General features: G+C 50.8%; 2 protein-coding genes across 2 annotated transcripts; one reads left to right on the forward strand and one right to left on the reverse strand.

The window, feature by feature from the left end:
- Positions 1-1,900: 1,900 nt before the first annotated feature.
- On the reverse strand, positions 1,901-55,256 carry GLT1D1 (glycosyltransferase 1 domain containing 1). The gene is made up of 12 exons (XM_048513859.1): positions 55,055-55,256; positions 51,002-51,150; positions 43,127-43,232; positions 40,690-40,741; positions 37,765-37,801; positions 35,799-35,855; positions 17,684-17,779; positions 14,426-14,475; positions 6,636-6,679; positions 3,446-3,632; positions 3,058-3,133; positions 1,901-2,025 (listed from the first exon to the last, which is right to left on the reverse strand). Exons 1-12 carry the CDS (start codon positions 55,132-55,134, stop codon positions 1,901-1,903), a joined length of 1,059 nt encoding a protein of 352 aa, XP_048369816.1. The 5' UTR covers positions 55,135-55,256.
- A 2,663-nt stretch (positions 55,257-57,919) lies between these two features.
- On the forward strand, positions 57,920-105,432 carry SLC15A4 (solute carrier family 15 member 4). The gene is made up of 8 exons (XM_048513860.1): positions 57,920-59,060; positions 75,141-75,436; positions 75,914-76,085; positions 76,550-76,627; positions 84,684-84,852; positions 94,075-94,230; positions 103,056-103,214; positions 105,233-105,432. Exons 1-8 carry the CDS (start codon positions 58,470-58,472, stop codon positions 105,430-105,432), a joined length of 1,821 nt encoding a protein of 606 aa, XP_048369817.1. The 5' UTR covers positions 57,920-58,469.
- Positions 105,433-115,000: the final 9,568 nt, after the last annotated feature.

The raw sequence follows: 115,000 nt of genomic DNA on the forward strand, positions 1-115,000 counted from the left end.
TCACAATATTCCAGGTGAGGGCTAACCAGTGCAGAACAGAGAGGCACAATTACATTGGCTAGCGCCGATACCAACTGTTATCTTGTTTGGGGGCACTGTCTTAGTCTGGCTGTAAACCTGGAAAACAAACCTGGTTCCAGGAAGTAAAAACTTAGGAGGCCTGCTGGAACGGAGTCTTGGCCTTCTAAGGCCCAGTTGCTGAGAAAGGATGTGTGGCATTGAATGAACTAAGCCTCTGCAGCATTGCTGACAAAAACAATCCAGCAACGGATGCTGTAAACTTGACGTTGGCACCTGGACCAAGAGAATGAAAGAAAGCAATTCTTGCACCTGTAGAAATTCCAGACCGATTGTGAGTGACCTGAAATCAATGGTGCCACAAGCAATTACGATGCTGCATGTTCTGACAAGATCTTAATTATTTTCCATACTGAAGTGAAGTTTCATTCCACAAGTCTTTCTGTGGATTATTATCTATCCCGTGCACTCTGTCTCTTCAGAATTGCCTGCTGCTATATGAAGCTGGCCATTTACGAAGATCTGTCTTTGAGGAACGACCCCCCGACACACCATATTTCCCTGCCGCCTGAAGCGAGGCCAGGGATGATAAAGGTTTCCTGGCCGCTATTTCTGGTCCTGGCACCGTTCTCGCCTTGCCCCTTTTGTTCTAAGTACAATGTAATGCCAGAGCAAGGGCAGGAAATGTTGCGCTTGAACTTTGTGCATCATTGCAACGCAACATTTAAGAACATAAGAACAAGCCAGCTGGATCAGACCAGAGTCCATCTAGTCCAGCTCTCTGCTACTCGCAGTGGCCCACCAGGTGCCTTTGGGAGCCTACGTGTGAGGTGAAAGCAATGGGCTGCAGCGGCTGTTGCTCCCGGATCACTTGCCTTGTTTATGCATTTGCAACTTTGTGATCAAAGAGGATCAAGATTGGTAGCCATAAATCGACTTCTCCTCCATAAATCTGTCCAAGCCCCTTTTAAAGCTATCCAGGTTAGTGGCCATCACCACCTCCTGTGGCAGCATCTTCCAAACACCAATCACACGTTGTGTGAAGAAGTGTTTCCTTTTATTAGTCCTAATTCTTCCCCCAAGCATTTTCAATGGATGCCCCCTGGTTCTAGTATTGTGAGAAAGAGAGAAAAATTTCTCTCTGTCAACATTTTCTACCCCATGCATAATTTTGTAGACTTCAATCATATCCCCCCTCAGTCGTCTCCTCTCCAAACTAAAGAGTCCCAAACGCTGCAGCCTCTCCTCATAGGGAAGGTGAAGGGAAGGGAAGGGAATTTCTGTTGGCTTAGGTTGCACAACCCTGAAGCCAACTCAGAGAGAGGCCCACACTTTCCGCAGACGCTCAGAACTGGCTTTGTGGCTGCCTCACGCAACCAATCAGATTTGTGGATGTGGAAACTTCGTAAAGCCAACACAGAGTGAAGGCATGGGCACCTGTCTTTCTTGTGACATGATACTGCATTGTACGAAAAGAGGAAAAGTGGGGATGACTAACTTCTGCCGATGGATTGGGTGAACTTCCATCCCTATTTGCAGCCTCATGAAAAAATACTGACGGGGATCTTTGTTTCATTGGCAAACAATATCGCTGAAGCTGGACAAAAGAAGTCTTTTCGGCTCGAGACCAAGAAACATCAACGGAGATTTAATGACCGTAACACAGATCATGGAAACTCGATACGATTCTAAGAAAGGAAACCTACCTAAGGAAGAAATCACAGAGACTCTGACAGTCTGGCAGGTAAAATTTTCCATTACCATAATCGGCCAGGCTCAAGCCTGCTGCAATTGATGGCAGACGCAGCATAAATTTGTACGAGTCTGGAGGGTTTCCAGAATGGTCCTCCTGAGACCGTTCAGTTAAGTCTCACAGATCCTACTAGGAACGGATGATGGCGATGGTCATTTTCACCAACAATGAGATTAGATCCCATCTAAAACTTGTGTGCCTGGAAATCTTTCTGTGCCTGAATTGCTGCTCCTGGGTAACAAGAACCTCGATCCCTGCCAGAAAAATGAGGAGGGGGTCAGAGGGGTGCCAAGGAGAAGGAATATGGCCGCCTTGCCTGCACGGACCTCTCCAATGGAATCCAACCTGGTGCCATGTTAAGAGAGTGAGTGCAGTGCAGGTATGGATGTGCTCCACCCCAGTGATTAGACTGTCAACCAGGAAGACCCAGGTTCAGACTCCCTCGCTGCCATGGAACTTTCCCCAGTGACTTTGGACCATTCATATGCTCTTACAATCTACATCAGAGGGTTGTTGAAAGGATAAAATGGAGGAGCAGAGAACCATGTAAGCTGCTTTGGGCACATAAATGAAGAAGAAGGAAGAGGAGGAGGAGGAGGAGGAGGAGAAGGAGAAGGAGAAGGGGAAGGGGAAGGGGAAGGGGAAGGGGAAGGGGAAGGGGAAGGGGAAGGGGAAGGGGAAGGGGAAGGGGAAGGGGAAGGGGAAGGGGAAGGGGAAGGGGAAGGGGAAGGGGAAGGGGAAGGGGAAGAAGAAGAAGAAGAAGAAGAAGAAGAAGAAGAAGAAGAAGAAGAAGAAGAAGAAGAAGAAGAAGAAGAAGAAGAAGAAGAAGAAGAAGAAGAAGAAGAAGAAGAAGAAGAGGAGGACGAGGACGAGGACGACGACGATGAGGAGTTTGGATTTATACCCCACCTTTCTCTCCGGTAAGGAGACTCAAGGTGGCTTATAAGCTCCTTTCCCTTTCTCTCCACACAACAGACACCCTGTGAGGCAGATGGGACTGAGAGAGTTCTGAGAGAACTGTGCCTAGCCCAAGGTCACCCAGCAGGAATACAGGAGTGCGGAAACACATCTGGCTGACCAGATAAGCCTCTGCCACTCAGGTGGAGGAGTGGAGAATCAAAACCGGTTCTCCAGATTAGAATCCATCTGCTCTTAGTCACTACACCACACTGGCTCTCTGACACTGACAGCAGCTCTCTGAAATCTCAGACGAAAAGGGTCTTTCCTAACACCTGCCATCATCTAACTGGAGATTCGGGAAACTGATTCAAGGAATTTCTGCACACCAAGCAGGCGCTTTCCCACGAATTTACAAGACTGGTGGAAATGACACATCTTGTACAAAAAGGCGGGTGGGGTGTTCTTCCACAGGGGGCAAATTTACACGCAAGATAATGAGGTGGTGGAACAGGCCATGCTGTTTTAGATAGGGGATTACAGCTTGGGATGTTGTGTTGCATTTTTTAAAAGCTCCTTGCAAACGGAAATCCAGCACCGCAGGGAGAAAGCTTCTACTCTCCATCTTCGCCTTCTGTGCTCGTTTTCTGCCTGCACGGAGATTTTAACAAGGGAGAGCACCCCCCCCCCAAAAAAAATGACCCTCCCCCTGAAGACTGAAGGGATGCAATTCATTCCACCTCCTCTTCTAGCGAGGTGGCCTTAGATTCTGTGTACCTTGGTCCTGGCTTTGACAAAACGGGGGCAGATTTCAACCAAAGCAAAGGAGGAGGACGCAATTACCTCTAAGATGGCCGCCGACATCCCTTCTGAAATGGAGCTGTTCACCACAGCAAGGCAGTTTTTCACAGCAGCGTGGAGATCTTCCGGAGGTATTGTGGGTAGCAAATGCACTCCGTCCGCCCTACCAACAAAACATAATTTAATCTAACCACTGGTTTTAAGACACTTAATTTCAGGGCCACGTTGTCTTATGGAATGGCAGTAAGCTCATGGTTGATAATACATTGGGGGCAGGGAGAGATAATGTTGCGGGGAAATAAAAGAGGCCTTCATTTATTTAAATAAATTGTAGCTTACCTCTCATTAATGCCCATTAATGCAAACTACAAGATATGGTGATCCAGCTAATGCACAATAATTCGGCAAAAGTTTCATAATATGATATATCAGTAGGTTGTCCTTATATCTCCAGTTGTTATGGATATCAGCTCTTCGTCAGTATTGGCCAACTGGCCATGCTGGCAGGGGCTGATGGGACTTGTAGTCCATAACAACTGGAGTGCCAAAGGTTTGCCACCACGGATGTATAACAATAAAATTGTAAACCAACTTATTGGTTCTGTAATCTTTAATCTTCCACTTGCTTCAACCATATCAGTTCAGGTGGACATTCTGCCTGTACTGTGTCAATATTGGTTGGACCCAGTTGAACTTCTGCCTGTATTATATCTATATAGTAATCAAAATAAGTGGAATTTCTGCTGGTACTAATGAAAGCTGGTGATTGGAAGCAAACTGAATTGCAGCCTGCACAATGCCAATATCGGCTGGAAGCCTGTTGAATTTCTGTCTGTATTGTGCCAATATATCAATGTAAGCAAATGAATTTCTGCCTGAACTGAGATGATGATTGGTCCAACCTAGGATAGAATGGCTCAGAAAGTTCCAAATTCAGTATAACTAAACAAGGGAGCGGAAAGTTGAATAAGAGTAGATTTATAATAAAATCTACATATAAATTAGAACAGTGTTTCTCAACCTCCTAATGCCACAACCCTTTAATACAGTTCCTCATGTTGTGGTGACCCCCAACCCTAACATTTATCCATTTTACAGATGGAGAACACTGATGCAGAGAGTCTTAGGCGACCCCTGTGAAAGGGTCGTTCAACCCCCAAAGGGGTCCCGACCCCCAGGTTGAGAACCACTGAATTCGAAGAAAGAGTGTTTGGATTTATATCCTGCCTTTCTCTCCTGTAAGAAGACTCAAAGCAGCTTACAAACTCCTTTCCTTCCTCTCTCCACACCAGACCCATTGTGAGGTCAGTGGGGCTGAGAGAGCTCCAAAGAACGGTAACTAGCCCAAGGTTACCCAGCAGACTTCATGTGGAGGAACGGGGAATCAAACCCAGTTCTCCAGACCAGAATCTGCCATTCTTAACCACTACACCATGAGAAATTCCACACAGCCAATCTAAAATGAGATAAGGAGGCAAAAAAACTTTGGGGGGGGCAGAGATTCGCACAGAACACTCCCCCAAAATGCGTCAGATCTATTTGAGAAAGCCCAACCCAGGTTAAATGAAGATCGCTAAACAAGCGATCTTTCCGCTGTAACACAGGTTTTAAACACTTCCTGCTTGCTTGTGAAAACTATGGTGGCAGGAAGCGGCCATAGCCCTGGTAAAGCAGCCTGAGCTGAAACTACCCAGCATGGTCTGTTTTATTGTCCCTTTTATCTGGTAATTCGAACAAAGTATCTCAGTCCTATTTCAGTAAATGAGATAGGATTCAGCGTTCCTCCTCTCGAATAATTCCAATCTTGAAATAAGCAAGAAATTAGCCAAGTTCTTGCAAGATGCTATATAAGTGTGCCAAGATCAGACTGGGAGACAAATCATTGCTTGTTTATTCTACCTGTAATTTTGGCTTACCTTTAATTTTGTTCATAGCTGGATTATAACTATTTGGTATGGTTTTATGTGCCAATAAAGGTTTTCTGTCTGTCAGGCCGCTTCTGCACATGCAGAATAATGCACATTCAAACCACTTCCACAATTGTTTGAAGGTGGATTTTGCTGTTCCGCACAGTAAAATCCAGCTTCAAAATGGATTGAAAGTGCATTATTCTGTGTATGCGGAAGGGGACTCTGTCGGTAATGCTGGAAGAAGGAAGTGGGGCGGGTCTACAAATCGTCTGCTCATGCTTCTGGTGTAAGGAGCCAACAGATCTAGCGCAATGTGGCACTGTAGGGCAGAAGGCGCACCGCTGGGCTCTGATTTATTTCCCTTTACCCAATGGCAGGTAGGGGAAGAATCAGATCTCAGGCAGATCCTTCCCTCGAGATAGGATCCAGTCCTGATAGGTCAGTGATGGCAATTCTATACACTGGTGCCAGAGGTGGTAATCTGCATTCTTTCTGTAAGGCACACACGCGGCACAGAGTTCATCATGTGGGGGGGACAGAAAATCACCTCCCACACACACATCTAGGCTAGCCTGGGCACGATCCTTTACCTGGGAGTAAGCTCGGTTGCTGGCAATGGGGCTTGCTTCTGATTAACCCTCCTAGGGTCATGATTCACCCAATCAGGCTATAATTCTACGGTTGTTTCACTAAGCTTAATTCCCAGTAATGGCCATACCTTGGAGCCAACCATTTTTTCTAAACTAAAACCTCAATATTCAGGTTAGAACATAAGAACATAAGAACAAGCCAGCTGGATCAGACCAGAGTCCATCTAGTCCAGCTCTCTGCTACTCGCAGTGGCCCACCAGGTTAAATTGCCGTGTTGGCACTTTGTGATAAATAAGTGGGTTTTGGGTTGCAATTTGGGCACTCGGTCTCGAAAAGGTTCGCCATCACTGTGATAGGTGCTGACGGGTGCCACAGAATCTTGCACAAACAAATGCTTTGTCCCACAGAGCTCTGCACAAACACGGCCCTGCTACTTCAGTCAAAAACAGTGCACGTTCAGCGGCAAGAGCGTACGGATTGCTTCCACCAAATGAAAAGGATCGAGGAAGCTCTTGAAGGAATGGATTTCCCCTGAGCACAATTGCACAGAGATTGGGAATAAGGGCTCTCTGTGTAGCAATGCTAACTTGCTCACCCAGGGTATTAGGTCTAGAACTCCCCTTTAAAAAACATCCAACCGTAAGCCAGTTAAATTAGCAACCTACCTTCGAACTTTCTCCTTTACTTCCTCTGCGAACACAGGATCGACCTGCAATGAAAAATATCCGTTACCTTGTACCAGTGAACCACTCTCAGTATTGGGAAACAGTAATTCTCCCAAGCATTAATTCCATCCTCTCAGAAAACAACCCGAATCAAAATCTTTATTATGGTTACAGACCAGCATAAGATCAATGGCATAAGTAACAATACACAAAGGATAAAACGTATTAAAACAGTAAGCGTTCGTACTAAAAAATACAACAAGTTAAAGGAGGACAGGTATAAGAAGACACTAACATTGTTAAATTGAAGGCTATACCTATCAGGTCACTAAACCTACTGGGTGGCACAGACTACTCTGTGAAGTTTTTCGAGTGCTGTTACGTAGAACATGACTGAAGGAAGAAAAGAAGAGTTTGGATTTATATCCCCCCTTTCTCGGCTGTAAGGAGACTACAAAAGTCTTACAATCTCCTTTCCCTCAAACCCCCACAACAAACACCCTATGAGGTGGGTGGGGCTGAGAGAGCACCAAAGAACTGGGACTAGCCCAGTGATGGCGAACCTTTTCGAGGCCGAGTGCCCAAATTGCAACCCAAAACTCACTTATTTATCACAAAGTGTCAACACGGCAATTTAACCTGAATACTGAGGTTTTAGTTTAGGTGGTGTACGTTACTCGGGAGTAAGCTTGGTGGTAGTCGGTGGCTTTGCTTTGAAGCAACCATTCAACTCTTCCAATGGGTGAATCACAACCCTAGGAGGGTTTACTCAGAAGCAAGCCCTATTGCCAGCAACCGAGCTTACTCCCAGGTAAAGGATCGCGCTTTAGTTCTTCACATGAAAATCAGTGGGGTTTAACAGCGCTTAACAGGGTTACCTACACTGCTTCCCCAAAACTAGGTCTTAGGTTTAATGCTAATAATCGAGCCCAGCAGCCCAAGCCAGCCTAGATGTGCGGGGAGCACTCTGTTTGCGCGTGCTCACAGGGAGGGCTCTGAGTGCCACCTCTGGCACCCATGCCATAGGTTCGCCATCACTGCCCTATACCGCCCTTCTAGGCCCCTCCGCTCGTCGGAGGCGGACCTACTGGTGATCCCTGGCCCCAAGTATGATCCCGCTGGTCTTGCCAGGGGCTTTCAGGGGCTTTTACGGCTCTGGCCCCTACCTGGTGGAACAGGCTCCCAGGTGAGATCAGGGCCCTGCGGGACTTACAAAGTTTCCGCAGGGCCTGTAAAACGGACCTGTTCCGCCAGGCGTTTGGCCAGCCAAGATGATGTCAACCCCACCATAAGAACATCTGGCCTCCCGTGGGTACCTAAAAGGGGAAGGAGGGGCTGAAGCCATCTGTAGTTTTAGTATTTTATATATTATTTTATTGTAAATTATGTATTTGATGTTTTAAATTGTTTTAGTGCTGATGGACACCGCCCTGAACCTTCGGGGAGGGCGGTATATAAATATAAATAATAAATAAAATAAATAAATAAATGTCGCCCCCAAAGATCCCTCCAGTCTGGGGTTATCTCTTATTTCCTGCTAGGAGGAGAACAGGAAAGAAGGAACATTCCGTTCCTCCATATTCCTTTTACACCTTTAAGTGCTGGTAGCTTTCGAAGAACACTGGGAACTACTCCCTCCTGAGCAGCTGTAATGAGGCAGATGGAGACGGGACGGGATGGGGGGGAGGGACACCACCAAGCGGCCGGTGAATTTCCCCTCTGTTAGGGCTCACCAAAATCCACAAAAACGTTCAAAGGGATTCCTCTCCCACGTTTTAATTTCAATCTACCCCAACATTTCTTTCCTTTACCGGTTCCCTCCTGCGGCAAAAAAAAATATTCAGATCCCGTTAAAAACATCCCCTGGTGGACGGCAATCTGGTTAAGCAGTAATATCGAAGGCGGTTTTCCAAATTGCAGGGGGCTCTGGTGGTTAGTTACTTCTAAATACGGCCGCTCGTGGGAAGAGTGACGGAAATGCAGAACGACAACTGAATTGCCTCGAGTCGTTCCGACTCGCACGGCGCCTCGCGTGAGCGCAAACGGCGTTATACCTGCTCCCAATTTTCTCTTCCACACCAGTTCGCTTTCAAATCTTTTGGTGTATCGGAGTGGAAATAAATGAAGATTAAAATGAGGAACAGAAGAAAGGAAAAGATCTAGCTCGCATTCCTGCGCCACAAAGAGAAGGTAATAGCAGCCGCGTGTTTTAATGAAAATAGAGGGGTTGGAAGTTTTAAAAAGACAAGTTAATAAATGAGGACAAATTGCATCTGCGTGGGTGACGATGATTTGGAGGGGCAATTCAGCTATAGAGTTTGTCACAAAGTTACTGTAGTACACTTTTGCAAACTTTACCAGACAAAACATAAGTGAGGAGCCAGCGTGGCGTAGTGGTTAAGAGCAGGTGGATTCTAATCTGGAGAACCGGATTTGATTCCGTACTCCTCCACCTGAGTGGCAGAGGCTTATCTGATGAACCACATGTGTTTTTGCACTCCTACATTCCTGCTGGGTGACCTTGGGCTAGTCACAGTTCTCTCAGCCCCACCTGCCTCACAAGGTGTCTGTTGAGGCGAGAGGAAGGGAAAGGAGCTTGTAGGCCACCTTGAGTCTCCTTACAGGAGAGAAAGATGGGATATAAATTCTCTTGGGGACTCTTGAAAAAAAACAAACAGAACTTGGCCAGGAAGTTTAAGGAACCAAACGAGAGAATGGCTGTTTTCTGGGCTGTGTAGCAGCCGTGGTCAGCCCTTTTGCCCAACCTGATGAGACTGGAGTTAAGAACATAAGAACTAGCCTGCTGGATCAGACCAGAGTCCATCTAGTCCAGCACTCTGCTACTCGCAGCGGCCCACCAGGTGCCTTTGGGAGCTCACATGCAGGATGTGAAAGCAATGGCCTTCTGCTGCTGTTGCTGCTGCTGCTCCTGAGCACCTGGTCTGCTAAGGCATTTGCAATCTGAGATCAAGGCAGATCAAGATTGGTAGCCAGAGATCGACTTCTCCTCCATAAATCTGTCCAAGCCCTTTTTAAAGCTATCCAGGTTAGTAGCCATCACCACCTCCTGTGGCAGCATATTCCAAACACCAATCACACGTTGCGTGAAGAAGTGTTTCCTTTTATTAGTCCTAATTCTTAAGTTGTACCATAGCTGGAAGAACATAGACCTTCCAATGAATATTTGATAGAACCCAGTCACAAGAGGATACTAATTATCCCCTTCTTCCCAATTCTGAACAGATCCCAAATAGCAAATCAAGCATTCACTGTGACATGCCCTCAAGCCCATGCACGGATCTGTTGGCGCTTCGTGCTTTCTCTTGCCAGACAAAAAAGTCACATCGTTTGCATGCAGCGAACGTCTGTTAATTATATGCAAATGCAGACCAGCAGAAACAGCCTCAAAATAGCTCGAGTGAACTGGAACGCAGACATGGACTCCAACAACAGCCACGGGCAGCACACTGATAGAACGGTTTGATACCACATGGAAAGCCACGGCGAATCGGTACAAGGTTCCAGAAAGACTGTCTATATACCCTGTTTCCCCGAATATAAGACATCCCCAGAAAATAAGACGTAGTAGAGGTTTTGCTGAAGTGCGAAATATAAGGCATCCCCCAAAAGTAAGACATAGCAAAGTTTTTGTTTGGAAGCATGCCTGATTAACAGAACACAGAAAAATAAGACATCCCCTGAAAATAAGACATCGCGCATCTTTGGGAGCAAAAATTAATATAAGACACTGTCTTATATTCGGGGAAACACGGTATTTAGGAAAAACTGTGATCTAGACCTTCCCTGAGACTGCAAATGGAGACGCGCCTCTTGGAATAATAACAAAACACCCTCCCCGCCCTGCTCATGGAAAGCTAGCAGCTTAGCACATATCCTTGAGATGCTAGATTTATTTTGATGTATCTTGGCTTCCAACTGCCCCAACTCCAAGAGTTCAGGGATGCTAATTATTTTATCGTGTCCCTCTCTCTCACCAAGAGCCAATTTGAATCACACCCTTTTTGGAAGGTGCGTGATCCAAGGCGATAGGAAGCCACCATTCCAAAACTGGTGGAGAACTGATGCACCGCAGTGGCCGTGTGGCTGAATAAGTGGAATACCTGTGAGCATTCTACCTGTAGGGGAAAGTATCCAAACCCACACAGTCTACACACAATTTCTAATATAGCCCTCAGCTTGCAGGGGTCAAAGTGAAAAGGACTGGGGAAGGCCGAGGCAAACCACGCCATAAACCTAGTCCGCTTAGTAAACGTTGTGATGTGATGTCAACCCATGGGTCAGTAATGACCCAGTGTTCCTACAGGAGACTGCCTAAAGCCAGTGTGGTGTAGTGGTTAAGAGCTGGTGGATTCTAATCTGGAGAACCAGGTTTGATTCCACACTCCTTCACCAGTGTGGTAGAGGCTTATCTGGTGAACTAGATGTGTTTCCACACTCCTACCATCCTTCTGGGTGACCTTGGGCTAGTCACAGTTCTTTGGAACTCTCTCAGCCCCACCTACCTCACAAAGTGTCCGTTGTGCGGGGCAGGGAAGGGAAAGGAGCTTGTAAACCACCTTGAGTCCCCTTACAGGACAGAAAGGCGGGGTATAAATCCAAACCCTTCTTCTTCTTCTACCTTTACCTATAGGGCAGTGATGGCGAACCTATGGCACGGGTGCCAGAGGTGGTACTCGGAGCCCTCTCTGTGGGCACGAACACAGAGTTCATCATGTGGGGGATGGAAAATCACCCCCCCACACACACACACACATCTAGGCTGGCCTGGGCCACTGAGCACGATGTGCGCGCACCATGGTGACCAGGGAGGACTTGGCTGGCGGGCCTGGTGCCTGTGCTCCGGGTGGCTGCTGCCCGGAGAGGGGCGGCATAGAGGAGGCAGAGATGCTAGAGAGGCACAGAGCGGTGTGTGCGGGACTTGCTGGAGGCTAGAGCAGGCTGGCCCCTGCTCGAGTGGGTGGGGCGGAGGAAGAGGGAGCCAACCGTTTTTTTCTAAACTAAAACCTCAGAATTCAGGTTAAATTGCCGGGTTGGCACTTTGCAATAAATAACTGCAGTTTGGGTTGCAATTTGGGCACTCGGTCTTAAAAAGGTTCACCATCACTGCTATAGGGGCCCTTTCTGAATGTGCTGATACACAGTACCAGTAAAACAGGAATAGTGAGCATCTGTTTTAAAGATCAGAATAAAAAGAACCTGTCTTACCTATGGGCATAAGACAACTCGTTCCTGGATCAATCCAAACACCAATACTGTTTCGAACCCTGTTTTCCAGAGTAATCAACTAGATGTCCCTAGAAGGGCTACAAGCTGGGCATTCTTATTGAGCTGGGAGAAGACTCTTGGCTAAGATCTTGGACAATTGCAGCCAGATATCTGAAGCCAGGCAGGTCAACGATCCAGCTATACAAAAAGTAGCTTCACTTGGGTCAGTGAGCTTCTGAATGGTAAAATCCAGCTCCTTTTGACAAACTCTGCTCACTTAATTGGGTTTTTCGGGCTGTGTGGCCGTGGTTTGGTGGATCTTGTTCCTAACGTTTCGCCTGCATCTGTGGCTGGTATCTTCAGAGGTGTATCACAGAGAAAGCTTACTATGTCAGACTGCACAGGGAGGCTATTGAAATTCACAAACCCCAGGACAACTTCAATAAGAAAGAAGAGACGTTAAAAATTAGCAAAGCCTGGCTCCCAGTACTTAAAAAATGGACTGATAACCCCACCCCCAATACAATGCACTCAACCACACCTTTGCATAGCAAGTTCCACCCAAACACTTAATGATTGGTTCCCCACCCTGGGACAGGGACAATATACCCCACTAAACTTTCCCTTCTCACTTAGACACAGTGTGAAACAGATGCAGGCGAAACGTTAGGAACAAAATCCACCAGACCACGGCCACACAGCCCGGAAAACCCTCAGGAACCAGTCTGTTCACATAGTTTGCATCTGGATCAACCAGTGGCAGCAGGTTCCTCAGACTTATGCTTTGTACACCCGAGAAACAAGCACACGATTGGGTTTGTTTGGGGGCAGATGCTTCTCAACCTTATCTAGGAATTCGGTAGACCACAGAAGGAACAAACAACAGTGGATGGCTTTTATGATGTTGCCCTCTTGTGGCTGTTGATTTTTTAGATTTAGAAAAGGCAATGAGATGGCTGCTTTTTGAAACTCTTCCAAAAATAACTGGGATTAATTGGCACGAAATTATGCTGAGCGAGTCAGAAGAACCTAGGCGTTAAGCAACGTGTACTCGAGCGCCTGACGAGCAGACAGATACGCAGTAGAAGACAACTGCGGATTCAGTGAAAGGCTCTAAAGATGTGGTCTGGCTGAACTCCTGCATCTTGTGACCCGCCACACAGAACACAGATGATGATCCAACAGGGACAAGATCATCTGCAGACGATGACCCAACAGGGACACAATAAATCTCTTGTTTCCTCTGCCTTCGTAAGCAAACACAACATGGTGCCAGTATCTGGAAGGCCCCCCGGAAAGATTCTCCATAGGGAATAATGGAGCTGAAAAAAATATCATAAGGACAAAACAACCCAGATCTGAATACCATACCAATATTTGGCATTCCGAAAACTGGGAATATTGATATTTTTGACTCCACCATATCCAGAACTGAAAATGTCTGTCTGTCTGTCTGTCTGTCTGTCTGTCTGTCTGTCTGTCTGTCTGTCTGTCTGTCTGTCTGTCTGTCTGTCTGTATGTATGTATGTATGTATGTATGTATGTGTAGCTGGCTGTCCTATTGTAAGCTATTGCCCACATAACCAGGCCTTAAAAGTTCAAAACATAAGTACAAAGATAAACAAAGTAGAGAGTTTGAACAAGTAAGCCAAGTCACACACCTCCAGGAAAACCTCATAATATCACTGGTTAATGGGCCCTCAGAGCTTGGGTGTGGCACTCATTTAACACACCAATCAGGAGCCAGCGGGATGCAGTGAGAACCAATGTAGTGCTGTGTTTAATTTGGACTAGGACAGCCAGCTACAAATTTCCACTGTGCTATGACACACACACACGTATTATTTGCACACAGAAGATCTGTTGTTTAAGCTCCGGCAGCATTTCCAAATAATGGATCTTAAGTACTAGGTCCTCTGACCAAGACCCTGCAGAGGTGCTGCCAGTCAGAAGAAACAGCATTGACTGCGATGGACCAATGGGCAGGCACGGTATCAGAGAGGGGATACAACCTGCTGGTAGCCAAAGGGTTGCAGGAACAGTATTCCAGGTTCAATCCCTGGCATTGCCAGATAAAAGATTGGAGAAGACTTTGTCTTTTGCATGAAGAAGAAGAGTTTGGATTTCTATCCCGCCTGTCAGTCCTACAAGGAGGCTCAAGGCAGCTTACAAACTTCTTTCCTTTCCTCTCCCCACAACAGAGACCTTGTGGAATAGGTCAGGCTGAGAGAGTTCTGAGGGGCAGTAGGAGCAAGAATGTAGGAGTGCGGAAACAAATCCGACTCACCAGATAAGAGTCCACCGCTCATGAGGAGGAGTGGGGAATCAAACCCAGTTCTCTAGATTAGAATCCACCTGCTCTTAACCACTACACCACGCTGGCTCCCAGACCCTAGAGAGTTGCTGCCAGGTAGAACAGACAATACTGAGTGAATGGATCAACAGTCCAACTTGGTGTAGAGCAGCCTCATTACCGTTAGATGGGTCAATGATACCAGTTTGAAAAATCGCATGGAAAGAACTTCCTTAACAAAAAGAGAGGGATTTAGTGGGAAAAAACTCACTGTGGGTCCAATGATAATCAGATGCACCGCGGGTTCCTTTCTGTGCCAGTCTATAAAACAAGGGAAGATAGTTCTGGTCACAAGAGAAACAAACAGTATTTGTTGATCAACGAAGGCGACAGACTCACAAAGTCCAAGACTTTCGAAACAAACCCTGGTTTGGCTTATGTCGGAACTGAACCAAAGACTACCTGGTTCATGTCTCACAAAAGCAAAATAAATAAATAAATCAAAGTAAGGATACCCAAATTAATCCCCAAAGCTTTCAAAAGTTGGCCTCTTCCCGATACAACACTCAAATTTTCGATGATGATGATGATGAAAAAGAATACAAGAAGATCACTAAATACCATGATTTGAAAATTGAGATTCACTATGGCACAAACTAGCTGAGGTTAGAATCACAGAGTTGGAAGAGACCCCAAGGGTCATCAAGTCCAACCCCCTATAATGCAGGAACACACAATCACAGCACTGTCCCAATGGTAATCGGCCTCACAGTGATTGAGGACAAGAAAGTGACCATCGTCGACATAGCAATCAAAGAAAACAAACATGGCAGCAGGGTCAAAGAAAACAAACACAAGAAGGTCACTAAATATCATGATTTGAAGATAGAGATTCAGCAACGAGGGCCCAACCCCACTGAGGTCATCCCAGCGGTAATCAGCACGCTAGGGGCCATTCTAAAAACACCAGGGCTGCACTTCAAATCAACAAAATTAACATCTGTCCGATTCAGAAGGCAGCCCTTCTGGGCTCTGAACAAATACTACACTGATACATTTCAACACCCTGGGCCTCTGGGTAAAGCTCGAATTGTAATGAAAGGCAAGCAACCAGCTAAAGAACTGGCAGCTGAATATCAAACAAAATTAAATAATAAATTATCCGTTTCAGAATGGTGGTCGCTGCCCGAGCATGCCAAGAGAAGAAGAAGAGTTTGGGTTCATATCCCCCCTTTTTCTCCTGCAAGGAGACTTGCTGTCTCTCCTGCAAGGGGCTTACAATCTCCTTTCTCTCCCCCCTCCCCCGCCCAGCACAACAAACACCCTCTGAGGTGGATGGGGCTGAGAGAGCTCTGAAGAGCTGTGACTAGGCCAAGGTCACCCAGCTTGGAGTGCCCAAGCTAATCTGGTTGCCCAGATAAGCCTTCACAGCTCAAGGGGCAGAGCAGGGACTCAAACCCAGTCCTCCAGATTAGAATGCACCTGCTCTTAACCACTACACCACACTGGCTCTGGAGGTATAGTACACCCCCCCAAAAAACGTGAATAACCATTGCAAAACAAGGCTCCTCCAAACGTCTGGTCAATTTTTCTTATTGTTGTTTTCTGCGAATGCTACTTTCATGCTTGGAGCCAAAATAATTACTCTCCCAACTGAAAACACACAGGCAATATCTTGTTTTGATTATAGAGTTGCACTATTCCCAGCAGGCCAGGAAAAACACACATTATAGAAATAACAGAGCTTCTCAGATCAATGTCTGTACACGTCTGTGCGTAAGTTCTATAGGGGGGCTGGGGGAACGGTGGGGAGAAAATTATGAAGTTTTCTGCAGCAAAGGAAACAACATCTAGCAAACAGCTCTATAATCTGTTGATCCGTAATTGGATCTCCTGATTTAGCATCTTGCTTTTTTTAAAACGTGGAAAAGCTGACCTGGAGGCAGCGTTGCCAACTCTGGGTTGGGAATTCCTGGAGATTTGGGAGTGGCGCCAGGGTAGGGTGGAGTTTGGATAGGAGAGGGACATCAGCAGCGGACAACCCTAAAGTATCTATCCACTGAAGCTGCCGTTTCCCCGGGAGAATCTAATACATGCCGTCTGGAGAGCAATTGTAATCCTGGGTGATCTCTGTGTCCCACCTGGAGATTGGCAACCCTTTGTGCAGGGGATAAGAAGGTTTGGTTTAGAGAAGAGTTTGGATTTATATCCCCCCTTTCTCTCCTGCAGGAGACTCAAAGGGGCTTACAATTTCCTTGCCCTTCCCCCCTCACAACAAACACCCTGTGAGGTAGGTGGGGTTGAGAGAGCTCCGAGAAGCTGTGACTAGCCCAAGGTCACCCAGCTGGCGTGTGTGGGAGTGTACAGGCTAATCTGAATTCCCCAGATAAGACTCCACAGCTCAGGCAGCAGAGCTGGGAATCAAACCCGGTTCCTCCAGATTAGATACACGAGCTCTTAACCTCCTACGCCACTGCTGCTCCTTAGACCAGTGATTGTCAACGTTCCTAATGCTGCGACCCTTTAATGCAGCCCCTCATGTTGTGGTGACCCCCAAACCTAACATTTATCCATTTTAGATGGAGAACACTGATGCAGAGAGTCTTAGGCAACTCCTGTGAAAGGGTCGTTCGACCCCCAAAGGGGTCCCCACCCCCAGGTTGAGAACCACTGGTTTAGACTGGGGCTGTGTCTGGAAGAATGGATAAAAAAAATTCCTTATAGAAGAAAAAGGAGGAGGAGGAGGAGTTTGGATTTATACCCCACCTTTCTCTCCTGTAAGGAGACTCAGGGTGGCTTACAAGCTCCTTGCCCTTCCTCTCCCCACAACAGACACCTGGCAAGGTAGGTGGGGCTGAGAGAGTTCTGAGAGAACTGTGACTAGCCCAAGGTCACCCAGCAGGAATGTAGGAGTGCGGAAACACATCTGGTTCACCAGATAAGCCTCTGCCACTCAGGTGGAGGAGTGGGGAATCAAACCCAGTTCTCCAGATTAGAACCCTCCACCTGCTCTTAACCACTACACCACGCTGGCAAAATCTTTTGAACTTCTAGTAACTTCCATGGGTTGGGGTGGGGGGAGGGGGAGAGCAGTGGAGGCCAACGCCAGCAAGTGTCCTTTTCCCCTATCAGGGCCAACCTCAGTCTTAGCTGCAGTCTTATTTCTCAATCCCATTTTTTAACCCACCCCTTCACCAAACAGCTCAGGCCAGTGTTCACCGTTTCCCCCTCCTCCATTTCATCTTCCCAACAACTCTGTAAAGCAGGAAGTTGGAAGTGCGTCTCTGACTGGGCCAAGTCACACATCTTCTTTCAAGCATCCTACCTCAAAGGGTTGTTGGTAGGATGGTTCCCTAGCCAAGGATTTGAAGCCTGGTCTCTCATGTCCTGAACTACACCTAACTTTGGCACGGCTGAACTACACCTACGCAGCTAACAGACAGATGCCTAATTTACCGTGATGCAAAGTCGAAAGCTGATAGGGGGGGGGGGGGGGGGATACGATAGAGAAATAAAACAGGGTACCTACCTGAAAAAGCATCCACTAAATACAGCGGATCTTTGACTCTTCTCAGGCTGCAGATCAAAAGGAAGAGGTAAACGTTGTTGCTGTCCTGGGGGATCCCTGCAAAAAAGCAAACATACCTTAACGTTATTACCAAGGTAAAAAACACACGGAACAATAATTTAAATAAGGAAAGGCTGCAAGCCCTCCGTTTATCCTGGACATCTCTGTTCAACACAGGGGGCTTTCTCATTATGTTAAGAGTATAATCTAAAGGGGGGCTACAGCCAATAGCAGCAGCCCCTTGGGTGCCCCTGGGTGCCGCCATTTTGAATTTCTCATGGACGTCCCCTGATGTGCTGCTGGCAGGCGTAGCTATGTCATGTCAGACAGACTGAGGTCAAGGCGGGTAGTAGACAAAGGTGTGGTAGACAAGGGTGTGGTCAGTCAAGGCAGGTAGAAAGCAAATGCACAGTCAGCCAGTCCAGAGTCAAGCAAGTCCAGGAGTTCAAATAGGCAGGCAGGCAGGCAGGAGAGGCACAAGGCAGATACCATCGAATTCCCAACAGATGAGGCTATGGCCCCTTTCACACATGCAGAATAGCATACTTTCAGTCCACTTTCAATGCACTTTGCAGCTGGATTTGACTGTGCAAAACCCACTTGCAAACAATTGTGGAAGTGGGTTATTCTGCATGTGCGGAAGGGGCACATGTCACTGTGGACAAAGGGTATCAGACACCCTAACCCGTATTCTTTTGGACTGAACTTAACATAGATCTGCGCTTGCTATCATCAAGGAAATCCATCATCCTGCTCATATAGTTCGGTTTTTGCTCAATAATTGTAACCCTGAAATCATGATCTCAGCTGCCTCTTTCTCGGAGCTTATTCTCAAAGGACAAGAACGGCACTGATTGCTTTTATCAACACAGGTCGTTCTTTTCAGGGCTTTTAAGTCATTTTATATTGCATTTTGTTTACTGTATTTGTTTGTGCCAAGAAAGGTATGAAATGAATGGGGAAAAAAGGACCGGGCCATCAGTGATGTGAAAGGCCTCCAAGATCTTGAAGAGCTGGGGTCACGATGAGGAGCCAAAACCGGCCGTGCTGGACCGAGAGTCCAATTCACTCTAAAGACAACTGCATGTGTTCATGTACCTCCTTTCCTCAAGAGGTTCGTCCACCATAGCTGAAATGGCCACCTGTACAAAAATCCAGCAGCCACCTTCTTGCCAGAAACAGTACCTTTATCCTGAAGAACAGAGCTGTTGGGACACCCAAAGATCCAGAAAGCCCAGAGAGCCAGCATGGCGTTGTGGTTAAGAACAGGTGCACTCTAATCTGGAGAACTGGGTTTGATTCCCCACTCTGCCACTTGAGCTGTGGAAGCTTATCTGGTGAACCATATTAGCTTGTGGACTCCCAACACATGCCAGGTGATGTTGGGATAGTCACAGTTCTTTGGAGCTCTCTCAGCCCCACCCACCTCACAGGGTGTTTGTTGTTGGAGGGTAGGAAAGGGAAAGGAGATTGTCAGCCCCTTTGAGTCTCCTTACAGGAGAGAAAGGTGGGATATAAATCCAAACTCCTCCTCCTCCATCTTCAAATCAGATATTATATAATTCAATTCAAGGTGTTGTCAAAAGTTTTCATGGACCAATATTATATAATTCAATGCAAGGTGTTGTCAAAAGTTTTCATGGACCAATTACCCACCAGTGCTCCGAACATGGTAGGACAGGAAGCAGGACACACTTCCTGTTTGCAACACATTGAGAGAGGTGGTGCGTCAGGGCAAGATTTCTTGTCCTGACGTGCAGTGCTTCTCACGTTCCACGGGAAAGCGAGAGCAATTCTGGCATGACTTTTCATGCCAGAGGAGAGCGAGGCCGGGGGCTGGCAGTTGGCAATCGGCCACTGTTGGAATTGGTTATTGTGATTTTTCCAGGCTGTGTGGCCAAGTCTGGTAGTTTTGGTGCCTAAGAGGCACGTCATGGTATAGATGCAGGTGGAATGTTAGGAGCAAAAAACTGTTGTGGGTTTTCCAGGCCACCCAGCCTGGAAACACCGCAACAGCCCGTCAGCTCACGCTTGACATTTCGAACACTGACACAGCATCAAGAACATCTCTTGAAGATCTATCCCTCCTTTGCCACTTTCTTGAAAGCACCTTTTACTTTAAAAATTCATCTCTTCAAAGCCACCGTCAAGTCAAAGCCAACGCTGCGTGAGTAACCACAACACAAATCAAAAAAGCTCTCAGTGCCAGCGGAGAAAAGAGAAGGGGAAGCCGTATGTCAAGGAACCTGTCATGTACAAGGCTTTGCGTGGTCCGTGTGCAACTGCCCCCTGCAATTCTACATCCAGACAAACCAGACTGCACACCAAGGTAAGATGAATTCTGTCACAGGCCGTTAATGGGCGCACTGCCTGCCCTGTAGCCCTTTGCTTCGAAGTGGGGTTCCCCACAGGTTTTTTGTTTGCACAGGGATTCTGCTCCTGTGAAGAGCCAGTTGGTCATTTTGCCCGGTCCTTCCCAACCTCTTGCTGTTTCCGTGCAACCTCCATTTGGGGACCTTACCTGTGGACCTTTTTTAAAAAAACTGCCATCTTTAGTCTACAACAACAACCTTTATTTGGCATTTAAAAATAGGTTCTAGAGCGTTGCCAGACATTTTTGAAATACAAATCAAGAGTACATTCAAAGCGCAGACAGGAAGACTGTATATAGCAGTATACATTACTTAGAAAGTTCTGTCACTTGTAAAAGAAATTTTGCTCCTTTTTCCAAGAACATGACATCTGTGTTGTTTAACAGAAGCTCCACAACAGAACAGTCAGAGTCACTTTCAGATTTGTCTAGGGCCGTGGTGGCGAACCTTTGGCACTCCAGATGTTATGGACTACAATTCCCATCAGCCCCTGCCAACATGCCCAATTGTAGGGGCTGATGGGAATTGTAGTCCATAACATCTGGAGTGCCAAAGGTTTGCCATCACTGGTCTAGGGCCAGCCTGGGAGGGAAATTCCTGATGCCCACATATCTCGGACAGTCAAGAATAATGTGAGCAAGAGTCTCCACTTGATTTTTACAGTGTGGACAAACCCGATCCTGGAGAGGGAGGGATCAGTAACGACCCTTTGTAATGGCCGATGGGAAGGTATTGGATCTGGCCCTTGTGATAATCCATCTCTGTTGGGGTTCAGTTAATAATTCAAGATATTTGGCTATGTGCCCCAACATCTTCAGTCAAGCATTAGTTTGCTAGACCATGTCACTACACCAGCGTGATGCAGTGGTTAAGAGCAGAGGGACTCTAATCTGGAGGACCAGGTTTGATTCCCCACTCCTCCACATGAGCGGCAGACTCTTATCTGGTGAACAGGATTTGTTTCCTCACTCCTACATTTCCGCTGTGCTCAGAGGCAACACCACCATTTAACACCAGGTAAATGTTTCTGCAAAGCCGTTCTGCAACTGGAATGGGGACACCACAGAGAAGACCCTGAATCCTGCCCGCCGAATTTCCAAAGACTTGAAAGGATAGTCTGAGGCCCTTTCTGCACAGGAAATGTAAGGTTGCAAGCGGGATAAATTAACCAGTCATTGCCCCTGGTCGTTCGCGTGGCTGGGCGTCCCGTGGTCAGCAAGCGCATTGGCCAGGGCGCACGCCTTCGCATGGAGGATTTTTTTTCCACTCACCTCCCTCCGCTGCGTAGCTACGAAGCCTGGCAGGGCTGGACCTCCACAGCCATGCTGCTGTCCCCGTCCCCTCCATAGCAAGAGAGGCAGGGACTGGGGAAAAAAGGGGAAACCGTTCACTCTGCCGCGGCTACATTAAAACAAAAGAATCGCAGATAGTGCGATTCTTGAAAAACCCGGGCTGGGGGGAGGATCGTGGAGTGGACTTGCGTTAGGAGCAGTATCCATGCAAAGTCGCCCCCCCCCCCCACACACACACACGGGTTTTATACCATGGTTAGCTCGTGTTTATTGGCCTGTGTGGAAGGGACTTCAGTATGGAGGCAGAATCATACAAGAAGATGAAAAGGCCCTTCAGGGGGAAAAATCAGCCAGATTTAAGAACATAAGAACAAGCCTGCTGGATCAGACCAGAGTCCATCTAGTCCAGCTCTCTGCTACTCACAGTGGCCTACCAGGTGCCTTTGGGAGCTCACGTGCAGGAGGTTAAAGCAATGGCCTGCTGCTGCTGCTGCTGCTCCTGAGCACCTGGTCTGCTAAGGCATTTGCAATCTCAGATCAAGGAGGATCAAGATTGGTAGCCATAGATTGACTTCTCCATAAATCTGTCCAAGCCCTTTTTAAAGCTATCCAGGTTAGTGGCCATCACCACCTCCTGTGGCAGCATATTCCAAACGCCAATCACATGTTGCGTGAAGAAGTGTTTCCTTTTATTAGTCCTAATTCTTCCCCCCAGCATTTTCAATGAATGCCCCCTGGTTCTTTGAGGTGTCTTAAGAGTTTTGCAGGACTCCCTTACACCCCTTCAAGCATACCACAGAAGGCTGATTCTATTTTTACACAAAGGTCCATTTTTTCTTTAGAATTCTGTATTCGGCCTGCAAACAGCACGTTCTAATTTTTTTTCTGCGTTCCCACTGAATCAGCTGTGTGTACAGCTCTGAATAGCAGCCGCCAATTTGCCCACCTTGACTATCAATAAGCAAAGTTCAAATATTCTACTCTGTAAACTAGTCAAGCATTGTCAGCCCATAATGATTTGGGGTATTTTGCTAATTTACCATCACAGAATGCAACAAGGGTGGTGTGTTGCATATTATCAGGGACATAATCAAAAGGTCTGGTGACCCCCAAAGTATTCATTGAGAGAAGAGTCTCCCAGCTGTATCTCTGTATGAGTTGCTGCACTGGGAATGCCTTATTCCAAAAAGGCTCCTCTGGGAGCAGAGAAGATACCGCATCAGGAGTCATGAAAGAGTCCAAGTGTGGCTAATTCAGAGAGGCAGTCCTCACAGGAAATGATCCACTTTGTGTCTTTGATAAACATGTGCCCAGGGCAGCAATTCACAGACTCACACAGAGACCCAGCAGCAGGGCTCCTCTCTCAAAGCAGGCAATGGTTATCCACCCAAGCTAAGAATAGTTGAACCCAAACAGTGCAGGTACTTAAAACAAGACATTCCAATTAAAAACGGGAAGCAAACTCGACTTCGGAGCATGACAAACTGCACAATAATGCAAAAGACAAGAATTCTATTTACAAGATTTAAAAGTTTGTGTGGGTGTGTTTTTTTAAAAAAAGCCTTTTCCACAAACAGCAGTCTCATCTCTTAATGCTTCAGAACAGATTAAAATTGTAGTTAGATTGAATACCGTTATTCTCTTCTCACAAAAGGAACGCCGTGTCAGGTTCTTAACTTTTTAATAAGAGGTACCAGATTTGTTGCCCTTTTAGAAACAAATGAATCTATCCATTTTTATACTCTCCTTCCTCCAAATATCACCAGCCCCCCCGCCTTCATTTTGTCCTTATATGACCTAACAATAACCCCACTGTACGAATTAATACACCAGGCTACAGAAAACTGTTGTTGGGTTAACAGCACCAGCTGAGGGGGCCAACCCCTTCTGCCTTTGCTCCCCATTTGAAGAAGAAGAAGAAGAAGAAGAGGAAAAAGAAGAAGAAGAAGGAGGAGGAGGAGGAGGAGGAGGAGGAGGGGGAGGAGTTTGGATTTATATCCCCCCCTTTCTCTCCTGCAGGAGACTCAAAGGGGGTTACAATCTCCTTGCCCTTCCCCCCTCACAACAAACACCCTGTGGGGTGGGTGGGGCTGAGAGAGCTCTGAGAAGCTGTGACTAGCCCAAAGTCACCCAGCTGGCGTGTGTGGGAGTGCACAGGCTAATCAGAATTCCCCAGATAAGCCTCCACAGCTCAGGCGGCAGAGCGGGGAATCAAACCCGGTTCCTCCAGATTAGATACACGAGCTCTTAACCTCCTACGCCACTGCTGTTCCACAATTTAACATCGATAACAATTTGGCCCCACAATTTAACATAGATAACAAAAAACCTAGACAAGCTATTCAATGAAATAAAGGCTTATTTACAGATCCCCCCCCCTTCACACACACACAGAAAGGCTCCCCTAACACTACTCCTGATAGGGAGAAGCACACCATGGGGGCAGGAGAATATGGCTTCCTACAGCAAGGGCTGCTGAGAAACATAGTCCTTGCCCCTTCTGCAGGAACTGGAATCTGGGTCCCTCTAGAATGGCCAAGGACTACAATTCCCAGCAGCCCTCGCTTTTTCTGGTTCGTTGTCGAGAACACACTGCTCAATTATATAGTAAGACTTAGTAAGGAAGAGTCTATCCAGTAATCGGAACATTTTTATCCTTCCCTTTCTCCAAGGAGCTCAAGGAAGCTCATGGGGTAGTTCTCCTTTCCCAATTTTATTTCCACAACAACCCAGTGAGGTAGGTGAGGCTGAGAGTGTGTGACTGACACTCCCATGTCAGAGTGGAGATTCAAACCCAGATTGTAGTCCAACACTCTAACAAGAAGAAGAAGGAGGAGGAGGAGGAGGAGGAGGAGGAGGAGGAGGAGGAGGAGGAAAAGGAGAAGGAGAAGGAGAAGAAGGAGAAGGAGAAGAAGAAGAAGAAGAAGAAGGAGAAGGAGAAGGAGAAGGAGAAGAAGGAGGAGGAGGAGGAGGAGGAGGAGGAGGAGGAGGAGAAGAAGAAGAAGAAGAAGAAGAAGAAGAAGAAGAAGAAGAAGAAGAAGAAAGAGGAGGAGGAGGAGCTGGATTTATATCTCTCCTTTCTTTCCTGTAAGGAGACCCAAAGGGGCTTACAAACTCCTTCCCTCCCACCCCCCACCCCCACCACAACAGACAGCCTGTGAGGTAGGTGGGGCTGAAAGAGCTCAGAAGAGCTGTGACTAGCCCAAGGTCACCCAGCTGGCGTGTGTTGGAGTGCACAAGCTTCCACAGCTCAGGCAGCAGAGCGGGGAATCAAACCCGGTTCCTCCAGATTAGAGTACACCTGTTCTTAATCACTATGCCACTGTTGCTCCCTAGACCACGTTGACTCCCCACCCTCCTTCCAGCTCTCTGTGGGCCTTCTAAAACCTTCCCATCTCTTTGTTTTCATTTTTTTTTCCTTCTTAATATCTTTATCACCTCTTTCAGAACCGGCATCAAACACTGGAAAATCAATCAATTGAAGTCGTCCCTAGAGTTTCCGAGACTTATTTTCCTGAAATGCCACTGAGAATTGGTAGCTGGCGACATGTTGTAGGGGATATTGCTTTTAAATATTAAAAAGAAACACACCAGGGATTTCAGTGCATTCATTTTCCTGAGGTTCTCGAACCACACGGTTTGGCTGCAATATGAAGGGTCTTCATCACCCCGCAAGAGCCAGTCAACAGAGAAGGAGACGGAGGTATTGATAAAAGGCTTCCTCTACCACCCATGGCAGAACGGACACTATGCTTTTTTCTATTCCACCTTCCAAGGGCCTCAGGAGGTATAAAGCTTTTCTTTCTCCATTAACCTCAAAACAACCCTGAAAAAGGAGTTTGGATTTATAGCACATTTTTTTTTCAACAATAAGGATTCCCAAAGCAGCTTACAATCTCCTTCCAGCGTAGTTCAGCAGTTAAGAGCAGGCGAACTCACATTTCCACACCTATTCACCATTCGAAGTGTTGCACAGAATTATTTGATTGCAATCGACACAACATTCCGTAAACAGTCTGGGGACTTCATGGCTATGGGACCCCCTCTCTCAATACCTCCCCCAAAGAGCATTATGCGCAGCAAATTACAACTTGCTGGTGGTCCCTGACTTGAAAGGTATCTGCTGGCCTCAACCATGCCCAGGGCCTTTTCGGCTCTGGCCCCGGCCTGGTGGAATGGTCTATCAAGCATAATCCAGGGGTTTTGAGGGCAATTGTAGGGCCTACAAAACAGAGTCGTTCCTTCATGCCTCCCTTTCCCTTGCCTGTGTAAATGGTAATTTTATAGGTGGTACAGTCTTGATTGGTTTGTCTATCCATCTAAGGTGATTATGATGCTGCGACTACATTTTTATTGATTTTACTGCTATATTTCAATGTCGGAAGCTACCTTGAATCCTTAAGGGGAAGGGTGATCTTAAATGGAATAATTAATAATAATAATAATAATAATAATAATAATAAGAAGAAGAAGAAGAAGAAGAAGAAGAACAACAACAACAACAACAAGAGGAGGAGGAGGAGGAGGAGGAGGAGGAGTCTGGATTTATACCCCACTTTTCTCTCCTGTCAGAAGACTCAAGGTGGCTTACAAGCTCCTCTCCCCACAACAGACACCTTGTGAGGTAGGTGAGACAGAGAGAGTTCTGAGAGAACTGTGACTAGCCCAAGGTCACCCAGTAGGAATGTAGGAGTGCGGAAACACATCTGGTTCACCAGATAAGCCTCTGCCATTCAGGTGGAGGAGTGGGGAATCAAACCCAGTTCTCCAGATTAGAACCCACCTGCTCTTAATCACTACACCAAAATGTTTAAATAATATTTAAATCAATAGGAAAGTAGATCAGTGCAAATTTATCCATCTTGCTGAAGGGAGGGTGAAGCTAAGAAGGGTGAGCTTGCCTCAAGTGAGGTCACGGCAAGGAGTTTGGGATACGGTTGTGATTTGAGCTAGGGGCCCATATACTGCCTCGCAATACATGGAAGTTACTTCAGATATTAAGACTAATCGCTGGAGCAATCCTCCATGAATTCGTCTAATCCCCCTCCTAAATCTTCCTAAGCGAATGGCCACTGCCACATTTCATGGTAAAGAATTCAGTTAATTAAGCAGGGATGAAGAAGTAATTCCCCTTTGTCCGTCATAAACCCAATCAGCTTCGTTGGCTGAGCTCCTGTTCAAGTTTCATGAATGCTCACAGTATCCATCTATACAATATCATTTTGGAACGGCTCACGTAGCAAATCCTGATGCCTGAGAACTCATCTGTGGGGCAGAAAAACAGGACCACGCACAGCCTCAACAGAGGGGTTCTGCAGAACCAGAGAACCAGCCAAGCAGAACGAGTTCAGTACGTAAATTTGATGAAAGAACATGAGCCAGCAGTGTGATGCAGCAGCCAAGAAAGCCAATGCGATTTTGGGCCGTATGATTATCAATAAGAGTATTGTGTCAAGATCGAAGGATGTAATTGTACCTCTCTATTCTGCGTTGGATAGACCTCACCTGGAGTATTGTGCACAGTTCTGGGCACTGCAATTCAAGAAGAATATTGTGTAATTTTGAATCATTTGATGGTCCTTTCCACACAGATACTTTAAAACGTTTTGAGGCAGGAAATAAAACATTTCCTCCGAGGAGTTCTGCATAGTTTTTAACCTCAAAACTTCTTATTTCCAGCGTGAAAATGTTTTAAATGCATCCTCAGAACAGCGACTCTTTTGGTGAAACGTTTTCAAAACATATTGACTCACTGTTCGATCTTTTAAAGATGTTTCCCACACCTCTCTGAAGTTGCCGGACTTTCCTCCTTGGCCATTTTGTGAGCTTGCTCTGTTTTGACTTGCCTGTTTAATTTAGGCTATTCTGGGTTGTTGTTTTTTAATTCGGGGGGGAGTAAAATCTAAAGAAATATACACCATTTCTCTTTTATGGTTAAAATAAAAGAAAAATAACAGGTTTATTCTCTTGTACGAAGGCAGGGCCCCTAACCTCAGCAATTTGAAAGGGATAACTGTACTTTCTCCTTCCAAACACTTCCATGCACCCATCTTTTCCCAAGAATACCTCATCTGTAGGTCAAATCCAGGCCCGCCTGCCCTTGCCTAACAGTGCTAATCGAAAATTTAAGTCCAATAGCACCTTAACGACACAAGTTTTCCAGGGTATACACTTCTGAGAGTCAAAGCCCCAGTTGTCAGAAATAATCAGAGGTCTTCCAGAAACATTCGGCATTAATCTACATTCTTCCGCTTTGCTCTCAGAGACAAGTACGAGTCGCGATCCAAATTTGCAGGAGGAAAACCAATTGAGAGCAGGTCAGCCGAGGGCCCATCACAGAAGCATGCCGTTGAAATTTTAATTACATGCATGCCACCGGCATTTCATCCGGATGAAGACGTCTCTTCCCTCCTGGCACATTCAATTCCTCTGGAGTGGCACTTGGTCGGCAGCAGCGCAAACCCCTCTCCGCACGCACATCACCAACAGGGTGATAATATACCTGCAGATTTTGACCCGGGAGTCAGGTGTGCTTTATGCAGAACCAATTCCAGCTTTTGAGGGGCCTTGGGCAGCGGGTGCTCAGGATCCACTTTTTCTGCCCACCACAGAGACTCCTACTCACACTTTCCCTGGACAGCCAGTGTGGTGTAGTGGTTAAGAGAGGCAGACTGTAATCTGATGAATCAGATTTGGTTCCCCACTCCTCCACGTGAGCGGCAGACTCTTATCTGGAGAACTGGATTTGTTTCCCCGCTCCTCCACAAAAGGAGACTCAAGGTGGCTTGCAAATTCCTTTCCCTTCCTCTTCCCACAACAGGCACATTGTGAGGTTGGTGGGGCGGAGAGAGTTCTGAGAGAACTGTGACTGGCCCAAGGTCACCCGGCAGGAATGAAGGAGTGCGCAAACATCTGGTTCACCAGACAAGCCTCTGCCACTCAGGTGGAGGAGTGGGGAATCAAACCCGGTTCTCCAGATTAGAATCCACCTACTCTTAACCACTGCACCACATTGGCTGAAGAAACAACAAATCAGTCACTTTCCTTCTGAAGCAATGCCTAAGCTCAATTCTGATTTTGCAACCCCGGATCGCGCCAAATTTCAGGGCCCTTTATGTTGCAAAAGCAGATTTGGTGAGGATAAAATGGGACGTTGGTTGCCACTTTGGATCTTCCCACTGGGAATATAAGTGAGCTATGAATGAAAGAAATAAACAGAATATTAGACTCTTAGGCTCATTCCGCACATGCAGAATAATGCACTTTCAAACTGCTTTCAACACTCTTTGAAGCTGTGCGGAATGGCAAAATCCACTTGCAAACAGTTGTGAAAGTGGTTTGAAAATGCATTATTTTGCATGTGCGAAAGGGGCCTCTGTTTCTCCTCACCTTCTCCACATCAGATTGGGTATTTTCCTGGCCACAGCATCACATAACAGCTTGAACAGCAGTGGCGTAGGAGGTTAAGAGCTCGTATATCTAATCTGGAGGAACCGGGTTTGATTTCCAGCTCTGCCGCCTGAGCTGTGGAGGCTTATCTGGGGAATTCAGATTAGCCTGTACACTCCCACACATGCCAGCTGGGTGACCTTGGGCTAGTCACAGCTTCTCGGAGCTCTCTCAGCCCCACCTACCTCACAGGGTGTTTGTTATGAGGGGGGAAAGGCAAGGAGATTGTAAGCCCCTTTGAGTCTCCTGCAGGAGAGAAAGGGGGATATAAATCCAAACTCTTCTTCTTCTTCTTCTTCTGAGCGCTCCCGCAAGCCATGGGGAACCAGAGAACCTGACGCAGGGCTGCTGTTTTCAACAACAGGCCTGCGTCCTCCGTCACAGACAACTAGGATCCCAGTGTGATTTATTCTTTTGAATTAAGACGTGCACTATTTCAGCAGCTTATCCGGTTCCCACTGAAAAGCAGGATTTGGTTTTCCCTGGGCATAATCCTCCCATGGGGCTTTGAAAATACAATCAGAACGGCGCATCGAGAATAATTCCTTAAGACCTGCCGATAGAACACTCTTTTTTTTTATTTCTCAAACGATAAGCGCAAAGGGGAAAAAACACACACAAGCAGCATCTCTTTAGAAGGGCTTTGCGAAAAAGCGTTCCCTTAATGCAAACCCGGCATGCGTGCCAAAGAATAAAAAGCCCGACTGTTTGAGAAATCGCTGATAAACTCTTACAAAACACCCCTCGCAGACAGTTAATCTTGCTGCAGGCCTATGGGCCTCTACGCAATTTAGGAATATCAAAGAGAAACTTGCTGGAAGTAAGGAGGCTACGGAGAGAGACTCTCTTATCTTCAGCGATTTGTATTATTTTCCCTCCCTGTTCCTTTACATAAAGGAAAACACAGACTTCCTGTCCTATCTAAAGAGTTACACAGTGGCTTGCTTTAAGGCATTCTCTGATAAGGGAACAGCCAGGACGTCTAAAAATCTGAGACCGGCTTTGGGCATTGCACACAAGTTGTAGTAGCGGCCTCCTTACTGTCACGGCGGCACTGGTGGCCGCCGAAAGTGGCAGTCTTCTGTCACGATAGCCTTTCGTAAAGAACATACTACCAAGAACACAGGGCTGCCGCTAAAAACGGCAGCAGAGTGTCAAAAGACATGTTTCATAATCCCTAGATCAGTGGTTCTCAACCTGGGGGTCAGGAACCCTTTGGGGGTCGAACGACCCTTTCACAGAGGTCGCCTAAGACTCTCTGCATCAGTGTTCTCCATCTGTAAAATGGATAAATGTTAGGATTGGGGGTCACCACAACATGAGGAACTGTATTAAAGGGTCGCGGCATTAGGAAGGTTGAGAACCACTGCCCTAGATGAATACACCCGCATCCTGCGGTCATTACAATGTGCATTTCCAAGTAGCAACATCAGTTGGCTTTAGAAGGGACAAAGAAGTGACATTTTTGGCAGGCATTCTGCACGTTGGCAGGGGCACTGGCTTGGCAAGCAGAAAACCCCAGGTTCGATCCTTGGCATCTCCATCAAAGAGGAGAAGGTGATAGGTAAATGTGAAAGGCCTTCAGATCCTCTGAAGATGCCAGCCACAGATGCAGGCGAAACATCAGGAGAAAATGCTACTGGAACACGGCCATACAGCCCAGAAACCCCACAACACCCTAGCGATTCCGGCCATGAAAGCCTTTGACAAAATATAAACAGTTTAGTACTGTGTGGTTTCCAGGCTGTATGGCCGTGTTCTAGCAGCATTCTCTCCTGGCGTTTCGCCTGCATCTGTGGCTGGCATCTTCAGAGGATCCTCTAAAGATGCCAGCCACAGATGCAGGCGAAATGCCAGGAGAGAATGCTGCTAGAACACGGCCATACAGCCTGGAAACCACGCGGCACCCAAGTGATTCCGGCCGTGAAAGCCTTCAACAATACATATAAACAGTTTACTCCACATGAAGAAAAGGAAAAGTTTGGATTTATACCCCGCCTTCCTCTCCTGCAAAGACAATCAAGGTGGCCTACAAGCTCCTTTCCCTTCCTCTCCCCGCAACAGACACCTCGTGAGGTAGGCGGGGCTGAAAGAGTTCTGAGAGAACTGTGACTAGACCAGGGGTAGGGAACCTGCGGCTCGAGAGCCGCATGCGGCTCTTCTGCCCTTGCACTGTGGCTCCACGAGCCAAGCCGCCAGCCCCATCCTTGCCCGCCCTGTGGCAGCAGGGTGGGTGCACCAACTGCCCACGGTCGAAACGGGTCGCCGTGGGCCCCTCTCGCCCGCCCGGGTTGGGCTGGGGCGGAGGCGCTCCTGGCGGCCGGTGAGGCTGAGCCGCCAGCTTCATCACCTTGCCTGCCCTGCAGGCAGAGCGAGCACATCCATGTGCTTCAGAATGGTGGGTAAAAGGTTAAAAAAAAACCCCTATATATAGTGTTATCTTTGTTTTAAATGTCAAAAGGTATTTCGCGGCTCCAAGTGTTTTCTTTTCCGTGGAAGCGGGTCAAATGGCTCTTTGAAGGTGTTAAAGGTTCCCTACCATGGACGTTAGGGGAAACCAAGGTTCGAGAGCCTATGCGGCTCTTCTCTGCTCTTGCACTGTGGCTCCACGCAGCCAAGCCGGCCAGCTCCATCCTTGCCCGCCCCCAGGCAAGGGTGGGTGGGTGCAACTAACTGCCCACGGTCGGGCTGGCCTCAGCCGCGGGTTTCTTCCCGCCTGCTGGAGCGGGCAGGCGCCCTGAAGCGGCCGGGTGAGGCTGAGCCGCCAGTTTATCTCCGCTCGCCCTGTGGCAGCAGGGCGGGCACATCCATGCTTCTCAGAATGAGCGGAGTGTATAAGTTAAAAAAACCCCCATATAGTTATATCTTTATTTTAAATGTCAAAAATTATTTGCGGCTCCAAGTGTTTTCTTTTCCCGTGGAAAACGGGTCCAAATGGCTCTTTGAGTGTTAAAGGTTCCCTACCCATGGACTAGACCAAGGTCACCCAGCAAAAAATAAAAAGACCGATTTGCACTCAATTAGGTTAGCTCGCGGCAACGCAGCAAACGCCACCTGCGGCACTGCTCACGGCTGTTTTCTTTTTAGGCTGTTCTTTTTGGCAGCGCCGCGGAGGGTTTGAGAGCGCTCTGCCGGGCCTCAAACATATAGGCCTCCGTGTTGTCCTGTCTTCTTCAGAAGGCCGGCCCGCGTGAGAACCGGATGGCAGGGGTGATCCCACCTCTCTGATCCCGCTTCCTGTCCGCTTTGAACCGCCCGAGCCTTTCATTCTCCTTGAAACACGCTCCCTTTCATCCGGCTTCTAAACATTTCAAAGTGTTACGCTGATCACCGACAAAAGCGAAGCCCGGGCTCCTCACTGCGATCTCAGCCTCTGCTCGGGACAGCCGTTTTATGTTCCCGTGTGTTTGGATCTCGGAAGGCTTTTTTCGAGCGCTGAAACGGGCCTTTGAACACTTTTGGTAAGGCTCTTTTTTCCCCCTTTAAACTTAAGCTCTCTATACATGGGGAGAAAAGAAGTCAAACTTTGGCACGTTGCTTCAGCCCTTTCTGATCCCTTGACAGGACAGAGGAAAGGGTTTATCAGAAAGAATCGTCGTCTTTTTTAAGGACGAAAGGAGACACGACAAAGTGTGATTCGGGAATCAATTTCTAGCTTCTTTTTAACTTTTAAATGTGGGCCCCGGTTTGGATCAGGAGTGTGAGACAAGGCTGACTTTAATGCAACCCGTTGCGTCGTTTTCCCAGTCAGCATTCCATCCCCCCAGACTGTTAGATGTTCTTGGATAGGATTCACGTCCAGTAACAGTTTAGAAACAAACAACGTTTTGGGAGGATAAACTATTGAGAATCCAAGCTCCCTTCTTCGGATTAAAGTTGGACCAGAGAATCCTTGGTCGATTACCCACTGCAGCTGTTTTCTGCCCTAGCCCCGCTCTGGCGCGAAAAGTCGTGCCAGAAATGCTCTCGTGTCGAGATGCACCTCCTTTCTCAGTGCGCTGCGAACAGGAAGCTCGTTGGGACAAGATTTCTTGCCTCAATGCGCTTCCGGTCCCATGGCGTGCTAGAGCACCACTGGGTAATCAACCCTCAAGTCCGGACATCTGTCAGAAAGTAGGAGAGGTGTTGCAAAGAAAGGAGAAAGGATGTAAATGTACAGTGCAAAAAGTAACTAGCTTGATTAGTGCAGGGGGGGGGATTTTGTGGGGGGGGGAATTGGGGAAGGGTTAGAATGCAGACCACAAAAGCCACATATGGCGAAATAGTTCCTTGCACAGCGCGATCTGACCTGTGCAGAATAGGAAAGTGAAAAATACAATGGGAATTATTCACAGATCTGGTTAAAGAAAGTTCAGAGATCGGTTAGAGAAAGTTTGGAAGTATAGGAAGTGAACGGGCGGAATATTTGATGCAACATTTGGTACTCTCGCCTGACATGGTATAGCCCTGCAAGAGGGGACGGCAGCTGCTTGCGCATTTTACTTTGACGTTATTTGGCATACCTATATATTTTCCCCATTTCTTTCCTTCCACACATTGGCACACAGATACGTCAAAATCAAGGCAGCCTCCCCGCATTCACGAAAGCTGTTTCTCCTCGCCATTCATCTGTCGCCCGCACCTTTAATCAGAAAACAGCCAAATGCAGGATCCAATCGGTGCCGGGGCAGCGCTCCCCGGTGACAAATCGTTTGGCTTCTGAAAATTATCCGTCTTTCCGGGCCTGCACCCGCGTGTTATGATTTAGTGGGAACGAAATAACCTCACACCGCTCCATTTAAGGATTGGATGCGGGTTCTGAATAATGACACACATTTACTGACGTGATAAAGCAAATGAATGGAGGGGGTTCATTTGTAACGGAGGAAAGGCCGTGTTCTTGCTAGCCAGATTGATGAGTGAACGGGTGAATCGTTTTTTCAAAACCTCCCTAGAGCGAAATACTAAGAATTTGTAATTTTTTCTCTCTCCTCCTTGATGGAGAAAAAGAGCATTCTCTGTTGCAGTGTTGTTAAAGATGAGAAGGACTTCTGGAAATGAATTCCCTGATCAAATCTGGAGACCAAAATCTAGCATTGGGTGCCCTAGTTTCTTGATCTACTGAAGTTGTTTGTATGTTTGAAGGTAATGCTAAGTGGGACCAAGGAAGTGTGAGATGAAGACTAGAGTGTTTGAAAGGCTAAAAGCAGCTACTGAGGAAAGGATAGAAAGAGTCTAATTCCTACTTCTTTACACACTAGATAATTAAAATGCAGAGTTTGCTACCAGAGGATGTTGTGCTGACCACAGGCCCAGAGGGCTTTAAAAGGGGATTAGACAAAATTTATAGAGGACGAGTCAATCAGTGGCTACTATATTCAGAGACAGTCTACCTTTGATTACCAATGCCAGGAGGCAACATCAGGGGAAGACCTTGGCCTCTAAGCCTTGTTGCTGGATCTTCAGAGGGTCTGGTTGGGTGCTGTATGAGACAGGATGATGGACTAGATCAGGGGTCCCCAAACTTTTTAAACAGGGGGCCAGTTCACTGTCCCTCAGACTGTTGGAGGGCCGGACTAAAAAAAACTATGAACAAATTCCTATGCACAAATGATTGTAAAATGTTTGATTTCACCTTTCAGCCTTTCTGTCATGGTCTATTTTTAGAACAGTGACCAAAGTATGTCAAGTACAGGGTGGGCTCCAAATATTGTTGGGGAGGCTGTGGAATACCTTCCCCTGTAAAAAAAAAAAAAAAGCAGAACTTTCCCAATGAAACGATCCATAAATCTAACCCGTGGGATCAGGTATCTTCCTGGGTTCTTTTCCTCCCTAGCTAGCCAGCGAAGCGATTCGGGCCAGCCTGGCTGATGCCAATAAGAGGAGTGAGGGCGAACAGAAAGCCTGAGGAAGCAAACACATGGAGTAGCCAAGAGGGATAGAGGCCGGGAGCAGCATGTTGCCACATGTAAGGTTTCCAACTCTGGGTCAGAAAATTCATGTAGAGATTTGGGGTGGCATCATGCTAACTGACAATCAACAATGCCGTTGGGGTCACGGTTCCTCCTCTCCCTCGAGCCCCCACTGCACATGAATGGAGCCATGGCCGCCATGCCTGGCGGGCCGGATAAATGCCTTCAGGGGGCCACATTTGGCCCCCGGGCCGTAGTTTGGGGACCCCTGGACTAGATGGACCACTGGTCTGCTCCAGTAGGGCTCTTCTGATGTTCTTATGAAGGCCTCGGCCTCTCTGTCCTGTTGTTGGACCTACAGAGGAACTGGCTGGCCACTGTGTGGGAGAAGAGGTTGGACTAGATGGGCCAATCCTCTGACCCAGTTCTGTGATTATACTTCCAGACTGTTTTATAATGTACACCAGGCAGCTGTTTGGGTGGCAAATTCAAGGGAGAGGCCAACGCAAGGGAAAAGAGAGGACTCTCAACGTCCTGAGCTGTTTCTCCAATAAAAACTGCCACTGCTGTCTTTTCTTTCATCAGGGAAACCCAAACGGCTGCCCTTTCAACACAAGATGAAGCTGTGCGGCTAATTTGTTTGCTGTTATTTTACATGCATTTCACTAGACAGGGTTTTTATTTTAATTTGTGAGGAGCCTGGAAGATCTTGCAGCAGAAAAATTGGGAGTAAAAGTCAGATCCTAAGGTGGAGCCATTCTGCTAAAGATGCAAAGACATTTCTGTCTTGCAAGAGGTACAAACAGCCTTTTATTTATTTATTACTGGTGCTTGGGGTGGGGGGGATCCCACCATTAGAGCAACATTTCTGCAGGACCAATCCCTACTTGTTTAAACAAAATAAATGCTTTCTTAGAAATGTATAAATAGGGTTGGTCGACTCAAAACTCTCCCTTGCCTGACACAGTTGCCGAATGGGGTCTTTAGCCATGGCACCCAAGACAAACAATTCATGATTTGTCTGCAGTTTAAGATGCATTGGGGGAGGGGAGGTATCTTTTTGTGTTATTACCTGCACTCTGCAGAAATTTCTTCCAGTTAAAAGACAGGTTGTGGGCGGTCACAATCCCTAGGAAACAAACGGTTGCGCATTAAATTCTTGCAACAGGTCATTTCGTAGCATGCATGAGAACCAATTTTAGCTCAGCTGCTCTGGATCTTCATAGGTCCGACTCAACTTGCTGGTGGTCATTCGATTTTGTGCTCACTGGTTACCTATTTTATCCTCTTCTCCCCGAAGACTCAAGATGTCCCGTGTGGTGCCACGCTCCTTCCTTGTGCCCTCACAACAGTCTTTTTAGAGAAACTTAAACTGTGCAAGAATGACAGGTCCAATATCACCCAGCAGTCCAGCGGGAATTTGAACTTGGGATCCTCTGATTTATATCCAGCTCCCTGGCTGCTTCATGGTACTGTTTTCTCTTTGAAGCGAAGAGACTTGGGCAGAGGTGGGATCCAGCAGGTTCTCACAGGTTCCCGAGAGTAGGTTACTAATTATTTGTGTGTGCCGAGAGAGGCTTACTAATTGGTGATTTTGCCACGTGATTGTTGCCTTAGTTACGCCCCTCCTCTCAGCAGTAGCACGCAGAGAGGAGGTGCAGGAGCAGTCTAGCAGGAGGTGCACCGGTGTGCGTGGCAGCCTGCACCTCCGTGCATTCGTTTCCCGCCCAAGGACCGGCGCAGCGGCAGTGTCCTTGCCACAGCCCCGCACCCGGAATGCCCAGCCACGCCCACACCATGCCACGCCCAGCCCCATTGGCGCTACGCCACAGTTTGAATCCCACCACCATGGGAACCTGTTACTAAAATTTTTGGATCCCACCACTGGACTTGGGTGGTGCCTACTTTACCATTCTCCAGGCTTCTCAAAGTGGAAGGAAGGTGAATTCCAGCTGGTACGACAGGACGGGGACATATCCTCAACCTAACATACTGACTTTTGAACTTGCTACAGTGCGTATTTTCCGTGTGGGCATTTTTCCAGTGGGCATTCTTGACGGTGGGCTTCTTCCTGTGGGTCTTCTTCTGGTCACCCCACAGCATGCAAACAGAACAGAAGGTATTGTCGAAGGCTTTCACGGCCGGAATCACTTGGGTGCTGTGTGGTTTCCGGGCTGTATGGCCGTGTTCTAGCAGCATTCTCTCCTGACGTTTCGCCTGCATCTGTGGCTGGCATCTTCAGAGGATCTGAAGATGATCCTCTGAAGATGATCCTCTGAAGATGCCAGCCACAGATGCAGGCGAAACGTCAGGAGAGAATGCTGCTAGAACACGGCCATACAGCCCGGAAACCACACAGCACCCAAAAGAACAGAAGGTGTTTTTCCAGCTCCCAATCCGGCTGCCTAAAAGCCAGCCCTTCAAATTTCTTATCTTCGCCCAGCGCCTCTCTAACCTTGAGAAGTGGCGCCCACTGCTTTTCGAGAGCCGCTTGCAAAATCACTCTGGGCTCTGTTTTCCCCTCTCCATAATACCACACCCCAAATCCTCCCCAGTTAGCACTGAACAGGTTTGTGTTTGAACTTTCACGCTTAGTGCTTAAAAAAAACACGGCACTGCTTTGCAACCGGTGCCTTTCACAGCTACGTCTCGTGTGGCGCAGAGGCAAGCTCGCTTCTTTGTCATCAAGACTCCCCGAGCTTCCTCTCCCAGCTGACCCTCCTCTTCCTCTTCCCCGCTGACCTCCCAACCAGCCTGTGAGAGAGTCTCTACTCGCTTTGGGTCCCAGCCTACAGTTCTAAGGCCCCTTCCGCACATGCAGAATAATATAGGCCCCTTCTGCACACGCAAAATAATGCGTTTTCAAACCACTTTCACAACTGTTTGCAAGTGGATTTTGCTATTCCACACAGCTTCGAAGAGCACTGAAAGCAGTTTGAAAGTGCATTATTCTGCCTGTGCGGAAGGGGCCAAAGCCCCGCGTAGGAACAATCCCTGGGACAACCATTCAGCAGAAAGGTGAAATTTCAAACACTTACCTTGACTTTGGACGTGTATTTTGTTCCTGCTGCGAGGCTTAAAAACAGAGGAATGAGAGGAAAACAGGTGAAACTCCCTGCTGCCAGGAATGCAAACAGATAGTTCAGTTCAAAGATTGGGTATCATTGCAGGAGAAGGCAAAGGCTCAGTTCTAAAAAGTTCATTACCTCTCTCTGAAATGCGCAGCTTGGCTCGCTGCCCTGAGGTACCCAGACCGCTCCGCTGCACTAACGCCCGGATCAACATGAGCTCTGTGCTACCATGCCCGGCTCCCAATCCCTTCCCTAGAGACACCAGAGGACCATTCACTAAGCGGGAACAGAAGAAGAGTTTGGATTTATCCCCCACCTTTCTCTCCTGCAAGAAGTCTCAAAGTAGCTTACCAACTCTTTTCCCTTCCTCTCCCCACAACGGACACCTTGTGAGGTAGGTGGGGCTGAGAAAGGAAAGGAAAGGAGTCTGTAGATCGCCTCGAGTTTCCTTACAGGGGAGAAAGGTGGGGTATAAATCCAATCTCTTCTACTCTTCTTCTTCATCCCTGCGGCACCAAGTCAGGGATCTCCAACGTGCGCTCATGGGTGCCATCATGCCAGCTGACACCAAACCTAGCCCCCTAACCAGTCTTTGTAAAAGGAGGGTGGGGTTTTGCCCAGCAGAGCTTCTGATTGGCCACTGGAGATTTGATTGGCTGCACAGGATGCTTTAAATTTGGATCACCAATCACAAGTCCGGATCAAGCATAAGACACTTAAATCCATTGTTTTAGAGTTAAGTTTTGTTCCCCTTCTTTGTTCGCGCAGTCAAAAACATTGGGGACCTTCAGGGCCTGCAACCTGCGGCTCTCCAGATGCTCATGGACTACTCTCCAGGTGTTCATGGACTACAAATCCCATTAGCCAGTTGGCCGTGCTGGCAGGGGCTGATGGGATTTGTAGTCCATGAACATCTGGAGAGCCGCAGGTTGCAGACTCCTGCTCCAGCCCTTCGTGGTTCCAAAGACCCCATTCAGCAACAAACTGCCAGAAGCATTCCCTCCACAAGTACCATTCTTGACTTCAGATATACATAAATACACAAAAGCAAAACCACCTACATTCCTAAAGATTTCTGCCTGTTCTGAAAGGGCTTTTTTTCCCAAGGCCGAAAGCAGAGCGGAGTCGATGACTCAGAATTAGCTTTAATCAATATTTATGATATCTACCAACCAATTTTGTAATTTGGCACCATTACCAGATCGGCTGAAAGCACACTTTTTCCTCCGGCACGCCGGCAAGATTTCCAGAGCCTCCATTAGCAAGCAGCAAGAGGGAACACGCCTCCCTCAGAAGAAAGGAGATTAAACCTATATACACACACACAACAAGAACGCGTCCTCAGATCACGAAAGCCGGCGTTTCCTACACAAAGAAGCGGGAGGGGCAACAGAAGGAGAAGAATCTTGCCGTCAAAGAAGGCACAATTTGTCTTGAAGGCCAAAAAACCCCCATCGTGGTAGAAGAGCCCACTTATCTGCAGAAGGCCCTTTGACTAAATCAAACTAAATTAAAGCCCTGTCGAAGATCAAGATCAAATATTGTGTTTATACGGGAAGGAAATCTCCAAAGCTCTCATCCAAATCTCCTGGCGTGTCAAGTGTCTTCCACAATCTCTGCAGGCAGAACGAAAGCATTTCTCCAGCGTGGTGTAGTGCCATCTGCGATTCCAAAGACAGGGCTGAGTCCAAGAGAGAGCCAGCATGGTGTAGTGGTTAAGAGCAGGTGGATTCTAATCTGGAGAACCGGGTTTGATTCCCTACAACCTCCACCTGAGTGGCAGAGGCTTATCTGGTGAACCAGATGTGTTTCCGCACTCCAACATATGCCTGCTGGGTGACCTTGGGCCAGTCACAGTTCTTTGGGGCTCTCTCAGCCCCACCTACCTCGCAAGGTGTCTGTTGTGGGGAGAGGAAGGGAAAGGAGCTTGTAAGCCTCCTTGAGTCTCCTTACAGGAGAAAGGTGGGGTATAAATCCAAACTCTTTTTCTTCTTCAAATTGGGAATAGCTCAGGCATATAGCCTAGGACCTTGGTGGTGAACCTTTGGCACTCCAGATGTTATGGGCTACAATTCCCATCAGCCCCTTCCAGCATGGCCAATTGGCCATGCTGGCAGGGGCTGATGGGAATTGTAGTCCATAACATCTGGAGTGCCAAAGGTTCGCCACCATTGGCCTAGGACTACGGGAAGATACACAGCCGACACCGTTCTTCATCGAGCTGATGATGAAGCCTTTCACTACCATTTATTTCTTCAGCGCGGTGTAGTGGTTAAGAGCAGGTGGACGCTAATCTGGAGAAGCAGGTTTGATTCCCCGCTCCTAGACATGAAGCCTGCTGGGTGACCTTGGGCCAGTCACAGGTCTTTGTGATTCTCTCAGCCCCACCTGCCTCACTGGGGATCTGCTGTGGGAAGAGGAAGGGAAGGAGCTTGTCAGCCACCTTGAGACTCCATTCAGTTGAGAAAAGCAGGGCAGGAGGCGGAGAGCCACCAATCGGCTACCGCAGCTGACCTTCGAGCTGCAAAGTGAAGATCGACGTGACGTGGCAACAGCTGCGGTCAAAAGGATGCTTTTAAATAGCTGCGCTGCCCATCAGATCTCCAGGGGCCAATCAGTAGCCTTGCCTGGCTGCTTTCGAAAAACAGTTGGTGGGCACAGGGAAAAAGGTGTCAGCGGGATCCCTCCTGCCCACGGTCACCACGTTTGGCACTTCTACGTATGCAAACCAGCTCCCCTCTCTGTATAAAGTCACGGTTAGGAGTACCGGAAGGCAGGAGGAGTAAGACAGAGCCCCCAAGCGCCCCCTCAACACACACACAGTTATCCCTCGCTCTCATTTTAGGACAGCACTTGACTTACAAGGTCTCCATAAACACCATCTCAACTCACCCAGTTAGCAGCAGCTGTTTCCTTCATGGCTTCTGTGAAAGAGACGGCAAACCTGGGGGCGTTCAAACAAAAGGTAGGTTATTTTAAATGTATTACCTAGGCCCCCCCATACTTGGGGTGGGGCTCAGGGGCGGGGGCTCACCCACAAGCCCCACCCCCTGGCCTCCATGCAAGGCGGCTTGCCCAAAAGCTGGCCTGCACGGAGGCCAGGGGTGGAGCTCGGCGGCAGGTGGCTGCAGTGCCCACCTGGGCCGTCTGCCGCTGCCAAGCCTCGCCCCTCGGCCTCTGGGCTGAGGCTCAATGGTGTGGCCCTGCATCCGTGCCCTGCCCCCGGCTTCCGTGCAGGCCGACTTTTGGGCAAGGCTCCTGAGCCGGTCTGCAAGGAGGCAGGGGACGGGACTTAGTGTCATGCGGCTGGGGCGCACACCATTTAGTCACGTGACCAAAAGGCATACGCCCAGGGACATGGGGTGACCATATGTGCTGGAAACACAGGAGGTTGTATGTGCTGAAACACAGGAGCACTGATGCCACGACTGGCTGCCGTGAAGGGCTGCGGTGGCTGCCCACTAGCGGGTTTCCCCCTCTGCCAGGATAAGTGCCCCAGAGAGGACAAATTCGCCAGCACAGCCCCGTGCCACCTCCATAGGCAGATTCCACCTGGCTCCCTATATTGGTCTGTAAGAAAGGAAACTAAAGAGGGGGCGGGCCAGACGGTGGAGAGTAAGAAGAGAATCTGAAGAAGGGGAAAAGAACTGTACTTGGCTAAGAGCTACAGCATAGGTGTCAAACTTGCGGCCCTCCAGATGTTCATGAACTACAATTCCCATCAGTCCCTCCCAACATGAGCATTGGTTATACTGGCAAGGGCTGATGGGAATTGTAGTTCATGAACATCTGGAGGGCTGTGAGTTTGACACCTGTGAGCTACAGAAACAAGGCTAAATCTCTCAGAATTATTTGAAATAGCTTTGTAAGGCTGCAGGTCTCCAATGAGAGGAAACCATCCCAGTTCGCTCTATGAGCACAGCCTTGCCGATAGATTTCAGGTTATCAAAACCCAGGCAAAGGCACACTTTCCCAAACCCCAGTCGGCTGCAATCTCTTATTGCACAATTATATTTCCAATCTATCATTTTGCCAAGCGGGTGGAAACCGCGGCTGCCGGGGCCGGCGAGGAACAATCAAATTGAAAACGTACCCCAAAGGAACGCAATTCCCTGCCGAAGAAAAACTTGATTGTAAAAATAAAAAAAGACACACACTCGGTTATCAAATGGGACACGGTTCCTCATTTCGTTTTACATAATTCAGAGGCGCGCCGTGTGGGTTAAAGAGATCGATGATTCCGTGGGCCCTTTCGGTTTACACACTGCAATCCACAGTGTCTGGGGAGAACAAAGGGCAGCAGAATCAATATTTGTTTTCAGGGCTGCACGATAAAGAGCACTGGCAGTAATGAGCCAATAAGAGCATCCGCTACGAAGCCGAGAAGGCAAGGCAGCATCGGGGAATTCGGAGAGAGACTTTCCTTTTTCGCCTCCCGAAATTGTTGACGTGATAAACCAACAGCAAACCATGCCGGAAAGAAGCCTAGTCTTAAAAAAAAAAAAAACCCTCTGGGTTTGCTCCAGACAGCTCTTCCATTTGTGGAGTATCCCTTTGGCCACCCAAAAGGCTACCAGGTGTTATGGAGGGGGTGGGGGGATTGGGGGACGTGCATGAATGAACGCCGTGTGGGATGAGGGTTGTGAAAAAAGGAACACAAGAAGAGCCCTGCTGGATCAGACCAGGGGTCCATCTAGTCAAGTACCTTGTCTCTTAGAGTGGCCAACCAGTTCCTCTGAAGCTCCAACAACAGGCCATAGAGGTGAAGGACTTAATAAGAACCTAAGAAGAGCCCTGGTGGATCAGACCAGGGGTCCATCTAGTCAAGTATCTTGTCTCTTAGAGTGGCCAACCAGTTCCTCTGAAGCTCCAACAACAGGCCATAGAGGCCGAGGCCTTCATAAGATCCTAAGAGGAACCCTGGTGGACCAGACCAGTGGTCCATCTAGTCATGTATCTTGTCTCTTAGAGTGGCCAACCAGTTCCTCTGAAGCTCCAACAACAGGCCATAGAGCCGAGGCCTTCATAAGAACCTAAGAGGAGCCTTGCTGGATCCATCTAGTCCAGCATCCTATCTCACACAGTGGCTAACCAGCTGGTGTGGAGGGTTATCAACAGGGTAAAGATGGTGAGGCTATCCCCTCATGTTGCCTCCTAGTCCTGGGATTCAGCACTCAACAGAAGCACATTGAGCAAGACTTAGACGGGGAATGCTGGCCAAATCCAACCCTGTATGGGCAAGCAACATATGCGGACTTGTTTGCAAGGTCACACTTAAAAACTTTGCCCCACAGAAACAAAAGAAAGCTTTGCAGAGTATTTCCTCTACCTGGCTTCATCCAAGACTGCTCCCATCACCCGGGACTTCTCCTCACACTTGGCATCTTCGTTGATATCCGTCCCACCAAAGATGATTCCGAAAGGGATTCCGCTCCCTGCCCAGAGAAATGCAAATATAACACTCATACCGACACAGCAAGAACCTGAGGAGAAGCCCCCAATTCCCAGCACGTCCCTTCACCCTGTACAAAGGATCAACTGAAAGAGTTGATTCCCTTTGATGTAAGCTCATCTGGGCGTACTTCCACCGACAACGAGTGTTTTCTGGAAAAATCAGGGTCAGATAGTTCAGGATGTTATCTGATGACTTAAACAGAATAGCGACATTAAAGGTTTCCAAGGTATAAGGTATAAGTTTTCAAGAGTTGATCTTTTGGAAATCTTGTTAGTATTTAAGGTGCAGCTGGATTCCGATCTAGCATGCCAACATGGTCACCTATTGGACATTTTGTGTCAAGGAGCGCTTTGTATCAACTTCTGCCTTGGTCAGTTTCAAGGAAAGCCGAAGAAAGAGCAGCTGGGGCTAAGGCGGCAGGATAAAAATAGAAGGCATTCATTTTTGCCCTGCATGAATCAAGACACACGGAACACTTTGGGTGAGCGTGCAAAGAACGATCAGCAGGGAAGCTGGTTCTCTCCACAGGGCTTCACCTTCACAAAACCCACCAGGATCCCCCATGAACACGCTTTGAAATGAGTCGCTTTGAGTTTTCAAAGAGCTCCGCCACATAATATCTCAACCATCAGGTCAATAGCCTGCAGTAGAAAACCAGCATCCTACTGCGGGGGCGGAAGATAATGGCTGCCCAAAGGCCACCTAGCCCTGACCTGGTTGGCCCAGGCTAGCAACATCTTGCCGGGCCTCAGAAAGCTAAGCAGGTTCGGCCCTGGTTAGCACTTGGTGGGAGACCACCAAGGAAGCCCAAGGTTGCTATTATTCATAAGAACGTAAGATCTAGCCAGCTGGATCAGACCAGAGTCCATCTCGTCCAGCACTCTGCTACTCGCAGTGGCCCACCAGGTGCCTTTGGGAGCTCACATGCAGGATGTGAAAGCAATGGCCTTCTGCTGTGGCTGCTGCTCCGGAGCACCTGGTCTGCTAAGGTATTTGCAATCTCAGATCAAGGAGGATCAAGATTGGTAGCCATAGATCAACTTCTCTTCCATAAATCTGTCCAAGCCCTTTTTAAAGCTATCCAGGTTAGTGGCCATCACCACCTCCTGTGGCAGCATATTCCAAACACCAATCACACGTTGCGTGAAGAAGTGTTTCCTTTTATTAGTCCTAATTCTTCCCCCCAGCATTTTCAATGAATGCCCCCTGGTTCTAGTATTGTGAAAAAGAGAGAAAAATGTCTCTCTGTCAACATTTTCTACCTCATGCATAATTTGATAGACTTCAATCATATCCCCCCTCAGATGTCTCCTCTCCAAACTAAAGAGTCCCAAACGCTGCAGCCACTCCTCATAAGGAAGGTGCTCCAGTCCCTCAATCATCCTCGTTGCCCTTCTCTGCACTTTTTCTATCTCTTCGATATCCTTTTTGAGATGTAGCGACCAGAACTGAACACAGTACTCCAAGTTCATACCTTGAAAACCCTGCAGGGTCGCTATAACTGGACTGCGGCTTGATGACACTTAATTGGATGCTCTGACCTGGACAGCCCAGTCTAGCTGGATCTCATCAGATCTCAGAAGCTAAGCAGGATCAACCCTGGTTACTACTTGGATGGGAGACCGCCAAGGAAGTCCAAGGTTGGTACACAGAGACAAGCGAAGCTCCAACCACCTCTTCTTATCTGCTTGGCTGCAACTTGGTGTCAAGCCCTGGATCTGTTACCAATAATGGACTCAGTGATTTCAATCAAAGGTCTTTACTGACAGATGACAGCATGGCCATAGAAGAAGCCAGTTCTAAGAACTGACTTCCCAGTCACCCTTTTTGTGCCCCCCTTCCTCCCTTTTCTCCCCAGAGATATCAAAGCAAGGCATTACAGAGCAGGAATGCAGGAAGAAGAAGAAGAAGAAGAAGAAGAAGAAGAAGAAGAAGAAGAAGAAGAAGAAGAAGAAGAAGAAGAAGAAGAAGAAGAAGAAGAAGAAGAAGAAGAAGAAGAAGAGGAGGAGGAGGAGGAGGAGGAGGAGGAGGAGGAGGGGGAGGAGTTTGGATTTATATCCCCCCTTTCTCTCCTGCAGGAGACTTAAAGGGGCTGACAATCTCCTTGCCCTTCCCCCCTCACAACAAACACCCTGTGAGGTAGGTGGGGCTGAAGCTCCGGCTGTGACTAATAGCGTCCACCCAACTGGCATGTGTGGTAGTGTACAGGCTAATCCTGAATTCCCCAGATAAGCCTCCAGCTCAAGGAAGCTGACAGAGCTGGGAATCAAACTGATTCCCTCCAGATTATATACGCAGGCTCTTAACCTCACAGCCCTACGGTTTAGATCTCATATTTCGTAAAAGTGATATCCAAACAACCTGGCACTTGAAGCTTGCTGGTCGCTACCGTCATGAAAGCAGAAACAGCAGGAAACTGAAAGCAGAGTGAGATCCATTAACATGGCAGACAACAGATCCCCTTTCGACGTCTGGAGCCATCCTGACACTTGATGGCATTTTCCACCAGGTGTGGAATCCACCTGGCAAGCTTCACAGCAAGGTGGATTCCACACAGCATATGTGCAACAGGTTGCAGTCACAAAGGAACCCGTTTCACTTTCTCCTGTCTGCAAGTGTGCCCTTTACCAGTTCAGGAAGCAACTGGACCCCTAGAAACAATCTGGATTGCTTTCGTGCTTTATTTCTTTTATTTCCTGCAACATTGCGCCAGTATGCACACAGGCACACAAGAAATGAACCCCACGGCCAGACAGTAACCTGCAATCCCTTAGTCTGTGTGCGCCTGTTCAATGCACAAAAGGGGAAAAAAAGAAAAAGGGACCTCCCTGCAACAGGCAATACGAAGGCGTCTATGGCTTATTTCAAGGCTGCCACGGGGAGAAAATGTGCTTGGGGGACTTAGCACACTGTCCGGGGCTCAGAGCATCTGCTCACAACCTGCTGGGCGACCTGCACAGAGCTCATACACCTTATTATCCTTCTAACCATCGGAGTCAATAGCCTTGCAGTAAGAAAACCAGCATCCTGCAGCGAGAGTGGAAGATAATAACGAAGGCAGCCATTTTGGCCCTGACCTGGTTGGCTCCAGGCTATGCAACATCTTGCCAGGACTCCAGAAAGCTGAAAGCAGGTTGACCCTGGTTAGCGCTTGGTGAAGTGCACCAAGGAAGCCCAGGTGCTATTATTCCTTTGCTTATGAAAACCCTGCAGGGTCGCTTTAACTGGACTGCGGCTTGATGACACTTAATTGGATGCTCTGACCTGGACAGCCCAGCCTAGCTGGATCTCCACAGGTCTGGACTTCACAGAGTTCTCCTTACCGGTCGGAGAGGCGCCACTTTGCAAAACCTGAATTGCAGGATCCCTCATGAACCGCGCTTTGAAATGGAGGTAAGCTTTGAGTTTTTTTTTTCAAGAACTCCGCTCAACATATTATCCTTTTTCACTACCCATCAGGTCAATAAGCTCAGAAGCTAAGCGGGATCAACCCTGGTTACTACTTGGATGGGGAGACCATGAGGAAGTCCAAAGTTGAATGCGCCAGAGACAAGCTGACTCCAACCCACCTCTTCTTATCTGCTTGGCTGTAACTTACGGTGTCAAGCCCTGGATCTGTTACTTCAATAATGCACACTCAGTGATTTCAATCAAAGGTCTTTACTGACAGATGACAGCATGGCCATAGAAGAAGCCAGTTCTAAGAACTACTGCGGGTGGGCGGAGCCTACCTGATATAGGGGATGGCGCAGAACCTAAAATGAATGCATGGAAGGGAGGCAAATAAAGCGTCTTCCGCCTGTTGTGTTTGCGTGGGAGCGCCGCCAACCCGGGATTGTGCAAAAGGATCACCGATTTAGTGATCCCCCCACAAATGGTTTATATATACACCAGTGGTGCGTGAACCTATAGCACGTGGTGCCAGAGAGGTGCTCATTTCAAACCCTCTCTGTGGAGCACTTGGCGTGCACAGAGTTCCGGATCATGTGATAATAGTGTAATTGTATTGTCAGGAGATTATTAGAATTAAACCTAAGACCTAGTTTTTGGGAAGCAGTGCAGGGGTAAACCTGTTAAAGCCGTTGTTAAACTCCTACCCCGATTTTTTTCATGGGAAGAACGTAGCATGATCCTTTACCTGGGGTAAAGCTCGGTTGCTGGCAATGGGGTTTGCTTCTGAGTAAACCCTCCTAGGGTCGTGATTCACCCATTCGAAGCATTGCACAGTTGCTTCAAAGCAAAGCCACCGACTACCACCAAGCTTACTCCAAAGTAACCGCAATATCAGGAGCCAAACCAGCCTTTTCATACTAAAACCTCAGTATTCAGGTTAAATTGCTGTGTTGGCACTTTGCAATAAATAAATGGATTTTGGGTTGCAGTTTGGGCACTCGGTCTCGAAAAGGTTCGCCATCCCTGATATACACTCATCCTATTCGGCCTGTGCAGAACCCACCTAAGATCAAGACAAGAACTGGCAGCTCTTGGGCTTACAGCTCTCTCTCTCTCTATCATGACGCTCGTTGTAAAGAACTTGATATTCAAGATTCAGGGCCTCCTCGCTTGCCAAACCTGTTCGGCTGTGTTGGGTTGGCCTGTTTACCCCGAGAAGGGCAGTTTGCTTTGCTGTAGCACTGCCCCTTAAAGAAACGGCAGGTTGTAATCAGGAAACAGGAAGCCGCTCAAAACCAATCGAGCTCGCAAGATGACGAATGTTACTCTCAGCTCTTTCAAAGCGTTCGCAGGAGAAGGCAGGGAAGGAGGGGAGAGAAAAAAACAATTAAGTGGACAGTTTTACACCTCATTAAGCTAACAAATAGCGGCGAGATGGCCACTAATTAGTAACATAGCAGCTTTTAAAATTCTGCATACATTAGGGGGCTTGTTAAAATGAATCAGGTAAGTGTTGGAACAATGAAGCGCACCGGAGCGGTCAGGAACCTCTCGCAAGAGCCGAATGACGTGTTAAATTACAGCCGCTCAAAACAGTGTCGCCTCCTGTCCTATAGCGCTGTTGGCAGGTGTACGTGGGCGAGCCGAAAGAACTGCCCCACAGTACGCAATCTGAGCGATAGGTCTCAGGGTCTTGTTCAAGTGGCTCTGCAAAGCAGATATAGCACAAGATCCACAAAGGTGACAGATCTCTGGCACGTGGGTGATGCCCCAAATAGCTACTTTGCTCTGGCTGCAGGGCATCTTAGAATCATAGAGTTGGACGAGTACACAAGGAGCATCCAGTCCAACCCCCTGCCATAAAGGAACACACAATCAAAGCACTGTATTGTCGAAGGCTTTCATGGCCGGAATCACTGGGGTGCTGTCTGGTTTCCAGGCTGTATGGCTGTGTTCTAGCAGCATTCTCTCCTGACGTTTCGCCTGCATCTGTGGCTGGCAGCTTCAGAGGATCTGAAGAGGCCAGCCACAGATGGCAGGCGAAAACGTCAGAGAGAATGCTACTAGAAATTCGCCATGTTACCGCCTAGAAAACTCCACAGCCCCCAATCAAAGCACTCCTGACAGATGTTCATCCAGCCTCTGTTTAAAAAACTCCAAAGAAGGAGACTCCACCACTCTCCAAGGCAGTGAATCCCACTGTCCAACAGCGCTGACAGTCAGAAAGTTCTTCCTAATGTTTAGAAGCGGAATCTCTTTTCTTCTGCACCTGAATCCGTACTCCGTGTTCTAGTCTCTGGGGGCGGCAGAAAACAAGCTTGCTCCCTCTTAGAACATGGCATCCCTTCAAATATTTAAACATGGCTATCATGTCCCCCCCTTAACCTTCGCTTCTCCAGACTAAACATCCCCAGCTCCCTAAGTCTCTCTTCGCAGAAGATTCCCCCTTAAACGTGTGTGAGCTGTGAAAATAGAACTTGTCAGGAAGAGGGACATGAAGTTGGTTGTCCCTTCACACCTGCAATCCAGGGAATCACACCTGACTCCACAGCTGCAGACCAAAAACCAGCAAAGGAAGAAGGGTAGCATTCATAACGGCAGAAAGGGGGCAACCTCAGGCAAACCCAACAAAGGACAAGCAACTGCTCCTTCGGTGCTATCTGCACAAAGATGACACAACCTGCAGAGAATCTGCACCACAAACATGGGACTGAAGGCATGGATCACAGTTATCTTCTTCTCCAACGATCAACAACCACAGAAAGAATTTAGCCATCCCTGGATCCATCTCTGGTATTTGCCTCCAAAGACTGGTGTAAGGGACTCACAGAGCTATTTGTGGTTCTCGCCTCTTTCAACTTGAGTATGGAAACAGGGTTCTTGTGTGGTATGGCACAAGCAGATGGGTTCCCATCAGTTGTTCCTCTACGGTCGGTCCTTTCAATAGCCGAAAAGGACCGCGTCGATGGTCCGTAGGAGGGCCAACCATTTGGAAAACATTACCGTAATTAGAGCAACCCCAGCACAAATATTTAATAATCAACAGGTTCAAATATTTCTGTTGATTTTTTAAAAAATATAGCAATTGTGAAATAACGGAATTAATTTCAAAAACACATGGTAAGGAACTTGTCTAATATTCTTCAGATGCTCCACAGAGCAGACAGTCAGATCCCTGTGATGCCAAAAGCGAGCGGGGAAGAGAAGTGGGTGGACTCCCCAGCAAGCAAGATGGAGTCATCAGCAGCCTTTGGCTTTGACATGGATAACTACTTCCTGTTCCTGGGTGGAAATTCCTGCCTTTGTAGCAGGAGAAAATCTCCTGTCCTGCTTTGACTGCATCCAACTGATGAAAGACTAGAAGGAAAGCACTCCTAATTTCAGGCTTAGCTACCAAAGGACACGATAATCAAGTTAGAAAGGGAAGCACAGCAACACAACACAAGCCTTTATTGGCATATAAAACAGGACAAAATTTTAAAACAAAACAAGGTTAAGAAATGCAGTTAAAACTACTAACTTCCAGTATAAAATTTGCAAGTTTCACAAAAGAGCACATCAGAGCTGTTCAGGAGATTGGGTATCTTATAACACTCATGCCACTGAGAACATTGCAAGAAAATGGAATTAATGTATTTCATGCATATCTTATTGTATTTAGGGCATAGAAACAGAGAATGGTCAAGTGTTTCAACCGTAGTCATATCACATGAACAAACTCTTTTAGAACGTTCCATATTCACTAAATCTTCCCATCCAACCAAGGGCTGATAGAAGCAGCACATTACATCCTTGCAGTGGCTAAGGCTCTCCTCTGGGTGTGGGATTAATCAGCCAGGCGAAGATATGCTGCCGCACAATTCCACGCTTCGCATGGGATAATAATGTAGTCGGAGTAAACAGGTTGTCTTGGCGGCAAGAAGAGTCAAATTATGAAAATCAAGATCCAAGAGCCTATTCTTAACTAGTTGAAGGCTTCCACCTTTGGGAGCATAAGGAGTGATTCCAAGGGGAAACCAATAGCTTCAACCTTAGAAAGGGAAGCAGTCATTTACTCCGAGGTCTTCTTAGCGGCATGAAATATTTGGCACTGTGGCCAAATAACAGACAGCCAATATTTAACAGGTCAGTCAACAACTTGCCTACCCTCTGCCATCCTGAATTTCATGGAGAAGATGGGACAGTTTAAAAAAAATAAGTCAACACAGTAGAAAACAAACAAAGAAGTGAATCAGGAAACAACCTCTAGGGCCAGGCACAGTCCAAAGACCACAGTCCAAAGTTGTGTTTTCTCTTTAAACAAAGAAAACAAGAACATCTCCTCTCCAAATTTTGTTAAAATTTGAACGGCCATACCTTGCAGAAGTCTGCCTGCTTTATAAAGATGGATCCCGAGAGCAGCCTCGAAGTTCTTAGAAGAGATGAGATCTGCGACCACCAGCGAGGACTCAAAGTCTGAAGTATCCTGGATGACACACACATGTCCAGCTGCTTCCAGATGTTCCCTTTTGGCATCACAGCGAACGGAATGAAGGAAGCAGAGAGAGAATATTCTTGTTTAAAATAATTCACAGTTTCGTAGAGCTTGATCTCAACCCTTACTTTCTACCTTAAAAAGGCACTTGATATAAAACAAGCTGGTTCAATCGGGGTCCCCAACGTGGCGCCCAAGGACTTCCTGGTGCCCAAGGACCAACATCTTTGCTGGCCTCTGATAACTGTTTTCAGAAAATGGGTGGGGCTGGGGGGGGCTTTTGCCCAGCAGGGCTTTTGATTGGCTGCACAAACTAAAAAGTGTCTTGTTAAACAACCTGAAATGCTGAAGAGGTACTACTAGAGTTGCATGTTTCCCTGCTTCCAGATATTCTGTGGTTGCCTCTATCTCATGCAGCAAAGATTTTGTGACTGGCTCCACATGCTGCCGCAGCAGTGATTTTGTAAATCTGTCCACAGAACATTAAAGGTACATCCAGGCACCATGGTTTCCCGTGGGCACTACGTATCCATTTTCAGCCAGAGGAAGACCTACCCAGACAGCTCGTATCGTACCCCTTGGATTCCAATAATTTCATTGTGAATATTTTACAATCACGAGAACAACAAACGTCGGCACCTGCTAGCAGAACGGCAGGATTCCTTTCACAATACGAATTCAAGCAATAGCTGTTCCCACAGATTTTAATGTGGGTTATTTTAAAGCAACAACAACAGAAATTTGATCGCTCTGTATGACACAATATTTTTTTCCCCTCAGACTACGCCGATTATCACAAATCACTCTCTTGCTCGAGCAACAAATTTGCACATCACAATTCATTTTAATCCGACATGCAGAGCCAGACCTTCATTTCTCTGAATGTAGATCAAAGTACATAAAGTACATAAAATACAAAATTACACTCCCTATATACTATATACATATTTTTGTTACATATAGGTTTATAATCAGCAACACTTTTAAAATAATGGAATAAATTATGATGATCTCTATGAACTGTTAATGAATAATTACACTTTTGCACTATTTTACCTATCTATAAGGCATGAACGGTCTCTCTTAAAAAGGGCTTGGACAGATTTATGGAGGAGAAGTCGATCTATGGCTACCAATCTTGATCCTCTTTGATCTGAGACTGCAAATGCCTTCGCAGATTGGGTGCTTAAGGAACGCTTAACCTTGAGAGCAGCCCTTGCTTTCACATCCTGCATGTGAGCTCCCAAAGGCACCTGGTGGGCCACTGCGAGTAGCAGAGTGCTGGACTAGATGGACTCTGGTCTGATCCAGCAGGCTTGTTCTTATGTTCTTAACTCCTCCGCACGCATAAAAATCCAACCCAAGGAGAAAGTTTTTCATACTAGCCTTTTCCTGGACATTTTTTTTAAAATACAGCACATATAATTTTGACCTGGGAACCACCCAACACTCAACACACCACATGTTCCTTTATCACAGCCTGACAAAGTACAGCCAGAGGTGTAGCTTGTTGCAATGACACCCAGAGTGAGCCCTGAGCAGCACCCTTCCCTCCACCTGGGACCCACCGTATTGGGGAGGGCATTGGAGGTCGGGTGTGAGGCCAACGCCAACCACACCTGATCTCCACCTGGGTGACCATGGGCTAGTCCCAGTTCTCTCAGAACTCTCTCAGATCCACCAACCTCACCTGCATCTGGACATCAGAGCAGCAAGGGCCCATTTGAGGTTGTGTCGCTGTGACTCAAGAGACTGAAACTTCAGCACATGTTTCAGTTCGCTGTCCCTTCTATCTTAAGGCTCGCCTCAAACTTGTTTTTCTTCCACACACTAGGCTCCTTGGCCAATCCAATTTGGTGCTGATCGAAACACAACTTTCAGAGGATTATTCAGAGATCTCACCACAAAGTGCAAAGTTTTGTGGGGCAGCACTAAATCGGCTACACCCCGCCAGGCTCAACTTCATGTGTTAACATTTTAGAAGGCCATGGTGAACCTTTGGGGCTCAAAAATTTGGAAAATGCCTAATTTGACTCTGCTGGCATGTCTGTCTCCCCCACCACCCGACAGAAGAGAAACAATGCTTCACTTTTTTCATTTCTTTAAAAACATATATAGTCCAGTCATGGGTGGTGCTATGTATTGTATAAAGAAGAATCAAATCATTACAAATATGACTCCAGCTCAAACGGAGAGAAGAGTTGTGATCGGATGTTGGTGAATGCTGACGGGTCACCCAAAACATTGTGGCGTGCCGCCTTTGACACGTGCCTAATAGGGCTGCCATCACTGTTTTAGAATGTTCCTATTTTTTGTGTTATGTGTTTTATATAATTTTTTAAGTCTTAAGTTTCTCAAGTTTCTAAATTCTTGCTGAATTCTGGTGAACGGCTATATTAATAATACATTTGATTTGGATTTGATAATACTTTTGTATTTTGCATGCATCTATATAAGCTCACCCTCTATAACGCAACACGTGCCAATGTAAGAGGCATTGCACATGTGTTTTAACATAACTGCAGAGGCACAGTTTCACTTGACAAGTCCCTGTCTGCCTAGAACATGTTTCTTGGTGCCCTGGCCCTGTTGGTCCTAGGTGGCTGAAATTTTAGCCAGTGTAACTTTTTTATTGATAATGAATTCAATTTGATAATAGAGAACAATATTGATCATTTGCATGCATCTATATAACTTCACTCTCTATAATGCAACACATGCTAATATCGGATGCATTGCAAATGGGTTTTTAACATAACTGCAAATGTGCCTAGAAATAGAGAGATGGAAAAAGCTCCACCTGATGAGTCCCTGCCTGCACAGAACGCTTTCCTTGGTGTTGGTCCTTTGTAGCCGAAATTTTAGGTCCTTGTTGGCGTGACTTTTGTATTGATAATGAATTTGATTGGATAATAAGAGAACAATATTTATCATTTGCATGCATCCAGCCAGGCACCCCTTTTTCCAATACCATCCAATGGCCCTCGTCTGGCTGTGGTGCACACGTTGGCCTTCTATGTCCTTATGTTGCTGTTTTTTGAAACATGAAACACGCACCTGGGGTCTGCAACCTGTGGCTCTCCAGATGTTCATGGACTACAATTCCCATCAGCCCCTGCCAGCATGGACGTCCATGCTGGCAGGGATAGGTAACTGCAATCCTCCTGGAAACTCCCAGGTCAGGTGACTCTTGTAATCTATGCCATCTTGCTGGGATTGGTTTTAATGTTTACAACGTTTATATTTTTATCCTATTTTATATTATTGCATCGTTTTAAATGGTTTACATGTCAGCAGCCTCGAGTCCCTCGGAAGATTGGTGGGGTAAAAATGCAATATATAAATAAAATAGATATTTTATTTACTTTGTGTCAAGGTGCTGAGAATGGGGGGAAAAATAAGACTGGACAAATGGGGCCAATTTTCAACTCCTCCCAGCTTGCTGGGGGTAACGTGTAGCGCAGTGGTCTTTAGAATAGAATAGAATAGAATAGAATCTTTATTGGCCAAGTGTGATTGGACACACAAGGAATTTGTCTCCGGTGCATATGCTCTCAGTGTACATAAAAGAAAATACATTTGTCAAGAATCATAAGGTACAGCACTTAATGATTGTCATATAGGTCTAGTAAGCAATCAGGAAACAATCAATAGTAATAAAAACATAAAATGTAAAATCATAAAATAAAATGAAATATAATGTATATAATATATGTATATATAATGTATATAATACATGTATATAATATATACATGTTATAGTATTATGTATATGTACGGCTATATAACTTCACTCTCTAAAATAAAACACATGGTAATAGAAGCTGAATTGCAAACGTGCTTTAATATAATTGCAGACGTGCCTGGAAACAGAGAACTGGAAAGAGCTCCACCTGACGAATTCCTGCCTGCGCCCTGGCCCGGGAGACACTTACTGGATCCTCCTGGCAGTGGTGACGTTCCCAGTCCCGGTTCGCAGAGGCGCCAGCAGCAGCAGCCGCAAGAGCCCGGCCATGCCGCAGCGCCTTCCTTGCCCGACTCTCGGTGGCTCCTTCTCGGCTTCGGAACTGGAATCTGCTCATGCCTCTCCGGCCGACTGAGCCACGTATGGCTTCACGCGCCTCCACATAGCTCTATGTTGACCGTCCGTTCAAAGAAAAGGGTCGTTTGGAAACAGCAGCACGCACACTTCGTTCCGGTCTCCTTCCCGGGAAGGAATAAAGTGAATTATTGGGGGCACTAGTATAATTGTTTTATTAAACAGTGTTTTTTCAGTGGCTGACTGATAATATATGTATCTTATGTATGTCAAGGGTTGGACAAATGGGGCCAATTTTCAACTCCCAGCTTGCTGGGGGTAAAGTGTAGAGTAGAAGAAGAAGAAGAAGAGTTTGGATTTATATCCCCCCTTTCTCACCTGTAGGAAACTCAAAGGGGTTTACAATCTCCTTGCCCCTCCCCCCTCACAACAAACACCCTCTGAGGTGGGTGGGGCTGAGAGAGCTCCGGAAAGTTGTGACTAGCCCAAGGTTACCCAGATGGCGTGTGTGGGAGTGCACAGGCTAACCTGAATTCCCCAGATAAGCCTCCACAACTCAAGCGGCAGAGCTGGGAATCAAACCCGGTTCCTCCAGATCAGAGTGCACCTGCTCTTAGCCACTACGCCACTGCTGGTGTATTATTATTGTATAATAATATATATATGGCTATGAATATTATAGTATTATATATATTATTATAATATAATATTTATGTATGTATAATATATACATGTTCGACTCTTGCCTTGAAAATCATAAAGAGGCACCATAAGACTTGATGGCACTTTTGACCACCAGCAGATAAGCATCGACAACAAGGCAAATAAGCTCAGCGTGACATGTTTAATTTGACTGCCTAATCTCTTATATTTGTATATTTTGCAATGGCACACAGGAAGGAAACTATCGAGTTGATTTACATCCTGCTTCCTAGGCACTGGTTTAGAAAATCATAATAAAATCCAGGAGTCCCAGGCTCAAATCTCTGCCACAGAAGCTTACTGGGTGACCTTGGGCCATTCATAGACGCTCAGCCTCACTGAAATGGCTGTGAGGATAAAATAAGAAACGAAGCGCCACCCTGAACCCCTTAGAGCAGGGGTAGGGAACCTGCGGCTCTCCAGATGTTCAGGAACTACAATTCCCATCAGCCCCTACCAGCACGGCCAATTGGCGTGCTGAAATTCCGGGAAACTGATAGTAGTTCGAGGCCATCCTGAAGAAAAGCAAAAGGATTATAGAAGGTGAGAGATAATAAAATACTAGACATGTTTACATGGATTTTGGGAGGCTTTTAAGCAGAGGCTTAGGTGGCCATCTGACAGCAATACTGATTGTGAAAAGTTAGACAGATCATGAGAGGGAGGGCAGTGCTCAGCTCTCATGGCCCATTCTTACAATGTCAATCCCACTTGGGGGTCAGGAAGAAATTTTTAGAGAATCATAGAGTTGGAAGGGGCCTGGAAGGTTATCTAATCCAACGCCCTGCTCAACGTAGGATCAGCCTAGGAGCATCCCAGACAAGCATTTGTCCAGCTGCTGCTTAAAGACTGCATAAGGCTCACTGGGTCCCTAGGCAGCCCATTCCACTGTTGTACAACTATTACGGTAAAAAAAATTTCCCTAAAGTCCAGCTGGTGCCCTTCTCGCAATTTAAACCCATCATTGCCCATCCTACCTCCTGCTGCAGACAGGAACAGCTCCTAGAAGTGGCAGAAATCAGCTGGCTCTTGAGTTATTAGGGAGGTTACCTCTCCAAAAGGACCCAGGACCGAGGTGAGATAAGGGTGGCTCTCCCAAGCTTAATCTCAGCCTCAGTCGTCATAGAAGTTTATATACCGCCCTCCCCCAGAGTTGATTTTACTGAACATTAAGATCCATTTCATTGTTATTGTGCTTGTTACACAGTTTGATTTTGTTTCTAGTTCTCTATTTTGCTGTGTGTTTATCAATGGGCAAAATTAATGGAAAAATATTAATAAATACTTAAAGAGAGCAATCGTGTTCTCTCCCCTGCTCCATATATCCTCTTCTCCGGACAATAACATTCCCAAGTCTGTCAGCCTTCCAACATGGATTTGGTCTCTAGGCCAGATTAGGGAGGGGAAGCTGAGAATTCCTGAACTGTGCAGGGGGCTGGATTAGATGCCCCTTTGAGATCCCCTGGCATAGAGCGGGGGTCACTGGGGGAGTGGAGAGGGAGTTGTGAATTTCTGCACTGTGCAGAAGACTGGACTAGATGCCCTCTTGTGTTCCCTCCCAGCTCTATAGCCCAGTCTCCCAAGCTTCCTGAAAGGATGGCATCCCAACTTCACGCCTGACCCGGGACTCTTCCCCTTTGCTTCACCTCAGCCACGTTTATGGCAAAAGGATCCCTGCAAAGGAACGATCTGCTTCCCAGCCCCATTGCAACATGCCCCATTGCAACATGGCATTCTTAGGCAAAAGGGAATCCCAGCAAACAAACTCCAGTCGCCGAAGATCTAAGCGATGGCGAAACAGAGAGGCTTCCTCCTCGCCCTCCTCCTCCTCTCCCTTTTTCTCCCCCTCCCCAAAAACCCCTCCCTTGTTTTGCTGCTGGACCACGTGAGAGCTGAACCGGGAAGAACCTCTCTGCCGGAGCGACGCCAGCCGCGGCCAATCAGCGAGCGCGCCTGAGGAGGCGGGCTCTGGGCGACCTGGGCTTTTCCAAGCGCCCAGAAGAGCCGGCGGCGGCGGCGGCGGCGGCAGTTGCGGCGGGAGGGGGGCGCGTGGCTGGAACGGCGAGAAGATTCGGGGAGGGGGGCGTACTGAAGGGAGGCACCTTCCCGGGAGTCTGCGAGTTCGAGTCTTGGCTGGAGTCGGGGCTGGCTGGGGCAGCCATGAGGCCCGTGGGCACCTGGGACAGTTGAGATCCAGAAAAGGAGAGGTGGGTGGGTGTACTAACTCCTTCTGTCTCCTTCTCCGCCCCAGAGTTGGGGTGTAATCATCTAGGGGTAGGGGGCGGATTGAGGGTAGTTGTTGCTAGAATCTGGGCTCAGACTACGGCTAGGAGAGGGGTGGCATTTAACCTGGAGTTGGCTGGGGTTCTTGGGAGAATCAGGTTGGGGAGCTCATTCTTCCCAGGAGTCAACTCAGGACTTGATTGAGAACGGAATCGAGCTGGGGTAGGGGGGAGTGGAGAATCAATAGGTTAGGGGGCAGTCTGGGAGAGAGCAGGCAATAGGGGAGATTGGGGAAATCTGGAGGACCGCTGGCTGGACTCAGCGGTCAAAAGAAAGAAGGGGTTCAAACTGCAGGTGTGGGGTGCCCCATTGAGTGAGGTTTCCCAATGCCTGGCCCCATGGAAGAGCCCAATGAACAGAGCCCCCTTCTGGGGGGTGGCGGCCAAAACATGGCCCGTTCCCCGGGCAGCGGTGCCCCCAGCATCTTCCGCGGCCGGCGCTTGGCCTGTGCCGCCGTCCTGTTGACCGAACTGTTGGAGCGGGCAGCCTTCTACGGCATCACCTCCAACCTGGTCCTCTTCCTGAACGGACCGCCCTACAACTGGGAAGGCACCCAAGCTAGCCAGGCTTTGCTGCTCTTCATGGGGGTCACCTACCTGGTGTCCCCCTTTGCCGGCTGGCTGGCCGACGCCCTGCTGGGCAAGTTCCCCACCATCTTGGTCAGCATGGCTCTTTACCTGTTGGGCATGCTGGCTTTCCCTGCCATGGCCACGCCCACCACCATGCAGTGGATCTGCGGCGACGTCCCCCTTTCGCCCGTCGAGAACTGCTCGTCGGTCCTCAACGCCACCGGCTCGCCGTGCCGCCTGGAGGGGACCAACCGCTACTGTGCCATGGCCGCCTTCGTGGGCCTGGTCCTCGTGGGGATCGGCGTGGGATCCGTCAAGGCCAACATCACGCCCTTCGGGGCCGATCAGGTGCAGTATGCTGCCTCTGTTGTACAATAACTTTGCTCCTTTCGTAGGAAGTTGTGCAAAAACTTGCTTCACGCAGACGTGACAATGAGGTAGAAGAGTAAATCACTTCAGACCGCAGGGGAGGCGTTCTGCTTTGAATACATGAAGAAAAAAAATATTGTCTTTCACAACCAGAATCGACTGGCTGTTGTGGGTTTTCAGGGCTGTGTGGCCGTTGCGGGGAAATCTGCCTCCTACTCCACTAACGGTGCCCTAATTATCTACTTCCATGTATTGTCAAAGGCTTTCACGGCCGGAATCACTGGAGTGTTGTGGGTTTTCTGGGTTGTATGGCCGTGTTCCAGTAGCATTTTCTACTGATATTTCACTTGCATCTGTGACTCTGAAGATGCCAGCCACAGATGCAGGCGAAACGTCTGGAGAAAATGCTACTGGAACACGGCCACACAACCGGGAAAACCCACAACACTCTTGTCTTTTTCCATATTTTTTCCCTTATGGTGGTTGTGGGTTGTCTAGGCTGAGCAGCTGTGGCCTGGTAGTTTTTGCTCATAACTCTTCACCCACGTAGTTCTCTCCGTGGCACAGCGTGGAGTGCCTCACACCCCTCTCCCACGTGCGAGGGGGACAAAGCGTACACACTGCCATGGAGAGAAACGCTTCTTACTGTGACGTGCCTCTGAAGATCCCAGCTGTAGATGCGGGTGAAGTGTTACAAGCAGGAGCTATTGGGCCACAGCCGCTCAGCCTGGAAAACCCACCCCAGCCATAAGGAAAAAGAGAAGAAAAAAACAGAAGTAGACAAGTTTGCAATCAGGGGAAAGTTTCCCCCCTCCTTAGCTTTGCCACCTGTGGGGGATTCCTCTTTGCAGATGATTTGTAACGTTCCGCCATGTGCTCTTCTACCTTTGGTTTCTATCAAACGCATGAGGCTGCCTTCTCCTGAATCACAACACTAAAGCCAGTATTGCCTGCTCGGGTTGGTAGCAGCTCTCCAGGTCTCGGGCAGGGGTCTTTCACATCACCCTCTGCCTGGTCCTTTTAATTCAGTGGTTCTCAACGTGGGGGTCGGGACCCCTTTGGGGGTCGAACGACCCTTTCACAGGGGTCGCCTAAGACTCTCTGCATCAGTGTTCTCCATCTGTAAAATGGATAAATGTTAGGGTTGGGGGTCACCACAACATGAGGAACTGTATTAAAGGGTCATGGCATTAGGAAGGTTGAGAACCACTGTTTGTTTGTTTTATTTATTTTATTTATTTATGGGATTTTTATACCGCCCAACCCCCGAAAGGCTCTGTTGTAACTGAAGATGCCAGGGATTGAATATGCTGCCACAGGAGGTGGTGATGGCCACTAACCTGGATAGCTTTAAAAGGGGCTTGGACAGATTGATGGAGGAGAAGTCGATTTATGGCTACCAATCTTGATCCTCTTTGATCTGAGATTGCAAATGCCTTAGCAGACCAGGTGCTCGGGAGCAGCAGCAGCAGAAAGCCATTGCTTTCACATCCTGCACGTGAGCTCCCAAAGGCACCTGGTGGGCCACTGCGAGTAGCAGAGAGCTGGACTAGATGGACTTTGGTCTGATCCAGCTGGCTTGTTCTTATGTTCTTATTGAACCTGGGACAATACAGGCTGTCAGGAATTGGCCACGCTGGAAGGGGCTGGGGGGAATTGCAGTCCATGAACATCTGGAGCACCATAGGTTGGCCACCCCCAACCAACAGTAACTGTTGTATTCTTTCCCCCACCTTCCCAATAATATCACTGGAGGGACTGTAGTGCCAGGGCCCAGCATCTGCTCGGCATGTCGAAGGCCTCAGGTTCAAACACAGGGAACCCCATTTCTAGCAGGGTCAAGGAACAGCTCAAAGGGGTTAGGTAAAACGTCTGCATCTTCCCTTGTGCTCCACCGGGCACTGCCTTCTCCTTAAGGAACAAACCCGCCCCCGCCCCCCCAAAATCATCCAGCATGGTGTAGTGGTTAAGAGCAGGTGCACTCTGGAGAACCGGGTTTGATTCCCCGCTCTGCCACTTGAGCTGTGGAGGCTTATCTGGTGAACCAGATTAGCTTGTGCACTCCAACACATCCCTTCTGGGTGACCTTGGGCTAGTCACGGTTTTTTGGAGCTCTCTCAGCCCCACCCACCTCACAGGGTGTTCGTTGTGGTGGGGTGGGGGAAGGAAATTGTAAGCCCCTTTGAGTCTCCTTACAGGAGAGAAAGGGGGGATATAAATCCAAATTCTTCTTCTTATGTGTCTCTACTTACTACTTACATGCTTTTGATCCTTATCCCTGTTCAAACAAGATCTCTTTTCACCCCGTTTGAGATCCCTTGTTCAAATATTGATGTGAGCTGCTCGTGTTTTCTTCCTTCGGGGCACACTTCCCTTCCTGGAGAGTCTACAAAAAGATATGGACATGGGGAGTGTCTAGTGTGTACATTCTTATACGTATGTACACAAGGATTCTGAATTGCCAAATAGGCACACGCAGGCTGCCGTGATTCATGATAAATATTTTGAACAGTGATAGCGTATGAGTAGTCAGCTACGGGTTCTTGAGTGAGTTGCAAAACAAAAGAAGGAAACTTCCTCGGTCTGTTGCAGAGCCGATGGATGACGCATGTGGTGGGTAGTACAGTAATGTGCAATTGAGCGCAAGGCAGGGGCGTAATGCCCATTGGGCAAGGTGGGCAGCTGCCCAGGGCATCACCTTGTGGGGGGCATCAAAATGCAGGATTCGTTTTGGGGTATTTTTAGTGGTTTTTCATTTGTGGCCTGCAGGGGGCGCAATTTTTAGGCTAGTGGCACCAAATTTTCAGCGTATCATCAGGAGACTGTCAGAGAGATTAAAAAAATTATCCGTAAAGTGGATAAAAGAAGAACAGAGAGGTTTTTTACCAAATAGGCACAGTAAAAATAACCTCAGAACAATTATGGACATTATTGAGATTCTAAAAGCTAAACCAAGTAAAAAACTTGCCCTTATCTTCCTAGACGCCGAAAAGACGCAGTATCCTGATGAGACCCTGCAAGTTTTGAGACTGTGCCTTCATAAATGTGCCCCCCCCCCCACAGCCTGCAACCCCCATTGACAGCAATGCAGAAAACTCAATGCAGAACAAAGATTCTTGGGCAAATTTCTGGGATGTTCCTGCAGGGAGTGCATTTTTGGATGTATCAGCACCAAAATTTCAGGGTATCATCTGGAGACTATCATGATGGCACCCCCCAAGTTTGGTGCAGTTTGGTTCAGGGGGGCCAAAGTTATGGACCTTCAAAACTGTAGCCCCCATCTCCTATTAGCTCCCATTGGAAACAATGGGGGATGGGACACCCCTTTTGGGAGTCCATAACTTTGGACTCCTTGAACCAAACCTCACCAAACTTGGGGAGTAGCATAAGGACAGTCTCCTGATGATACGCTGAAATTTTGGTGCTGATTTGTCTAAAAATTCACCCCCTGCAGGCACCAATGTCCTGGTGCAAAAATAAATTTGGTCGGAAGGGGCCTCCAGCTCAGGTTTTGCCCAGGGCTACAGTTTGCCTCGTTACACCCCCTGGCGCAAGGGTGTCGGGCATTGATCTTTGGTATGAGAACGGCACTGGAATTCATTCAGCAGTGTGTAATGGAGCACAAGGGTGTTGGGCAACAGAAATGCCACTGGAAATCACGCACAGATATCCTACCGAAAGGGAAAAAACCCACCTTAATCAAGCCCAGGGTAATACCAATTGCCATTTTGAGACCACAAAGGGATTTTCCTCTAGGCCAGATTGGCCAGGGATCAGGGGTCATTGGGAGTTTGTAGAAGGAAGGAAGGCAGTTGTGAATTTCCTTCATTGTGGAGGGGGGTTGGACTAGATGACCCTCGAGGTCCCTTCCAGCTCTATGTTTCCATGGCCTCTAACAAGCTTTGTATTTGCTTTTTTTCTGCTGATGTTAACACCGCCATCCCTTCGCTTCTTCCTCTTGAGATTTTCTTCTTGCTGAGGACTTTGGAATGGTTTATAATTCTCCCATTGGAACTCTTTTGTTCCTCTTGTTTGCGGAAGGATATGCCACTTGACCAGGTCAAGACCGGTCTGAGCATCTTCTGCGATGTCGTCTTCCTTTTAGTTACTCTTTTTCTGGTGGGAAAGAGAGGCTCGTAAAGGATTCGCTGGGTTACATGCCACTGAATTGGGTCAGGTGGTAACCTTTGAATGCTTGCCACTCTGTTGGTGAAGGAGACCTAGCTGTTGACTCACCAAAAGCTCTTTGTTGGCTGGAATGTAGAAAGCTGCCATGTTCTGGGCAATTTGCAAGGCAAAGTTGCTGCAAAATCAACACCGCTATCTTGCAGGATGGATGTGCGCTACTGATTGGAAGGAGTTGTGTTGGGAGCACGGGATCTTTGTATCTGTGCCCTGGGTCAGTATTTATTTATATCTCTACTTTCTTTCCAGCGGAGACTCAAGCAAATTACATCATTCTCCTCTCTTCAGTTTGATCCTCACACCAACCCTGAAAGGTTGGCTAGGCCAGGAGTATGTGACTGGCCCCAAGTTAGCCAGCAAGCCTCCGTGGCAGAGTGGGGACTCGAACTTAGGTTTCCCAGATCCCAATCTGACACTTCAACCATTACTCCGCCCTCAGTCTCCTACCGTGTTTCCCCGATAGTAAGACAGTGTCTTATATTAATTTTTGCTGCCCAAGATGCGCTATGTCTTATTTTCAGGGGATGTCTTATTTTTCTGCTCCACAGCTGCATGCTCTGGTGTTCTGTTCTACAGGCATGCTTCCAAACAAAAACTTTGCTATGTCTTACTTTCGGGGGATGCTTTATATTTAGCACTTCAGCAAAACCTCTACTACGTCTTATTTTCAGGGTATGTCTTATTTTTGGGGAAACAGGGTAGTATCCAAAAGTGCTTTGGGGGCTGTGTCGCTGGGACATCAGAGCTCTGCTCGCTGCCGTGCTCATGCTCAATCAATGACTAAAGGCCTTATGCCAAACGAGACCATTGTTCCATCAGTATTGTCTACTCTTGACTGGCAGCATCTTTCCAGGGTTTCAGACGGAGGTCTTTCACATCACCTACTGACAGTTCCTATCATGAAAGCAAGCCTGGGAGAGCCAGTGCTTGTTTCAGTAAAGACCTGGGTTCTTTTCTCCAATAACTCCAACCAGTTAAGGTCTCAACGATTTTTATTGAAAAACAGAAATAAAAGAAATAAAAGTTCAAAACGAAGAGATAAAACATAAATGCAGTAAGAGATTGCTCAACTGGTTACATTCCTTTTGGTTCTTTGTCCCCATTCCGGGAACCCATGGCCCAGAGATGCTTCTCTGACCACGTCTCAAGATGGAATTCAAAACCCTTTGTTTTCCCCTTCTCAGGAAAGCTCTGTTCAGGCCACGAGGTAACTTAGGCCTTTGAAGTTTCATCCTGGCACCTTTGTATGGCTTCCTGTCCTCCCTCCAGGAGATCAAAAGGCAAAGATGCTTTTCACAGTCATACATGACTTTGCTAGTTTTACAGTACTATTCCATCACAGTTCCTTTAACTGGGGGTGATGGGGATCGAACCTGGGACCTTCTGCATCCAAACCAGAGGTTTTTCTGATGAGCCACATCACAAGAAGACCTCTTGCAGAAAGAGAAAAGGATGCCCTGATGAGAGGATCGCAGTCCGTCTGGGCTCACGCCTGGAGTCTTTCAGGTATAGTCTGTTGTAGATGATACAACAAGGGATGCGGATGTGCTGTTCTGAGAACAAACATTCAAAAAGAAGGGTGTGGCTCAGTGGTAGAGTATCCGCTCAGCATGCCAAAGGTTCCAGGCTCAATCCGTAGCAGCTCCAGTTGAAAGGATCAGGTAGCAGATATGTGAAAGACCGACTGAGACCCGGAGCTGTGGCGCATCTGCAATGGGGACAGGAGGGTCAAATGATCCTGGGCGCAATGGCTGGGGTGTGTGCAAAATCGCCCTCTCCCCTCTCCTCCCCTGCACCTAAAAACAGAGCTGGCCTGCTCTGTCTTTAGGCGTCCAAGGGCCCGGAGAGGGCAGGAGGTGTCCTGGAAGGAGGCCAAGGGGGAGGGGGCGGGTCCAACGGGCTCCATGGCAGCAGGATGACCCAGGAGCCAGTCTGCCGCTGCAGTGCCTGTCCAAGCTGCCCGTGAGAGGGGGCGGGGGGGCACCTGGAGGCGGTGTTGTCCTTGGGCACCATTTCTCCCCAATATGCCTCTGCCCCAGAGAGAAACTCAATATGCCTCTGCTACCAGTCTGAGTAGCCAATTCTGACCTTAACAGACCAGTGATCTGATTCGACTTCGTGTGTTCATGTTCCCTGCTTGTAATCTTCAGGCTCGAAGGACCGGGTTTCTCGTTTCAGATGAATAACGCTTAATTGCAACATATCTCGGCACGTCGGGTGAACGTATGATAGCTTAGGTCTTGAAAATCGTTATTTTTCTCCCAGGTTGAATGCACTGCGTAACTATAAAACATTGATTTCCCCCCCCCCCGCCCCGCACCCCCAGAATTGTTTATTCCCCCGGCATGGATTGGGCCAAAGCTCTCGATCTCGACGGTTAGCCAATTAGGCGTCGTAACCTCTTGCAACGGGGGCTTGTAAGGTGTTTTTAAAAGCCATCTATTCCCAAAGAGGGCTCCGAAGGCAACCGAGATAAATAATGCCACAGAGCAATTTAAACAGAACCTTGGGATGGCGGATGTAAACTTAAAGAGGAGCTGTTTTTTAAGGAGACAGGTGATTACCGGCGGAGTGGAACACAAATCCAGACGGGGTTCATTGACCTTTGCAAATTATTTACGGGGAGAATTTAGAGCCCATCCATATCCTCGTGTTTTTTTTTCAATATTCATATTTCATCACCCTCTCTTTTTTCTTTCGGTCTTGCGGTTTCACGTTTTTGCGTCGCCGGACGATTTTCTGGAAGGATGAGGTTGATTTGGTAAAAATGACACGGCCTCTTCGATCAAACGGCGAGACGTCTTCGGATGGGTGGATCCTCCTAGGATTGAATTATGTCATTGCTGAGAAAGTAAAGTGTAGCTTCGGAGATAGCTGTCAACCCTTAAATAACTACAGGGGGAATTTACCCACAGGGAGAACTAGCCCACGGCAGCCCAGTCTCAGATGCTAAGCAGGGTTTGTACTGGTTAGTACTTGGATTGTTTCTCAGGCTCGCCTACCCCTAAGGGCTGTTGTCAGGATAAAATGAGGGAGAGGAACACCATGTATGTTGCTCTGAACTCTTGGAGTAAGGGTGTGTTAGTAATAGAAAGTAATTATTTCAATGCAGTTAGAAAGACAGGCAGTGGCTCTTTGCATCCTTGACTCACTGTCAAAATTTAAAATGCCATTAGCTGAAGATATTGTCTTGATTACAAATGATGTCCAGAGAATCAATATCAGTTCGCTTGGATAAAGTGATTGCTTCAGGGGGAGGTCGAGTCTATGGAATTAAACCCTGCTGAAGTCCCGCCCCTCTCTACATCCCGCCCTCCTCAGGCTCCACCCACAAAACCTCCTAGTATTTTTCAAACCAGAGCTACAACTCTAGTTGCTGCATGTACAAAGAGGCCAGGAGCCAGATCCGTTTTTGGGTTAAATATATTGTCGGGAAACAATCAAAACGTTTCCCATTCCTAGACGTGCCATGTGTTTGTCGTGGAATCAGATCAGCCGTATATAACATATGAATCTACCGTCTTTGTTTTTCTTCTCCTTTCCTATCCGAGGCGGGGCGGGGGGGTGTGTGTGTGTGTGACACAACTGGGTGATTAAATCCTGACAATCGCAATTCACGAAAATAGGACTTTTGTTCCCCCGTCCTGTTCTGCTTTTGGCGTACAGTCATGCAAAGTTTGCTTCCTGTTCTGCCGTGTGACATATTCTCATTTTTTGGCTGGTCCATGTCCTGAGTGTGGCCTCTTTAGCCAAAAGGAAACGAAACCGATCTTCAAAAATAATAAATAGCTCATTGCAAACTTGGGTCGGATCCAGGGGGCATTTTCTCTGCACCTGTGGCATACCGAAGAAAGAGGGCTGCAGCGAGGAACATAAACCGGTGGCGCAGTGGGAAAAATATACGTTTTATTCCGTTTACCCTTTCTGTACAGGTTTTGCCCATGGCTCTTCAGGGGGTTCTAGAGGAAGATCATTTTTAAAAATGCCATTAGATACTGAATTAGGAAACACAACTTCCTTAATTGTGTATTTAATGATATTATTTAAATTAATTGTGTATTTAATGGTGTTATTTAAATACCGAACATGTGAAAAGTGCATAAATGTATCCAGAACGACAAATCCAGGAAAATGTTACTGGTTTTATACAGGTGCAATATTTTTAAAAATAGCAAGACGCTGGGAAGAATTGAGCATTAAGATTTGTGGTAGTGATAAAGGAGAAAGTGGGTTTTCCGGGCTGTGTGGAAGCAGTGGCGTAGGAGGTTAAGAGCTCATGTATCTAATCTGGAGGAACCGGGTTTGATTCCCAGCTCTGCCGCCTGAGCTGTGGAGGCTTATCTGGGGAATTCAGATTAGCCTGTACACTCCCACACACGCCAGCTGGGTGACCTTGGGCTAGTCACAGCTTCTTGGAGCTCTCTCAGCCCCACCCACCTTACAGGGTATTTGTTGTGAGGGGGGAAGGGCCAGGAGATTGTAAGCCCCTTTGAGTCTCCTACAGGAGAGAAAGGGGGGAATATAAATCCAAACTCTTCTTCTTCCGTGTGGCCATGGTCTGGTAGATCTTGTTCCTGATGTTTCACCTACATCTGTGGCTGGCATCTTCAAACAAGATCTACCAGACCATGGCCACACAGCCCGGAAAACCCACCACAACCAGTTGAATCCGGCCCTGAAAGCCTTTGACAATACAGATAAAGTATAGTCATTATTTTTAGGGGGTGGCCTATCAAGCTGAAGAAAATGTGTCAAGACCTGTTTTTCTCTTGTAAGTTTCTCCAAAATATAATTGTAAGATCCTCCAAAACATAATTGGAAAAGTCCTGCTTGCAAAATACAGCTGGTTTTCTGCAGAACTACCTAGAAGAAGAAGAGTTTGGATTTATACCCCCCCCCTTTCTCTCCTGTAGGTTAAAGTCTAGTGGTTAAAGTCAGATGCTGATTGGGATGCCAGCCTCCAGGTGTGACCTGGGGGGTCCCTGGGAATTTCAGTTTGTCTCCAGACTACAGAGACCAGTTCCCCTGGAGAAAATGGGTGCTTTGTGGGGGGGGGGACTTTGGCCTTGTACCCCACTGAGGTCCCTGTCTTCTCCAGGCTACATCCTGAAATCTCCAGGAATTTCCCAACGTGGATCTGGGAACCCAACCCCCTAAACAACCCTTGCCCGTGACACAGGGGACTTAGCAACCCTAGATGCCGCTGTCTGGGTCAGACAGGACTGTTCGTGTAACTGGTGCTTGGAAGCGTACCAGTCAAATGCCGCAGCACTGTGTCATGGCACCGAGCCAGCTATGCCCGGCTTTGCTCTTCAATCAGACTAGCTGGCACAGGCTCTTTCGGTCCCAAGATTGCAACGGGACACATAACTAGGTCAACAAAACAGCCCCTGCCGCTTGTCGGCAGGGATTCAATTCACGTTATTGCGTGAGACGTGAGGCTGACAGAACGGAGAAAGGGGTGATGAAACCAGGTGACCTCAGCAAAGTCGGACCCGATGACTCAGAAGCAGAGTATCTGACGCATTTCTTCGCAAGAGCTTGGAGTGGGGTGTGGGCTTCTTCGCCCTTCCCTGGTTTCTACTCACAACAGCCCTATGAGGTAGGCTAGGTTTGGGGAAATTCCCAGAGATTTAGAGGAAAGAGTTTGGAAAGGGCATAATTAGGGGAGAGGAAGAAGCTCAGCCAGGATGAAATGGCACAGAATTCAGTCTCCAAAGTGGCCATTTCCTTCAAGGGAGCTGTTCTTGGTAGTCTAGACAAGTTATTATCATTCCAAAACTCCACGTCCCGCGGGGAGGCTGGCAGCCTTAATTTGGACCTCTATTCTTGCATTTTCCCCATCTCCCTCCCTAGGAACATTGCATGCCTGCAGCTATTTCCCGCCGGCTGTCTTTGCTCTTTCGCGGCCTGAGTGCATGTTCTTTTCTCGTTTTACGATAGCTCTAAGCTGTGGCTCAAAACACAAGATTGCCCAATAAAAAGCCATAATACAGTAAAATTCATCCCTTGTTATAATAACGGCAGCCGCAACACCCCAGGTAATAATTCCCCAGAAGGAGGATTCAAATACCTGCTGTAAATAGTTCTAATAAGCCAGCAAGGAAAGGACAGGAAAGATGTAATCAACCGAGCAAGAAGAATATTATAAGCTGGCTGATAGACACAAAACAAATGTTTTTAGCATGGCTTTGCGATGTATTTCTCTACAATTCACAAGCTGGAACCAAGTTTGTAATTGTACCTCTCTATTTCTGCACTGGTTAAAACACTTGCAAGGCACGGAGAAAAAAAATTTCTCGGCCCAGATTGCATTTTGTACCAATAATGCCTCCCCGCATATCAGTGTGCATCTTTGAAAACAGAACCGGTTTTGTACTCCAGGCAATATAAACAGTTCAGCAAGGGAAAAAAAAACCCAACACAAATAGTTCAGAAATGTTAGAAAACACCAACCAGTTCAACAGTCATCTGATCCCTGTTTGGGAATGCCCCATTAGAGAGAGTTCACAGTAGGGACAGTACATGCCCCGGGCATTTCTCTGGTCTTGTTCTTAGTGGTTGCTATTCTTGTCCAGATCTGATAGTGATGAATTTGTAAAGTGCTCTGGGTACAGAATCTTCCGAAACCAAATCTGCTGGTGGAGAATGGTGGTTTGGGGGACTTGACTGTGAAAAGTCCATCTTGTGGGGATTCAGGGAATTTCAATAGCGTAATCATCTGCCCATTTTCTTGTGTCAAATAGCCCTAATTTGCAAACGAATTGTGGCAAGGATTATGTGTGGCATGCGAGGAGGAGGAGGAGTTTGGATTTATATCCCCCCTTTCTCTCCTGCAGGAGACTCAAAGGGGCTTACATTCTTCTTGCCCTTCCCCCTCACAACAAACACCCTGTGAGGTAGGTGGGGCTGAGAAAGCTCCAAGAAGCTGTGACTAGCCCCAGGTCACCCAGCTGGCATGTGTGGGAGTGTACAGGCTAATCTGAATTCCCCAGATAGGCCTCCACAGCTCAGGCGGCAGAGCTGGGAATCAAAACCAGTTCCTCCAGATTAGATACACGAGCTCTTAACCTCCTACGCCACAGCTGCTACAAATGTGAACCAGTTTTGTGTCTCTTCCACTGGTATGATTTCCAGCCAAGGGACTTCGTAGGTGCTCAGGGGCACTTCTCTGTGGAGCTGAACGTGGGAACCTGAATGCCAAGCAGCCATTCTGCATAGCCAGCATGGTGTAGTGCAGTGATGGCGAACCTTTTCGAGACCGAGTGCCCAAACTGCAACCCAAAACCCACTTATTTATCGCAGAGTGCCAACACAGCAATTTAACCTGAATACTGAGGTTTTAGTATAGAAAAAATGGTTGGCTCCGAGGCGTGCGTTACTCAGGAGTAAGCTTGGTGGTAGTCAGTGGCTTACCTTTGAAGCAACTGTGCAACGCTTCGAACGGGTGAATCACCACCCTAGGAGGGTTTATTCAAAAGCAAACCCCATTGCCAGCAACCAAGCTTACTCCCAGATAAAGGATCACGTTTTCGTTTTTCCCATGAAAATCAGTGCGGTTTAACAGCGCTTAACAGGGTTACCTACACTGCTTCCCCAAAACTAGGTCTTAGGTTTAATGCTAATAATCTCCCTGAAATAATTACACTATTATCACATGATTTAACTTGTGCATCGCCCACAGAGAGGGCTCTGAGTGCCACCTCTGGCACCCGTGCCGTAGGTTCGCCACCACTGGTGTAGTGGCTAAGAGCAGGTGGATTCTAATCTGGTCAACCGGGTTTGATTCCCTACTCCACCAGCTGAGTAGCAGAAGCTTATCTGGTGAGCCAGATGTGTTTCCGCACTTCACATTCCTGCTGGGGGACCTTGGGCTAGTCATAGTTCTCTCTGAACTCTCTCAGCCCCACCTGCCTCACAAGGTGTCTGTTGTGGGGAGAGGAAGGGAAAGGAGCTTGTAAGCCACCTTGAGTCTCCTGACAGGAGAGAAAGGTGGGATATAAATTCAAACTCCTCCTCCTCCTCCTTTTGCGTGATGGTATTACCAGACTGATCCATGGTGAGTTAAGGGAACCCGGTTTTCCAGCTCTACCCTTCTTGTCGACACCTGGATGTGCCTAGCTGTGCAATACCAAGATGGGGGGGCCCATTCTCTACGCTAGCCAGCATACCCCTAAGGACAGAAAGTCTTGTCTGGTCTTGCCCTTGGCCATATCTGCCTTGCAAAATAGCCTGCCACTCCTTTCCTGAAGGGTTTAAAGCAAAGACATTACCTGCTACTGGGAAGGCTGGACTATCTGCCATTAATGACAAAGAACTTGCCGATATGATTGCCCCAAGTGTTCCTGCCCTGCTGTGCTAATCTTAAGAAGAAGAAGAGGAGGAGGAGGAGTTTGGATTTATATCCCCCCTTTCTCTCCTGTAGGAGACTCAACGGGGGGGGGGGGGGGCTTACAATCTCCTTGCCCTTCCCCCCTCACAACAAACACCCTATGAGGTGGGTGGGGCTGAGAGAGCTCTGAGAAGCTGTGACAAGCCCAAGGTCACGCAGCTGGCGTGTGTGGGAGTATACAGGCTAATCTGAATTCCCCAGATGAGCCTCCACAACTTAAGCGGCAGAGCTGGGAATCAAACCTGGTTCCTCCAGATCAGAGTGCACCTGCTCTTAGCCACTGCTCTTAGCCACTACGCCACTGCTGCTCCCTTGATGGCGTTAAACTTCTTCCTCTGGCTAATTTCTCTCTTAAGACCACCTTATTTACATGCTCATTGTTTTCGCAGCCGTGATTGAGTCGCTCCCTGGCTTAGCCCATTACTGCTCAGCACCGAATATTAATTTCAAGTGCTTCACCCATCAACTTGAGCATCTTATTGTCAAAGGCTTTCCCGGCTGGAATTAGTAGGAATGTTGTGGGTTTTCCGGGTTGTACGGCCGTATTCCAGCAGTAGTATTTTCCCCTGACATTTTGCCTTCATCCCTGGCTGGCATCTTCAGTGGGTCAAGCCCATCGCCTTTTGAAGCGCACCCACAGGGCCCTCTTGGGTCGAATTTCTTGTATTCGAGTTTATCGGGATGCAAGTCCGCTTCTAGTGATCTGATAACAGCGGCTTTGAACAGAGGAAGTCATTCTGTGGTCGAGAGGGCTCCAGAAGAGAAGCGCGATATCTGATGGCGTTATCCGGCAGCCGGTACTTCAAGGCAGACGGATTAGGCAGATAACAGAACGGAGCCCTACAGTTGCAGAATACTCCAAGGTGGCTTAGGGCAAATCTACATGTCAGGCTGATATCTTTTGACTGGAAATCCAGGTGGGGTGCTTGTCTCTCAAAACAGTCACGGGGCGGGAGGCAGGTTACTGAACGCTTCTGCTCGCAGCAGTGGCGTAGGAGGTTAAGAGCTCGTGTATCGAATCTGGAGGAACTGTGTTTGATTCCCAGCTCTGCCGCCTGAGCTGTGGAGGCTTATCTGGGGAATTCAGATTAGCCTGGGCACTCCCACACACGCCAGCTGGGTGACCTTGGGCTAGTCACAGCTTCTTGGAGTTCTCTCAGCCCCACCTACCTCACAGGGTGTTTGTTGTGAGGGGGGAAGGGCAAGGAGATTGTCAGCCCCTTTGAGTCTCCTGCAGGAGAGAAATGGGGGATATAAATCCAAACTCTTCTTCTTCTTCTTCTTCTCCTCCTCCTCCTCCTCCTCCTCCTCCTCCTCCTCTGCATGGATTCCTAGTTGGAAATGCTGTCCTCTCTGCCTTCTAAGGACTGTAAAAGTCAGACCCGGTCTCTGACGACCCTCCTTCCAATCAATCGGAGAGCCGCATTTGCAATAGATAAGATAAGATTTATTGTTGCAGCCAATTGACCCATGAAACAGACATACAGTGGAAAACAGTATCCAGTCAACAATAGCAAACCCGGGTCCATACATTTAAAAAACAAAAGGAGTATGATTGCATAGACTTAGGAGCATCCCCCCCCCCCTCCAAAAAAAACACACTACCGCTGGCGTTGCTAGTTCCAGGTTGGGAAATTCTTGGAGATTTGGGAAACTAGAGTCCGGGGAGGGGGTGATTCAAAAGGGAAGGGCCCTCGGTTGGGTTGCCGGCTCCGGATTGAGAAATACCTGGGGATGTTGTGAATGGAGGTTGAGAAGGACAGGGTTTGGGGAGGGGAGTTGACTTCAGTGGGATATTTCAGCGGAGGGATTCAAATAATTTAACAACCGGTTCTGGTGGGTTTTCCAGGCTGTGTGGCCGTGGTCTGGTGGATTTTGTTCCTAATGTTTCGCCTGCATCTGTGGCTGGCATCTTTAGAGGTGTATCACAAAGAAAAGTCTGTTTCACTGTTTTCTCTGTGATACACCTCTGAAGATGCCAGCCACAGATGCAGGCGAAACGTTAGGAGCAAAATCCACCAGACCACGGCCACACAGCCCGGAAAACCCACCAGAACCAGTTGAATCCGGCCGTGAAAGCTTTCGACAATAAATTAAACAACCGGTTGTTTACAAGCACCATTTTAACAACCGGTTCTGCTGGAGTGGTGTGAACCGGCTGAATCCCACCACTGGATATGATGAGGTCAGGCTTCCCCAGCGGCTGTTTTCTCCAAGCGAACTGATCAGCTGTAATCCCAGGAGATCTCCAGCCACCACCTGGAGGATGGCAACCATAGCCCGCAGCAGAGCATCATGCCAAAGAGTCCATTTTGCCATGCAGCCGTGTTTGAAAGGGAACCAAACACTGTAGTCTGGAGAGGAGGTGCAATTCTGAGGGATCTCCAGGCTTCACCTGGAGGTTGGCAACCCCATAGCCCAGACTCTCTTCTCCCTCCCCTCCCACCACCATGTGGCATTCCAGAGCAAAATGACACCTCTGGATTTCTAATCCCGAGACTCTAGATTCATGTGTACTGTAATTTGCACTCTTAAGACATGCTGCTGAACATCAGCTTATGCTAAATAGTGGTTAAGAGCAGCGGATCTGGAGAACGGGGTTTGATTCCCCACTCCTCCACGTGAGCGACAGACTCTAATCTGGAGAACCGGGTTTGGTTCCCCCCTCCTCCACATGAAACCTGCAGGGTGACCTTGGGCCACTTCCAGTTCTCTCAGAACTCTTTCAGCCCCACCTACCTCACAAGGTGTCCGTTCTGGGGAGAGGATGGGAAGGAGTTTATAAGTGGGTTATAAAGACCAACCCTTAAGTACTCAAATGTATTGTAGGGAGAACTCTGGTGAAGCCGTCCAAGAGGAGGAGTTACTTATTCCGAATGGGTAGAGTGTGAGACAGACTACAGCATTAGAGAATAATTCCGGTCTATGCTCATAAGCATAGACGTACAACATCTTTTCAAGCATAAGCTTATTGTGACTAATGTTGTTCTGCCATTAATGTCTTGCAGTGTATATGATAATATGCTAAGAAAGAGTTCAGTGTTTTCAGTATTATAAAGTTTAATCCAAACGTTCTGTCAACCCTAGTATGACTTCATGGAGCTGCTGGTCTCTGTCCAAATAAGTATATTTTTATGGGTTGTATTACAAAATTGGTACTTTCCATTTTCAGCTTTTTTCCTACCAGATGGCAGAAACTGAGATACATCTACTATAGTAGCATGAAGGTTCAGCCATTTTCAATTCCCCCTTTCTGGGTATATTTGCAACTTGGCTCGTAGAAAACAAAGGCAATTGTAGTTTAGAGTTTTATAAATATGCCAGTTCGGCTAGGAAAGAAGTGCCTGCATTTCAATTCAATCCTCCAGCCTCCATATTTCCATTTTCTCTCCCTAAAAAAAAAAAAGAGGTGTAAATGCATTGCGTTTCCTTTCTGGAGACATTTAATGACTTCTTCCTCCTCCTTTGTATATCTCATGCAGGTCAAAGATCGAGGCCCTGAAGCTACCCGTCGTTTTTTTAATTGGTTTTACTGGAGCATTAATTTAGGCGCCATCTTGTCCCTCGGGGGCATCGCTTACATCCAGCAGAATGTTAACTTCGTCATTGGCTACGTCATACCAACCGTCTGCATCGGGGTCTCCTTCATCGTCTTCTTGGGCAGCCAGGGTTTCTTCATCACGAAACCCCCCGACGGCAGCGCCTTCACGGACATGTTCAGGATTCTGGCTTATTCGTGCTTCTCCAGGAAAAGGCCCAGAGATCACTTGAGCAACAGGTGAGTTGAATCCTATTCACCTTTGCCGCCTTTGATTCTGAGTTCTGTTTCTGGGGATTAAATGTGACACCTTTCAAAGGACCAGATCCACACACCCCCTCTTAGTAAGGGGTCAGAGTTCTGCACCTGTTGAGGTCACGAAAGCATCACTCAAGAAACATCTCTCCGGCCAGATCTTTCAAGAAAGATCCAGCGTGGTGTAATTGTTAAGAGCAGGTGAACTCTAATCTGGAGCACCGGGTTTGATCCCCTGCTCTGCCACTTGAGCTGTGGAAGCTTATCTGGTGAACCAGATTAGTTTATGCACTCCAACACATGCCATCTGGGTCACCTTGGGCTAATCACAGTTCTTTGGAGCTCTCTCAGCCCCACCCACCTCACGGGGTGTTTGTTGTGGGCAGGGGAAGGCAAAGGAGATTGTAAGATCCTCTCCCTCCTCCTCCTCTCCCCTCTAATGCTCTCTTGTTCTTTCCAAAGGGGCACCCAAGGAATCCTCCATCAACCTCCTCTAAAGCAAAGCCTCTTTGAGACGGCCAAAGCATCTCGTGGAGGGCCCTTCAGAGAAGACAAAGTCGAAGATGTGAAGGCGCTGGTCAAAATCATCCCTGTCTTCCTTGCGCTCATACCTTACTGGACGGTGTATTTTCAGGTTGGTGTCAGCAAACGAGTCTTTTCTCCCTTGTATCCAAGTGGTGTTGCAAACAGAGGCCCCTTCTGCACATGCAAAGTAATGCACTTTCAATTCATTTTCAGTTCACTTTGTAGCTGTGCTGAATAGCAAAACCCATTTGCAAACAATTGTGAAAGTGGATTGAAAGTGCATTATTCTGCGTGTGCGGAAGGGGCCAGAGACTATCATCCCCACATACATTTCGGGATAATCTTCTGGCACCTACTGCATTTGGGGGTTTCTTGCTAAATTTTGTAGTGTACAATCCTTGTTCCTTGAGGGTCGACTCCTCCTGTGATTTTCCCTGTAAGTAAAGCATCTGACTGTCAAATGAATCCATCTTCTGTAGATGGTGTTTGTGTCTTCCAAAATGTTTCCTCTTCAAGGAATGGAAGTAGGAGATTTGATTTTGCTACTGTTAGCTGTTGTTTCTTAAACTTCAGATGCAGACGACGTACGTCCTCCAGAGCCTGCACTTGAGAATCCCTCAGTTTTCCAACGGCACCTCAAACAGCCATACGGTAAGTGGGGAGAAGTGGATCTCTTTCTTGAAAAATCTGGCCGGAGAGATGTTTCTTGAGTGATGCTTTCGTGACCTCAACAGGTGCAGAACTCTGGCCCTTTGCTAAGAGGGGGCTGAGTGGTGCCATTTCACAAGGGGCATTTGTCAAATCTGGCACGTACCCCATTTGTCCCTACACGGCCTCTGCGTTCAGCAGAGGCCCATTTACTGGTGGTCCCCGGCCCCTCAATGATACGGCTGGCCTCCACCCGGGCCAGGGCCTTTACGGCCCTGGCCCTGGCCTGGTGGAACACTCTTTCGCCAACTGCCGGGCCCTGCGGGACCTTGGAGAGTTCCGCAGGGCCTGTAAGACCGAGTTGTTTCACTGGGCCTTTGGAGAGGCCAGTCGCTGATGGTGTGCGCCCCTCCTGTCCCTCCCTTTAACATCTTGGGAGTTTGTGACATCTATACCGTCCCCTTCTCTGGGAGGGGTTTTACTGATAGTTTTAATGCTGGACGCCGAATGATTCATACGGAACACTGTAATTTTATATATTTTAATGATGTTGATATCTTAATTTTCTTGTTATTGTTATATGGTTTTGTAATAAATAAGCAAGCAAGCAAGCAAGCAAGCAAGCAAGCATTTCTGGCCCAGACAGCCAGTCCAAAGTGTCTTCAGATTAGAATCCATCACTCTGACTCCTCTAGAGATTTTTGGGTGGATTTTGGAGATGGTAGGATTTGGGGAGGGGATGCACCTCAGCTAGGAACAATGCCATAGAAACCACCCTCTGAAGTAGCCATGCCCTCCAAGGGAACTGATTTCTATGTCCAGCAACCAGTCGTAGTAGTGGGAGATTGTCAACTGTAAGTCCGCATCCTGTCCCTTTCGGTCTCGAAAGTTTTGCCTCGCTTTTTCTTTTGGGGGCCATCGAGTCCAGGCTGCTGAATGATTCATGGGCGTCGCAGCGAGGCGCCTCTGCCTCTGTAGCTCTTTTGAACGCATCCCGCATTCCGCTCACCTCCGTAACATGCTAATCACCCGTATCCATAATGTATGATGATTTTAATGCAGTATTTATAAATGAGGCTTTTGAATCCAGATGCACACCTGCTTTGTATTAACCAGTCAGCGCCGCTCCGTAATCGTGGAACCGCATCGCAGCCGCTTCGAGCAGCAAAATTTCCGAAAGGAGCAGACGAGTTCTGAGCCCAGCAGGGTTCCCAATTTGTTGTTTTTTTCCCTCAAATCAAAGATAGGCCGCTAAGCTGCCGTAAACAACTGCACAGTGCCCCCAACTCCTGTGTAATGCTCGTTCTAGGGTTGAGAAATTCCCGAAGGTTTTGGGGGGGGGGTTAGGGAGGGGACGGACTTTAGGAAGGGGAGGGTTCTCAGCCGGATATAATTCCACAGCAGCCATTTCCCCCAAAGAACTGATTTCCATTTTTTTGGAGATCAAGTGTAATCCCAAAAGCCACCGCCTGGAAACTGGCAACCGTAACTCATTTGTTTTTCTGGTCATTGTGCCCCCCACCCCCAGCGATGTCACAGTTTCATGAGGGAGAGCCGCCATATTTCCAAGTGTGCTTTCCTCCCAGGCGAAAAGAAGCTTCTAGAACCATCTCACCGGGCCCCAGTTTCTTGTCAGAAAATAGGGTCTGTAAAATGTTAGCGTTATAGACATAGTAAGTAAGAGCACTTATTTTTATGCTCAGAGCCTGAGTCCGCTGACAAGAAACAGCTTCCTTGAATATTTTCTTTTGTATAGACCCAAACAGGCCCAAAATGGCCACCTTCCTGTTAGTTCTCTTGCAATCACAGTGTTAATGGCAGCTACTAGAAGATGTTCTCCTGGTCTTACTTATGCAGCAGGAGTGTGAACAGGAGGCAGGGGATCGCCCACCCTGGCAGGGGCTGGCAGTCCCATATTAAACCCTGCCAAGGTCTCTCTCATTCCCAGACCCTCCCCCCACCCCCCACCCCCCACCCCCCGTAGCCTGCAGTCCCAAATTTGAGGAATTTTCTGACCTGGATTAGGCCACCCTAAGAAGGAATCCACCAAAGAGCAACAACCGGAGTCCCCAAGAAACAGCAGTACCATTGAAAGCCTCACAAGGAAACCTTGATTAAATAATAATAAGAGAAGAGTGTGGATTTCTACTCCGTTTTTCTCAACCACGAGGAATCTCAAAGCGGCTTAGAAACTCCTTTCCCTTCCTCGCCCCACAACAGGTGCCCTGTGAGGCAGGTGGGGATGAGAGAGTTCTGAGAGAACGGTGACTAGCCCAAGGCCACAAGGCTTCATGTGGAGGAAATAAATTCAGTACGCCAGATAAGAGTCCTCCGCTTATGTGTTGGACTGAGGAACGACACCCAGTTCTCCAGGTTAGAGCCCACCTGCTCTTAACCAGGGCACCATGTTAGCTCTCACGCTTGCTGACTCTCAAGAGTTGCAGCTTTCTCCCTGTCTCCTATGGTACCTTGGCCTGTTTTCGAATTCCCAGCGCAGCCCAGGGCCTCCGCGTACCCTTTGCAAACCTGAATGCTTAATTTTTTTTAAAAAAGAAAAGAATTATCTTAAATCAAGGATCCCAGTGCGGTTTTTAAATATTAATGGAGCCCCGGCAACTCGCCCGTTTGAACTTTTCCGGTGGCTGCTGAGCTCCGCAAAACAGGGCGGCCTTTCCTCCCGCTGTCGGAAACGTGACGGAGTTGACCCGTGCCACTGTTTTGTCAGGATCAATTTTAATGAAGGAGACGGTCAGCAGCATTAAGTGGGTTTCTTTGAAAGCGTGTGCAAATGGATCTTGCACATGTGCAAAATATCTCTGTCGTAAACACTCTGTGTGGGCGCCCTCTGCCCGGGAAACTTAACCTATGATCTGCAATACTCCGACGCTGTCATAAATCGCTTTTGCCAAATCGTCCCAGGCCACTGCGGATGCTGTGTTATGTTACTTTAATGAGTTGGCTGCCTCGGGGAAAATAAATTCCACCTCTCTCTCTCTCTCTCTCTCTCTCTCTCTCTCTCTCTCTCTCCCTCTCTCTCCTCCTCCTCCTCCCCCCCCCCTTGGGCTCCTCGGCTTCTGTGCAACAGGCATTTAGTGCTGGCAGTTTCCAAGTGTTCATAAGGGATGCAAAAGTGATTGCAGTTTTAACCCAACCCAATGGCAGCGTACGGGAGAGACAAAATACTGACTGAAATGCAGAGGTGTATCCAGGGAAAATGTAGCCCGTGCAAAATCTGAGATTTCAGCCTCCCCCTGCCCCCCGCCCCCATATGGATAGCCACCCTCCCCCCCATGACCAGTTTATGGAGTTAGTGTATGGACTCGCGGGGGGGGGGGGGAAGGGTGTGGAGGGCGATTTTCTTCCCCCTATGTGACTAAAGGAGCAGCAGTGGCGTAGTGCTTAAGAGCAGGTGTGCTCTATTCTGGAGGAACTGGGTTTGATTCCCCCGCTCTACCCCTTGAGCTGTGGAGGCTTATCTGGGGAATTCAGATTAGCCTGGCACTCCCTGGCACTCAGATTAGCCTGGCACTCCCAAAACTGTTGGAGCTCTCTCAGCCCCACCTACTACACAGGGTGTTTGTTGGGGGGGGGGAGGAGTTTTTAAGCCCCTTTCAGTCTCCTACAGGAGAGAAAGGGGAGATATAAATCTAACTCTTCTTCTTCTAAATGGCCACAGCCCGAGGACATTTGACCTCGTATGTCCCCCTCAGCGTTACGCCCCTGCTGAAATGCAGAGGGAAGAAAACAGCCTGGGTATTGGGAGTTTTTCGGGCTGTGTGGCTATGGTCTGGTAGTTTTACTTTGGAGCTGAGAGAGCTCCAAAGAACTGTGACTAGCCCAAGGTCACCCAGCTGGCATGTGTTGGAGTGCACAAGCTAATCTAGTTCACCAGGTAAGCCTCCACAGCTTAAGTGGCAGAGTGGGGAATCAAACCCAGTTCTCCAGATTAGAGTTCACCTACTCTTAACCTCACACCTCGCTGGCTCAGGAAGGAAGGAAAGTTAGGGTTGCTCAGTCCAGGTTGGATAACAACTAGAGATTTGTGAATGGATCCTGGAGAGGGCAGGGGTCTCAGTGCCATAGTGTTCATTCCCCAAATCATCAATTTACTGTGGGGAATTGATCTTTGTAGTTTGGAAATGAACTGTAATTCAGTGGGATCCGCAGGCTGCACTTGGAGACCCGTGTCCTTATTCCTGGCCCTTCTTGGACGTCTCAGTGAATTTGTCTCATCTTCTTTCAAAAAAATCCTTTTTAACTACCGACTCTCACCGCATCATGTGGCGCAGAGTTCCACAGGCTAATTCTGTTTTTTGGGACAGAGGCACTTTTCTTGGGACCATGGCCTTGCCCGCGCTGTCAATTCCACACCCGCCTCCTTCCTCGCTGCTAGAAGACTGCTTCTTCAAGGATTCTAGCACCGAACGAATGCTGCCAAGGCCTCCGTCGGTCCCTTGGATGTTAATTGATTATGCCAGTCGAAGTGAATATAAGGAAATATCTCCGAAAAGAAAGATTTTTGTCTCGAAAGTATGCGCGTGCCAGAAATGTCGCCTCCAGCATTATCTCTTGAATAGGTAGCTTTGCTGAGTTAAAAAAAAAGAAAGTATAAAATGTTGAAAGCAAGCAGCGAAGGCTGTTATTAGTTTCTCTCTAAGATGAAAGTGCTCGCAAATGACATTTTGGAAATTGGGGCTCTTTTTACGTCTGGCTTTGATGTGCCGCCTTGAAAAAGAAAAGACAAGTCACTCACTCTGTGCTTGATGTGTGTACTCAAATCGTCCTGGATTGGGAGCCGAGACAACTCAGCATTTATCCCAGCTCTCTTGATTGATAATTGAAACGGCGCTTCTGTAACTCAGCATGGTAACCGCTCCTTGTCTATCTGTTCCTTTCTTTCTCGCTCTTTCTCCCTCTCTCACCCCAGGGCTTTTTGAGCAATGAAAATTGCAATAAATTTCGTACAGCATGCAAGGTTTGAAAGTGAAATTTGACAAACACACACAGCAGGTGAACATAATTCAAAGTTGGTAGCTTTGATTTCAGAACTTGGGATTGGCCGATAGGCCAGTCAGAAAGGATTTTGGCTCGCTGGCCAATCAACTGATGGACAAGTATATTTGAAGTATGAATTTATTAAGACTGACAGAGACCCGCCGTTAACAGGTTTAAGTGAATGATGGTGGTGTGGGGGCAGTAGCTTCTGCCCTCCCCCTGACTGGAACCGTGCTTCCTCCCCTCACACGTGGCAAAGGGAATGAATGCTTCCTGCCCCTACCTCTGATAGTCTTGGAGAATCACTCCAGCATTTCAAGCTGAAACAGCCCCAAGCAAAAAGAGCAACTTCCTTTCCTTTCCTGTCAACGAAGGATCCAGTTCTCATCAGCTCCGCTGCCAAATTTCTGTCGCAGACGCTAAAAACGAAGTCTTGCTGAAACAAGAAAGCTGCGGAAATGTTTATTCACTAATTTTATTTCTCTTACAACCTATTGGTTTTATTGCTTAATAATCTTAATTTACTTTCATATGCCAGTAAAGCAGAGGTGGGATCCAACCTGTTCCCATCACTTCTCTAGAAGTGGTTACTAAATTTTTTCTGAGTGCCGAGAAGGGGTTACTAAAGCAACCTCCCTGCCCAATAGGGTCTGGAGGTGCGTGTGTGCATCTGCGCCACTGTTTGAATCCCACCACCATCGGAACCTGTTATTAAAATTTTTGGATCCCACCACTGCAGTAAAGGCATCTAAATCTGAATAAAACAATTATGAAGATGCCACCACTGTTTCAAGTACAGATAATCAACTTTAATTTTTTTTAAAATCCTGCATTTTTCTGCAAACCAGAAGTTTTTCCAGGTTTGAAGAAAATCTGCCTCATTTGGCAGATTTGTAGAAAATTATCCCTTCTGTCTATGCCAGGGGTCTGCAACCTGCGGCTCTCCAGATGTTCATGGACTACAATTCCCATCAGCCAACTGGCCATGCTGGCGGGGGCTGATGGGAATTGTAGTCCATGGACATCTGGAGAGCCACAGGTTTCAGACCTCTGGTCTACGCTATCTCTATCTTGACATGGCCCCATTCTGCAGATTTAAGTATCCGCAGATGGGGCCATCTAGAGAACTGGATATATTGATGATGATGAAAGAGGCAAAGTGAGCATCAGGCTTTATAGTCAGAATTATTTCATCTTACCTGCTTTCCAAGGCGAATGGGAGTGCCGGGGAATATGTAATTGACCTTCTATTGCTTTCTGCCTGACGTGCTGCCGATATTAGCTCTGATGGGTGTTAAAAAGCCATCTTTGGGTGTATGCATTCCAATAATTTCACGGGACTGTGTTTATCAGAAATGAGTGGCATAATCCATCACACAGCAGATAAGCGTTGCCGTGATTAATAGGGCTTAATGGCATCTAAGCCTCCGGCATGACGATCATGTCCTTTTAACGAGATTTCAAGATAAGCAGAGCCAGCAATATCTTACCACGAGCGCGAATTGCTCTTCCTCTCTCGAGATAGCTTGATTTCGCTTCCCTCGCACCCTAGGAGGATTGATGCTGTTTTTATTGTGGCGTAGGAAGGTTAAGAGCTCGTGTATCTAATCTGGAGGAACCGAGTTTGATTCCCAGCTCTGCCGCCTGAGCTGTGGAGGCTTATCTGAGGAATTCAGATTAGCCTGTATACTCCCACACATGCCAGCTGGGTGACCTTGGGCTAGTCACAGCTTCTCGGAGCTCTCTCAGCCCCACCCACCTCACAGGGTGTTTGTTGTGAGGGGGGAAGGGCAGGGAGATTGTCAGCCCCTTTGAGTCTCCTGCAGGAGAGAAAGGGGGGATATAAATCCAAACTCTTCTTCTTCTTTTGACTACTTTACCTGGTTATATGGTGGTAGATAACATTGTTTTAAAATGGGTTTGGAATATTTGATACTCCCGGTTGCTAAAAGGCAAGCTGCAAGCGGAAGGGGGAAGGGCTGATTTTAATTAATTCATAGTGACCTTGCCTGAGGCTATCTGACCTGGGGGGCGGGAAGCAGCTAGGAACTCCTCATTCATCTCTGCACCCAGATCCAGCTGAGAGCCCCCCCTTGCTTCAAACTACCATCAGTGGTGTCCTCAGAAGGAGGAGTTGAAGGAACCAATGAGAATCTCCTCCCCGACAAACATTTTGGTGGTGGTGTAATGTGTCATCAAGTCGCAGCTGGTTTACGGCAGCCCTGCAGGGTTTTCAAGTCAAGGGATATTCCGATGTGGTTTGCCGTTGCCCGCCTCTGCACAGCAACCCAGGACTTCCTTGGTGCCCCCCCCCCCAATCTGTCTACTGACTAGGGCTGGCCCTGTTTAGTTTCCAAGGTCTGATGAAATGGAACTAGCTTGGGCCATTTTGGTCAGGGCAGTAAAACATTTTACAGAATTTTAGTTGTCATGAGTGGTATAGTGGTTAAGAGTAGGTAGATTCTAATCTGGAGAACCGGGTTTGATTCCCCACACCGCCACCTGAGTGGCAGAGGCTTATCTGGTGAACCAGATGTCTTTCCGCACTCCTACATTCCTCCTTGGGCAAGTCACAGTTCTTCAGAACTCTCTCAGCCCCACCTACCTCACAAGGTGTCTGTTGTGGGGAGAGGGAGGGAAGGGAGTTTGTAAGCCACCTTGAGACACCTTACAGGAGAGAAAGGTGGGGTATAAATCCAAACTCCTCCTCTTCCTCTTCTTTTTCTCTTCTTCATCATGTGAATTGCCTTTTGATTTTTGACTGAATTGTAGGGGCGGCCGGGGGGGGGGGGATAAATTCCAAGGGTGGAAAAGGTACTTTCAAAAAATCCAAAGTTTCTTTTTTGAAATGAGGAAGAAGACGTGGCTGATAATTTAAGATCAAGCCCAGCGCAACTCGAGGACATGTGAAGACTTTTTAGTTTATTAACAGCTAAGTGTCAAATGCATTTGATGCTTTTCTGTACCAAACTGGGCAAAGAAAACTCTTCTTTTTTTAAAAAAAAAAAGGCACGCAAATCAAACGTACAGAATATGACTGACGCTTTTCCTCTCCTTTTCTCAGTTCCCAGCGGCGTGGCTGACCATGTTTGATGCGGTGCTGATTCTCATCCTGATACCTTTGAAAGATAAAGTGGTTGACCCCATTCTGAAGAGGAACGGCTTGCTTCCCTCGTCTCTGAAGAGGATTGCGGTCGGAATGTTCTTTGTGATGTGTTCCGCTTTTGCCGCAGGTGAGAAGGGGAAAGAACGTCAAGGCGCCGCTTTTCCACCGCCCTCTTCCAACCGTCGAGGGGTGGCTGGGAACATCTGAGAGGTATTACACTCCTGCCTGGTGATTTTGGGGGGCTCTCTTAGAAAGCAGCAAGACACACTGACGTTTGTCTTTGAAAATCAAATTGCAGTATTGCATCGTCGAAGGCTTTCACGGCTGGAATCACTGGGGTGCTTTGTGGTTTCCGGGCTGTATGGCCGTGTTCTAGCAGCATTCTCTCCTGATGTTTCGCCTGCATCTGTGGCTGGCATCTTCAGAGATCCTTTCACTTGAAGAAAATGGCTCCTCCAGATGGTGGACTCTAATCTCCAGATGGTGGCATTGAACCCATTAAACTCCTTCCCCTCCCCAAACTCCGCCCTCCCCAGGCTCCTCCCACAAAATCTCCAGGAGTTTCCCAATGCGGAGCTGGCAGCTGCACCCCTACCTTCCTCCAAGCGGCAGCCTTTTTCAGTGCTTACGGAGAGCAATCACATCACCCCTCCACCAGTGTGGTGTAGTGGTTAAGAGCCGGTGGATTCTAATCTGGAGAACCGGGTTTGATTCCCTGTTCCTCCACCTGAGTGGGGGAGGCTTATCTGGTGAACCAGATGTGTCTCCGCACTCCTACATTCCTGCTGGGTGACCTTGTTCTCTCAGAACTCCCTCAGCCCCACCTGCCTCACAAGGTGCCTGTTGTGGGGAGAGGAAGGAAATGGAGCTTGTAAGCCATCTTGAGTCTCCTTACAGAAGAGAAAGGTGGGGGATAAATCCAGTGGTGGGATCCAAAAATTTTAGTAACAGGTTCCCATGGTGGTGGGATTCAAACAGTGGCGTAGCGCCAATGGGGCTGGGCGGGGCACAACGGGGGCGTGGCCGGACATTCCAGGGGTGGGGCATTGCTGGGCGGGGGCTGTGGCAAGGACACAGCCACTGTGCTGGTCCTTGGGCGGGAAACGAATGCATGCAGGCGCAGGCTGCCATGCACGCCGGTGCACCTCCTGCCAGACTGCTTCAAGTTCTGCGCGCTAATGCTGAGAGGAGGGGCGTAACTAAGGCAAAAATCACATGGCAAAATCACCAATTAGTAACCCCCTCTCGGCACACACAAATAATTAGTAACCTACACTCGGGAACCTGTGAGAACCTGCTGGATCCCACCTCTGGATAAATCTGAACTTCTCCTCCTCCTCCTCCATACTGAATATTCCCACATCCCTCGGCTTTTCCTCATGGTCTCCAGGCCCCAAGTCAGCAGACAGTACTGACCTCAAAATACCAAAGGTCTGACTTAGTAAAAGGCCATTGCATGTGGAAGTTGCAAGGAGCGGAACATCTGGTGCTGACTCCAGGCTCCTAGCGGGAGTATCTGTCTGCTTCATTCCCTCCTGTAGAGCACGGGGCAGGAAGGGGTTATCGTTGTCAGATCTGCAAATTATCTTCTTTCAAGAGTAGCTTTCTCACCCTGAGCACTGCCAGCGGCCTGCGTCTCTCGGCAGTGTTTCACGGCCTGCCCAAGCCTTCACCTACGATCCGCTGTAATGAACGTATTGATAAAGCATTACAGCGTCCAGTGAATTAATGTTGGGGCTTGTAATGTTCCCCGTATATTCCGGACAGAGACACTTTATGGGGCCATTAAGGCATCTCGCGATGAGAGAGGTAATTACCTTATTAGGGACAAGGTCATTTTGATGTGTGGCCAAAGTTCCTGCCGCAAAGTCACTGCAACTTAAAAGACGGATATTTCTTTGGATGTTTAAAAATAGATAGGAATTCCTGTGTCAGTTTGGAGGCACAGGGGTAGAAACCCCGTATATTTTTAAGCCGTCCAAAATCTGTACCAAAGACCTCCAAAATCTGTACCAAAGTTGATTCATGGCTACCAATCTGGATCCTCTTTGATCTGAGATTGCAAATGCCTTAACAGTCCAGGTGCTCGGGAGCAACAGCCGCAGAAGGCCATTGCTTTCACATCCTGCATGTGAGCTCCCAAAGGCACCTGGTGGGCCACTGTGAGTAGCAGAGAGCTGGACTAGATGGACTCTGGTCTGATCCAGCTGGCTTGTTCTTATGTTCTTATGTTCCAGATTCTTGCATCCCAAATATGTGTTTTTGTAATGGGAATACATTTGCTTACATGCTGCGATCCACACAAGTAGAATTTGGACTCTTTCAGAGATCGGACCCAATTTGTTTCGGTTTGTCGGACTTGTAATATCGCTGGATTGATATCATATGAATTTGGTTATCTCTGATAGCACAACATCGCAGGTTGCGTGCTCTTCGTTTTAAGCCCTCCCGGGTGCCCAGCAACCATTCTCAAAGCCACCGGAGCGGTCTGTTGAAGAGTTTCGGTTATGATAAATATCTTATCAATTGTACGGGAGTGCAGCTGATCAAATCTAGCTAACATTGGCTGTGCTTTCTTACCTGGGCTTTTCTTGTAAATTCCTGAGCAACAGTATTCAAGACTGCTCTGCTGGAAAATCGACTTGTCTTCCAGTCTTTGGAAACAATCACAGCCAAAATTTAATCCTAAATTCACAGTGGTCTAAAACATATTCGATCGAGATTTGCAACCCATCGTTCTTCAACTCCAGTCTAGCAGAACTGATGAACGTTCATCATATGACGCTTGGCATGATTGCAGTGATATAAAAACATCTCATTTTTTATCCAGCTTGATCCTAACACCACCCTAGAGAGGTAGGCACAGTTATCCCTTCCACATTTCAAGGGTTAGGGGTGTGGTGCCCCCTGTGATCTGGAAAATCCGTGTAAAAAATTCTGGCCCCCCTCGTACCAGAAAAGGAGCAGCAGTAGTGTAGTGGCTAAGAGCAGTGGCTAAGAGCAGGTGCGCTCTGATCTGGAGGAACCGGGTTTGATTCCCAGCTCTGCCGCTTGAGTTGTGGAGGCTTATCTGAGGAATTCAGATTAGCCTGTACACTCCCACACACGCCAGCTGCGTGACCTTGGGCTAGTCACAGCTTTTCGGAGCTCTCTCAGTCCCACCTACCTCACAGGGTGCTTGTTGTGAGGGGGGAAGGGCAAGGAGATTGTAAGCCCCTTTGAGTCTCCTACAGGAGAGAAAAGGGGGATATAAATCCCCCCCAAAAAAGTCTGGGTTTTTTCTTTTTTCTTAAAAAAGAGAAACTGTCCATTTTATGGTATCAAATGATAAAATATATTGATATTATACGGTACTATATATTGTGTGATATAAAATTTGTATAGAAAATTTATGTATAGAAAATTTCCGAGAATCTAAACTTTTTTCTGTGTTAACTTCTGGCCATCTTCTGGTTGTCTGCGGCTTGCTTGCTTGCTTGCTTGCTTGCTTGCTTGCTTGCTTGCTTGCTTGCTTGCTTGCTTTATATATATAGAGATAGATAGATAGATTGATAGATTGATAGATTGATAGGCCGCCTCTTCCCAGGATATATGTATATATTTAGATTTATAGGCCACCTCTTCCCCGGAGGGCTCCCGTTTAAGTTCTGACGGTTTAGCTGAGGCAGTGTGGTTCACTGGAACTGGCATGGCATGGTGGTTAAGAGGAGTGGATTTTAATCTTGACAATCAAGTTTGAGCCCCCACTCCTCCACAGGAAGCCTGCTGGCTGATCCTGGGCCTGTCTCAGTTCTCTCTGAACTCTCTCAGCCCTGCCTACCTCACAAGGTCCCTGTTGTAGGGAGAGGTAGGGATTGCGATTGTGAGCTGCTTTGCGGGGGAAAGCAACTCTATAAAAACCCACTCTTCTTCTTCTGCGTAAATTATTCCTGTGACGAAGAAGGGCTTGATGGTGCATTCCTAAGTATGCACTAACACATAAAACACATCGCCCACTAGGCAGCCAATTGACGTTTGGTATTTCTTATATATTAAGGAACAATGCTCATCACATACAATTGTAATCATATATCTATCTCATATCAACAGAATTTCATCATTCACTGTTGTATTATCACATGAATTATTTTTCTCCTTTTCTATTCAATAATCTAAACATAAACAGCCCCTTCGAAGGTGTTTCCACATTCATTCAAATTCCAGGTTCTTGCAGTTGATCACAGAGTTCATTCATAAATATTGCGGTCTTCGGTGCCTTCCTCAGTGCCAATTTGCCATTTACTTGCATATGAGGTGTACTATAGGTAATCTGTCAATGGATATTACATCATCCTAAGTATGCCTGCTTTACAAATGACCACTGGTGGTGCAGGAGGAACTCACAACTTGCTCCAGCCAGGCTGGTGGGAAGTGTGGATCCCTCCCTTTCTCTCTGTCAAGGCCCATCTCCTTCTCAGGGGAAACTTATCCAGGGGAAACTGGGAGATTGTGGCACCAAAGAATCCCTTGCTTCGTCTTATTCTTTGTGTGGGGATTGCTAGTGACGGACCTTTCCAGCCTTGCCCGGCAGAACCTGCTCCTTATCAGGGTTCGGACCCTGGAAGAATTGCACAGAATTTCGGTTTGGGGGAAGACTGTTCAAGTGCGTAGCTAGGGACATGGGCCGCTGCTTTGAGCGTGAATGTTAGATTCCGCAAACGACTTGCAGCGTACCTGTTCGTTGCACAGATGCAATGAACTTGATTTTGGCAACTCTGAATCTGGTTATTGGGAGGAGGCTGACGAGCATCACGGTCTCCCCCCTGCTTGTGAATGATGCCAGCTGGAACGGGCATTGGGGGCATGTGTCATCAGCTTGCGGAGGGAACAGGAAACATGAGGTGGGTCACGTTTCCCATTCTGTGGGGCTGACACAGCATGCGAAAGAGGAACGGACTTGAAATGCCAGCTGCTCAGGGATCGGAAAAACTGCTGCCGCCTGTTTCCTGTTCCTTAGCAAGTATACAGTCTAAGTAGACCAGTGTGTCTGAAATACTCCGTATTTTGGGTATCATAGTCTTTGGGAGAGAGCTGTTCTGTACAGCTCTATTTGGAATGATTGTCAGCTGTGTACCCATGGGGCTTTATTTATATCCCTCCTGTAATCTATATCCAATGTGGCTTACGAAAATAACAATGAAATAACATAAAACATATATATCAAACTCCTGTGATTTGGGGGGGGGGGGGTTGCAGTGTGGCATGAGGAAGGATCATCAGTGCCCTTAAGCCTTCCCACTGCCTCGTACCCTGAGGATTTTGTCTCTTCAAAATTTTAATGGCCAGTTATACTTTGACTGAACAGCCCTTTTGACTGTTAGTATTTCTATGCAGTAGTGTGAATGGGGTGATTTAGTATTTGTGTGTACACTTATAATTTAAATCAAACAGTAAGGATGTTCTTTAGCTGTTCAGCTCAAGTGCTTTGCGGACAGGAAGATTAACAGCTCTCAGGGACACCTAAATAACCTTTTCCTTAATGTCAGAAAATAAAATAATAATGAACTGGCACCAGAGGCATATAAAGTTAAACGAATAATCAAATATTTTTATTTACAAGAACTAAATTAGGAAGTCTTTCTGGCAAAGGAGATATAAGAAGCTGGTTTTATAGAGGTTACTATTTACAAGTTGTTTCAGCATCTTTTTACAGTTAAGGTTCATACAGGTTGCTATCTCTAGTATCTTCAAGTTGTTACTGTCACTTCAAGTATACGTACAATAAGAACCCGACAGTATGGGTGTACAGTTTTATTGTTTGACTTTCTCGTTTATGTTCTAAGCCTTTAATTCTACCCATGGGTAAGTATAACTTACACAGTTCCTCAGACACTAACTTGAAGACAATCTATTCTAGAATGTCTATCTCACACAGTACTACTTCCTTGGTGACAATAATATTTATTGGGATTTTTGCATATCTGTTGTCACATGGGCAGCATCGGAGCATCCCAATATGTCCTTACTTCCTCCTTTAGGACGATGTTTCTACCTATGTATTGGCAGAGGAATGAGGCCGATATAATAATAAATCCTGATTGGTTGTTAAGAGACCAAACTGGGGAGGGGGGTGGGAGTTTTCTGGCTCAGCCACTCTTTATTTCCCTTGCAGATTCTTCAATAATCAAAAGTTTTAGATTGGCAGCAAGCTAAGCTTTGATATCAGCTTGAAACATTGATGTATGCTCTAGTTCACGTCCCGGTTTGGCAGGAACATAACTTCCAGTTTGGTCATAACGGCAAACCGTGGTTTGTTGTAAATCTTCCCTGAGGGAGGAGGAGGAAATAGTTTATGGGGCAGAGGTTCTCCTCTGGACTTTGTCATGCTCAACACATGCTGGCTTGTCTTTACCTGTGAAGCATGCCAGGGAGAGTGGATTCATGCTACGCCGAGCTTCCATACTCCAAGTAACATGAACAGCAGATAGGTCAATTCAATAAGCCTTTATTGGCATATACACGATAGTACAAAAATACAGTTCCAGTTAAAAAGTGAATAGTAAAGAACTTCACGTTTGTCATACATTCAGTTTACAAACTTCTGACAAAAACTTTGCCACTATAAGGCAACAATGAAAATCCTGACAATTTAAAAGCGTAACTACTTTATCTGATTCAGTATAATCAATCAAGGGCCCCTTCCGCACATGCAAAATAATGCGTTTTCAAACCACTTTCACAACTGTTTGCAAGTGGATTTTGCCATTCCGCACAGCTTCAAAGAGCACTGAAAGCAGTTTGAAAGTGCATTATTCTGCATGTGCGGAATGAGCCATAGAGTCTATAGCTTGGGATAACAGGCTGGATTGGAGTTCTTGGTATAATAAGCAGTTCAGGAGAATGTGTGGGATGGAATCCAGCTGCCTTTGCTACAGGGACAGAACCTTTTATCGCTTGGAAGACCTTTAAGTCTTCCTCTGTGTAGCGGAGATGGCATGATGTTAAATCTAGCCAGCATATAGGCTCTCCTGTGTATGGGATTTGTGAGCGCTGTAATATAATAGGCTGGGTATCCCTGCGTGAAAGGAATTGACATATTTGTTGGTGAACAAGATTTATTTGCCAAGCTCTGCAGTTGTTGATAGTCCAATGCTAACAGCCTCTCTTTAATGAGGGCAAAAGTTTCAGTAAAGGTTAGCATATTGAAGGAGTCACTGTCATAACCCAGTTCCCTGATCTTTAACAGCATATAGGTCCAACTTGAAAATTTCGAGCATGTATCTGCTTCTCCAAGCAGATAGACAAGTAGACAGTGCCGGCTAGGTAGACCAATGCTGCACCTTGTGATGAGAAGGACCTTACTGCCATTCTCCAACCTCCAACAGAACCTTGCAATTTAGCGCTACATCAAGTGGTTTCCGAACCATACCACAAAGCTTGCAGAACCCATATTTGTGAATGAATATTTTAGAATTCACGGAGAGAGAAGCGGATTAAGCCCTGCTTATACAAGTTTACTGTGCTATAAGGTTTACATAAGACCTGCAAGGAGGTACAGCAAAATCCAGTATTGTGGGTCACCAGCGCTTCGTGTTGCCTTAGCATTGGGGGGTCTCTTAGCTGTAATGAGATTGCCTTGATTCAGGCTTAATGTATGTGTGCGTCGGTAGCTCTGAGCTAATCCACGAGCTATGGATTTGTGTAATTCTCCCTGATGCTGACAAGGGAATACAATAATGCTCAAATCATTCAGCATCAGAAACCAGGTTTCCTGGAACGGTGCTTTTCTTTCTCTCTTTCCCCCCCCCCCCCCCCCCCCCCCCATAGTTTCTCTACATGTGAATATCGAAACTCTGTTTAAGCTGGGGATGCTTAATTCAGATAATCCTCTTTCAAAACGAATTGATCCTCATTCATTCTCTTGCCAACGCAAGGAGCGGACAACCGGAGGAGTGTTTTCGCTCGGCTAGCTCGAGCCATCCTGTCTTCAAGATCCTCTTTGAAATGGATATGCTGCGTTTATCACATTGGTAGCCCAAGGTCTTTAGAGAGCCAGCGTGGCGTAGTGGTTAAGAGCAGGTGGATTCTGATCTGATGAACCGGATTTGATTCCCCACTCCTCCACCTGCGTGGCGGAGGCTTATCTGGTGGACCAGGTGTGTTTCCGCACTCCTACATTCCTGCTGGGTGACCTTGGGCTGGTCACAGTTCTTTGGAATTCTCTCAGCCCCACCTACCTCACCAGGTGTCTGTTGTGGGGAGAGGAAGGGAAAGGAGCTTGTAAGCCACCTTGAGTCTCCTTACAGGAGAGAAAGGTGGGGTATAAATCCAAAAGTCCTCTTCTTCTTGGGAAGACACAGGACTGTTCTGCTCACTGCTTTTGCTCAAAGCCAGGTGCTGAGCTTGATTTAGGTGGGATGAAAAGTTGACCTTCGCTATAGTGGAAAATGTCCAGAATTTCTGTTCTGAGTACGACCTAAAGCCAATTCCCTTTCTAGCCTTAACTGCGGATATATCAGCAGTGATAATAGCCGTATTCCCGATCTTCATGGCCCAGGCTAGCCTGACCGTAACATCAGACCTCGTCCCAGGAGGCGATGCAGATGGGCTGTGTTAGTTCACGCAAAAAGAAAATCCACTTGTCGGGTCTCGCTCATCAGGTGTTTCCAAAATCTTCACAAGCTTGTTTTTCTAGGCCAGGGGTCTGCAACCTGCGCCTCTCCAGATGTTCATGGACTACATTTCCCATCAGCCCCTGCCAGCATGGCCAATTGGCCATGCTGGCAGGGGATGATGGGAATTGTAGTCCATGAACATCTGGAGAGCTGCAGGTTGCAGACCCCTGTTCTAGGCTGTTTTTATTTTTATTTTATTTTTGCATGAATCCGGCTTTTGAAAGATTGAGAACTTTCGGGGGGGGGGGGGGAAGTGTGGCAAAATTAAAGGGAAAAAGCTAGGGCAGGGGAGGGTAAGAGAGCTGTGCATAAAGGGAGGAAATAATTACGGAGGGGTATAGGGAACTGGGAATCTTCAAAGCCCCTGCCCCGTCATGCAGGCACACACTGTCTCAACCTTCTCCAGTTCACTCAGGTTGAGTATGGGTTCCTAGTGTGCTGCCTACGCACTTTCCAAACTGCCTTCAGGACGGCAAACCTTGTGAAATAGCGACGATGACATTTTCCAGGAACTTAAGAATCTGGAGATGTCAACCTGATCCCACAATTCCAGAATAAGAAGGAACAGTGGCCGTCAATGAAGAGGTTGACAAAACTACAGGGCACTAACTCAACACCCCCATGCCCCTGTCGATTTCTCGGCCCCCTGAGTCAACTTGTGCGCCTTCCTGTGTTTTTTTTTCCCCTTCTTCCAGGAATATTGGAAAGCAACAGGCTGAATATTGTGAAGGTCAAAACGATCGACCAGAAGATCGGGACGGGGCTATATCATGCGGCCGACATGTCCATCTGGTGGCAGGTCCCTCAATATATCCTGATCGGGTTCAGCGAAATATTTGCAAGCATTGCGGGTAAGTTTGGAGAGATAAATAGAAGCAGGGCAAGGTGGGGGGCGGGGGGGAGGGGGAGGGTTAACCACTCTGTCTCCTGAGCTGGGGCAGGGAAGATAGCTGATGGGCTTACATTGTGGAGCCAGCGTGGTGCAGTGGTTAAAAACAGGTGGATTCTAATCTGTGTACCGGGTTTGATTCCCCACTCCTCCACTTGAGTGGCAGAGACTTGTCTGGTGAACCAGATGTGTTTCTGCACTCCTACATTCCTGCTGGGTGACCTTGAGCTAGTCAAGGTCTGAACTCTCTCAGCTCCACCTACCTCACACGGTGTCTGTTGTGGGGAGAGGAAGGGAAAGGAGCTTGTAAGCCATCTTAAGTCTCCTTATAGGGGAGAAAGGTGGGGTATAAATCCAAACAACTCCTCCTCCTCTTTGTCTACTTCTTCTTCTTCTTCATCATCATCACCATCATTTTCTTTACTATCACAGCTGCCAGTTCTTTAGCTGGTTGTTGGCCTTTCATTAGGAGTTGAGCCTCCCCCAGAGGCCTACGAAGTTGTAATGTATCGGCGTAGTATTTGTGCGGGTCCCAGCAGGGCTGCCTTCTGAATCTGTCAGATGCTGATTTTGTCGATGTGTTGATTGGCCACCCTAGTGCTTTCGGAATGGCGCCCAGGGTGCCGATTACCACTGGGATGACCTCAGCTGGTTTGTGCCACAGCCACTGAGTCTCTGTCTTCAAATTGTGATATTTAGTGACCTTCTCGTGTTCTTTTCCATCGACCCTGCTGTCAACAGGTATTCCTGCGTCAATGACGGTCACATTCTTATCCTCGATCACTGTGATGACCAGTGTATTATGCGGCAACACTTTATCCGTTTGGATTCAAAAGTCCCACAAGAACTTGACCTTCTCATTTTCTGTAAATTTTTTGGACAATTTTCCCATGTTGTGATTCTTGCATAAATTCCAGTAGATCGTCTTGGCCGCTGAGTTGTGCCTCTGTACTCAGTCTGGGCGATCTTTTTGCAGCAACTGAGTACACGATCTATAGTTTTGTCAGCTTCCTTTCACAATCTGTACTTTGCATCCTCTGAGGATTTTTCAGTTCTGGCCTTGATTGTATTGTCCTAATCGCCTGCTCTTGAGCGGCTAAAATCAGTGACTCAGTTCCCTTTTTCAAAGTTCCGCCACCTGGGCCAACACTGGGTGTAAAGGTGGCAGACATTGCAGTTGATGTAAAACATGAACATAAAACATGAACATAAAATACTTTTTTCACAACTGTACTGTTAGTGCAGAGAAGTGTACTGTAGTGCAGAGAAGGGCAACGAGGATGATTGAGGGACTGGAGCACCTTCCCTATGAGGAGAGGCTGCAGCGTTTGGGACTCTTTAGCTTGGAGAGGAGACGGCTGAGGGGGAATATGATTGAAGTCTATAAAATTATGCATGGGGTAGAAAATGTTGACAGAGAGAAATTTTTCTCTCTTTCTCACAATACTAGAACCAGGGGGCATTCATTGAAAATGCTGGGGGGAAGAATTAGGACTAATAAAAGGAAACACTTCTTCACGCAACGTGTGATTGGTGTTTGGAATATGCTGCCACAGGAGGTGGTGATGGCCACTAACCTGGATAGCTTTAAAAGCGGCTTGGACAGATTTATGGAGGAGAAGTCGATCTCTGGCTACCAATCTGGATCCTCTTTGATCTCAGATTGCAAATGCCTTAACAGACCAGGTGCTCGGGAGCAACAGCCGCAGAAGGCCATTGCTTTCACATCCTGCATGTGAGCTCCCAAAGGCACCTGGTGGGCCACTGCGAGTAGCAGAGAGCTGGACTAGATGGACTCTGGTCTGATCCAGCTGGCTTGTTCTTATGTTCTTACTGCATCTATTATTTCTGGCATGGCCTCTACGGAACATGCTTTGGGGTTTGAATAACATGGCTGGGGCCACTCTTTTCCTTAACACACTCTGAAACAAAACCTAAGACATACCTTATGGTAATTACCTTCACGCATTTCACCGTATGTTTTTCTAATAAGGGTATTAAAAGTGTATTGTTTTGAAACTTTTTTTCAAAAGGACAAATGTGGATTTTAAAAAATGGAATAGCCTGAAGTATTTGTTCTGCATAAAATAGCCCCAAGTATTTGTTCTGCATAAGCGGAACAGCTCAGGGGTTCCGGTGTAGCGCCATGCAAAAGGAATGAGTCGCAATCCGGCAAATTGTGCATTCACGTTGCATCTGGGCATGAATTCTCCAGGTGATCGTCAACAAGCCAATCTCTCCTAGCCTGTGCCTGCTATAGGGGGATAAGAGTAATCTCAGCTTACCTTAGCTGCTACGCCGTAAGAACTGTTGCAATAAGATATGGAATACCTTTTGAAGATTAAATGCTACCTGTGTATTAGTGCAACAGTTTTCCCCAAAAGCCCGCCGGAAAAGGATGTTTAACTTCCTAAAAGCCTCTGAAACTTGATGGAGTTTCTTGCTCAGGATGATGTTTCAAAGGGAGAGTTCGAATTCAGAGACCGAATTCTCACGGGGATGGGAGACCTGTGCGAAAGCCGGTCACTTCAAACCACACCGCCTTCCACAAAAAAAGCTCATGCGCAGTGATTAATTAGAAATGATTACAATGTGGAATTTGCTGGCGGAGGATGCAGGTGATGGCTGCGGGTCTCGATGGCGTTGAAAGGGGATTAGACAGATTCATGGAAAGAGGTCTGTTTGTGGCAACTAGCCACAGTGGCTAAAGAGAATCAGAGGCAGTCAATCTTTGAATCCCGGTACCAGGGGACTGCAACAAGGAAAGAACGCTTTGGCCACTATGCCCTGTTGTTGGCCCTCTGGAGGAACTGATTAGCTCCTGTGTGGGACCAAATGCCAGACGAGATGACCCACTGGTCTGATCCAGCAGATCTCTCCTTATGTTCTTTTGAAGTCCTTAACCTCTATGGCCTGTTGTTGGAGCTTCAGAGGAACTGGTTGGCTGCTCTAGAAGACAAGATACTGGACTAGATAGACCACTGGTCTGATCCACCAGAGCTCTTCTTGTGTTCTTATGAAGGCCTCGGCCTCTGTGGCTTGTTGTAGGACCTCCGGAGGAACTGGCTGGCCACTCCACTCTAGGAGACAAGATGCTGGACTAGATAGACCACTGGTCTGATCCAGCAGGGCTCTTCTTATGTTCTTATGAAGTCCTTAACCTCTATGGCCTGTTGTTGGAGCTTCAGAGGAACTGGTTGGCCGCTCTAGAAGAAGATGTTGGACTAGATAGACCTCTGGTCTGATCCACCAGGGCTCTTCTTGTGTTCTTGTGAAGGCCTCGGCCTCTATGGCCTGTTGTAGGACCTCCAGGTTGGCCACTCTAGGACACAAGATGCTTGACTAGATGGACCTCTGGTCTGATCCACCAGGGCTCTTCTTAAGTTCTTATGAAGTCCTTAACCTCTATGGCCTGTTGTTGGAGCTTCAGAGGAACTGGTTGGCCACTCTAGGAGACAAGATGCTGAACTAGATAGACCCCTGGTCTGATCCCCCAGAGCTCTTCTTGTGTTCTTATGAAGGCCTCGGCCTCTGTGGCTTGTTGTAGGAGCTCCGGAGGAACTGGCTGGCCACTCTAGGAGACAAGATGGAATCGGAAGACTAGATCGGCCTCTGGTCTGATCCAGCAGGACTCTTCTTACGTTCCTCTGGTTAAAATGAAGCCTTTCCATACCCCCCCCCCCAAAAAAAAATTATAGCTGGTTTCCTGCTTATGTAAAAGTCATGTGCCATATTCCTAGTTCAAAATACCTCCCTAATGCACTAGATTTCTATGTACAGGGGGATGGTTTGATAAAGTACAGTAACTCAGTCATAGGTTTACTATTATTATTATTATTTATTATTTATTAGGTTTATAAACCGCCCTCCCCCGAAGGGCTCAGGCAACTAGCCACTACCTCATTTGTTGTTTACATCAGTGGCCCACCAGGTGCCTTTGGGAGCTCACCTGCAGGATGTGAAAGCAATGGCCTTCTGCTGCTGCTGCTGCTGCTCCTGAGCACCTGGTCTGCTAAGGCATTTGCAATCTGAGATCAAGGAGGATCAAGATTGGTAGCCATAGATCGACTTCTCCATAAATCTGTCCAAGCCCTTTTTAAAGCTATCCAGGTTAGTGGCCATCACCACCTCCTGTGGCAGCATATTCCAAACACCAATCACACGTTGCGTGAAGAAGTGTTTCCTTTGATTAGTCCTAATTCTTTCCCCCAGCATTTTCAGTGGATGCCCCCTGGTTCTCGTATTGTGAGAAAGAGAGAAAAATTTCTCTCTGTCAACATTTTCTATCCCATGCATAGTTTTATAGACTTCAATCATATCCCCCCTCAGACGTCTCCTCTCCAAACTAAAGAGTCCCAAACGCTGCAGCCTCTCCTCATAAGGAGAGCACTTTTCAGCATCTAGCAGAGTCTTCACCCTGATACTCTAGTTTTTTACATGCAGGGATTCTTTTTTCGTTCTGGAGGAGCACACGAGCCCCGTTTCTGGCTGCAGTCTTGGCTTGGCACCCAGGAGACTAGCTGCCAATCTGGATAGACATTGCTGAGCTAGCTGGACCCAGGTGTTTGACCTGTTAATAAGGCTGCCTTGTATGGTTCTAGAATATTGTTTGAGAGCAGCCGCCTTAATGGGCTTATATGTCCTTGAGTATCTCCGTGCCCTGCCTGTTTGATGTAGCGGCTGGCCGCCGAGGCTGCTATTGATTTTGGCGAAACGGAGAACCGGGAAGAGTGAACGTGGCCACAAAATCTTATTTTCTGGTCTGTTTCACACACATTCAGGGTTCATTAACAAAAATATTGCTCCGGCCTTCTCCACCGCTGTTTTGTACGTGGTTTGCTTTGTGTACTTTTCTAATTAAATAACTGTGTTGATTTCTTTCTTTCTTTCTTTCTTTCTTTCTTTCTTTCTTTCTTTCTTTCTTTCTTTCTTTCTTTCTTTCTTTCTTTCTTTCTTTCTTTCTTTCTTTCTTTCTTTCTGTTTCCATCTCTGTAAACATTTTGGTTTCATTTTACCCCTTGTTGGGTTTACAAGGGCAGAGCTCGGAGCTACGCTCCCGACAGTTGCTGAGATATTTTATTCAGCAGATGTGTTCCAGCTGGAGGGATATCATGTTTACCATGTTTATCCAGCCCTTTCTAAAAGCTCTGGGTGATGTACACGATTTTTCCCATCTCCAATGTTATGTTTACAACAACCTTGCATGGTAGGCTAGGCAGAGAGAATGCCAAAGTCCACCATGAGCAGCAGCAGTGGTGTAGGAGGTTAAGAGCTCATGTATCTAATCTGGAGGAACCGGGTTTGATTCCCAGCTCTGCCGCCTGAGCTGTGGAGGCTGATCTGGGGAATTCAGATTAGCCTGTGCACTCCCACACATGACAGCTGGGTGACCTTGGGCTAGCCACAGCTTCTCGGAGCTCTCTCAGCCCCACCTACCTCACAGGGTGTTTGTTGTGAGGGGGGAAGGGCAAGGAGATTGTAAGCCCCTTTGAGTCTCCTGCAGGAGAGAAAGGGGGGATATAAATCCAATCTCCTCCTCCTCCTCCTCCTCCTCCGCCTCACTACCAAATTTGGAAGGAAATATGGGGTTAGAAACACTTATCCCCAAGCCGTCAAGCTGCCTTTATCAAGCTGGGCTGTTCGAAATGAGGCTGTGTTGTATCATAGGCCAGCAGAGGGCATGTTTTGAAATGAGGGGTGTGTGAAACTTCCCTTAAAGAATTTTGCTAGCATCTCCCACAAAATTTCCTGTGACATTTTCCCTGAGGAGACACTCATCACCCCACTCTGTCAAAAGCAGTCGTTGAGTCTGTGTGTCCTGCTGTGACCACGAGATGGCAGCATTTCGGGTCCTTTTGCACACTGCGAGTCTGGCAAGTAGATATTGTTAAGACTTTTCAACTCCGTGGCTTTCCTGTCCTGGCTGTCAGCTGCCCAATAACCGGGATGCCCTCAGTCACGAAGGACATCTGCATGTCAAATTAGGAATGGGTGGAGGCTGCTTCCTCAGAAAACATTAAGCTCCCACTGCATGACATGAGGCTCTTCCATGCTTCCCATGTAAGGGGGGAGGGGTGCACGGGAATCTTGCATGCCAGTCCAGAAAGAGGGAACGGGAAAGAGGAGCAGCAGTGGCGTAGGCGGTTAAGAGCTCGTGTATCTAATCTGGAGGAACCGGGTTTGATTCCCCGCTCTGCCGCCTGAGCTGTGGAGGCTGATCTGGGGAATTCAGATTGGCTCTTTGCACTCCCACACACGCCAGCTGGGTGACCTTGGGCTAGTCACAGCTTCTCGGAGCTCTCTCAGCCCCACCTACCTCACAGGGTGTTTGTTGTGAGGGGGGAAGGGCAAGGAGATTGTCAGCCCCTTTGAGTCTCCTGCAGGAGAGAAAGGGGGGGATATAAATCCAAACTCTTCTTCTTCTTCTTTGGGGTCAGGAGCTGGCACTGTGGGGCAGCAGTCCAATCCATTAAAAGCTTCATCTTGGCTCTGCTGGGCACGTAGGGGTGTCAAACATGTGACCAGAGGGGGCTTATCAGGCCTGTGAGCAAGCTGAGGCAACTCCCCCCCCCCCCGCCCAATCCAGATCTGGCCTGGCTGTACTGGGAGCTGAGGGGGGGTGGGTTGTCTTTTCTGGCTTGTGGTCCTATTAAGCCTTCTCAAGGTAGGGAGTCCACCACAATGTGAGCTAACTGTCTAGGCAGCCTCCTCCCACAAGTGCCATTTTGGGGCTAGCCTCAGCTGGCCCCAAAATGGCACTGGGGCAGGGGAGGGAGGTTTCCTGGACAGTTTGCTCATAGTGTGGTGGGCTGCATGCCTTAAGAAGGCTTAACAGGTCATTTATATGTTATATAACAGGAGCAGCAGTGGCGTAGGAGGTTAAGAGCTCGTGTATCTAATCTGGAGGAACCGAGTTTGATTCCCAGCTCTGCCGCCTGAGCTGTGGAGGCTTATCTGGGGAATTCAGATTAGCCTGTGCACTCCCACACACACCAGCTGGGTGACCTTGGGCTAGTCACAGCTTCTCGGAGCTCTCTCAGCCCCACCTACCTCACAGGGTGTTTGTTGTGAGGGGGGAAGGGCAAGGAGATTGTCAGCCCCTTTGAGTCTCCTGCAGGAGAGAAAGGAGAGATAAAAATCCAAACTCCTCTTCTTCTATATCCCCCAGCCCAACCAAGACCCGTTTATCTCCCAGAGGAGGTAATGAAATCCGGCCTTCTCCTTCTAGCCACCTTTGCAACTTCCTTTCCAAGGTGACCCTTCCATCCACAGGGGAGGGTGCCCGAAACAACCGCATCCAAGCTCTGGTCAAGAACCCGCCGTTTGAAACCATGCAAGCGGCATCTTAAATTTAAAAAAAAAGAACCGCCTCCAGGGGCCGAGGGTTAGTCGGAATTGCAAATGTTTTCTGTTGAAGTGGGGATTCCCTGCCGATCGTAATTGCTTTTCCGCGTTAATCGCCTCCTCGGCTTCATTTTCCCCTCCGAAGCTTTTCTTTCGGTAGTCTGATCGGTATCTGAGCCGAACGCTGCCTTCCATCGTGGAGGAATCAGGCTGCTTGAGATGGAAGCCGATATGCCCGGAGAGCTGCGAATTTGAATTTTTGATGGGGGCTCGCCTGGCGAAGCAGAGCTCTTGACTTTGCATAAGAAGTTTAATCAAAGCAATTATGATGCAGCGTTGAATTGAAAAGCGCATTTCGGGGGTGGGGGGGCTTAGAAGCTACGATTCATATGGAGCAAAGGCAAATTAGGATCGTTTTTTTAAAAAAAAAAAACTAAGCCACATTAATTCTGCTTCCCTTTCTTTAAGCGTGTAAAGAAACAAGACTCCAAAATGTGTAGTTTTGCCACGGCGCTCCAAAATCCAGGTGCCTTTGGTGGTTTCTTTATGTTTATATTTTAAATATCAGAGCTTTCACCACAGGCTGAAGACTTTGAAAATATCCTGTGCTGTTGACTGTGACGGCAGCTGTTTTTCAGTGCATTTCTGTAACCTAAGCTGCAAGCTCAACTGGTGAAGCACTATAGAATGTTCACAAACATTCCTCTCGGCTGCGAGGACATTAGTTTCAGTATGTTGAGCTATCCCTAAGCCACAGGCTCAGCTGCCAAGTCACTGTATCATGGGGAGCAACGCATCTTACAGTGGCGTGCCTCTGCAGGTGCCAGCCATAGATACAGGCAAAATGTTAGGAGCAAAAACTGCAAAACCACAACCACAGAAAACCCACAACAGCCAGTTGGTTCCGGCTGTGAAAGCCTTTGACAATGCACTATGGAATATTCATAAGCTTTCTGCTTGGCTGCAAGGTCATTAGTTTCAGGATACTGAAGCAAGCTCTCCCTAAACTGCAAGGTCAGATTCTGAGGCACCATGGAATATTCACAAGCAGTCCACTTGCTCAGAAACTCAAACTATCAGTACCCCAGACCCAGGGACAGATTGGGGCAGTATGCTGAAGGGGGGGGGCAAGGTGAAGCAGAGACATGAGAAGAGAATATCACTACTCTACACCATACTCTACCTCTAATTTTGACGAGTTTCCAGGGTTTTTTTTACTGTTGACTTCTTTTTTTCTGTAGAAAGCTGTAACACGATTCACATTAACTACCTCCTTTTCCTTTGGAACAGTCCAGCCAGACAAGTTGCTAACCTTCCCGTTATGAGGACAGAGGACTCCAAACTCAACCCGCGTATCCGCCATACAAGCCTTTTACATCTGGGAAAATTCTTCCCAAACTCTGCGGGTCCTGCTTACGTCTTTTCCCTCTTTGTTCGTTCCAGGTCTCGAATTTGCCTATTCGGCCGCTCCCAAATCTATGCAAAGTGCTATTATGGGTCTCTTCTTCTTCTTCTCTGGAATCGGGTCCTTCGTGGGCTCAGGGCTGCTAGCGTTAGTGTCTATTAAGCAGATCGGCTGGATGAGTAATCATGTGGATTTTGGTAAGTTTTATCTTCAGAACCACCACTGCAGTACTTGGTTGGAAGGCACTGGGCGCTGTAAACGTGCAACATTGCTTAAGTTGGAGTCTTTGGCCCTTTCCACACGGGCGGAATAGAGTGCACCAGGGATGGCAAAAACGCTGTCCCTGGGGAAGCGTTCACACAGGACGTGCTGCTGCTTTGCAGCAGCACCATCCTAGCTACCCTGGAGCGGTGAAGCCACCGCTTTAAACCTCGCTCATCCCGTGAGGTTTTTTAAAAGGAGCGTCTTCCCGTCAGTGCGGTGCAAACCGCACTGGTGGGAAGACGCCGCTTTTCCCCTCCCCTCCCCTCTTCTTCCAGCATTGCTCTGGAGGGCTGGAGGGACACGCCCACGCTGCCCTCTGACCCCTGGAGGTCGAAGGGTAGCATGGGCATGTCCCTCCAGAGCAACGCTGAAAAAAGAGGTGAGTGGAGGGGACCGAAGGAGAGGCGGCTCTGTGCAGAGCCGCCTCTCCGGCTGGGGAGAATATTGGCTGTGTGGAAACAGCCTTTTTGTGTATATGTGGTGAACCTTTGGCACTCCACATGTTGTGGACTACAATTCCCATCAGCCCCTGCCAGCATGGCCAATTGGCTGATGGGAATTGTAGTCCATAACATCTGGAGTGCCAAAGGTTCGCCACCACAACCTTATATTGAGTCAGACTGATGGTCCATCAGGGTGTTATCTCAGACTGGCACAGACACCTCAATGCTGAAGTCTTTCCCAGCACCTACCACTTGACTATTTAAACTGGAAATGCTGGGAATTGAACCTGGGACATTCTGCATGCCGAGCAGATGCTGCACCAGTGAGCCCCGGCCCCTCCCCGGTCTTCTGTGACCAGCTTGCCAGCGGGGATCTATAAGAAGGGATAATGTTGAGCAAGCTTTTTGAGGCTGCAGGCACATTTGGAATTCCGCCTCCTAGAAGAAGAAGAAATTCTCTCCAGGAGACGAGAGAGAATAAGGACTGTACACAATAGCAACGTTTTATAATTAAACCACCTAACCCTCCTCCTTAAATCATATTCCCTAAAGTCAACCTGTTACGTTAAAATTTCCGTTCATTGTATTCCATCCACAACTTCCATTCTGTCTTAAAGTCTGTGATCCATTTGTCTTCTATATACCTAGTTAGTTTTGCTGACTTGGCTAATTCCATGACCTTATATTGCCATTCATAAATCGTAGGTACTTTTTCTCGCTTCCATTTCTTAGCCTATATAATTCCAGCCGCAACAGAGAAATATCTAAAAAGTTCCCCAACTTTTTTCTTCTAAGGTTCTGTCCAGAATACCAAACAGATAAGCTTCAGCATTAAATCTGATCCTTTTTTAAATGACATCTGGTTTGGAGCCGTTATCGGAAAGGGGCCGTTCGCAAGTCAGTTGACAAAGAGGCAGAGGTGGGATCCAGCAGGTTCTCACAGGTTCCCAAGAGTAGGTTACTAATTATTTGTGTGTGCCGAGAGGGGGTTACTAATTGGTGATTTTGCCATGTGATATTTGCCTTAGTTACGCCCCTCCTCTCAGCAGCAGCGTGCAGAACTTGAAGCAGTCTAGCAGGAGGTGCACCGGTGTGAGTGGCAGCCTGCGCCTGCGTGCATTCGTTTCCCACCCAAGGACCGGCGCAGCGGCTGTGTCCTTGCCACAGCCCTGCCCAGGAATGCCCCGCCCCCGTCTTGCCCAGCCACGCCCCGTCGTGCCCCGCCCAGCCCCATTGGCGCCACGCCACAGTTTGAATCCCACCACCATGGGAACCTGTTACTAAAAATTTTGGATCCCACCACTGCAAAGAGGGATGTTTTGTTGTTCAAGCCCCCAGGGCTGGATCTGTCCCCGAGGGACTTACCATTGGACCTGTGGTGTGCTACTTACTCTCAAAGGACCAGAGGTGTACCAGCAATAAATGGTGGCCAGGGCAAACAACCCCCCCCCCCCCCGCCACACACACACCCTGCCCAGCCCCCTGAGTTTCCCCGTTGCCTGGATAAGGGAAGCTTGGAGGTGGAGAAATCCAGGAGGGCGAGAGCGGCGGCCATTATTCTTCTGCTCCTGCAACTCCTTCTGGGCCCAGGCACCCAGCCTGCCGGCCGCCTTGTACTCACTGGGGCCACCTCAGGCTGTTCAATCCAGCGTGGTGCTCATGGGGAGGAGCTGCAGATGCCCAGCACAGGGGGGTGTCCTCCGCCTAAGAGGGCAGGCAGTGCGTCCACCAGATGTGTGGGGGGGTTTGCACCCCCCACGTGATCAAAAGAGTGGCGCCCGGGGACATGTGACCTCACATGTCCCTCTGGCAGATACGCCATTGCAAAGGACTCCGTCCCAATGTATTGATTTTTTTTATCCCACCCATCATCCAAGGAGGTCAAAACGGTGAAAACCCTGCAGCCATATTAGTTGCTTTCTCCTGTTAACGGAGCATCGTCTACTTTCCCTTCTCCAACATAGCTGACCTGCTACTTTCTTTCCCAGATCATGTAGCTTAATTTATCTGTGGCCACTCAAGTCTCAGCCTCTCCCTTAAACAATTAAATTATTTCAGCCTTTTTTTAAAATGACAAACGATTGTAGGATGTTCGCGTTCTTCCCCATAAAGGAAAAAATTACTACTTTTTAAAAAAAACACTGGCACTCTTCGACTGAAATATATTGTATTTTAAATGTCAAGGGAAGAACATTAGTTCTGTGTCTTCTTTTACTGCTTTTGATGATAAATCCGTTTAATTGAATCTTAAGTTTCGGCAATTAAAGTAATTTCACCTTGATGCTGCCCGGTTGCTAAAGCTAGGATTGATGGGCATTTGACAGGAGCCTCTTTCGCTGCCCTGTTTGGTGTAATAACAATAATGGTTCAGTTGGCTCAGTTTCCTGTGGGCCTTTTATACTCCCTTCGTATTATATTGTTGTTGAGGGCTTTTGGACAAGAACCATTTCTCCACCCGATGGTCAGATTCAACCAATCGGCTTGCTTAACTGACAGCGCGAGCCCTAAACCGAGTTGCAACCTTCTCAGTCGATTGATTTAGGCAGGCGTAACTCTGTTTCTGATTGCTCTGGTAGGAACAGGCCAGCGTCTCAAGGAATGCCACTTCCGAATAGGGTTGCCAGCAACCTGGAGAAAGCACGCCTTTTCCCTTGCATGGCGGAAAGTGCAGTCAAATTGCAGCTGACTTACAGCAACCCTATAGCAGAGGCATATCTAGGGAAAATGTAGCCTGGTGCAAAAATCTGAGTTTTCTGTATGGGCGGCCGCCCTCTCCCACCACGACCAAACAATTTTTTTTGTGTGCCAGGTCATCAGGGAAGGAAGAGGGGTGTGGGGGTGATTTTCTGTCCCTCACGTGACTAAATGGCCGCAACTTGGGGACATATATGTCGCCCTGGGTGGTACGCCCCTGCCCCGTAGGGTTTTTCAAGGCGAGATACATCCGGAAACCAATTGTTGCTGCCTGCCTCTCTTTTTTTCCTGAGCCATCAATTCTTGACGTTCTAATTCAAAAAGTCTAGATTTTATAGTGAAGAACATCTCATTGACAGGGAACTTGGCTATAGCATCTGGAGGTGGGCCCCAGGCATGGAGCTTTGCTTCCATGCGGAGCTTCCAAGATCTGACAAGACCAAGCTGGCCTGGGCCATCCAGATCAGAGTCCTGTCCCTTTAATAGATGCTTAATGTGTTGAGATCAGCAGGCGGAGTCACCAGGTAAATAATGTCCTATTGATCCTCCGTTAAAGGGACAGGACTGTGTCACTGGTGAGCAGGTAGCGCTAGATCTGCGGTGGCGAACCTTTGGCACTCCAGATGTTATGGACTACAATTCCCATCAGCCCCTGCCAGCATGGCCAATTGGCTGTGCTGGCAGGGGCTGATGGGCCCCCCCCCCCACCCCCCCCCCCCCCCACCCCCCCCCCCCCCCACCCCCCCCCCCCCCCACCCCCCCCCCCCCCCACCCCCCCCCCCCCCCACCCCCCCCCCCCCCCACCCCCCCCCCCCCCCACCCCCCCCCCCCCCCACCCCCCCCCCCCCCCACCCCCCCCCCCCCCCACCCCCCCCCCCCCCCACCCCCCCCCCCCCCCACCCCCCCCCCCCCCCACCCCCCCCCCCCCCCACCCCCCCCCCCCCCCACCCCCCCCCCCCCCCACCCCCCCCCCCCCCCACCCCCCCCCCCCCCCACCCCCCCCCCCCCCCACCCCCCCCCCCCCCCACCCCCCCCCCCCCCCACCCCCCCCCCCCCCCACCCCCCCCCCCCCCCACCCCCCCCCCCCCCCACCCCCCCCCCCCCCCACCCCCCCCCCCCCCCACCCCCCCCCCCCCCCACCCCCCCCCCCCCCCACCCCCCCCCCCCCCCACCCCCCCCCCCCCCCACCCCCCCCCCCCCCCACCCCCCCCCCCCCCCACCCCCCCCCCCCCCCACCCCCCCCCCCCCCCACCCCCCCCCCCCCCCACCCCCCCCCCCCCCCACCCCCCCCCCCCCCCACCCCCCCCCCCCCCCACCCCCCCCCCCCCCCACCCCCCCCCCCCCCCACCCCCCCCCCCCCCCACCCCCCCCCCCCCCCACCCCCCCCCCCCCCCACCCCCCCCCCCCCCCACCCCCCCCCCCCCCCACCCCCCCCCCCCCCCACCCCCCCCCCCCCCCACCCCCCCCCCCCCCCACCCCCCCCCCCCCCCACCCCCCCCCCCCCCCACCCCCCCCCCCCCCCACCCCCCCCCCCCCCCACCCCCCCCCCCCCCCACCCCCCCCCCCCCCCACCCCCCCCCCCCCCCACCCCCCCCCCCCCCCACCCCCCCCCCCCCCCACCCCCCCCCCCCCCCACCCCCCCCCCCCCCCACCCCCCCCCCCCCCCACCCCCCCCCCCCCCCACCCCCCCCCCCCCCCACCCCCCCCCCCCCCCACCCCCCCCCCCCCCCACCCCCCCCCCCCCCCACCCCCCCCCCCCCCCACCCCCCCCCCCCCCCACCCCCCCCCCCCCCCACCCCCCCCCCCCCCCACCCCCCCCCCCCCCCACCCCCCCCCCCCCCCACCCCCCCCCCCCCCCACCCCCCCCCCCCCCCACCCCCCCCCCCCCCCACCCCCCCCCCCCCCCACCCCCCCCCCCCCCCACCCCCCCCCCCCCCCACCCCCCCCCCCCCCCACCCCCCCCCCCCCCCACCCCCCCCCCCCCCCACCCCCCCCCCCCCCCACCCCCCCCCCCCCCCACCCCCCCCCCCCCCCACCCCCCCCCCCCCCCACCCCCCCCCCCCCCCACCCCCCCCCCCCCCCACCCCCCCCCCCCCCCACCCCCCCCCCCCCCCACCCCCCCCCCCCCCCACCCCCCCCCCCCCCCACCCCCCCCCCCCCCCACCCCCCCCCCCCCCCACCCCCCCCCCCCCCCACCCCCCCCCCCCCCCACCCCCCCCCCCCCCCACCCCCCCCCCCCCCCACCCCCCCCCCCCCCCACCCCCCCCCCCCCCCACCCCCCCCCCCCCCCACCCCCCCCCCCCCCCACCCCCCCCCCCCCCCACCCCCCCCCCCCCCCACCCCCCCCCCCCCCCACCCCCCCCCCCCCCCACCCCCCCCCCCCCCCACCCCCCCCCCCCCCCACCCCCCCCCCCCCCCACCCCCCCCCCCCCCCACCCCCCCCCCCCCCCACCCCCCCCCCCCCCCACCCCCCCCCCCCCCCACCCCCCCCCCCCCCCACCCCCCCCCCCCCCCACCCCCCCCCCCCCCCACCCCCCCCCCCCCCCACCCCCCCCCCCCCCCACCCCCCCCCCCCCCCACCCCCCCCCCCCCCCACCCCCCCCCCCCCCCACCCCCCCCCCCCCCCACCCCCCCCCCCCCCCACCCCCCCCCCCCCCCACCCCCCCCCCCCCCCACCCCCCCCCCCCCCCACCCCCCCCCCCCCCCACCCCCCCCCCCCCCCACCCCCCCCCCCCCCCACCCCCCCCCCCCCCCACCCCCCCCCCCCCCCACCCCCCCCCCCCCCCACCCCCCCCCCCCCCCACCCCCCCCCCCCCCCACCCCCCCCCCCCCCCACCCCCCCCCCCCCCCACCCCCCCCCCCCCCCACCCCCCCCCCCCCCCACCCCCCCCCCCCCCCACCCCCCCCCCCCCCCACCCCCCCCCCCCCCCACCCCCCCCCCCCCCCACCCCCCCCCCCCCCCACCCCCCCCCCCCCCCACCCCCCCCCCCCCCCACCCCCCCCCCCCCCCACCCCCCCCCCCCCCCACCCCCCCCCCCCCCCACCCCCCCCCCCCCCCACCCCCCCCCCCCCCCACCCCCCCCCCCCCCCACCCCCCCCCCCCCCCACCCCCCCCCCCCCCCACCCCCCCCCCCCCCCACCCCCCCCCCCCCCCACCCCCCCCCCCCCCCACCCCCCCCCCCCCCCACCCCCCCCCCCCCCCACCCCCCCCCCCCCCCACCCCCCCCCCCCCCCACCCCCCCCCCCCCCCACCCCCCCCCCCCCCCACCCCCCCCCCCCCCCACCCCCCCCCCCCCCCACCCCCCCCCCCCCCCACCCCCCCCCCCCCCCACCCCCCCCCCCCCCCACCCCCCCCCCCCCCCACCCCCCCCCCCCCCCACCCCCCCCCCCCCCCACCCCCCCCCCCCCCCACCCCCCCCCCCCCCCACCCCCCCCCCCCCCCACCCCCCCCCCCCCCCACCCCCCCCCCCCCCCACCCCCCCCCCCCCCCACCCCCCCCCCCCCCCACCCCCCCCCCCCCCCACCCCCCCCCCCCCCCACCCCCCCCCCCCCCCACCCCCCCCCCCCCCCACCCCCCCCCCCCCCCACCCCCCCCCCCCCCCACCCCCCCCCCCCCCCACCCCCCCCCCCCCCCACCCCCCCCCCCCCCCACCCCCCCCCCCCCCCACCCCCCCCCCCCCCCACCCCCCCCCCCCCCCACCCCCCCCCCCCCCCACCCCCCCCCCCCCCCACCCCCCCCCCCCCCCACCCCCCCCCCCCCCCACCCCCCCCCCCCCCCACCCCCCCCCCCCCCCACCCCCCCCCCCCCCCACCCCCCCCCCCCCCCACCCCCCCCCCCCCCCACCCCCCCCCCCCCCCACCCCCCCCCCCCCCCACCCCCCCCCCCCCCCACCCCCCCCCCCCCCCACCCCCCCCCCCCCCCACCCCCCCCCCCCCCCACCCCCCCCCCCCCCCACCCCCCCCCCCCCCCACCCCCCCCCCCCCCCACCCCCCCCCCCCCCCACCCCCCCCCCCCCCCACCCCCCCCCCCCCCCACCCCCCCCCCCCCCCACCCCCCCCCCCCCCCACCCCCCCCCCCCCCCACCCCCCCCCCCCCCCACCCCCCCCCCCCCCCACCCCCCCCCCCCCCCACCCCCCCCCCCCCCCACCCCCCCCCCCCCCCACCCCCCCCCCCCCCCACCCCCCCCCCCCCCCACCCCCCCCCCCCCCCACCCCCCCCCCCCCCCACCCCCCCCCCCCCCCACCCCCCCCCCCCCCCACCCCCCCCCCCCCCCACCCCCCCCCCCCCCCACCCCCCCCCCCCCCCACCCCCCCCCCCCCCCACCCCCCCCCCCCCCCACCCCCCCCCCCCCCCACCCCCCCCCCCCCCCACCCCCCCCCCCCCCCACCCCCCCCCCCCCCCACCCCCCCCCCCCCCCACCCCCCCCCCCCCCCACCCCCCCCCCCCCCCACCCCCCCCCCCCCCCACCCCCCCCCCCCCCCACCCCCCCCCCCCCCCACCCCCCCCCCCCCCCACCCCCCCCCCCCCCCACCCCCCCCCCCCCCCACCCCCCCCCCCCCCCACCCCCCCCCCCCCCCACCCCCCCCCCCCCCCACCCCCCCCCCCCCCCACCCCCCCCCCCCCCCACCCCCCCCCCCCCCCACCCCCCCCCCCCCCCACCCCCCCCCCCCCCCACCCCCCCCCCCCCCCACCCCCCCCCCCCCCCACCCCCCCCCCCCCCCACCCCCCCCCCCCCCCACCCCCCCCCCCCCCCACCCCCCCCCCCCCCCACCCCCCCCCCCCCCCACCCCCCCCCCCCCCCACCCCCCCCCCCCCCCACCCCCCCCCCCCCCCACCCCCCCCCCCCCCCACCCCCCCCCCCCCCCACCCCCCCCCCCCCCCACCCCCCCCCCCCCCCACCCCCCCCCCCCCCCACCCCCCCCCCCCCCCACCCCCCCCCCCCCCCACCCCCCCCCCCCCCCACCCCCCCCCCCCCCCACCCCCCCCCCCCCCCACCCCCCCCCCCCCCCACCCCCCCCCCCCCCCACCCCCCCCCCCCCCCACCCCCCCCCCCCCCCACCCCCCCCCCCCCCCACCCCCCCCCCCCCCCACCCCCCCCCCCCCCCACCCCCCCCCCCCCCCACCCCCCCCCCCCCCCACCCCCCCCCCCCCCCACCCCCCCCCCCCCCCACCCCCCCCCCCCCCCACCCCCCCCCCCCCCCACCCCCCCCCCCCCCCACCCCCCCCCCCCCCCACCCCCCCCCCCCCCCACCCCCCCCCCCCCCCACCCCCCCCCCCCCCCACCCCCCCCCCCCCCCACCCCCCCCCCCCCCCACCCCCCCCCCCCCCCACCCCCCCCCCCCCCCACCCCCCCCCCCCCCCACCCCCCCCCCCCCCCACCCCCCCCCCCCCCCACCCCCCCCCCCCCCCACCCCCCCCCCCCCCCACCCCCCCCCCCCCCCACCCCCCCCCCCCCCCACCCCCCCCCCCCCCCACCCCCCCCCCCCCCCACCCCCCCCCCCCCCCACCCCCCCCCCCCCCCACCCCCCCCCCCCCCCACCCCCCCCCCCCCCCACCCCCCCCCCCCCCCACCCCCCCCCCCCCCCACCCCCCCCCCCCCCCACCCCCCCCCCCCCCCACCCCCCCCCCCCCCCACCCCCCCCCCCCCCCACCCCCCCCCCCCCCCACCCCCCCCCCCCCCCACCCCCCCCCCCCCCCACCCCCCCCCCCCCCCACCCCCCCCCCCCCCCACCCCCCCCCCCCCCCACCCCCCCCCCCCCCCACCCCCCCCCCCCCCCACCCCCCCCCCCCCCCACCCCCCCCCCCCCCCACCCCCCCCCCCCCCCACCCCCCCCCCCCCCCACCCCCCCCCCCCCCCACCCCCCCCCCCCCCCACCCCCCCCCCCCCCCACCCCCCCCCCCCCCCACCCCCCCCCCCCCCCACCCCCCCCCCCCCCCACCCCCCCCCCCCCCCACCCCCCCCCCCCCCCACCCCCCCCCCCCCCCACCCCCCCCCCCCCCCACCCCCCCCCCCCCCCACCCCCCCCCCCCCCCACCCCCCCCCCCCCCCACCCCCCCCCCCCCCCACCCCCCCCCCCCCCCACCCCCCCCCCCCCCCACCCCCCCCCCCCCCCACCCCCCCCCCCCCCCACCCCCCCCCCCCCCCACCCCCCCCCCCCCCCACCCCCCCCCCCCCCCACCCCCCCCCCCCCCCACCCCCCCCCCCCCCCACCCCCCCCCCCCCCCACCCCCCCCCCCCCCCACCCCCCCCCCCCCCCACCCCCCCCCCCCCCCACCCCCCCCCCCCCCCACCCCCCCCCCCCCCCACCCCCCCCCCCCCCCACCCCCCCCCCCCCCCACCCCCCCCCCCCCCCACCCCCCCCCCCCCCCACCCCCCCCCCCCCCCACCCCCCCCCCCCCCCACCCCCCCCCCCCCCCACCCCCCCCCCCCCCCACCCCCCCCCCCCCCCACCCCCCCCCCCCCCCACCCCCCCCCCCCCCCACCCCCCCCCCCCCCCACCCCCCCCCCCCCCCACCCCCCCCCCCCCCCACCCCCCCCCCCCCCCACCCCCCCCCCCCCCCACCCCCCCCCCCCCCCACCCCCCCCCCCCCCCACCCCCCCCCCCCCCCACCCCCCCCCCCCCCCACCCCCCCCCCCCCCCACCCCCCCCCCCCCCCACCCCCCCCCCCCCCCACCCCCCCCCCCCCCCACCCCCCCCCCCCCCCACCCCCCCCCCCCCCCACCCCCCCCCCCCCCCACCCCCCCCCCCCCCCACCCCCCCCCCCCCCCACCCCCCCCCCCCCCCACCCCCCCCCCCCCCCACCCCCCCCCCCCCCCACCCCCCCCCCCCCCCACCCCCCCCCCCCCCCACCCCCCCCCCCCCCCACCCCCCCCCCCCCCCACCCCCCCCCCCCCCCACCCCCCCCCCCCCCCACCCCCCCCCCCCCCCACCCCCCCCCCCCCCCACCCCCCCCCCCCCCCACCCCCCCCCCCCCCCACCCCCCCCCCCCCCCACCCCCCCCCCCCCCCACCCCCCCCCCCCCCCACCCCCCCCCCCCCCCACCCCCCCCCCCCCCCACCCCCCCCCCCCCCCACCCCCCCCCCCCCCCACCCCCCCCCCCCCCCACCCCCCCCCCCCCCCACCCCCCCCCCCCCCCACCCCCCCCCCCCCCCACCCCCCCCCCCCCCCACCCCCCCCCCCCCCCACCCCCCCCCCCCCCCACCCCCCCCCCCCCCCACCCCCCCCCCCCCCCACCCCCCCCCCCCCCCACCCCCCCCCCCCCCCACCCCCCCCCCCCCCCACCCCCCCCCCCCCCCACCCCCCCCCCCCCCCACCCCCCCCCCCCCCCACCCCCCCCCCCCCCCACCCCCCCCCCCCCCCACCCCCCCCCCCCCCCACCCCCCCCCCCCCCCACCCCCCCCCCCCCCCACCCCCCCCCCCCCCCACCCCCCCCCCCCCCCACCCCCCCCCCCCCCCACCCCCCCCCCCCCCCACCCCCCCCCCCCCCCACCCCCCCCCCCCCCCACCCCCCCCCCCCCCCACCCCCCCCCCCCCCCACCCCCCCCCCCCCCCACCCCCCCCCCCCCCCACCCCCCCCCCCCCCCACCCCCCCCCCCCCCCACCCCCCCCCCCCCCCACCCCCCCCCCCCCCCACCCCCCCCCCCCCCCACCCCCCCCCCCCCCCACCCCCCCCCCCCCCCACCCCCCCCCCCCCCCACCCCCCCCCCCCCCCACCCCCCCCCCCCCCCACCCCCCCCCCCCCCCACCCCCCCCCCCCCCCACCCCCCCCCCCCCCCACCCCCCCCCCCCCCCACCCCCCCCCCCCCCCACCCCCCCCCCCCCCCACCCCCCCCCCCCCCCACCCCCCCCCCCCCCCACCCCCCCCCCCCCCCACCCCCCCCCCCCCCCACCCCCCCCCCCCCCCACCCCCCCCCCCCCCCACCCCCCCCCCCCCCCACCCCCCCCCCCCCCCACCCCCCCCCCCCCCCACCCCCCCCCCCCCCCACCCCCCCCCCCCCCCACCCCCCCCCCCCCCCACCCCCCCCCCCCCCCACCCCCCCCCCCCCCCACCCCCCCCCCCCCCCACCCCCCCCCCCCCCCACCCCCCCCCCCCCCCACCCCCCCCCCCCCCCACCCCCCCCCCCCCCCACCCCCCCCCCCCCCCACCCCCCCCCCCCCCCACCCCCCCCCCCCCCCACCCCCCCCCCCCCCCACCCCCCCCCCCCCCCACCCCCCCCCCCCCCCACCCCCCCCCCCCCCCACCCCCCCCCCCCCCCACCCCCCCCCCCCCCCACCCCCCCCCCCCCCCACCCCCCCCCCCCCCCACCCCCCCCCCCCCCCACCCCCCCCCCCCCCCACCCCCCCCCCCCCCCACCCCCCCCCCCCCCCACCCCCCCCCCCCCCCACCCCCCCCCCCCCCCACCCCCCCCCCCCCCCACCCCCCCCCCCCCCCACCCCCCCCCCCCCCCACCCCCCCCCCCCCCCACCCCCCCCCCCCCCCACCCCCCCCCCCCCCCACCCCCCCCCCCCCCCACCCCCCCCCCCCCCCACCCCCCCCCCCCCCCACCCCCCCCCCCCCCCACCCCCCCCCCCCCCCACCC

Source organism: Sphaerodactylus townsendi, linkage group LG13 (assembly GCF_021028975.2).
Source record: "Sphaerodactylus townsendi isolate TG3544 linkage group LG13, MPM_Stown_v2.3, whole genome shotgun sequence".
NCBI classification, from domain to species: domain Eukaryota; kingdom Metazoa; phylum Chordata; class Lepidosauria; order Squamata; family Sphaerodactylidae; genus Sphaerodactylus; species Sphaerodactylus townsendi.

Bases quoted from the DNA above. Each gene is read 5' to 3' on its own strand.
- SLC15A4 (XM_048513860.1), top strand. From the start codon at position 58,470: ATGCCTGGCCCCATGGAAGAGCCCAATGAACAGAGCCCCCTTCTGGGG. The intron at 94,231-103,055 runs GTAAGTTTGGAG...TGTTCGTTCCAG, and splicing joins AATATTTGCAAGCATTGCGG to GTCTCGAATTTGCCTATTCG. The intron at 103,215-105,232 runs GTAAGTTTTATC...TGCCTGGATAAG, and splicing joins GAGTAATCATGTGGATTTTG to GGAAGCTTGGAGGTGGAGAA.
- GLT1D1 (XM_048513859.1), bottom strand. From the start codon at position 55,134: ATGGCCGGGCTCTTGCGGCTGCTGCTGCTGGCGCCTCTGCGAACCGGG. The intron at 43,233-51,001 runs GTATGGCCGTTC...TTCTCTGGGCAG, and splicing joins AGCAGGCAGACTTCTGCAAG to GGAGCGGAATCCCTTTCGGA. The intron at 37,802-40,689 runs GTGAGTTGAGAT...TCTGTTTTTAAG, and splicing joins AAACAGCTGCTGCTAACTGG to CCTCGCAGCAGGAACAAAAT.